Below are 144,179 nucleotides of genomic sequence, written 5' to 3' on the forward strand. Positions count from 1 at the left end.
TTAAAGAAAGAGAATTGGAGAGAGAAAAAGAAAAGAAATAAAGACAGAAAAGGAGGAAGACAGAGAAAAGGGGGGAGAACTCAAGAGAGAAAGCTAAAGGGGGGAGAAAGCATGGAGAGAGAGTCTCTCCCTCCCTATAATGAGCGGGGGACGGGAGGACGGGGAGGGGGCGGAGCCGAGGCGCCGTGACTGTAACGCGATAGCTGCTCGGCTCAAAAACGCGATCACTCACACACACACTCTACACACACCTCCCAGACGCGCACACAGGACGGACACACGCCGGTGTGGGAGCGGAGCTGAGCGGAGCGGAGCGCACACAGGCTGCACGGAGCCGCTACACAGAGACACAGAGGAGGAGAGTAGCGGTGCCGCAGGAGGTGGCAGGACATGAGCGCTGGTTTTGGGAAACACTTTATCTTATTTATTATTCTGTGACTTTAAGCAGCCGCCCCTGACTCTCGGACTGAGGCTTCCGGGCTGTGAGAGCTGTTCCTCTGGACTTTACGCTGCGGGAGAAGCGACCCTCGTGTGCGCAAAAATACGCGGGGACGCAGAGAGGGAGATACGGGGACTGGGAGCCTCTCAGTCGGAACTTGACGCACCCTGGAGCCGCCGTCCAGAGCCTCCGGAGCGCACATATCACCGCCCGAAGCCTCCCAGCTGCTCCAGCGGAGCGCACGCAGTATCGATCACGGAGTTTGTTTGTTCACTCATTTCTGGATGAGATTTGGACACACTTAAAAGACTGAATTTGAATCTCTTCACTGACATGTAGTTGGCACTTAGTTTTCTCCACCGATGGTTCAGTAAACGCCGTGGGATTATCACTGAAGTGGGCTCGTTTTGGCTGCCGCCGCCAGCGGTTTTTGGTGGATTCTTTTTCTTTTTTTTTTTTCTTTTTTTTTTTTTTAGGGAGGAAAAGCTGAATTTATCTTCTCCGAGGTGGAAACATTAGAAACTTCTGCGTTCCTGCGTCATCCAAGATGGATTTTGTGTCATCGCTGATTGGATTTTTAATGGCAATGTGTCATCTGGCGGTGAGAGTCAGAGGAGAGGATGGTGAGTTTTGGTTACTTCTTTGATTTTTGACGCACGCCACGCACATTCTGTCTCAACCAAAACACGCCAAACTGAAGATTTTTAAACCACAGACGCACGAATGTAGCCCAGACATCATATTTAGCTAAATCTGCAGGCATTAAATAATTACTTAACATTTTTTAAAAATCATCTTTAAAAAGCTCCTTGTCATATGTTTCATATTATTGCAAAACACAAGCGCCAACGTGTGCTCACCAGATACATGTGTCATGTGTTTATTTTCATATATTTTCATATATACATATACATATATATATATATATATATATATATATATATATATATATATATATGTACACATTAGTCATCAACCGTCATGATGACTTGTTTAATTGAAGTCAGTGACTAATTCATCGCTGTCCCCCGTTTACAACTAAAGAACTTGAATGCTGTCATCATCAAATATTGATCAGATAGGAAACAGTTATCTGTCCCAGCTAGACTGGGAGCAGATAGAAGCCACCACCAGCTCACTGGACTGTGAATGAGCTGATTATATGCATGAAGCTTTTGAAAATTCACACACATTGTTGTTTGCCCCCGTTGTTTTTCTTTGATTTAATTATTCATCAAGGGAAATAAACAAACCCTCTCCTAATTAAAATGCTATTTCACATCAGGGCGAGAGCAGGTTTGAGGTTTGAGGCGTGGGCTGCAGCTACAACCCGCTATTTTAGAAAAAATCCGCTGGTGTCCAAGTGAAGAAGCCGTGCGTAAAAGCCACACTGGGATTGTAGGCTTTGACTGATATGACTGTAATCATCAGCGTTATAATCATCATCTTCATCAGCCACTACGAGTCTCCCTCCTTCATTATCTCCTCGTGCAGCTCGGGGTTGTGTGCAGGGTGAAGCAGGCAGCAGGCTGCTGGTGGCGGAGCAGCGCCGGCAGCTCCAGGCGGCGGCGCACCGTCACCTCGGCGCACTCTGAGCAATCAAATAACAATAAACTGAGAGATTATAGTGCAGGGTGAGCCCCGCAGCTGGTGCGGACTCACAGCCTTGCTTTAAGGCACTTCAGCAGGGATAAATCTCGCCATAAAGCAGGGAAACGCCTCTGTGCAAATGAGTCTATATTTACTATACTACTGAGAGAACGTGAAACAGCGCCAAATTTATTTAGAAGCCTCATTAAATGTGGATTAAACACCGGGGAGCACAGCGGTCCATCTGCTGACATACCATAAAGATGATAGAGATGATCAAATACTAATAATAATAACGCGTCAGGCTTCAGCTGCTGCTTCATTCTGCCACCAGAAATGCGTAAAATGTAGACGGGTTTGGTTTGGAGGTGTTGGTGTTGAATGAAGGGGCGCACTATCCAGAGAAGTGACGCCACTGGTGGGATAACACATGGCCTCTCGCTCACTCATCCTTGTAAGACACTTACACTCCACCTTTTACGGTGCTTTGACTCCGGGTTTGTATTTCGTGGGGACGTGCGTTTTTGGCCGCATGTCGCCAGGTGCCATTTTTGCGCAGAACGGAAAAATAAGAATAACATTTATATTTAGAATATTTCTGCATGCTGTGTGTCTGTGATCATGCTTATTCACACGTCTTACACTATGACATATTTATCTTTTACTATTAGATCTGCAATAGACCGGGCAGTATCGCGATATAAGACTAGAGGCAGTCTTTTGTATTCCAGCGTCGATTTCTTGTTGAAAACTGGTTGATATTCGATCTGAACGTCTAAGAGACAACATTCATTATTGTAAAGGTATTTCTCCAAACTTATATTTCACCGGTAGGGTTAGTTTAGGGTAAATGTGTCCTATATGTAAACTGTTGTAGCGCATGCGCAAGTACTTTAAAGGATTGGTCACGGGTTTGACTGTTCTGAAGGTATTTGTTCCGGGGCTTCTTATAGAGAGCGACAAATATACAAGAAGATGTGGTGGAATTTTTCTGGCTTTCAGCTGAGAATGTAGTTTCTAAATTGCACGTTGTAAAAGATGAAAAATGTCACTGTTGCATATGCCGGTGAAATATGGTCTAAATGTGAACAATCGGTCGATCGACGTCTTCAAGTAGTCGGTGAAAACACTTTAACTTTTCTTCTTGTTCTGAAAGTCTTTTTCACCGGTGACCACAGTTGTTTTTTCAAGAACAGTGAAAAGTGATATTGATATTGAGGTATGTAGTCAAAACTATTGTGATATTTGATTTTGTCCAACGATTAATCAATGAGTTATCAGCTGTTAAATTAGCTGCCAACTATTTTGATAATCCATTGATCAGTTTGAGTCATTTTGGAGATTAAAAATAATTTCAGCCGCTTAAATGTGAACTTAATATCTGATCATAATCTTTGGGTTTGTATAGACCAAACAACTAATTGATCACTTCTGAAAATAAATACATAACTAATTATAAAAATTAACACATTAATCAGTGATGGAAATAATCGTTACTATCGTCAATAATCGATCAGACTTCAGATTGTGTATATAATGGGAAACCTCCCTTAAATGAGCCAAGTATCGCTCTCTACAACACCAACCAGAGGCGAAATCAGCAATTTTATCTTGCAGAAAATGAGAGTTTCCAGTCTACTGGAAGTCTGTTGTCTGAGTTTGGTGTTTTAAAAAGATAGTTCGGATTCACCGAAGTCACACAATAACACAAACAAGCTAACAGACTGTGAGAGTAACTGCAGTGTCCTGTGAGGTAAAATTGCTGATTTTGCCTATGGAGTTTGGTTAGCTGGCGAGAGTGATAATTAGCTCATAGAACAGCGGTTTCCCGTCAAAAAAGGTGGTTGAGGACGTCGTCTTTTGACATTTTTTTTACCTTTTTCTGACATTTCATAGACCAGATCAGCAATGAAAATGGTCGCTAGCTGCAGCACTGTTATAAAGCATCGAGTTTTCCATGTAAGATGTGTAGTTTTAGTCTTAGTAGTGTGCTTTAGTCTCCATGCGGCTGCAGTGCTGTGGCTCCTTCTCACCAGGAGTAGGCGGGTGACGAGCTGTTCATGATCCCATGATGACTGTTGAGCCTTTACAACACCACCCACTGGTCCCCCCTCTGTTCCCTTCATATGGGCTCTTCCTCTTGTTTAGGCTACTTGTTTTATATAGGACAGTCAACACAGCCATCCCTCTGTGTGTTTCTGTGTGCTTGCGTGTGTGTCTGTTTTACTGGCTGCCTGTGTACCCGCTGATCAGAGACAGATGTGGGCCTCTTGGCAGCCATCAGGCAAGCAAGAAGCTCCATCTCCCCCCACCACCACCTCCCTCTGCACTCTCCCTCTTTCCCCTGCCAAGACACTGCACCGCATGTCCCTGCCTCCATGCTCCCCTCAAGAGCCACATTACACACAGATGCCAGAGGAAAGAGAGAACAGAACAGGGGAGGGAAAGAGAGATGTGAGGGGACAGAAAGACAGCCACTGCGGAGAGGAATGGAAGGCAGATGCGCAGAAAAGTGAGCGTGGCACCCACCAGGCCGTAACGTGGAGGAACAGACAGGAACGAGGAAGACTTGGAGGGGACGCTGAAGGAGACGGGCGGGGGGGAAGGGGGGGCTGTGGGGTGTGTGTGCATCAAACAGAGTGTGAGAAGAAAGGGCAACATCAAAGCGTGCCGGGGTCACAGAGTTAAAATGGCACTGGACTTAGAGGGAACAGATCGCATTAAGGGTTTTATGAAGTGACACTGCTGTCTGGGGTGACACAGCCAGAGTGGGGTAAAAGCTCAGCCAGAACTCTACAGAGAGAACAGAAGTGTGTCTTGCATTAAAAAACAGACACTCTGTTAGAAAATGATGCTCCCATGAAAGTTAAAGGGATAGTTCGGTTTATTTGAAGCAGGGTTGTATGTATTCCTCACAGCAGACGCTAGTCGGCGCGTCCCCAGTTTAAACCAAACATCTCTGCAAATCAGCAGTTTTACCTCGCAGAACTAGGAGGTCGCCGATTTACCCCTGCCTCAATCTGTCGGTATGTTTGTGCTGTTGTGTGACCAAAAGTTTAGTACAGATACTGTAAATGTAGTGTACAAAAAAGAACCGATCAAGGGAGTTTGCCCATGGAGTTTGGTTTGTTTGGTGATACAGCTATATCTGGCTTATATAACTGTGGTTTCCATTTGGAAAAGGCTGTCTGATGGCAAAATAAAGCAGAGAAAATATTCTAAATATGCATAAACTTGATTGATTAAGCAATGAACTCCTGTCCACAGCAGTTCCTTGCATAGCTTCTGTTGGTGCCCCTACCTGCTTCTCCACACTGGGGGCCATCTACTGTAGATAATACACTGACTCATGTACCTCATACAACCCCACATCAAATAATCCAAACTGTCCCTTTAAGCACGCTGGCGTCACATTAAAGGACCGACTCCATCTGCTTTTAGCAACTTTGATGCATTTCCAGTAGCAAAAGGTTTCCCTTAAAATACAATGGAAGAGAATGATGCACGCCTGAGGCGTCTCAGCCAGAAACCTGTAGTAAAGTGTAAAAATCTTGCGAGCTCTGAAGGTAAATGATCCATAAAAGATGCTTGAGCGCTTGGACGTTTCCAGTTGCGGCCTGCTGTTCTCTGCTGGTAGCTTCCTCGCGTGGAGGAAGAAAAGGTTCCACTCTCTTCTTCTGCAATCTTTCTCTCCGGAGCAGAGCGACTTCCACTCCACTTGTACTGTAATCACAATAGTTTGACTCGGTGACATGTACATCAATTACTCCTTACCACAAGCATTAATATTCAGGCCATTAAGCAGCTCATTTGCATGTTTATTGAGTGGGCGGCTGTGCATCCTCTTCCACCTATGGTATCGAATTCTCCCAGAGTTGGATTTCGGCTCATTTAATCATTTCTTTTTCCAAATGTTAGCTCCTGGCTGCACGGACTTTCTCATTTTTATTCTCTTTGTTGATCTTTTTTTTTTCTCTCACGCCTCCTTCGCCCTTTCCCTCTCCTCCTCCCCTCCTCTACAACACCCGCCCTTCAATTCTTTGCATTTCTCTGTGTTTTAATCTGCCCCAGCCCTCAGAGGTATCAGCTGTGAAAAACAAGGTCACCTATTAGCATTCATAGCCAAAGACAAACTGAGCGGCCCCGTTCAATACCAGTCAGGTATGAGAGTCCCAGGCTTGTGCGAAAGCCCCGGTACAGCCCACCGCACTTGGGGTGAAATTAAAAACAAGACCCCCATAAATAAAACAGAGCCGGGGCTTTCACGCTGCCGCATTAGCCGCACAGGGGGGTCTTAACGGGCGCTCGGGGACGGGTTTAGATGGGAGCTGGAGGGGGTTAGCATTGTCAAGAGGGAAAGCTTTTTAAATTTACTGTAATTCACATGCAGGGTTAAAGAGGAGAGGGTGCACTAGGAAAGAAAACTGCTTTTGTGAGAGATGCAATTCCCCCAGAAAAGGTTTTTAAGCAGTCAGTTCCACTGAAAGGTAACATTCTGTAAGGGTGGCAACAAATCACCAAGACTCCTGCAGCAGAGCTCAATCCCTCACAGCTCCCCTCTCCTGCTGATGCAGCCTCTCCTCGGCTCTTTCCGCTCCTCAGATGGGGGGGAAATCTTTTGTGAAAAGTGCTGCGGCGGTGCAGGTCTGATGCCGCCGCGCGCAGACAAAAGAGTGCACCCAGGGAGAAAGAAGGAGACATGATACTGTAGGCCGGCAGGTAGTGTTCAGGATTAGACCCACGCCGTTACACCCCCTGCAGCCGCCACCAGCAACCATCTGTTTACCCGATTGATCCATTGAACCATTGATCACGATGGCCAGCACTGTGCATTTAGCTGATTAGCATGGGGCACTTATCCTGTTAGGGAGGGAGGGGTAGAAAGAGAGGAAGAAAAGGAGTCAGAGAGAGAGGGAAAGAGGATTTTGGGATATTATCTGCCTTTGATGTAGCTTTTGTTGGTTCTTAAAAGAAAAAAAAATCCCCCTTAAACACATTTAACACTGTTAAACAAAGAGCTTTTGTCTGAATACGTTGCATTTCTGTGCCGATTGTGTGTTTTGGCCTCTTTTTACTGGCTGCAGAATATGTTGAATCCTGCCACTAACAATTATTTTCACTATCACAATTAATCAATTAATCGTTTAGTCTGTAAAAAAGTGCCCGTCACAATTTCCCAGAGTCCAAAGTGACATCTTCAATTGTTTCTTTTGTCCAAAGAACAGTCCAAAACCCAAAGACTTCTCATTTAGTATCAGAATTATGTAGAAAAGCAGCAAATCCTCACATTTAAGAAGGTGCAGCCAGAAAATTATCACAAGTTTAAGTCCAGCATTCAAAACCTGAAAGTATGAAAAGTAGTCATTGTGCAGTAAAATGGTCCTTGTCATTGTTTTGTTATCATATCTGATGTTTTTGTATTAATATTGGTGCTGCATTAATGAGTATTTTGCATTTTCAGCTCTATATATTTAAGTTTGAGGTCATTTTATACTTTTGGGTAGTTTCATCCACAGCATTGCATCATTCTCTGTAAGATGATCACGTTTGTTCTGTGAGAGCTACAGATCTCTCAGAAAAACAGCCCTGTTTTCTGCTATGTGACAGAACATTTTCCGGCTAATCCGAGAGGATTTTTAAAGAGTTTATTCAGCTTTACACATAAAAGAACACTTAATACTTCAAGTTTATCACAAACATTCAAAATCAACAAATTTGGAGATTCATGGTTTTTCGCTGGACAAGAAGAGGTTGCAAAAATGCAGACTCCATTAACATATTGCTAAATTTAATCATTATAAACATCTGCTGCTTCTAAAAGATGACTAATGATTTGTTATGACTCATAAACAGACACTTACTCATTCTGCGAACATTCTGCATTAATTTGAACTCTGAAAAGTGTTCTGACGTTCTGTACCTGGACAGGACAGGACAGTAGGGATGTTGTCGTTGAATCCTGTATTGCGACTTAGCATGTTTCCTAAAGCTCTGATGACATATCATGGGCATTTCACGGTGACATTTCAGGTATTTTGAGGGTCTTTTTTGCTCGCGGGTGAATGCAACAAGTACGAAAAGCTTCAATCCTGCATCTTGAAATGTAACCATCCATCAGTGGAGGTGGATTTTTCACATACTCACTGCTACTCATGCTGCTCATAGCACTGCCTCCTTTTTTTCCCCTCAAAGCTCCATCATTCCACCTCAGCGTAAAGGTCTTAAAGCTCAGTGCAATGACAGTGAGTCTCTTTTCTTCACCTCTTCATCCTCCTCCTCCTCATCCTCAGCCTCTCCTTGGGTCCAGTCTAGTGTGGAATGGGTGAGATTAAAAGCAGTCGCAGAGACAACCCCTGCTCTTGACTGAATGGATGAGTGCTGCCCACTCTCCCCTCTCATTCCCTCACTCTGGGCGATAGCACTTTTTAATTAAGGTGGGGGTGGTGGTGGTGGTGGGGGGGGGGGGACTAGGAATGATGGAGGGATTTATCAGCGCCCCTCTCCTCACACTCGCAGCTTATCCCAGAGCGTGACGCCATACTTCCCCCGATAAGGCGGCTAATAGAAATGAGAGCGTGGGGCGTGCACACACACACACATGCACGCACGCACACACGCACACACCCGAACGTGAGCTAAGACATGCAGACATATGCACATTTTCCCAGATAATGAAGATAAAGGCACTCACAGCGGGTACAAAGACGTCTGTGGGTTTTGACTTGATCTGCAGCGACAAGAAAATGTGCACACACACACACACACACACACACACGCAGAGAGCGACTTTACTTAACATTCATTTCATTGACACAATTTATGCTAAAAACAGATGGCGCGGCTGCATGCAGATGCATACATTTACTCAACGAAAACAGAAACACGACACTTTTGTTTTGTCCCTGTTTTTTCAAAAAATCTTCTTATTGTGCATCCTGATCACAATAAAAGGCCTCCCTGAAATGTGTGTTTGATCTCGCAAAAAGACCTTTACTTGGTACTGAACTATCGCTTTTTCACTTAGGGATACCACATTTTTCCCCAGGAGGGCAAAGTCATGACCTGCTCTACTCTGCCTCTGATTGGCCAGTTCTCCTTCCCTTCATTGGTTGAGTTTCATAGGTTAAGGCGTTAGGAGTTAAGGGTAAGAATGTCAGAGTAAACCAATCGCAGTCAGAGTATGGCAGGTCATGACTTTGCCCCCTTGGGGAAAAAAATGACACCTGATTGGCTAGTACTTGTTGCCTTTGTTAGGGTTAGACTTTGCCATCCTGGGTAAAAAAATGATATCTGCAGCCCTATGTGAAAAAGCCATAGTTCAGAGTAGAGAGCAAAATTTGAGAGAGATAAACATTTTATGTGCAGAGAAGTCTTTTTTAGATTTTTTACTTTAACTCATTAAATATTTGAGCAAAAACAAAATTTATATTTTTGTTGAGTGCACATGCATAAATACATTTATAGTATTTCTGCAACATTCAAAACACACTTCAGCGAATACACTCTCACTCTTACATAGTGCACACACACTCATAGTAGTGACATTGTTCTCATGTAATGGGGTTTTGGTCCCCTTCATGTTCGAAACAAATGTGGCACTTGTGTGTGTGTGTGTGTGTGTGTGTGTATACATGTGTGTATGTGTGAGTAGACAGATTGGCTCCTCTAGTAGAAGAGACAGTGTAATTCATGAAGCTCGCTGGCAGCTCCTGAGTGCTTCCCCTGTGTTACTCATGCAACACCACCAAGTTCTGTTCACACCGAAACACTCGGCTTGACAGCGAACATACACACACACACACACACACACACACACACACACACCAACACACACACATTCATATAGTATACATATTTTGCACTAATTGCCATGGACATTCAAGCAATTAGGAAAAAACACACACGCATCTGTCATCAGAATAGCATTGCTACTCCATCCCTTCCTCATTTTTTATTTTTCCTTTCAGCAGCAAACAAACACACTTTCACTCAAACACACACACACACACACACACACACACACACACTGCCTGTGTGAGTGTGTGTGAGCTGACTGGCAGAGGTTTCCCAGTGGGGTCAGTGTCTACAGGGAGCTGCTGGATAGCAGGCATGTCTTAATGAGGCTCGTCAGGCTCTATGCGCAGCACACACACACACACACTTGTACACACACCGCTCCATCTCTGCACTCCTCTCCTCCTCACCCTCTGTATTTCTCCTTCCTCATCACCTTTTGTCGCCTCCCTCCCCTCCTGCCTGTCACTCTTCCCCGCTCTGCTCTTCCCGACTATGTCCTCGCGACCCCACCCACCTCCTTCCCGATCAATCTCCCCCCTCCCGTTCCTCCCTCCCCGATCCATCTTTTATCCATCGCCTCACTGTCCTCGCTTTCATCCTCTCCACCCTTCCTCTCCTTCCTTCGCTGTAATCCCCCCTCATTCCCTTGCCTTCCCTCTCCTCCACCCCTCCTCTTCATCCTCCTCGGAGGCCACTGAATGGGCAGCTCAGGGAAAAAGTGTCGAGGCTGCAGGATTCTCCCCCCAAACGGCTTAATCTGCCGGGGCTCTGCGTGCTGATAGCCTCCTGCACACCGTTCCCTCCATAGGCTTCCCAACAATGACTGTCTGTCTGTACCGCCGCAGCAGATAAAGAGATGTGTGTGTGTGTGTGTGTGTGTGTGTGTGTGTGTGTGTGTGTGTGTGTGTGTGTGTGTGTGGCTTTCTGTCTGTCTCTGTCATTCTCCACCATCCCTGCTATCTTTTTGATTTTTTTCTATTTTCTCCACCTCTGTGATTGACAGGCCCTCTGTGTGTGTTTGGATGTGTGCGTGCGTGGGTGGCCGTTTGAACATGGAGCAGCCGCTGTTTTTGTGCGTGCGTAAAGGCGTGGGAGTGTGTTTACCGCGCCTTCACGCGTGCGCGTGTAGCCCGAACTTGAGCGTGTGTTTTGTGCAACAGCTCCGCATGCGTGTCTGCGCGCACGCGTGTGGGCGGCTGGAGTCGCGCACTCACATGAAATCACCGGCAGCTGTGTGCGCCTGCTGCGCGAGCGTGGGCATCGCTCCTCTCCAGTAACAAAGTAAGGAAGCCATCGCGGCTCTATCAAATGTCAGAGAATCTTAAGTGTGCCTTTTAAGCACAATAGGCGGTGGAAATGTCATCACTTGAAGGGTCTATTACACTTCAAGCCTTTGGTGCTGTTTTTTTTTTTTTTTTTTCTTTCCGCTTTTCTTTATTGATGCTTTCACAGAAATTTGTAAGAAAAAAAACAGGCAGGAATATCAACCTATTTATGTCAAGAATAGATGCAGCTCAGCAGCTGAGTGGTTAAGCCCACCATTTGGTAGTGCATTGTTAAAGGGATAGTTCGGATTATTTGAAGTGGGGGTTGCGTGAGGTACTTATGGATGGTCAGTGTATTACCTACAGTGGATGGCGGTTGGCACGGAAACCAAGCAATGAACTGCTGTAAACAGGGTCAGCGACACAACTTACTTAAGCTACTTAAAGGTTAAGTGTGTAGTGTTGAGGAGGCTCTTGGCAGTCATATGAATGTTTTCAATCGTGTATAATCACCTTTGTCATGTTATCATGTTTGTCATGTTTCTACAGTAGCCCAAGATGGACAAAGCAAACACTGGCTCTAGTTGCGGCCTTCCACTTTTTGCAGCAGCCACCATTTCTTTCCTGCATGTTCGGCAGGCCTGCTGGTTGCAATCTGCTATCTCACCACTAGATGCCACTAAATCATACACATTGGTCCTTTAAAAAAGCACTTACCAAAAACATTCAATATCAGTTTAAGTGCACGAATATTTTCATTGCTTTACTTTGTGTTTGACAGCCTTTTCCGCCAAATACTGCTCTCTCCAACCACAGACTTTTCCTATGGAGTTTGGTTAAATTGGGGAGAGCCATATTAGGCTTACATAATACTGTTTTCCCGGCAGAAAAGGCTGTCTGGCAGCACAGCCAGGCTGTGAAAATATTCTTAATATAGTGTAGTCTTAAACTGATGGTGATTGTTTTTTTACGTAGGCCCTTTTTACGTGGCTAAAATACTTTTTTCTGCTGACCGGTCTGTCGCAGTACAATGCCAGAAACTTTTCCAAATGTTAATCACACCGACAGCAGGTAGGTAGGTACCGACTATCTAGACCGACTATCAATAAGACCCTCATCCAACCCACCTCAAATCGTCTGAGCTATGTGTGCCATACTATGGCAGTATAGCATATAAGCTTCAGTTTGTGACCTCATATAGCAGTTTTCCTTCCTCCATATGATGTTTTCCTTATACAACAAACGGCTGCTGCAATATTAAGAAAACATCTGTCCCTCTTTGAGTTCAATATCACAAAGTTCATTACATTTAGAGATCTCCCTGGTGCATCACCAGCCACATACACACACACACAGACAGACATATATACAGAGATAGGTAGCTAAAGCACCCCCCACTGTTGTCATGGAGAACACGTTTCGCCTCTGCCTCTGTAAAGAATAATAATGCCTGCAAATCTATTGCAATGCAAAAGTAATAAAAGAGCCATTGTGAACAGTGCTGTGTGTGTGTGTGCACATGTAGAATACTCATATACATGTTCCCTTTGTATGTGCATGTGAGTTTATGTGTTTAGCGTGTTTATGGGAGATAACGCGGAGCCTGAGACGGGGTGTAAGCAGAGAATAGGGCCTTTGTTGCCGCGTTAGCTTCTCATTACAGAGTCGGGGTGACCCCCAGAACCCCCGCTAGACAGGCCGTCTGTGTGTCACTTCCTGTCTAAGCCTGCCGAGCTATGCCATTGGCAGGCTATTGTTCCTGGGAGAGCGTGATAGGATCAGGGAATGTGTCCTAATGTTTGCAGATTGGCTTGCCGGAGCAACAATTACACTTGGAGAACGCTCCCAACGGGGGAACCGGAGAGATAAGAGCCTGGGTGTGGAAGAGGGTGAAAAAGGCTCTGTGTGTTCCTCTGTGGATGCATGTGTGTGTGTGTGGGTGGGTGTGTGCGTGCGCCAAATGCAGCAGTGATGATCTTTTATTGTTTTAATAGCTTACCCATGTGGTCCCACTCGCATTGAGAATCCACAATGGAGAAGTTTTTCCAATTTCCTCCTAACTGACGGCCTAAATTGCTTTCTTTGTTTTACTGTTCATTTGTTGCTCATCACATCTTCATACAGAGAAACAAAGTAAATGAAGGAGCGTCCTCTGAGTCACTGCTGAAGGGAGTGTACCATTTACTGCGGATTTATATGGTCTGACGCCAGCCTGCCATGCAAATACTGATTATTTTCACTGTCGATTAATCTGTCAGTCATTATCTCAGTCAATCGATTAGCTGTTCGGTCCAGAAAGTGATGGAAAATGTTGATCGCCGTTTCCTAAAGCCCAAGGTGACGTCCTGACATGTCTTGTTTTATCCATAACTAGGATTAACTAAGATTTTTTGAAATTGCAAATGTTAGTTTTTGTGTCTGTTCAGAACATAGTAGTTTATGTTGGTAATGCTGTGATTCTTGTGCTGGTTGATACACTGTAAACAGGAAAATTAAAAGTGAAAACTCAAAATTTTGAGGCAACTGTACTGTGATAGATTTTTTTTTATTATTTTTGAGTCCAACCCAAACTCTACTGTTTTCAAAAAGAGAGAAATAAGAGAACTTAAATCTTTGAGTTCAGTTGAGTTAAGTACAATTTATTATTGTAATACTTTGATTAAAATCATTAAAGTTCATAGCTCACTGTGACCAGTTTCTGAAATACATTTTTTGAGTCTCTAAAACTCAGAAATTCAAGTTTATCAAAAGCAGAAAAGGAAATTATCTGAACTACAGAGTACAGGTCAAAGTTTGAGTCAAAACTCAAACATCTTGCAGCATGTTACCTTGAAATCTTGAGTTATCTCAGTTTTTTTTTTTTTTACAGTGTAGTTGTAACCCTAAGTGAGTTTAGGGCGGCTGTTACGTTTCTTAACTCCAGCTGTATTTTTCTTATTTTTTGGTGTACCTTATGTTGAATGTCTTCAGGGGACTGACGTGGCTGAGAGACACTTCCTGGCTCTCATTCCTTGCTGCTTGCCACAATATGTTATTTTATTTTATTTTATTTTACACAACCATCTGGTGACCACTGTAAATTGTCTCACGAACCCCTTGGGGGTCTCGACCTCTAGTTTGAGAACCACTGTCACAGAGGACTACAGAAGCCAGAGAATATTCACATTTGGGAAGCTGCAAGAGAATTTATTCTTAAAAAAAACACTCAAAGTAATTAACTGATAGTGGAAAATAGTTTGAGACAGATGTAGAAATGCATCAAATCCTTGAAACTCAATTTTCTGATCTGTTCCTGTATTTTGTCTAATTTGCAACGACTAACCACCGTACCCCGCCCTTCTGTGTCTCTGTCTGTGTCGCAGCACAAGAGTGCGGAGGCGTCTTCGATGCCAGTGAGGCGGGTTACATCACCTCCCCTGGTTATCCTCTGGAGTACCCGCCTCATCAGAACTGTCACTGGATCATCACGGCGCCGGAGCCGTCGCAGCGCATCGTCCTCAACTTCAACCCGCACTTTGAGATCGAGAGGCTGGACTGCAAGTAAGACGGGGAGGGGGGGGGCACGTCATAATGGTGACGTCTATAAATCTTTTCTGTCAGAGTTAAATTGCTTCATGGTGTGTTATTATTCTGGCTCACTGATGATTTGTGTTGACATTTTTATTAGTATGCCGCAACAGCATTTGTATCTCAAATAAGTAATTTCCTGATTTTTTACATACTATTATAATTCACTGCCGGCGGTTTGGCCTGATCCCAACTCGCTGGAGCATTTTCCACATTTTGACCACAACAGGTCAATCGCAAAGGAAATTTTAATTGTAGACACAAGCGTTCTGCTAAAACGCCGACCATTAAGTGGACTGTGGTTTTTCTTTTTGTGAAATAATTATTTTTCTGAGAGAACAGCGAGCACGTAAGGCTCTTTTCAGCACCATTCACACCATTACACACATTATGTCCTGGATTCTGCCCAGTGCGACCACAGACTTAATATTTGACGTTCTGCGGAGCGATTAGATGGGTTCCTTGCTCAGGGGCACATCAGCTGCGCATAACCTCAACAGTTCAGAGAGCAGAGGATGTTGCTCATTTTTGTTTCCACATCCCCAGTTTATCGACCTCATTCTCACAATGGTGCGCTCTGAGAAATAAAAGTGCCAGCTGGAACCATGTAGGGTTCTTCAGCTTGTCCTCATACCTGGTAGAACTTTTGAACCCTTCCAGAGGATCTACAATAAGATGCACATTCCCACCAATTCTGAGTGGAACCACTATAATCAAGGGTGTCATTAACAGAGGGCGTTGCACAATGCACAACATCCTGTAGAACATGACACGGCCACTTTGGTTCCTAAGGAGAACCTGCAATTTTTTGGTGTCGGTTTTTGCGTTCCAAAGCAATTTATTTTTGGTCTAAATGCCCCAAACAGTTCAAAATCAGGTGCTTGAATGAGAACGGTGCGAGCTTCATATTGGTGGAAAGTGAGAGGTTCTACAGAGGACCCCTCTATGCATAATGGTTCCACCCAGAACCCTCTCTATTTAGAACCGTCTTACCCTCTAAGGGTTCTAACAACAAACTACCCAAGTTAATCTACCACCTTTAATTTTCCCAGGTTTTCATGTAGAACCCACAGTGTGGTGTTCCACCTCGGCTCTCGTCTTACAAAGAATGCTTGACGAAACCCTTTCTGCAAAGAAGTTTCCTTCTGAAGCAGGTGGTCCTAGGTAGAACCTCAGGAAGAACCCTTTTGGAACCCTTATTTTTAAGAGCGTGGGTACAGACAACATAAAGAGCGAATGGAAAGTATGATTCAGATAGTTCAATAATTAGTCTGTGTGTTTCTTCAACTGGTTATATGACAAAAACGCCAGAAGATATTTTTGATTTTTTTATTCAGCTTAGAACCAGATGATTGAAGTTTTTTTTTTTTTTTTTACATGCTGAAGGACAACACATTGTTTGGAAAGTTTCAAGAATCATTTCTGCGTCTATCTACGTGACATTATCAGGAATGTCCGGACGTAATCCCCCCCACCTCCATCTGATAATCAAAATGCCAAGCGGCATTTGAAAATCCGTGCGTACGTGTGTGTTTGGACGCGGAGGGCAGATAGTGTGTGGGAAAGAGGGCAGGGAGCAGATAGGATGAACGAACAGAAACGTGATGTAATTTGAAGTTTTCTTGGGGGGGAGAATAAACAGAAGAGGAGAATGAGGCCCAGCTGTTAGTCTGGATATGACTGCGTTGGTCAGTTTCCTTTCTCAGAGACATGAATAATCCAAATCATATGGTCTTCTATTGTCTTTGACCTCAGAGGAAGGAGGGAGAAGTCACGGTTTCCACTGTTTAATCCACTTTTATACAACTGAGTCGGGGGGAGAGACTTTCTCATTGTCCGTTTGGTCTGTTTAAAGTGAACACAGGCAAGATTTATCAGCGTAGTCTCTGCAATTATAACCATTTATTTCTTTTTTCCCCTCCTCCGGCCCTCCCTTCTCTCTGTAAATTGAAGAATTAATAATCCTAGATGGCTGTTTTTGCATTGTTACACTGACAAAGCACTTTGTCTGGCCAGGAGAGAAATGTAACTTTCATGAGGACATCAATGGCCGCCTCGGTGAAAGGGGTTTTTGTAATGATTGTCGGCTCTATTCACACAGTCGCGTCACGTTGTGGCGAACTGGAAATGCTATTTTGATGTCTCGGCTTTGTGTCTCCAGGTTTCTGTCGCTTTTGTCAAAGGCAACAAAAAAAAAAATTGTTGCATAATTATCTCCCTCGCAATATGTTTCTTGGTAATAACACTTTTACACCAGCGTCACAGTGTCAACACTGCAGCACACGCTGGACTTCCCCGCCGTAGTGGAGCAGAGAGGAGCGGCTCAGCTGTTGATAAGCAGTGTGTCAAGCAGTTTCTCACAGCCCAAGGCGTGCAGGGCAGGAGGAGGCCGAGGGAGGAGGAAGAGAAAACTCAAATGCCTCCTCTTTTTCTCCTCTCCGCTGAGGGTTTTATTGAGATGGGTTTTTTTTTTTTTTTTTTTTTTACGCTCGCCTGGAGGGACGGAGGCCTTGGCCTGCCCTCTAACACACACTCCCACTCAATCTGCCTTCATCCTGTATGTATGAGTGTGTGTGTGTGTGTGTGTGTGTCAGGGAGCGTGGGTGGGAAAAATCCTGTACATGTGAGTAACTCTACAAGCATGCAGGAGTGAGAGTTTGGAAGACTACGCTCTGAGAAATAAAGGCGCTAACTAGAACCATGTGAGGTTCTTCTGGGTGCCAACAAGTGAACCAGCCCGAATTCCTACTGAGTGGAACCATTGTGATCAAGGTCGTCACCAACAGAGGGCGCTGCACGGCGCACAACGACCTGTACCATAAGACACACCCACTTTGGTTCCTAAGAACCTTTTATAAAGGTTCCACCTGGAACCCTTTCAGAGCGTTTTACCTAGACCCCAACATAAACTAGAACCATCTGTAAAAAACCTCTCCAACTTTTAAAGGTGCTAACAAGAACCCGCCCAGGGGTTACTGCTGAGAACCTTTTTATAATCCAAGGGTGTCATCTTGAACCCACGCTGGGGGTTCTACTCAGAACTCTTATTGTCTGTTTTGCAGATGAAGCATAAATGACTAAATCCCATATATTGATGCCTTCCAAAACAGTCTTTTGATAAAAAATGGTTCTGAGGGTTCCGTTGATGAAAGCCTTTCATTAAAAAAAGGGTTCCTCAGAAGCAAGTGGTTCTGGTTAGAAACTCAGCCTTTCAGAAAGAACCCTCTGGGAGCCTTTATTCCTAAGAGTGTAACCACGCTTCCCTCTTCCCTCCATCCAGTGATAACCAACATTTTAGAGGCCCATTAGTGAAATCGGGGATCACGCCAACATTTATTTATGCATAACCTCTAACGCTAATGTGTTTGCCCTTCTGTGTTTCATGGAGGATGCATTTCGCTCTGAGGCACTGAAATAGCAGCAGAAATAAGTGGGAAAAAGCCAAAGTACAGCTCGATATCCCTGCTCTCTCCGTCCTGTGCCATGCTTTTTACCCGGATTGATCCAAACCCTGTAGCTCTGTTACGGGTAGCTTCCTATTTTTTTTTTTTTTTTTTGCCTGTGTGATTAGGCACGGCAGCGTGAGCGAGCAAGAGAGTAGATTTTTGCATGTTTTCACGGTGCTCCTCGGCGAGGTTACGGCGAGGGGAGCCGCGGGGCTGCAGAGGTGGAGGGCGCTCACCATCTCGGTCGAGGCTGAAAATCTGCGTGACAGCTGGGATTACAGAGACGGCAGCAGAGCAAACCAGAGCTGTGTGGTACCTGAAAGACGCAGAGCCATGTGGTCTAGACTGCTGATCAAGGGAACGCATAAAGAAGAAAAATATATAGACGACAGCAAGGTGTAAAGATTGGAAATGGACATATGTTTTCAGTGGACATGCTTAAAGGGATAGTTTGGATTTTTTTCAAGTGGGGTTGTATGAGGTACTTCTTGATATTCAGTGTTTTAGCTACAGTAATAATACTGATAATAAAAAGAAACTTTATTCATACAGCACTTTTCAAAAGAAACAACAAAAGTAACAACATGCAACAAGCCTTTTCTGATGGGAAACACTCTCTTCAAACCAACTAAACTCCATAGACGAAACCATTTTACCTCACAGAAACCTTGAGTTACTGGTTTACCACTGACTTGATCTGTTGATTTGCTTGAATGTCTGTGTAACTTCAGTGTCTTGAAAGGTTAGTTTGGATTCATAACAACAAAAACATACTAACTAATCAAGGGAGCAGTAGATCAGCAACTACCATGTTCTGCAGACACTTGTAGTTTGGTTGATTTTCTCAAATGGATTACTTTTTTAGTTAAAGGTATGATATGGTTGCATTAAAATATTTAAAAGCAACAAGAACTATGTTATATATTCTGTTGGATTGTGTACTGATGTTATAACCCAGAGCTTTGTGGCATAAAATGTTTTTTAAAAAAATTTTTTCCTATGGATTTTGGTCGGTTTAAAGTGATTGAGTGATATTAGCTTCCATACATCAAATAATCCTAACTATCCCTTTAAAAACACATGCACGCACACTCTTAGGCATGCAACCTGTCGGTGTGTGAGCACTCATCAGCCATCATATCCCCCCTTGGGCACTTCAGGCCCTTATAAAACGGAGAAAAGTGCTTGGTCAGCCCAGGCGAAGGGTCTGAACTCTGGCTAATATCCCCGGCCAGCTGCTGATTTTTCCCTCAGTGGGTTCAAACAGTCAGTGCTCGACTCACGACGATGTAACGCAGCCAAACCGCCGCTCTACTGCAGCAATCAAATCGGCAGCTTTATGCAGGCGCTCCATGTCTGAGGTGGCACTTTAATTCAGGATTTCATTTCAGGGGGAGTCCGGCCGCGTGCCAAATAGCTCTTACCTCCAGGTTGCCAGCCGATTGATGTGAACTAAATGTAATAAAGGCTAGATGAAATATCAGGCCCATATCTCTAATGCAATCTGCCATCACCGAGCCCCAGGATGCTACCCAGTGATATACCAGGAGCTGCAGGAGGAGGAGGAGGAGAGAGGAGGAGGTGGAGAAGATTCTCCCTCCCCCTCTTTCTCTTTTTTCCTTTCTTTTTCTGTTTCTCTCCGGCTCTCTTTCTCTTTCGCTTCATCTTCCGCCCTCCCTTTCTTGATCCATCTCTTTCCTCCCTTTGTTCTTTCATTCTCCCTCTCCTCTAGCCCGAGGAGGAGCTGTTTTATTTTTACACACTTGAATTAAACATTGAAACAGGCAGAATCACACACACACACACACACACACACACACACACACACACACACACACACTCACACACCATAAAACTGGAGTCATTCAGGAAGATCCATTTCTTCCACCTTTGTGGTTTTTATTTTCTCACTTTTTATTTGGTTATTTGTTATTGAACGCAGCCCGAGGTGGGAGGATTTCATGATATAACTTCACACACACTCACGTCTACCAGCACATAGCAACAACTCTTCTGTTTGCGTGTGTGTGTGTGTGTGTGTGTGTGTGTGTGTGTGTGTGTGTGTGTGCATGATATCACCCTCTCACTAATACCCAGAGGGGGAGCAGAGAGGTGTGGGATCAATGTCTGTATTCCGCCTGTAATGGGAAATCGATAGATGATCAGCAATGGCCGGAGGGATGGAGAGACGGAGGTGAAGAGGAGGAGGAGGTTGATGGTTAGGGATGAAAGCAGAGACAGATGAGTTGCCAGAGGTCATGACTAAAGGGAGTTGTTCGGCTTCTGATCGGTCAATATCTGGCACAGGGCCGGCGTTTAGGACAAGATCACGGTCATCAGCGTGCAGCGGGCAGGACTCTTACTGTTGCTGTAATGATGATATAATAAGTAACAGGTGTGATTAAATATACAATTACAGCGTTATCAACCGTTTCTAACGCTTTCTTTGATCGATTGCTCATGCCTGCGTGGATGAACGGGCCTACTGGGCCGCAGCCTGTTTCTTTGGAAATCATGCGACGGAAAAGAGACACAAAATTAACGCAAAGAACAGACACAAATTGAAGAGACGCAAAACAACAACAAAGTGGCACAAAATCACAACAAAAACACAATAAGACAACAAAGAAACAGAATATTAGCTCAAAGAGGGACAACAATGACAACAAATTGGCAAAAAAAATAACAACAGCAGGACAAAAAAAAAACAACAAAATGCAATAAGACAACAAAGAGGCATGAAGCAACAACAAAGTTGCAAAAAACGACAAAACAAGGAGACACAAAAGTACCACAGAGACACAAAACAACAACTAAGAGACACAGAACGACAATAAAAAAGAGAAAATGACAACAAAGAGACACAAAACTACAAAAAAAGACACAAACGTACCACAAGGAGACACAAAATGACACAACAGAACAACCGAAAGAAACAAAATGATGAGAAAGAGGCATAAAATGACAAAAAAAAGACACAAAATGTCAACAAAAAGACAAAATTACAACCAAGAGGCACAAAATGTTTCTCAAAAGACATAAAATGACTCAAAATAAGCATAAAACTGCTACAAGGAGGGTCTGCTCCTGTTGAGGAGGGTTGAGGGCCCTTTTACATGTCTCTGCCCAGGGGCCCATTGTCTCACAGTCCGTCTGCCATAGAGACACTCAGATATAGAGCAGTGCATCAGAGCTATAACCTCGGTCCAGCTCTCCCTGCGTGAAGCTCTTCAGTCCGCAAACCTGTTCGCAAAGTGGATCTAAATTCTTCTCTGGACGAACGACAACACAGCGAGGGAGATCTCCAGCGCTGATACGCGTTGACGTCGGTCGATTAAAATGCATCCAGCGGGGGCAGCGGGGTCGCGGCTTCAGCTCAGACAGCAGTTGCAGTCTGATGTTTCAGATCGATGCCGCACTAGAAGGTCTGGGGCCGGGGGCCGGGCTGCCTGTGGTCAGCGGTTTGGCCCCAGTCATCTGTAAGTATGAATCTGTGATGGACAGCAGAGGAGGGAGGCGAGGCGGGAGGAGATGAGGAGACGAGGAAGGGGAGTGGTATTTGTTTTTTGGGCTAGATTGAAGATGGCAGGCCCTGTGGATCTGCAGGGATTTTGCTCGCAGAATCTAGTTAATATTTCAGAGGCACTTATGGTTTATTAGAGCCCCCATCGAGGGCGGGAGGAGTGGGTGGTGGCGTGTGTGTATGTAGATGCTGGTGCATCTGGGTGTGTGTCTCCTGCACACCCTCCTCCTCCTCCTCCTCCTCCTCCTCCGCCTTACTTAATTTCTGCTTCTGTACATCATCCAGAGGGAGAAGACAGAAGCGACAGGCAGTTGTTCATTGTTTACCGGATCGGGATCTTGTGGGTTTGCGCGCTCCGAGAGGGGAGGAAAACACGACGGAGCAGAGAGGAAACTCATTTCAGCTGAGGGCCTCAAGTGTCTGAGTACAGCCAAGTTTGGTTTGCTGATATTCTCCAACAGCTGTTGCTCTTTTATCGGCATAAACAAAATAAATCAGACGACCGTGACGCACCCACAGCAAATTATGTGTTAATCTTTTGTGTAATTTCCACGTTCCCAGTGAAGGCTTTATGTATTTATGTAGGCATTTAGATGAAACTAAATGAAACACAATATCCCAAGCTGCTTCTTTCTCAGACAAGTAGTTAAATGCAGACAGACAGGTAGTTAAATGAGAACTGCTTTCGCTGTGGTTGTTTATAGCAGGGTGAATGACCACTACCGGAGCCCTGAAGGCCACAAAGGCCAATGGAGAGACCTATAAATATACATACATACAGGGCACACATACTGCAGCCATGTTGCTCTGTGGTTTGGTGCAGACGCCCGCAGGAAGTGTCCCTGGTCCCCGACAAACAGCAAAGGTGTGAAAGGCAATTAGTCGTTTTGGCGGAGGGGGTGGAGAGATATATGAGAGCAGCGGAAGAGAGGACGTGCCTGGACTGGTGCAGAATTACTGGCCCTGAAGGGTTTTTAGTTTCCTTACACTGTAAAAACATCATACAGGAACTAAGTGGAATCTTTTTCTCATTAACTCAAACATTAAAAAGCTTTCGAGTTTAAAATGAAAATCTTATTTTTACAGTGCAACTGCAGCTTCCTCTCCCTCTGCTCTGGCTATATTCTCTATGGGCCAAATGAGGGAGGGGCGAAACTGGTGCCCCGTAATGGCTCCCTAAACACAGGGCCAGTCATGCGGACCCAGACAGACTGCCAGACAGACAGAAAGCCGGGACGGTGTCAGACATGGGCGGGGTTTTTTCTGGATCAAAACAACCCTTAATGGAACCTGGATCTGGATGGGTGAATGCCTGAATGTGCTTGCAAGCGGTACATGGTGCTAAGGCGCGTGTGCGCATGTGCAAACGATTTCCGAGTGTGCGCGGTGTCGTGGAATGCGTCGGGGTGTGTGCGTTAGAGAGAGAGAGACAGACAGCGGGCTCTCACACCCGTCAGGCCCCTCATGCATGTATTCATCAGAGCCTGGGGAGAGGCTGAGCGAACAGGTCAATAATCACATCTGAGGAACACTCACTCACTGACGCTAATCCACGACAGGAGAGGGAGCGAGACAGAAAGAGAAGGATAGAGACCCACTCCAAAATCAATTAAAACCTAATTAGGCTCTCAGCTCTTTCGCGGGCCTTTTATCCTTGGTGTTGGCGATACGGCGTCAAGTGTTGCGCGCGCGCGCCTGCGTTTGTCTATATCTGCATGTGCTCGCATATGTCTGTCTATCTTGCGTGTGTGTGCGCGTGAGTTTGTTGGCACATGAGTGCCGATTTGAGTGTGTGTTTTCCCTAAGCATGTGTCAGTTACAGCCCTAAGCAGGCGTACTTAGGGATAGCCGCCGCTCTTACAGGCTCACCGTGGGAGCTTGCCGCTAAAGCCTCTCCGATCGCCTCTGTAATGCAGGATTACAACCAAGACATGTATAAGAGAATTGGACAACGGCTTCTTGACTTTAACCCACCAGCACAAGTGCTCTTCAGGCCTACTTTCGTGCTGATTTGCTTCAGCCCCTGCCATCGGATTCCTTAACTGTAGCACATTACAAGGATGCACTGAGACACTCCAACTTGTTAATATGTCGTCTTACTATTAAGTCTGAATATATGGATTGTTTTAGAGTGGAACGACATCTGTGTTTGAATAATTCACATGTGTTCTTCCAGGCTGGTGCGCACATATAATGTGAGTTGCTGAAAGAGCACTCCGGAGATTTAGCTGCACATCTATACAGTTGAGGGGCTCGAGAGAGAGACAGACGGAGACAGAGAACAGTCAAAACTGCTGAAGCAGAGGTGGATATATCCAGACTTTTAACCGAAAATGCTGGATCCTGCAGTTCCCGCAATCCCACTTGATGCCACCTTTCATGAGACCCTCCAGCCCCGACAAACACCCCCAATTTCTCCAGCACAGAAAGAATCGTAGTCCTCCTTCTTTTGGTGTGAAGGGATAGTTTGGATAGTCAGTGTATTACCCATAGGAGATGGCAGTCGACGTTCCCCGAGTTTGTAGAAGCAGCAGGGTTACTAGTGTAGGAAGTTCAGCAATGCACTGCTGTGGACAGGGTCAGCAAAATGTATTTTTAAAAAATTAAGCCATCAGACAGCCTTTTTCCAATTAGAAACTGTCATTATATAAGCCAAATATGCCCCCCTCCAAACCAACCGAACTCCATAGGAAAAATCAGCAATTTTATCTCACAGAATGAGGGAGTTGCTGGACTACAGCTACCTCAGTCTCCTAGCTTGTTTTTGTTATTATGCGACCTCTGTGTTTTAAAAGGACAGTTCAGATTCTGGGGGAACATCATAGAGTGAGGAAGGAAGTCAGTGAGCATGACTAAACATGAGTGAATAAAACTTTAATACAGTACATCGTTTGTGAACATGACTTTTCACAGGCAGTGGTGGTTGTTTAGCAATGAGGCCAACAACTCCCATGACCCCATGCGACTTCACAATATCATCCAACTGTGTCTTTTGTTATTGTTTTGACTGAAAGACCACAAAAGGTAGAATTGGCATCCTTTGCTTTTAATGAAATAGGCCACTTCCTGCACGTTGTCATTAGTCAGATGTTTGTGTGATGCTGACAAACGCTGTGGTGAAATTACAGGCTCATTGCAGCGTTTTCGCACTTGTGATCCTCACCTGTATGTGCGCCGCTCCGACCCAGATTAATGTGGTCGGGATTATCCCTCCATCAGCAGTCTTAGCTTGAATGCTCTGTATAGGAATCAATACGCTGCAGGAATGAGATAGCCAAAAAAAGAGGCTTAGTGACTCCACTTAATCCAGGTTTTATTCCAAGCCGCAGTACAAAAGCAGCCTTAGTGCTTAGATGCCGGAGAGAAACACAGCCCAGTGCCGATTGAGGCCCCCTCAGCTTTACTCAATACTTTAGTTTGAGGAAGTAGTGAGGAAAAAAAACCCCACAAATAGTTTTAGCAAGATGCTGCGTCTCCAAACCCAGAGACGTCTGTGATGCTTTTTCAGCATCAAAGAGCCCATCACAGTAATTAGTGAGACAACAGCGGCCCCGTTGTTTTTTTGACGGCTTCGTCATATGAACTAATTGAGGAGAGTGCGTGTACGTCGGGAGGGTGTCCTCAACGTAGCTGCAGGGTTCCCGCTGCGATGCAGTTAGTTACGCGGGGAATCACAATAAGGGGAGTGAATAGACTTGTTTGCACTGCAGAGAGAAAGAGAACCATAGTCTAGAGACAGAAATTACAAGGAAATTATTCACAACAACATGCATTTTTAGCAGAAAATGAATGCAGATTCAGTCAGACAGAGCACCAACACAACGAATGCTTACAAAAAGAGGTATGATTGCCCGTTTAGGAAGAACATTACTCAAGTAAAATTCACTTAAAACAGCACTTACGCACTGAGATGGCAACAAACAGAAATTATGGAGTTTTCCACACCTTCTAATATTTTCCCAACCCCAAATTACTACCTGAGAAGCTGCTGGTTGACTGTCAGCTGCCAGGCATGGGCTGGCCCGTTCTTAATCATATCAACACAGCTATGCTATCATTTATTGGGCTTAATGCACCGAGCAACTCCGTTTTATAGTAAATAACAGTTTTCATTGTGCAGCACTCACCTGTCTGAGGCCTAGAAATATTGTCAAGTAAATGAAACTTGCAGCATCTGGAGTAGCAGATGTTTGGCCACACATGCAGAGCAATTTAAGTGTAACAAGAAATGTGTTTTCAACCATTTATTACACTTAAAATAAACTTAAAGCTAGTGCAAGGAGTTTTCTAAACTTGTTATGAAACAGTCTCAATTTATTACTGATACCTCTTTATGACTCACATAAGTTAACAACCGTCTACAGTCTCAGTAAAAGCAGATTTATTGAGTCTGTGCTGATGTTTTCAAAGGCAAAATTACAGTGAGTCTGATATTAGCCGGTGAAAAAGGAGATTATTTTATTTTTTATGTTATATTTTGTGGTTATTACGGTGGAAACACTATTACTTGTGTCCACAGGGGCCTCCAAAATCAACAAAACTCTCAAACTCTTAACTTTTTAAATAAGTTTAGTTTCAAGTTTATCTAGAGAAGAAGATATAGTTGATGACCTGTGGAAAATGAATATTAACAATTTGTCCCAAACTAAAGACGTGCACATTTTCTGTGATGGACTGATTTGTCAACCAGAGACAGTGAAGTGTGTGTCGTTGCTGCTGCATGTGTCCGGTAATGTTTGAGGAATGACACACAGGGCTATGAGCTAATTCTGGATCAAGCCAGGTGGGCTCCCTCTTGTCTTTCTGTCTCTCTCTCTCACACACACACACACACACACACACATAAAGCCACACACTCACAAACACACTGACCTGACAGTTAAGAATGTGCTTTTTATCGTTCAGGGTCAGTCGGTTAGTCAAAGGTCATGATGAGCTGAGAGCTCAAGCATGCGGAAGCTAAAAAGCGAGGCGTCTTCGCATTTATTTATCCTGATTTCTCTCTCGTGCTGCTAATGTCCTCACCTTTCCTGTCCCCAGACCCTCGCCTCTTTACTTTTTCATGAGCTTCTCTGTCTATTTTTATGTTCCTTGTTAATGAATCCACCCAGCTGTCTATTTGCCTGCATCTTCACCCTCAGACTGCCACCTCTTGCTCCGGTACGTTCTGTTTTTTTTTTTGCACGGCCTTCCCTCTCTTCTCTCTCCTGTGATCCGGCAGGATTCAGTGTTTTGGGGTTCGTTCGCCCTGAGCTGATGTAAAAGGGATCTGACTCAGTTTGTTGTCCTGAGCAGAACTCGGTCGTAAGAGCTAAATTTATTGAATGCAGCTGAGAGGAAAGGCGGAGAAGCTTCGACTGAGAGCCAACTCTGTGGCAGATATATTTCCTTGTGCCTCCATGTTGTGTTGTCTTCCTGGACACTATGTATTCTGTCCACAGGCTGATCTCTGATGGTAAATAGGTCCACACCTGTCTGGTTTTTATTAGCTTAGCTTGTTGCATAATGCCATAACTATCTATCTATGTTTATCTACCCTCGCTGCTCCCCTTTTATCTCCTCGCCTCTCTTAATCCCTTCCTGCTGCGTTGAGCTCGATGTAAACTGGATGTTAGGATCGTTTTCCAACAGGGGAACATTTTAAACCAACAGGAAATAACCTCCTCCTTTGTTATTTCTCTTTATTTTTTGTAATTCAGGTACGACTTCATCGAGATCCGCGACGGGACTTCGGAAACCGCTGATGTTCTGGGTCGACACTGCAGCAACATCGCCCCGGCACCGATCATCTCGTCCGGACCCTCCCTCCAGATCAGATTCGTCTCAGACTACGCCCACCAGGGGGCGGGCTTCTCCCTGCGCTACGAGATCTTCAAAACAGGTGAGGAACTGGACTGGACACATGATAAAGAAGAGGAAAGTTGTGAGTGATTGGTTTGTCAAAGTTTGGAAAGTTCCTCTTTTTGCTAAAATATTTCAGTAATTAAAAAAAATAAGCTAAAGCTGATCATTAAATTGGATCTATGTTAGATATTCAGCAGAGAACAGAGTGTTAGCTGCTCTGATCTTCTTTCACTTTGATTTATTATAATCCTGTGCTGATGTGCAGTTTTGAATACAAAGCACAGTTGCACAGTGTTGATGTTTGATTCCTGTTGCTTATTTTTTACAATATGGACAAAAATCTCACAAAAAGTGCCACAGCCTCTGAGTCACTGACTGTGTCCGTTACCACTGTTGGTCAGGGTCCACAGCTCATTGCATGCAATTTATCTCAATGTCTAAAAGCATTCAAAGATCTTCATGGGAAACATGAGTTTCAGACGACTTCTCCGCAAAACATTATGTACATTAACACTTAAGTAAATGATTTTGTCTTTGTACCACTTCTTTGCCCCGTGTTAATGGCCCGAAACCTGTGATCATTCACCCCAACGCTCCCCAACACTCTCGCAGCAATTTACATCAGCAGAGGCAGCCGGGCATGTAAACAAAAGTTAGAGAGGAGAGAAAAAAAAAATACTTTCAAGCCGCCTGGAAGCATGCGAGGAATGCTTGCTTAATTGGAGCAGGATCCGCTTCCTCTGGGGAGACGAGGAGGGTTCAGCTGTGGGAGGGAGGAGGCGGCGGCGGCGGCGGGATGATGGAGAGAGCTCCAAGGCAACTTGGAGTTGGACTTTAAGGTTAAAGGTTTATGGGTAGAGGCGGAGGCGAGGAGATTGATGGGGATGAGTGTGTGCCGAAATGGAATTTTCTCGAGGTCGTCGAGGTGCGAGAGGTGAAGCGCGGTTTGCAGGTGAGGTTGTAGTGGAAAGTATATTTGCTTTGGTGGAGGTGGTGGTGAGGGGTGTGTGTGTGTGTTTGTGTGTGTGTGTGTGTGTGTGTGTAGTGGACGGGGAGGTGAAATGGGCAGGTGGCCTTGAAGCAGCTAAAAGATTTATGTTCAAGGGAGTTACCAGCTGATTGTCTTTGCAGCACTTGTAACATTTTAGGAAGCTCTACAGCAGAGCAGCATTTATTTAAAGGGATAGTTTGTAGTTTTTTGAGGTGTTGTATGAAATCAACATGAATTCAAGTGTTCAGTGCATTTAGAATATTCTTATTTTGCTGTCAAACGGCCTTTTCTGATGGGAAATCACAGTTAAATTAGCCAAATAGTGCTCTTTCCAAACCAACCAAACTCCGTATGCAAAATTTGTTATTTTATCTTGCAGAATGCAGCAGTTGCTGGTCTACCACTGCCTTGATCAGTGAGTTTGTTTGTGCAGTTGAGTGACTTCAGTGCTTCAAAAGAATAACACAAAGAAGCTCACCAGTCGAGGCAGCAACTCTCATTTCTGCAATGTTAAATGGATGATTTTGCCTATGGATTTTGTTTGGTTTAGAGAGGGTGCTCTTCGGCCTTTATAACAGCAGTTTCCCATCAGAAAAGGCTGTCTAACGATAAACTAAAGTGCTGAAAATAAATAAATATAGTGTACACTTAAACTGACATTGATTTTTTTAAGTGGACCTCTAAAATATGCTTTGCTGTCAACCGCCATCTACTGTAGGTAATACACTCAAAATCGAAAAATTCCTCATGCAACCCCACTTCAAATAATCCAAAATATCTCTTCAAATTCAAATGTTTAGCTCTCAGAATATATCTAAATTGAAAAACAAGAAATTAAAAAGGCGTTTCAGCTAAGAGCCTCTGAAGAAAAGTAAAAGTTTGGGTTTATAGGGCACAAAAAATAAGCATCGATCAGAAAGAATGCACCGACTTATCACCTCCTACCTTTGAAACATATCTCTGGTTTTGTGTCAAACTAATGTGACCCAGATTTGACGTTTCAGCTCGGTTACCAAGGCCACCAACTTGAACCCTGACAATGTAATAGCGTAGATTGCATCTGTCCCGCACACACGCGTGTGCACGCTGGATGGATCGAAGGCTGGCGGATGGGGGATGCGGTTGCCATGGCTTTAACAAGATCCTGGTATAAATTCAGGGGGTATAAGAGATTGTGTCACAGTGAGAGCACATGTAGGTGTCTGCTCGCTGCGTGCGTGGGTGGTTCCACTCAGCTTGTTGTGTGAGATTCTGTCTGTCTGTATGTATGTGGAGGTGGAATGATACATGCACGTGTGTGTGTGTGTGTGTGTGTGTGTGTGTGTGTGTTTTTGCGAGGTGGAGAGACAGGCGAACGGAGACAGACACAGTGGGAAAATGATTGGGGTGAAGGGAGACGGAGCGACAAAGGAGGAGTGAGTCAGAGAGTGAAAATGTATTCAGAATGCGTGATTGAGGCCATGTGTTAATTACGGCGTTTCCAGCGCCTGCACGCTCTCTCATCATAGCTGTTTGTCTTACCGTGGCAGACCCGGGCCACGGGTTCCCGCTAAAACACAGCTCGCAAACTTCTGACGGGAACTCAGAGATCCCGGCTGAGATGTGTTTATTTACCAGAGTGGAGGTAATTGCACCGCCATTACTTTTACCCTCGTTAATGGATTTTAGTTGCCTTTTTGTGTGCTGGTAATTCCTAATCAGCTTTGGAAGACAGCAATTCTAAAACTGTCTTTTAAAATTCTGTAACGGGGCTGCAAAAGCTGTGTGAGGGCAATCTAGATATTTTTGGTACAGTGCGTCTAGCTGTGTACAGTGTGTGGGTTTGTGTTTATGTGTTTTTAAAGGGTGCGTCCTTGCAGAGATAGAAATCTCAGCACACAGCTGGGAGATGTCAGATGTGTGTGTGTGCGTTCGGCTTCCTTCCCGTCTTAAACAGACAGTACAGTCCGGGCTGAGCCCACCACAGTGTCTAGAAGTCAGACAGTGTGTGTCTGGTTTTGGCTGTGTGTATGTGTGTGTGTGTGTGTGTGTGTGATCTTGGTCTGTTTGTATGAACTAATGATACGGCGGCTTGTTTTTGTTTTGTTCATTCAACCCTATTACATAAGCGATGACTGTAACAACTCTAGGGGATTTTGAGTTGGACAAGCAATCTGTTTGCGTCGACATGTGTGTATTTGTGTCAGCGTGCGTGCGTGTGTGTGTGTGTGACAGGGTACAGTGCAGCGAAAGCTAATTATTTCCAGTAAGAAGGAGCAGGAGCTGACCTTTGACTCTACATCCATCGTGATACCCCTCCACCCTCCTCCTGAGGGGGAGCCAGCGGTGAGCGTTTGCCCCAAAACAACATCCTTCCTTCCACCCACCCCGATCCAACCCCCACCCCTGTACACACACACGTATGCCTTAATCCTGCTGTACAGTGAAAGTGCACGACCCCCCCCCCCCCATTATTGTTGTGGCCTACTTTGCTCCTACTCATGCGTGCTTAACCCTTTATTCATCCCCGACTACCACCTCCACCCCCACGCCCGCACCCATCCCTTATACACTTCCACTTCCATCACGTGCCACTGACGCTGTTACCACGGCTACAGGGGGAAGACTTACAAGCGAAGCCCCCTTTTTCCCCAGTTCCCCCAAAGCCCACCACTGGCACGTCGGGGCCAGATAAAGTCGCAGCCAATCCCGAGTTAAGACGCGGGCCTGGAGCGCCCAGGGGCGTTGGGTCCCCTCCGTGTGACCGCTGCGGTGGCATCTGTAGGGTCGCGACGGGAGCGCAGCCTAAGGCTGGACCCCCCGCCCAAGTGCCAGTCATAACATTGGCCCCCGTGTGTATTTCTGATGCTATCATGTTGATTGGACGCCGACCCTTGGAGTCAGTCACTGCTGTTACTCTATGGCTGATTGCCATGCAGTGTTTATTCCTGGAACACCCGGATCCATCCTGACGCTGGAATTACACACAAGTAATTAACTGCTGATGGTAAATTAAATTCATGAATAAATAAACTGGATGAGCACAGAGAGTGTTTAAACGTGATCAACGAGGAAGAGAATGCGTCCCAAAATGAAATAATAAGACATGATCAGCAACTGCATGAATAAGACAGACTTTGATCACAAATAGCAGGAGGCTCTTTGCTTTTTTCATGATCACGATTAGAAAAAACCCGATGATGGTAACGCCACTCCTCAACACACAACAGAGGTAATGGTGTGAAGGGTTGGGTGTATCTTTAAGGGTGCTGACTGAGCATTGTGAGCCTCACTGGATGGTTTTATAACTTTGTGATGTACCCTCCAACTCAGAAACTAGTGCAGGCTAAAACAGCTAACATTAGCCACGGTGCGGACTTAGTACCTACAGGTGAGCAGAAACGAGAGACATGCAAATATTCAATGCAATTTATGCAGTGGGGGGTCCCTGCTCGGTCCATGGCCTGAAAAGTATGATACCATACGATCCCTGTAGGGAAATTTGTCTTGGACTCAAATGCTGCACACCCTTTAGTAGAAGTATGAAAAAAGACAAACACATACTGTAACAAATCACAATATTGCACATTACACATATGGCACGTATCAACCATCTTGCAGGTCATAAGAACACCACAAGCTATTGCACAACCCTCCGCAGTTCAAATAACACTGTTTAAAATTGTCAAAAGGCAGGAAAGCAGCAGCACGAGTCCGGGTTGCAAGCACGGCAGTACCACAGGGAAGATCCCTGCTCTAAACGAAGAACAAAATGTTCAAACTGAGAAGTTTGGACAACAGAAATATCAGTTTTGCAATTACAGAGAGAGCAAAACATGGAAAATACTGAATTCCAGACACCAGTATCGGTACCGCATCAATTCAAAAGTGAATGGTACCCAGCCCTAGTGCTAAAAAAAACATGATGATGACATTCTAGCATCATGAAATGCACATTCCTCTGTAAATAAAGCTGCTTCAGACTAATGGAGAATGTCTCTGTGGGTCTATAAAAGTGTCGAGCCGTGGCACGCCAAGAATGTTGTTTGTCTTTTCTCGGGTCTTCTTCTTGTTCGCGATGTTGTTGTTGTTGTTATTGTGGGTTTTTCCACCCTAACCCCCCTGAGTAGCACGCCCCTTCCGCCACACGCTCATGCACACACACACATGCCATTCCCCTCAGATGCCCCGGGAGAGATTTTTCTTCAATGAAGCCCTGCGCTGAGCTCAAGCAGGGGTTACATGAGAGATCTGCATGTGTCTGCGTATGAGGAGCGGATGTGTGTCACACGGAGAAAGATAGGTAGATGCTTGTGTAAAGCGCAGAGGTGAGCCCTCAGCGAGAGCTGCGTGCTGAAGACGGGAGGAGCGAGACGACGAAGACGCGAGACGGAGTTAAAAGAGTGAATGAACACAGACTCAGCACGCCGCTGCTGAGAAGACAGGGAAGGAAGGAGAGGATGAGAGGAGAAGAGAGGAGGAGGAGGAGGAGGAGGAGGAGGAGGAGGAGGAGGAAGGGGTTGCCCTGACACAACATGTGGAGCCGCTACTACATCAGGCACTCATGTGCAAGAGTCGAGTGGTTTCTACCCAGCAACTCACCCTCGCGCCCCCCCTCCGTCACACTCACACATACACACTCACACTATGACCTCCCCCTCTTTGCCAGCAAACAGCTCTTGCCAAATGGCAGCTCATGGTGCGATGCAAGCACCAACTGGAGGCCCGCGTACGGCGAGCATGTGCGAGTGCGTGCGTGTGTGTGTGTAAGACACAGGCCAAGTGGTGACGGAGGGAGGCGGCGAGGGGAACTTGTTTTTGGCATGTTCATATACTGTGAAGTAATGAGCGCTAACGAAAAGAGGAGGTACTCATGCATACGCAAGAACCACGAAGGGTGAACACGCGAATATATGAACACATGCACACACACAGCGTTGGCACGTGGCAGCGAGCGAGAGCGTTTGAAGCGACTGTTTCGTGCACACCGAGTGTAAAACAGACAGTGGAGTACGTGTGTGTGTGTGTGTTTGGAGGCGATGGAGTCAAGCTGTGCTCAGATTTAAGTTTTTTTTCGGCAGTAGGACTCCAGACTGCTGCACTGTGACCCACTAAGAAACAAGGCCAGTGTGTTAGTGGGTCTCACACATACTGTGAAGCCATCACACACACCTTCAGATGCAGACACACACACACACAGGGGGCTCATACGGAGAGACAAACATGCCAGCAGCAAAAGAGACACGTGCGGATCTTAAAGGGGTAGTTTGGATTTTGAAGTGGGGTTGTATGAGGTACTTATTGATAGGTTTGTTTGAAAAAATCAATGTCAGTTTAAGTGTAGGCTATATTTAGAACATTTGCACATCTTTACTGCGCCATTAGACAGACTTTGGATGGAAAACCACCATTTATATGTCAGATATTGCTCATCTTTCACACCCACCAAACTCCATACACAAAATCAGTAATTTTACCCTGCAGAACACAGGAGTTGCTGGTCTGTCTCTGCTTGGATCTCTTAGTTTGTGTGTTACTGTGTGACTTCTGTGAATCGAAACTATCCTTTTAAAACACCAAAGTCACACAATAACACACACAAACTAGCAAACTGAGGCAGCAGCAGACCAGCAACTCTGCGTGGTATAATTGCTGATTTTCCCTTTGGAGTTTGGTTGGTTTGGGGAGAGCAGCAGCAGCAGAAGGCTGTCTGGCAGCTAAAATACCTTTTGTTGCTCACCTTGTCCACAGTCGTTCATTGCTTAGCGTCTACTGCAGCTAATACACGACTATGGATAAGTACCTCATACATCCTGCATGAAATAATCCGAACTATCCCTTTAATACACAAAAAATACACACACATGCAAAGTCACGCACTCACACGGCATATGGCTCATGCATACTGCATAGTTCATTTACTGTTTCATTGTGGGCACATTACAATCACATGCACCTTACTGCTTTAATGTATTCATGGTGTTTGTGTTTACTCCAATTTATGCTGTTCACTCATACATAGTAACCATAGACACGCACACACACACAGAAACACGCTTAACACACAGAGGTGAGGTCACTATTTGAGTGGAAAGGGAGATAGCGCCAGTAGCTTGCTGTAAATTGCCGTCATATTTCAACATGCCTACTTCTGTGTGTGTGTGTGTGTGTGTGTGTGTGTGTTTGTGTAGGCGGCCAGGCTCCTAGTGTTTTGATGTTGCGGTGTGTGTGTGTGTGTGTGTGTGTGTGTGTGTGTGTGGGAGTCGACACAAGAGGTTGAGCGCTGCTTTTAAAATGTGAAGGGAAAAATTTGTGTCAACATTTTCAGTGCAACATACATGCAGAACAGATTGACAGACAGGTACACGCGCGACTCAAGCAGAGAGAAAATGTCAGATAATTGGCGTCAAAATAGAGCAAAAACGGGAGGACAGAGCGAGAAGAAAGCAGAGGAAAAACAAAGCGGGCGAGACGCAGACAGTGTGTGTCTCCTGAGTTTTTTCCCCTCCTCTCTCCGCGCTGATTGGGGTCAGTTCTCTGCCATTAACCAAGTGTAGACAGGGGAGGGCCGGAGCAGCCAGCCGACCCCTCTGCTTTTATAGGGCTGCCTGATAATAAGGACTGGTGCCTTAGAGGAATGCTGCAGGAGGAATGTGCTGTTAACATGTCTGCACTCCTAAACACTGCTTTTATGAAAATGTATCTTGGGCCACATCACGGAAACCTCCCGTCTTAAATCTTAAGAGAGAATTCAGTATTACAGGAGTAAATAATTTTTCAAGTAAATCAATCCAGCATCGCTTATCGGCTTTTGTATTTGTTACCAAGCAACCAACGCTGATTTTCTCATCTTGCAAAGCTAAACATCTTTGTAACTATCTTTTTTTTTTTTTAGCATTGAAACAGACTGTAGATGAAAACTTAGGAGTGAAAACAAGAAGTGCACTAAGATAACAGACACAGGCTCTGCCATATCTGATGTACACTGTGCAAAAGCAATAAAAGAGAAACCATATGGATTAAACAAGAGTGAACACAAACATTAGCTACTGTTAGCTAAGGTTGTCATGTTCCATATAAACATTTGATAGCATCTAAAGTACCTAAGAAAATAGCAAAGCAACAAAAAGCTTCATTGTCCTGCCTGGAATCTGAAAATTTAAACTTGCAGCTTTGCAAAATCAGTGTTCAGTAACTTTTACTGCACCAGCACTGTCTGCAGGTTTTTAATTAAAAAAAAAATCTATTTTGTGTGACTTTCTTTCTTCTTGCTGTGGTATTAAGTTAGCTACTACAGTTATCCTGAAGTTAGGAGAGTTTTTTTAAATAAATAATAATATTTTGGGAAGTTAGGCTGTTTGTGTAATAGACATTTCCTATTTTAAGTTAGGATAGGAACTGTTCGCCTTTTCATGAATCAGGTCCTAACCCTGATTTGCATGGTTACTAAACAGTTAAGATAAGATCTTCTGTAAAATGGCCCCTGGTTAACTATCCTGGCAGTTCTCTGACACCGAGCAGTTTCCCAGGTTTGAAATCCACCAGAATCTCCCCCGAGCCTCTTCAACCTGACCTCCCCTATCTGCTTTCCAACACACTCAATGATGGGAAAATAACGCAAGAACAGACTCTTTCCTTATGCTGTTTATATTCTTGCCAGTTGTGAGCTTCTTGGCAACGTAAAAATGTTAAATGTGTTGCAGATCTTGCACAATTTCAGCTGGAGAGAGGCAGTAAAAACAAATGTCCGCTGCAAGTGCACTTGTAAATCGGCGCAAGAAGAGCAGTGATTTAAGTGCCATCAGTGGGTTTAGAAAGGTCACAACCGCAGGCATTTCTGACATGTGCAGTTAAACAAAGATCTTACGAAAATCCTGCAGCATTATCACACAGATATTTGCCCTCTTGGCCGGCATAAAAATAGATTAGAAAGACACACACAGACCTGACTGTTTATAGCTCACATGTAAAGATAGAAATGTTCGAGGCGAACGGACAGCCAGGGTTTGTGAATGAGTCTGTGTGTGACATTTGTGTAAAGTTCCCCGTCTGTTTTGTGTGTGTGTGTGTGCTGGACTGTCAGCTCTTTCTGCTGTCCTCATTGATGTGCCGGTCCGTAAACACTCGGCCGTGACTCAGGCTCCCCAGTGGGCCGCGGAGCAGTGGCTGATGGGTAGATGATCTGAGCCGCGCAGCTGCCGCCGCTCAAGGTGAGCCGCCCAGGGTGCATAAATCTGCATGGCTAATGAGGAGCCGCCGCAAAGGGCCCACTTAGAACCATTACACAACGTTTGTGGTGTGCGTGAGTGTGTATGTGCGAGAAAGAGAGAGACAGACTCACAGAGAGAGGAAGAGAGCGAGAAAAGAAGAGAGTATTTGTTTGGAATGCATAAAATAGAGCCAGGGTCAGTCTGCTCCCCTCTCAGCCCCACATAAATGTGTATCATTAAATCTGTCATGTTATGTAACCTCTAATGTACGAGGACAGGGTCTTTTAAGGGCACAATAACGCCACCAAATATAATATTGCTCCTTTTCTGAAAGTATGGTTGATTTTTGTTCACATTTTTTATTGTTTTTGAACCTGAAAGTGACTGAAAATGTCTGTGCTTTGTGTCAAAAATGCAGTGGTGGTTAAGCTGTGATATGCAAGATTTCTGCATTAAAATGTCAACAAATCCCAGATCTATTTTATATATTTTGTGGAGTTGTTTTCTTACATGATCCCCAAACGTTTCTAATAATGTTCAAATCCAGAGTAATCCATGATTTATTCAAGATAAAGGTGCGTTTTCTGCTGGCCGCTAGTTGCTATAACTTAAATTATTAAGCTACTAAAAATCTTTATTGGATTATCTGGAAAATGCATTGTCACAAATCTTAAAACAGGGCTGTTTTTCTCATGAGAGGGTGTCTGCATGTTTCTGCAGGTCTTTAAAAAAATAATTCTGAAGTAAACGTTACTTTTAGAAAGTTGGATTCAACTTCAGACTTTCAAATGTGTTTCTTGGGGAAAAAATGTATTGATCACGCTGTAACAACCGCAAAACAAACCCACCACTGAACCACAAAATGTTAACACAACTGTGTGTGTGCTTCTTTAGGAGTAGGTCTTAAATTACATTCACTGTGGTCTTTAATTTCACTTGCAGAACCCCTGCATGAAAAGTTGATTTTCTGGTGATTCGTGGTTCTCACAGGACAGTTACTCCATTATTTTGCTAGTAATATGTGCATATTTTTACTTAAATAAGCTTCTGAATGCAAGACTATTAGTACTTAAGTAGAAGATCTGAATACTTTGTCCGGATCTGCAAAAAAGTGGCATAGAGTTGGGTCACTGACTGACAAACAGAGCTATTACCCTGCTCATATGCAGCGTTAGACACGCCTACTTGAGCATTTACTCACTGTGTATTTTCTCCTCCATCGGTAATCATAAACCGTGTGTGTGTGTTTGTGTGTCTCACCACAGCAGCCACTGTATATTCCAGCTTTCTGTCAGTGATGAACGACTCTCTGAAACACCCTCTGCAAGTCAGATGAGATATCCCGCCGTGATCAATTGCTCACGCCTGTATCTGCTCCTAATATGACCGATTGCTCGCTCCCTTCTAAATATCCTCTTATCCTTCTGTGCACGCAGGGTCGGAATTCTGCTTCCGCAATTTCACCAGCCCCTCCGGCATGATCGAGTCCCCGGGCTTCCCGGACAAATACCCCCACAATCTGGAGTGCTCCTACATGATCATCGCCCCGCCCCACATGGACATCACCCTCACGTTCCTCACCTTTGACCTGGAGAACGATCCCCTGCTGGTGGGAGAGGGCGACTGCAAGTACGACTGGCTGGACGTGTGGGACGGCCTGCCGCAAGGTGAGACACACGATGAAACTGTTTTAACTTTAAAAAAAGTTAGTTGACTGTTGACAAATTTGACTTCCTGTTACATTTTCTCATTTTTAAGAGTCAGTCTCAGCAGAGTTTTAACTCTCACACACTTCTCATGAGAAGTATCAGTTCTGAAGTACTAGAAAATCTAAGTTAAATTAATTTGGATAAATTTATGTTAGGTTAATTAGAAAAAACTGGTTGATTCCACTAAATTCCTGTATGACATGTATCAGGGTGCATGGAACCACACATGCTTAGGAAATCAATGTTTCTGGGTTTTGCACGCACACACACGTTGCCTCCATGACCACATTTCAGATCTCACACAGTCTCGTGCAATCCGGCACTTTTTCGCACAGAAATTTACATACCAGTCTTCAATTTCCTGAGCGCCCGTCGCTCTCTTTGATGTAAGCAGCCTTGCCTTACATTCCTCCACATTACATGGAGGAAACATTATTTCACACGGGGAGCTGTAAGTGCCTCGACGCCCCCCGAGGAGCAGCCCTTTCCCATGCCCCTCTTCCCTCGCCATAATAACACCCTTCATCACCCCCCTTCCTATGCTCCCTGTCCTCCCTCCTTATCACCTTGGCGCTTCCTTCCTCCCCCCCGGGCGAGCGAGTGAGAGTGACGGCCACGATGAGTATCTGCTTGCGTCCAATAGGAGGTGCCGAGTGTTGCGAAAAGTGGCCTCTCAGCCGAGATCAGGAAGTGGCGAGGAACAAACATTTGAGGATGTTATCGAGGGCTTTGATAGTGACCGCCATAGGGTAATGTTAGTCGTTGTAGCACCGATGAAAACCACATTAGTAGTGGTGAGTGCTTCACTCTCCACCTTCTCTGTCTCGCTTTCTTTCCCCCTTTTTTAAAATATGAAGCTGAGAACTGAGGATTTGCTCTAATTATTCTATTTTCAGTTGCTAAAAAGGGATCCAAGTGGATTTAAAATTCCAATTATAGCCTTGAATTTGGGAGCTTTGATAGCTGAAAACAATTTATACCATTTAAAGTTGAGAATTAGGAGGAAATTAAAGTGTAACCCAGTTCCAGGGAGCCGAGTCCTCGGGCATGAAAAGAGGGATGGGGGAGACAAGACGAAAGGGTGAAGAATTTGGCGTCTGGTGAGGGAGCTACTCTTGAGACTATTGTAATCCTCGCTGGTGTATGTGTGTGTGTGTGTGTGTGTGTGTACATGTGTGTCTGCAGCTGAGCCAGTGCAGCTTGCATTAAGGCAGGGATTCCAATCCCCCTGCTGGGCCCTGGCTGAGACACACATGGCAGATGGAGGGATGGACAGGAGAGAGAGGAATGATGGGAGGAGGAAGGATGGAGGGGAGGCATGCTGCGACTCATTAGACAACACTTACTGAAGCAGCATGGCCACTGGAAACCTGTCTTTGCAGAGCTGGATTGCTGTTTTTATTTTAAACAGAGGATGCTGCAAGCAGCAAGTAGCATCACATAGCAGAAGCAGTTAAAGGGAACATTCAGCACTTTTCATGTGGATGCCCAGTCAGTGTTGATGGTAAATGCAGGCAATTGAAGCAATAAGAAAGCTGAGTTCTCCTGCTCAAAAAGCGTGTTGGAAGTAGCCACATGTACCAGGATGCTTCAGATGCCCAGCCCACGTTGCTATGCATCACCACACTAGCCTATAACTATTACCTTGTTGCCCAAAACATAGCCTTAGGTGACAAAAACACTAATTTGTTGCTCCCCCTGGCTGCCTGGAGGAAGAGACTAGAAATCCAAGGTGAAATCAGGAATTTATTCCTGGATATCCTCACGAAATTTGCCAATTTTTGCAACCAGTTTTTAGACTTTGTAGGTAATAAACTGACTATGGATGAGTGCCTCTTACAACCACACTTCAAATAATCCAAGCTATTTTGATTTCTGTGTCTGCAGTGGCTCCTCTGATTGGCCGGTACTGCGGGACAAAGATCCCTCCGGAGATCCAGTCGTCCTCGGGGCTGCTGTCCCTCTCCTTCCACACCGACATGGCCGTGGCCAAAGACGGCTTCTCCGCCCGCTACAACATGACGCACAAAGAAGTCAGCGACTGTGAGTCTGAGATAACTTTAAGCGAGTGTGTGTGTGTGTGTTTGTGTTTGTGTGTGTGTGCGGATGCTCTCTGTGTCGGTTTGTTTACCTCTTTTTATTCCCACCTCTATTTTCTCTCTTTCAAACAGTTTCTTCTCCGTCATCCCTGCTGACACTCATCTTTCTTTCTTCATCTTTCACTCCTGTTACCCTCTCGATCTTTTCTGCTTTGCCTACTTTAATGCTATTTCAATCTCTCACCTCTCTCAGCCTATTTTGCTCTCTCCTAAGAGAGCGTGGTTTCTCAGAAGCAGACTCATACTATTTTCTTTTAGAATATAAATTAACTTCACCTCAATTTACCTCCGCTCACCTGTTGGGCCGGCCTCTGTCTCCCTTTGCCCTTTCTCTGTGTAGATTTACCTTTTTCTCTCTGTCTTCGAGCTCTATATTATGAGCTTAGATCCTCCCTTTCATACATTTCTTTGCATCTGTCATCCGTTCAAGTCAACTTCCCTGCTTTCTTTCCTGCAGCGCTTTTATCATCTACGCTGTAAAGCCTCGTCAACAAATATACAGTCATATAAAGCTCCTCTTCCTCCTCGCTTTCCCTCGCCAGCGTTCCACTGCAGCATGGCGCTCGGTATGGAGTCGGGGAAGATCAGCGATGATCAGATCAGCGCTTCCACAACTTTCTACGACAACCGCTGGCTGCCGCGCCAGGCTCGTCTCAACAACGACGACAACGCCTGGACTCCGTCAGAGGACAGCAACAAGGAGTTCATACAGGTCAGGATCTAACAGTCTGTCTCGCACAACATGTGTGTTTTTGTGCTGCGCTGAAGAAGAAACTGTGACCTTTAAATACAGTTGGTTTAATTACTGTGTGGCTTAGCAATCAATAATAGAAAATAGATAATGAATAGAGAATAGATAATGGATACAATCAAAGCTTCTATTTAGGTTTTCAAATGAAGCCTTGAATGTTTGCTGAGATTTTATGACACTTTACCCTGAAAAAAAAAGCAATTCTGACAATAACTTGTCAGTTTGGTCAACATAAATGTAATTTATGGTGCTGCTGCCTCTCTTTAGCCCCTGTTACACTGGACAAGAAACCCACAAACAGCCACATCTGGCTTTGGTCTTCAAAGAGAAAGGCTACCGTCAGTGTTAATTCTCAGGTCAAATGACTCTGCAGTAGTCACAGGCTTTTATCGGCTCCAGCTCTGATTGGAAGTGATGGAAACATGACACCCGGGTGGACCTGCTCATTTTCTGCCTCTTTCCAGCGGAGGCAATTAAAGCTTGTTGCCCCCTCGGTAACTACTCAGGCTCATCCAACGTAAACATCCAATAAATTCTTCATAATAAAAGCTTTAATTATGAAGCAGGAAATGCAGTAGTGCAGCAGTAACACAGCTTCTATCCGGCTGAAGGCAAACACGAAACAGGAAAATAAAGCAGATACCTGAAAGTACAAAGAGCAACGCAGGAGAGAAACTAAACTTCAAACCACAGAGATTCACTTAGAAGCTACAAACATATTAAGAGCTGAACAAACGCCAGCTTTTGAAGGCCTTTCTGCACAGACAAGGCTTTCTTACACACATGAGAAAAAACAGAATTGCAAACGGTTCTGCTGGCAAGTAAATTTCGGTCACACATTCACATTCAGAAACAATCCTATACAACCATCACTGGAATCTAATTTTGCAAACAGTATAATATTAATAATATTAGTGTAAACTAATCTTTAATACCAGGAAATACCGGATTTAAACAGAATTAATAGATGTGCAAAAGAAAAGCTATGCAGCATTCAATTACTGTCATTATGAATGAAGCTTCAAGCTATTAGGTACAGCTCATCACTTTAAGGATGATTGATTTAAACAGAAAACTACACACTAGTCAGATATATCCAGCTGTGGAGTGAAAATAAAGACCAGTGAAAGAGTGAAATCTGAATCAGCGTTACTTTAAACCGCTGAGGACAATAAATGTAGAGAATCCGTCTCAGTCATTCTGTCGTAGCGTGGAGGAGAAGATTCAGGGTCCAGCAGCATCTCGTATACAGCGAGGACAGACAGCAGGACACACACACACACACGCTGAAAGGAAACGGAGGAACTGTGAACTGATGATAAGGAAGTGCTTCTGCACTCTCAATCTTTCCTGTCTCAAACACACACGGGTCCACGCGTACGCATGCCTGCATAGACACTCGCGCACAGACACGAGCGCTTGAGGAGAGCGGCGAGCGGCCCGTGATTGATGAAGGTGCTCTTCAGGAATGCATCCGAACACTGCGCCATTGATCTTTGCCTCCAGCCTTTCCTCCCCTTACACACACACACACACATGACAATGCAGCACACACACACACAGCACCTAAGCTCCGGCAGCAGTCGGCCACAGTCGGTGTCCATCCCCTGCTGTCTGTGTGACAGATAGACACGGCAGCTGGTCTGTCTCTGTTATCTACATCAGCCCTGACCACCATAAATCCCTACAGCAGTCTACACGTATTATTACTCTGTTCTATTCTCTTCTAATCTGCTCTGTTCACTTATGAATTATTGCTTTTTCGCTCCTTCTTCCAGGTCGACCTCCACTTCCTGAAGGTGCTGACGGGCATCGCCACACAGGGCGCCGTCTCCAAGGAGACGCAGAAGTCCTACTACGTCACCACCTTCAAGCTGGAGGTCAGCACCAACGGGGAGGACTGGATGGTCTACCGGCACGGCAAGAACCACAAGGTAGGCGCTGACAGAGGTGGAAAAAATACACACATTCTTAACTCAAGTAGAAGTACAGATACTTAAAAACTGCACTGATTCAACTCCTGTACTCAAGTGAAAGTGAAAAGTTCAGGCTCTGAAATGTTCTCAGAGTATAAAAGTATAAAGTCGCCCTGTGAAGGACATTTGCACCAGCTATTTCTGTGCAAAGCCGACTGAACTTCACCTTTTCTCTGTGATCGACTCTCCCTCTCTGTCTGCTTCGCCTTGTTCGGCCTTTTACTTTGTTTCTGTCGTCACACACTGATGGATAAACCAAGGAATCCTTTATTTCAGTGTGTTACTGTCCCATCCATTTGGGTTAAAATTGGTCTTGTTGTTGGGAAGGCGGCACGCAGGGATGCAAAATAAACATAATCAATAATTCCCCACAAATGCATAAAACTAAAGTTACAAGCCTGTTTTGAAAAAGCAAGACGACGAGTCACATTTACTGATAAAAGGCTTAATCTGTTATCTGTTGCAATCCTTTAGGTTTTTGCAAATAAAAGTTCTGCCGCTAAGCGTCTCTCAGATTAAAACAGTAACAAGAGACGTAGTTTGATGATGTTGTGAAGTAGCGTGGGATCATGGGAGCTGTTGTCTTTACTTTAAAACACGCCATAGCTGATAAAAATCTCTCTGATGTAACTCGGTTATAGCAACAGGAAATAGCAGGAAATGCACCATTACCTTGAATAAATTCAGGATTTCTCTGTCACTGAGTGTTGTTGGAAACATTTTGGATAATGTAAGAACACGACTCAACAAAATATGTAACACTTTGATGTGGGAAATTACATATTATAGCTTTAACTAGTGAGCAGGAGGTCAAGACATTTCCATAAAGTAAGATCGGCCTATAAAATTATTATTCACGAGTTTCCATAACCAGGGTTTGAACCTGTAGTTACAAGGCCTTCTTTCTCTAACCTTAACACCACCACCATCATACGTCCTCCGACAACAGAGGCCGTTGTGTGCGTTCGTATCAATGCATGCAGCATTCCTGGAGGAGCCGTTCCCCTCCTGGGACTGTTTCTGAACCCGAGTCATGACCCCAGTCATGAGGTAGGGAAGGAGGGAACGGGAGGGAGGAAGAGATAGAGATAGAGAGAGGAGGAGAAGCTGACAAACAAGAACAATGGAGTCCTCTATGTGCCCTTATCTTGGCTCGCTATTCATCATCTCCCTCAGCGCACACACACGTAAACACACACCTGGGGTTATGGAGTCATAGCAGCATTATTTTCTGATATTGGAGGTGTTTAATGCTTCAATTGAGCCTCATTGCATCCAACCTTGGTTGTTTGTGTGTTAGGTGGGGGGGTTGGATGCACACACAGGCTTGTGTATGAATGCATACACAGTGCAGGTTGTTGTTGTTGTCATGGTTCGAGCCACTGTAAGCTCGTCTCCGGGGGAATTGAACTCTGTCCCTTCATATCTGGGTTAAGGTCACAGTGGATTTCAAGCAGCAAAATGGAGAGCGGAAAGGGTGAAAGGGTGTGGGGGTGCACTGTATGCGGAGGGTTAATCCACACTCACTTACCCACATGCACTGGGGGCCCCCTTCTGTGTGCGTCAGTGATTGGTTTGGGTGGGGCCAGTGGGGGGTATTTGATGTGGAGATTATTGAGCGAAAACGTGGATTTGACTTAAAAAGTCAACATCTGTGCAATTTATTAGAACCCCCCAGATGCCCCCCACTCCTTCCACATAGACACGCGTGCAAAACACACCGCCCCCCCCCCTTTTAAATAACCTCTGGCTGATCTCTCTGTCTGGCGATCCGTGCGTGTGTGCGCATATGTATATGATGTGTGCCTGTCTGTCTGTAGCCTGTAATCTGAGTCCACTAATCTGTCTGTGAGCTTTCAGACATGGACTCAGACAGATGCGTCAACATGCATTTGGGAGACGCGGCTTGTTCGATGAGTGGTTGCTTTGAAAATGTTTAAATTGGTTATAGTTTCAGCTTTTAGAATGCACAAAGTCCAGCAGGAGGATCAATAAAAGATAGCAGATTTGTGTTATAGTCTGATTTCTAAAGAGAAAAGGCTGGAGTGATGCAGTGGAAAATTGACAGTCCAGTGCTTTTTGACAGCTAACCCTGAATCGACTCAGTATTAAAGGAATATTTTGAATTATTTGAAGTGGGGCTGTGTGATGCATTCATCAATAGTCTAGTGTATTAGCTACAGAAGATGGCAGTCGGCTTGTCCCGGTTTGTGGACAGGCTCAGCAGCAGTGTACCTTATATTTAGAAGATTTTCACCACTTTACTTTGCCATCAGTCAGCTTTTTTGGTTGTAAAACTCTCATTACATAAGTCAAATATCGCTCTCTCCAAATCAACCAAACTCCATAGGGAAAATCAGTAGTTTTACCTTGCAGAACGCAAAAGCTGCCACCCTACTGCTGCCTCAATTTCTTAGTTAGCTCGTGTTATTGTGTGACTTGTGTTTAAAAGGGTTAGTTTAGATTTGCCAAAGTCACACAAACAAGCTGATGGAGGCAGCGGTAGATGAGAAAGCTGTGAGTTCTGTGAGGTTTTTACTTCTTACTTATTTTTACTGTGGAGTTTGGTGGGATTGAAGAGGGCAAAAATAATGTCTTAAAGGAAAGTGGTGATTCTAAATATAACACATAATAAAACACTACTGGAGGTGTGCTGATCTGCTGTGGGTAAAACACTGACTATCCTTCAGTACTTCTTACCACTCTATATTAAAGCTCTCATAACTGTTCCTCAAAACCAAGTTGAAACCAGGAAATCAGGCCTGCTACTTCTGCTAATGGAACATTACATTATCTACAGAAAATGTAGATATGATCAAGTACACCATCTGTTTTTGATAATCATAAAAAAAAGATGACAGTTAAAGCATTTACTCCATGTGTTTACTCTTAAATTCGGCTCAAAATCCTCAAGGATTTATCCTGCATTCGCGTTCTGTGATGTATAATACAGAGGCAAGGCAGCTCAGATTACGCCGGATGAAACTTTCTCTTTGTATTTTTCACCGATCGCAGACCATGATGGATGAACGGGATTCAGGACGGAACGGTTTTGACAAATCGCGCGCTGAGAGCACAATTTGCAGTCATGATTCCAGCCTTTCCTGACTTTATAATGCCAAAACTCTCTCCCCGTCAGTCAGGTTCTCCTCTGGTCCCGGTGGGCTGCAGTCGAATCTTCCGTGACTGCTAATCCACCAGTCATGTCTTACAAACTCCCAGTTAGCCCGTCCTAAGCCCCCCAAAGAGCCCTTAAGTGGTTGAAGCTCAATTCTCGTCAGGGGGTTCTGTAATGACTGGGATTTGGTTCTTTTAATTGTCATTTAACAGTGAGCTTGAAGCTAATGTGGCTTTGGAAGAGGAGAGTGTGCGCTCGCGTGTGTGTGTTTGTGCAAGGTTGAGCCATGAGTGTGTCTGTGCATCAGATATGAATCACCCATGAATAAAAGGATTGGCTTGGCAGTTCCTACCTCACTCTGTTTGTTATTGGGTGAGAGCGCGTTGCCGTTTATTGTCAAGATTTGTGTCCTTATTTGCTGTGTTAACAAAGAGCGAAGGATTTAATGCCAATAAAGATTATTTGACGGAAAGAGAGGCAGAGGCAGGGAGAGAGCTGAAAGGGGAAAGGCATTGTGGGAAATGGGGCTTTTTTTTGTAGTGAGTTGGAAGAGAAAAACACCAGCGTTGCAGATTGCAATCACCTCAGTCACACCAGCAAACAGGCGCTGTGTGTGTGTGTGTGTGTTTTTGCACCCTTTTTCTGCATGCCAACACATTTTCAGTTTGACACCCATGTGACTTGTTAATTCTAAATCACACTACTCACATATGCGCCTCATTACTTGATGAGACGCGAGCACACTTAGGAATTTCGTATCTCGTGCACACACGCACACACACATAGATTCAAACGCAGTGATTTCTTCTTTTTTTCTTTTTTTGAAGTGGTAACATCGACACGCACGCCGTGCACCCAAACAAATTAACATTAAAGACACAAGTCATCGTCTGTGAGGAAAATCCCATCAGCCCCAGTGCTAACCCAGCGCCGTGTTGCTGAAAAGCATTGTGAGGCTGTGCTAAATCTGTCCAATGCACACACACACACACACACACACACACACACACACACACACACACACACACACAAAGTAACCTAGGAGAGAATAAAAGCGGCCCACACAGCATTTCAGCCTGCTCCTCCATCACACACACACTTTGTTTTTCATTCTTCAAGCTAACGCATCATGCAAACATAATCCTGCGTGTTTCAGAGTTCATATGGGTGCTGGAATTCCTTGAAGACACTTCAGTTTTAATGCTTTCAAGGTTTGAAAACAGCTTGAGATTGTAATTGCATTGTTTTGACAATAAATCTCTATCTGACAGAATAGTTTGCTTTACAGATAAAGAAAAAAAAAAGTCAGACAGCCTAATTGCTTTTGCCTTTCCCACAAAACGAAGACGACTCCACTCGAGCCTCGCCGGCCACCCTGCACATGTGGCTACACTTAGCGTGATCTGTCAGTCTTTGTTGTTGATGCCCTCTGATGGAGCGGCGAGTGGGAGGCTAACAGACAACAACATGCCAGGAGGCTGCTGTTTCTGTGTGCGCTGGCTTGAAACGAAAATTCAAAGAAAAAGCAAAACTCAGCCAAGAAAGGAGCCACATCTCCTCACGGAGCAGTGACACGTTTTGCTAAAATTTACTGAATTTGAAAAGATAAGCTGAGGTAATTTTGTAATGATTCAAGATGTTTTGCAGCATATATGTATATAAATAAGTGATTTGCCGAAAAAAGGTGTGGGAACCCTGATATGCTTACAGACAGATTGAGTCAAACATAACTGGTCGTTTTGGTACAAAGACGAGGACATAAGACGGTGTAAGACAGTTTCTGAGGATCACTGCTTCAACACAACCACACACACACCGCTAGACCCTCTTAGAGCCAGTAGAGGAGAGCGGCCAGCTGGAACCAGTTCCTACTGTCAACATCTTCATACCGAGAACGAGGGAGGGAGAGAACGTCTGAAGGAGACAGGGTGGGTGGGGGGGGGGGGTGGTTGTGTATAATGGCTGGAGGGAATAACTAGAGCAAGAAGACGGGGGATGACGAGTGTAATGGACAGAGAAAGAGACCAGGATCGAGGGGATGAAAAAAAAAAAAAACGGCCGAGGAGCGAATAATGTCTTGCGCAGAGCTCGCCACATCTCCCCGTGGTGCCATCAGCTTGAAGGAAAACATTGGCAACGGAAGGAGACGTGTGCCAAAAAGCGAAAACAGAACAGAGAGAGCGAGAGAGAGAGAGAGAGAGAGGGAGATGGTAAATGAATCAGGCTGTGATGTTTACATCCATCCACGCCTCATTTTCCACAGAACAAATGTTCTTCGATCTAACAAGACCTCAGTGAAATTTAGTCTGTTTGCTGGTCGCTTCGCAGCTTTAGAGGTGTTTGCTGTGACGCACACACGCCCGCCTTTCACGGTGACCTCGTTCTCCGGAGAGGTCATCAATAGTTAAATACCCACGGTGCCTGTGTCCCACCAATGTCCACACAAACAAGTCTGGTCGCCACGTCCTCTGTGTGTGTGTGTGTGTCGGACTACGAGCGGCGCTTCGTTATATTTTCATGACTCTCCACACCAGGAGACACAACACGACAGCGTTAATTATTCAGCCCGCCACTAGTCGTCACGTGTGGGGCGGGGCTGATGCAGGCACATACACACATGTGGAGAAAAACACGCCGGTCGCCAGGCAGATTACAGAGGAGACCCAGACAACAGACTGTTGGCGTGCCCGTCCATACCAACAGACGTTTTAATTCTTGTCTGGTGGACATTCCCGGGGAGTCAAACCTGGTCAATGACCAACCATCTGCTTCCTCAGGCCGTTGACCTTTAACCCGGGAAGTAACGTGTCAGGGGTCAAATGAGCGACCCTTCAGGTGTCCTGACAATAGATGGCAGGAAGTGGAGCCAACTGACAACTCACTGTCTTCTCTCTCCCGTCTTAAGTTTCTTCTCTCACATCCAAAGGATAAATGGAAAAAGCCTCCAGAGAGCTGATTCTTATTGAACAAATAGTTCTTTTTGTGTCGGTAATGTTGGCCATACTCTCCGCTTTTATCCGAAGATGAAAACCTCCTGTAATGCGCCGGCTAATGGCCTTTTAGTCATGGCGGGCATCTCGTGCAATTGGAACAAGACGTTTCTGGGAAGTTGGAGTGGACAAATATTTCACAGACGTTTCTCAGTTTTCCGCTTTTGAAACGGAGCCGTTTGTAGATCAAATCACTTCATCTTCGTTGCAGTTTATCACCCAGAGAATATCATGCAGTCGGTCACGTGTGTGCGTGTCCCTTCTGTCCCCAGCTAAACTCACATCCTATTGGACCCATCAGCCTACTGTTCTTTGACTGCATGACCTCTTGTGGTTGTGATGATTCACTATTTTGGAAAAACCTCTCGACTGCTGACTCATCACTCCTCTTAACCGGCGGAAGGGGATCGACAACCACTAAGCTAAAAATAAGACTTACCTACTAATCTGTTGCAGGGCACATTTAGGCTTTTGTTGCAGCTCAAAAACCACAGTTTCATCTTATCTTTAAAGCAGAGCATCTGCAGATTAATTCTTGTTAATACTTGATATGTTGTGATGCACTGAAGTAGACATGAGATGAATAAATCAACACACTGGCCGCTGCTGTATGTTGCAGCCATGCATCTCCAAGATCAAGATCTAGGAGCGTTCAAAATCTGCTAGTGACATGAAGACAAAACTGACTGCAACTCACTTAATCCTGAACAAAACTTCATGAAATCTGGTTTGTTAAAAGACTGAAAAAATAAGTTGAATTTAAGTTACATGTAGGAAGTTTTTATGGCCTTCTTAAAAGACACAATTTCCACCAGGAAGTCCTCTAAATAAATAACATGTTCTAAATATATAACAATGTTTGGACTTATTGTTTCCTTTACGGTTACAATACTAAAACACTATTCGGTGCATCCTAAAGAAACCGACACTTGATTAAAAACTTTGCATGCATCTGTATAAGAATCTTAATCTGGCAGTTGTGGTGGCATTGCAGTAGGTGCTTCACCATCTTTTTCCTGGTGTAGATTAGCATTCCTCTGAATGACGGCTTCTGGTTTCTTTATTGAAAAGAAAATCAGGTCAAAATGAAAACAGTAACAATATTTACGTTGGATGTAATATTCTGATGCTCTTGTGCCTCATTATGACATATTTCCTGTTTCAGTGATGAATCTGTCCGTTGTTCTTCCCTTCCTACTCGTCACCGCTCCCTGCCTCCTGTTCCACATTCCTCTCTTCATATCCTTCATTCAGTTACATCTCCTGCCCTCCATTCAACCTTTTCTGCTTTTTCTTCCTCCCTCCTCCCTCGCCACCCTCCTCTTCATCTGTTTTTAACTATCCTTCCGAGGACTCTTCCTCCCCGCAGTCATTTTCTGTTTTTCCCTGTCCTCGCCGTCTCTTTGTTCCGCAGACGGAATATCTGGGAGCGGTGGAGACGGGTCGCTCGTATGTTGAGGCGAGCCCTCTTTGTGTGAGCATGCGTGGGTGTTTACATAACCCCCATAAGAGCCCACATCCACTGTTTGGCCTCTTAGGTAAACATAACGGCTGTCTATCCTCGATCCAGCAGCAGATACAGCACAGATAGACCCGCTTATCTGTTCAAACACTCCCGCTGCTTTGTATTACCAGTGTCAGCTCCACTTGATTAAATCAGGCCATGCCCAAAATCAAATAAAACCCCTTGAGTAGGATTTTGAAGTCATATCACCCATATTCCCACTGGTTATGGAATTTCTGGAATATCATATCATTTTTGGAGGCGTGTGCCAGACAGGGAATTTTACAAAATGGGTCACTTTACACCGACATGGCAGAGTAATATTTTTAACGCCTGACTGAAAGCAGACTGTTTATCACTTCTAATGAAAAACAACATTATCAAAAACAAGAGGGAATCAAATTTTTAGGCGAGGCGAGCGCGCTGAGGTTTGATCATCCCGTGCTTGGATTAGAGTAAAAGAGAAATCATGTAAGGACCTTTTTTTTTTTTAAAGAAATGACGTCTTTAATCTTTAATTCGGCTGCTTGTAGCGGTTGTCTTTCCATCTTTCCATTGTGTGTGCGGCGCCTCTGATGTTAGTTGCTGTGGTTCTGCTAATAATATCTGTCAGTCAACAGCCGGCCCGGCCGACCACAGACAGATAGAGTGAATGACACTTAACAGCCACTCAGTCAGTTAAAAGACACTTCCTTTGCTTATCTCAGAGTGTAGGATGTGTGTGTGTGTGTGTGTGTGTGTGTGTGTGTGTGTGTGTTGTCGTGCGTGTGGGTTCCTGTGGTTTCCTGTGTGTGGTTTTCAGTCTGTAGCCACCGACAAGAGGAAGAAAGGCAGTGTGGGTGACAGAGGAAGTGTGCAGAGATATCAGCTGTACGGTTTTGAGGAAGAGGTGTTAGAAGAAAATTAAAGCTGAAAGCAGCGACGATCGGGCCCTCACACCCCCGCCTGCGTGGGGGCCACAAAACTGGACTCCAACCGGTTTACATGGCTCTGGTTTTTCACATGTTTTGGACACTGCAAGGAGACTTTCAGTGTCTACTGTGTGGCATGAGAGAAAACCCACTAATTATATGTTCCAATATGTCAGGTGTAGACCACACCATAAAGGTCTTTAGATTGCACTGACTCGATCTGAAATTGATCTGAGTATTTCATTAGGAGGAGTTTGTTAAAATAAAAGGTCTTCAAAAATTGCGCAAAGTTGCACAGTAAATTCAAAATTGCAGACTTCCTGTTGGGTTTAGGATGTAGCTCCAAGAGGCTTTTTTGTACGTCTGAGCATGATGCACACGCCTGCCAAGTTTCATACATGTAGGTCAAACGCGCTGCAAGAACGTCTTCATTGAAATCTTTTAGGTGGCACCGTTGAGACATTTCACCACACCCATACGCAAGAACCTGGTGCGTGTGCCAAGTTTCAGAACTTTTTGAGCATGAAAAAATAAGAGTTCCTTGCACCGCAATAGGTTCCTCGCACCAGTCGGTGTTCAGACCCTAAAAAAAGACACGGGCTGAGAGAGTGGAGGGAAGAGGTGGCGGAGCAGGACGAGTAATTACAAGCAGGCAGTTATGGTTTGGGGGAGACCACACAATGGAAAGAAAGGAAGACTCATGTCTGTCATTGAATGTCGCCATCCAACGCCCTCGAGCATCATGGGATGCCCAAAACAGGACGTAACTCGACCACCCTGGTTACAGTCGCCCTCCGACCCCTGCGGCCCCACCCTGCCGCTTAAGAGCAAGTGGAAGGAAGGGAGTGTCCATAAAGAAGAAGCGAATGTTGATGCTTTTGTTGGGACGCCTCAGGAAGCTAATTTCACTCACATCCTGCCCACCTGGGCAGACTTCCTGCCTCTGACGGCCAATCATGTTTGGTTGTGTCAGGTCATGTCTCCAGCAGGGTCCCAAGGCCACCAGCATAGAGATGTTTCAAAGCTGGTGGATGCAGCAGTGTGTGTGTGTGTGTGTGTGTGTGTGTGTGTGTGAGCATGGAGGAGAAACCCTCATCCATCGCCAGGCTTTCCCAGCCTCCCTGCTCCGAACCTTTGACCCCAAAACACATCGACAGCTGGGATGGTGACATTGGATCCGTGTTTGGGTTGTCTCTGCTTTGTCCGGCCTGCCACTGTGTGTGTGTACGTGTGGGTGTGTGTGTGTGTAGCCAAGCGAAACCGTGCACTGTGGGCGGGTGTAGAGCAAGAGGTAGTGTGTATGTGTGAGAAACACAGGGAGATAAGACATGAACACTACACCTCCCTCTGACAGCTACCAACTGTTGTTTGTCTTCTCTTTGTCTCGCAGATTTTCCACGCCAACACGGATCCGGCCGAGGTGGTTCTGAACCGGGTCCCGCAGCCGGTTTTGGCCCGGTTTGTTCGGATCCGGCCGCAGACCTGGAGGAACGGAATCGCCCTGCGCTTCGAGCTCTACGGATGCCAGATCACAGGTGAGTGTGTGGCCGTGTGTGTCATGAGGTTAGATTTTTCTAACCTTTTTAAAAAAGTTTTCCAAAAGAAAAATTGACCTGCTTCTCATTCATACTGTTTAACTGAACGTAACCTCGGTGCTCAGGATAGACAGAGATGGTTCTGTTGTAAAAAGCACAATATAAATTAAGATATTTCATTAATTTGTTCACTCATTGAGCCTGTAAACATGTCCCCCGTCAGCGCAATCAATGCAGCTCTTAATGTGTTTCATCATTATTTTGCTAATATTTCTCAAAGACTGAAGACAACTCTCCACTCTCTACTCGGCAGGACACAGCCTCTCAGCTGAGTGCATTCTCACCCACATGGTCGTAAAATACGCTGTTATAGCGAATCACGACATAAACTTATTTTATGAGAATCAAAAATTAATATAGTAGCCTAATAAAATAGCCGGCTGGACTTAAATGTGTAGTCGGCTGTTTGGCCAGCAGCTTATGGAAAGTTCTGCAGTGGGTGGCTGCATGTTGCTGCAAACGCACCCTCGTTATTGGGAAAAATTCAAAAAGAAACAGACGCTGGCACTCAGATGATTTAAGGATTTTAACCAGCAACATTGTAGTCAGAGGCCTGACTTTTATCTTTTCCTGCCATGAGAGAAAAACAGTTCTGAAGACTAAATATAGTTTAAAAAAAGATCAGCGTTAAAGACACTGAGCATCAGCAAAAAATAACTTCCTAAAAACCAGGAACACACACACACGTATGTGTATTTAGGCTTTCTCCCACACTCCCCCTGCTATCTTTTAAACATAGGAAGCCTCTGGCTAATTAAAGGAAACTTTTACTCCATTCTTCCTTCCAGAGGCACCGCCAGTGTCATTTCCCTCTCTCGACGCTCTCCCGCTCCTTCTTCTTCTTCTGCGCGCTCGCTTTTCTGTCTCCAGCTCCCCCGGCGCCGCCTCTTTTTCCTCTCATGGTTTTAGATACTTTTTTGATGTGTCCTCTTTGCTCTGTGAGCTCGTCTATATCGAGAAATGAGTCGCGATCAATCATTCATGGCTCCCTGTTCGCTCTTACATCAGAAACTGTGATTCACTGCAGCCTCAACAGCTGCTATTGAAATAACTATTAGCTCTTACAGTACAGGTACATCCACACACACACACACACAGGCGGCTTCTAAATATAGCATTTGACCTCAAAAGAAACGTACACACACACACACATCCTGTGCCTTTTATTCATTATTTACATCTCCTGCTTTTGCAGTGACATAACAGCATGAAACTTTGATCTGTGTTCTCTTAAACCGTCAGCACAGCTAACATCTTCTCCCCATCTCCCTTCCTCCTGCCCTTTCTCTTCCTCCTACCACCCTCCACTCCGCTCATCCTCCCTCCATCCTTCCCTCTCCCACTGTTCATCTCAGTAGGAGTCTCATCCCCGCGTCTTGCTCTCCTCCCAGCTTCCCCGGGCCGTCGTCTTCAGCTACGAGTCTCTCCGTCTCTTCCTTTTTTTTTTTTTCCCTCCGCTCTTTCCGCTCTCTACTTCCCTGCCTCCAGACTCCTCTCGTATTATACCTTTCTTATCCCCTTAATCCTCATTCCTCCCTCTCACATACTCCCTCAGCAAGTTACTTTCAATGCTACCCGCTCATCCATATCTGAATGAGTTTCATTTCCAAGTGCTTTTACATGTACGTGGAACTTTTCTCTCAGCCAGTGAGTGTACATAAAATGTGTGCAGCGCAGTGAGCAGACGGGCTATTGTGCAGAATATAAAGATACGATACAGTGAGATAGTGTACTGAAAGCAAAGCAGGGAAGTGTACCCATTCAAAGGCCAACTTAACGTATGCTTTTGTCTCACTAATTGCACTCTAATTGCGTATTGAACATGAATAGTGCTGTTCTACACAGCTTTTTTCCTCCCTACACCCTGCGGTGAAGTTTAACCAGGGGTGGATTTAGTCATTTTTGGGCCGAACACAAACACAGACATGGAGTCATGCACATTTTCCCCGTTTTCAATCCTTGAATAAATAATAAGTCATGAGAATAAATGAGTGCATAGGATGAAGAGTCACAGCTGCTCTGTAGTCTGGTGGTACGGCAGTGGATACTTCAGTATCTCTTGCCAGACGGCAGCAGGATGAAGTAATAAGTCATAAAAATAAACTTTCACTGATGTTGGAGTACAGAGGATGAAACTAGGAGTCTCACAGCCAGAGGAAACAAGCTGCACTGTAATCTTGTGGTATGGCAGCAGATACTTCGGTATCTCTTGCCAGACAGTAATAAGCAAAATAATAAGCGAAAAGTAAAAAAAAAAATAAAATTAAATTAAAAATTCTTCTTTTCTTAACCACAAGTTTATGAGGCATTATATGGGGCCTTTGGTAACTTAGGGCCTAAGGCAATTGCCAACCTTTGCCTAATGGTAAGCCCCCCCCCCCCGCTTTACATTAACCTTTATGTTTGTATTTCATTAGCAATAATCACATTTGCTCAGTGTTATGTTAAGTTTCTCACCACCTCATGATGAACTTGCACTGCTCACTGAAACGCTTCAGGGCTTTTAATTTGAAGCAGATACAGGAAGTGTTGAGTTTGTATAAACAGTGTTTCAGTAACTTTAATAGGGCAAAGGGTAGCAGATCAAAACAAGGTGTTGTGCTAAAATATTGTAGCGATGGGCCCACATTTCCTATCATGCATCTACACATCTCTTTCCCTCCCTTCCCTCCTCAGTCTCAACTCTTAATGCCTATAGTGGCCAGTAGTGCAGTCCTGCGGTGAGGCTTAACAGCTCCCAGGTGGGAATGTGTGTAACAGCGTGAGCGTATGTCAGGTCGCCGCCGAGGTTAAAGTTATCTCTGCCTTCTCTGCTTTCCGCTCCAGATGCCCCGTGCTCGGACCTGCAGGGCCTGCTGTCGGGCCTGCTCCCCGATGCCCAGATCTCAGCCTCCTCCAGCAGGGACATGGTGTGGAGTCCCGGGACCGCCCGTCTGGTGGCCAGCCGCTCTGGCTGGTTCCCCGCACCATCACAGCCTCTGGCTGGAGAGGAGTGGCTTCAGGTACGAGTGGATTTCACTTACATTTATTGTACTTTTTGACAATATATTTTCATACAAGCACCAACAATGACATTAGTGCTTGTCTGCTCCTTGCAGATTGTATTTTTTCTCACATGTTGAAGATGTAATGGGTGCAAATAGCATTGCTGACTAGTGGCTGCTGGATGATAATAGCATCTGCCTAAAAATGTTATGTGTTATGTGTCTAGGGCTAAAAATGCAATGCAAAAGCTAGCAACATGGTGTCATAGGGGTTAATAACAAGGATGACAATGTCAGCTTTATACATACAACAAGTATTACCTTTAATTTCTAGCTTCCACGTGTTGCCACACCAGCTTCTAGAGGCAAATGAGCTAAAACAAGACGTATATCTGCAATTAAACAAAAGCATGTGTTGTTTTTGTGTAAAGTACATTAATACAATGCATTTATCTATATGTAAACTCTACAGGTGGACCTGGGTGTGCCTAAGACAGTCCGTGGAGTGATCACGCAGGGAGCTCGAGGAGGAGATGCAGGAAGCGGGGCGACCGCAGATAACCGGGCATTTGTCAGGAAATACAAAGTGGCGCACAGCCTGAATGCAAAGGATTGGAATTTCATCATGGACAGCAAGACTAGTCTGCCCAAGGTGGGTGAGGGAGGAAGACAGATGGGGAAATGATGTGTTTGTGTGTTTGCAAAGCATCCAGATGACACAGCGGTTTTGTATTCGTGTGTTTTGGACAGATCTTTGAGGGGAACACGCACTACGACACCCCGGAGCTGCGTCACTTCGAGGAGACGGTGGCGCAGTACATCAGGCTTTATCCGGAGAGGTGGTCTCCAGCAGGCATCGGGATGAGAGTGGAGATACTGGGCTGTGACCTTCCAGGTAGGACGTTGTGCTGTTGCCTTTATGACAGGGAATCATTGTATATATGATAATTTGCTGCCTGCACTATTCCAGGCTGAATTATTTGCCCCGCGCTGTAATGAACTCAAGTGATCTAACCAGAAGCGAATGGACCTTGAGGAAGGTGGCTCACCAGAAAAGTGTGGCTCACATTAGATATGCATGAGAGTCATTAGAGTGCGCCAGAGGTGAAAAGAGACACCCAGAGCCGACCGAGGAGGGGAGAGTGATCGCACGGTGAGAGCTTGACCCTCAAAGGTTCTCGTTTTGATGTGTTTCTGAGACAGTTTCACCTGGAAAATATGAGTTTGCTTCTCTGTGAGCTTCTACGACAAGTGTTTGCATCAGCAGGGAGTGGACGGGGCTCGGTTTGGAGGAATGCGTCCCCAGGGAGGGAGAGAGAGAGAGCATTGGTTTGTTCACTTTCCAGGCTCGTCTGTTATCCAGATGTGAGGCAGTGCTGCAGAAACACACACACACAAATGTTCACCAGCACACATATGGACTCTCACTATTTACCACTCCCTCTGTGCCTGAACAGGATGGCTCGCCTGCACAACACAACGTGCTCCTGCACCGTGCACTTACACACACGCACGCACACACACACATACACACAGACAGTAAAGAAGACGTATACTCTCCAGACTGCTAGCGTTCACACACCCACACACACACCACTGTAATCACACACCACTGTAAATAGAAGTTAGGCTACACCTACATTGCAGTGATTTATGTGCGTGTGTATGTGTGTGTGTGTGTGTGTGTGTGTGTGTGTGTGTGTGCTCGTGTAAGTGCTGATGAAGTGCACTGCTCTGTAGATGAAGAGAGATGAAATATTAAGAAGGGCAGCACATCATCATTATGGCTTTTCCCACTCGTCCAGGCAGAGTGATACACATTCAGAGACATACGGGGGACCCCTGCCTTCGGAGCATCACTTCTCTGCTTATTTAGCACGTTTTGGCTTCATAGTTATAATTTGGTTATTAAAAAAAAGTAAGTAATGAAGCCATAAACTGCAGTGAGAGGTGGGAGTCAGTCACACAAATCCCAAGTTACTGTGGTGAGAATCAGACAAGTCAAGTCACTTCTATAAGCAACAACATAATCCCAAATTCTAATTTTATTATTTTTGGAGGAGCTGCCTTGTGCATTCGCCTCTCAGTCATAAATATCAAGTCAAACTAATTATTTTATCAGCGTTGGTCGAGTCTCAAGTCCTCAAATTTCCCCCCACCTCTGCTGTCAAAGAATAATGGAATACTGTAATTAATGTCCGGTCTATGAAAGCATTTACTTTGGCTGCTTTAAACACCTGGTATCTGGTCAGTTTCCCCCCCTCTAGAAATATTCAGCACAGGAAACAATGTGTTCTGCATTTGCTGCTTGATTGACAAGTGACCTGTGGGAAGCGCAGTGAACAAACACGACTGCGATGAAGAGTAACCCTGAAGTTGGAGCCAAAATGAAAAAAAAAAAAAAACAAGAATCTCAGAGTCGAGGTTTAGCTGTTTTTTTGTAGGTTTGTGATTTTTATCAGATGGAGCGGAGGGTTTTTAGGGGGGAAATGTAGCACAGAAAAACTGCTGTTGAGGGTCACACATTGTTCACAGGCCTCCAAACTCAGCAGGAATAGTGGACTACTGCTGACATCCTGTAAATCATTCACTTCCCCTTTACGCTCAAACTATTCACTTCGTTCCCTTCTGTCTTCACTTAAGCCCTCTTTTGAATTTCTCCTCATTTATATGATTCACGCCAAAGAAGCGGCTGTATTTTTTACCCCCAAATCTCGCCTTGCAGTTCGAACACAGCAGCAGCCACCACGGCGAGGCAGAATAAGCTCTCTAACCTCGTTCCTCCACATGGCGGCAGTTCTTTCTTTTCCCACCCTGAGGCCCAGTGCGTGGGTCCATAAATGTTTTTGTTCTTTTTTTCGTTACCATACCTCCTCCTCTCCTTTCCTCTCCTCCTCTGTTACTCATCGCTCGCACCTCTTTTCCATGCTCGCTGCTGTTGGTCCTGACTCCTTCTGTTTCCCGCTGCTGACGCACAGCTGTCTCACACACACACACACACACGCACACACAGCCTCTACGTTTTTTTTTTATAGTATACCTGCTCCAAAAAATGAAAAATTTATGAGCTCAGGAGGATTTTAGAGACTGATCTGTAAAAAAAAAAATGCAAAATATCATCTCTCGCTTTTTCTAGGATCATTTTAGCTTTCTCTTGCACACACACACACACACACACACATATGCACATACACACCTGTACAGTAAACCTCAGGTGTCACGCTGGCTTTCTGGCTCCTTCAAAATGATCCTGTGCTTATTTTGGCTGTTCTTATAAGCTCTTTATGTCACTGTCTTCATAGCATCCCACCCTCAAGGAAAGCTTATGTGTATGTGCATATGTGTGCGTTTCTTTAGCTATATTTGTGGGGTCCAAGACCTGGCAGTGTCCTTGTAACGCATTTTGCAGCATAGCATTTGCCATTTTGTGCTAATCACAGTCCAGTCCAGCAACTTTAGAGCCTGACTTATACTGAATTTTTGGAGCTGATACCAATACCACCACTAGGGAGCAAAGAAATTCCAATACTGATACACCAACTTTCACTGGAATTTTTAATAAACAACTATAAATAAAAAACACATGGTGCCTATAAAACTGAAAAACAACAACAAAAAAACCTTTTTAAAAAAAAGTGGACAACACTTTGACTCACAATTTAACAAGATAAATGCATTAGAGGAGACATGCATGCACTCAGCTCACATGTCCTCTGATATATGAGGGGTGTTTGCAGGACAAGGTTTAAATTTGAAAGCAGCAGGAGTAAAATTTGTGCAGCAATCGATAAGCTGAATTGAAATGAACATTTCTTGATGATGCATTATGCAGATGACGGGTCCCCACAAATATAGTAACACAAGGGTCTGTGTGTGTGTGTGTGTGTGTGTGTGTGTGCGCGTGTGTGTATGAACCTTGATGTGAGCACTTAACCCCACCCAACAGAGTATAAAACAATGGCTACTTGTCTTTCCCATCGTGTTCTTTTGGGGTGTGGGCTACGTGTATGAGCGTGCGTGCAGATCCATTCATTGGCGAGCGTGCTTGCGTGTGTGTGTGAGTGTGTGTGCGTGTGTGTGTGCGTGTGTGCGTAGGACTGCCAAGCAGAGATTTACAGAAAGGCTTTCTACATAATTGAAGATTTTTTTTTTCTCTTCTCTGACATATTGCTGAGTCAGACTCTTTGGGAGTGAGCGATGTCTTTTATGCGGAGAGGGTCAGCCCTCACCACCATATGTGTGTGTGAGAGAGTGTGTGTGTGCGTTTGGTCTGTCTATGTGTTCAAAAACAAGCACCCGAAAACATTTATCTGTGTGTGTTTATGTGTCTTTTTGGGAGCATGTGTGTATTTATACGTGTGAGCGTGCATCTCCATTATCTATGCCAGCAGCTCCCCTGGGTCCAGTTCTAAGTGTTGGTGTCTCATCCTGTGCATGATGATGACTTGCATCATCACCTGCAGCACTAGACACATTATGTAAGACAACACTCCTCTGCAGAGAGACTTTTCCTGCATTACAAGGCCCTCCGCTGCGCATGTACAGCACAGTCGGCCTGCCTGTGCGCACGTGGGCCTCCTCGCGCTGCTCCGTGACATAGCCCTCCTCAGCACACATCAAGGACAGGGCTCGGGGCGAGGTAGGCAGGTCGCATACGTTCACACGCGTCCTATCTCAGCCTCACATAAACATACACACACGCACGCACAAGTCGGTCCCATTCCCACTGCCCCCGACACTCCTGTCACACCCTGGAAAGGTCAGCGCATTTACACTGTGACAAGGCCTGACCTTTGAAAGCATGGAGTGCTCAGGAGCTGGGGAGAATCTTAATGGACTTGTGTTTATGTGTGTTTAGTCGTATCCACACATGGAAGTGTGTGTGTGCTGGCGTCCAGGTAATGCAAAGGAATTGGGTTTATTTTAACGCCTGGTCAAAAGACTTGGATTGTTTGACACATTTGAGACGCTTTAAAAAGGCCAACATAAAAACAATCAATATAATTTTGAGTGTCCGCTGCATTTAGAATATTTTCACCACTTTACTTTGCTGTTAGACACCCTTTTCTGATGGGAAACCACCATCATATAGGCCACATCCAAACAACCAAAACTCCATTGACAAAATCATCAATTTTACTTAGCAGAAGGCAGGAGCTGCTCCTCTACCGCTGCCTCAATCTGTTAGTTTGTTTGTGTCATTGTGGGACTTTGGTTAATCCGAACTAACCTTTCAAACCTCTTAAGTCACAAAATAACACAAACAAACTGACTGATTGAGGCAGTGGTAGACCAGCTACTCCTGTGTCCTGCAAGGTAAAAATACTGATTTCGCCAGTGGAGTCTGGTTGGTTTGGAGAGAGTGATATTTGGCGTATATGACGGCGATTTCCTGTCAGAAAATTTCAAAACTGTAGCTAATACACTGACTATCAGTGAGTACCTCATGCAACCCCACTTCATATAATCCAAACTAGCCCTTTAACTGGAGGACTCAAAAGTTGGACAGGTGTAAAAAGGCTCAAAAAGCACCGGCCAGCTGGAGACAGAACAGGGAGGAGAAAACAAGAGATGGCCTCACATTTTAAACTCCCGAGGAAGAGCGGTTTGAGGAAGAGGGCTGCTTTTCCTCGCCTCACCTTCCCGGTGGGCCGGCAGCGATAAGAGTCTCATTAGGTAGTTAATGACAGGCATAAAGGACATGACATTAACGCTGGGTTAATGTCAGAAGCCGTCGCCAGCTGTGGCCGGCCCTTTCATGTGTGCCATTTCTCCAGCTGGGGCGCCGTCGCGCTCATTTCCACAGGAACTTCCTTTAAGCAGATCAATTGTGTATCACGCCGCGTTTGTTGCTCTTAGTGCCTTTCATAGTCTCTAAATGATAACGGTAGTCATGCAGGAAGACCAGTAGGGGGCTCCAGCTTTGCCACTAACAGGCATTTAGAGAGAAAAGCGTGGAGATGAATCCGTGTGACCTTTTTTGTTTGCATGTTTGTTGTGTTTCTTCTGCAGCCGATGAGCTCAGAGCTGTTTGGATAGGCTTAAATGAGACATGTCATGGAAAGCTAACAAAAGCAACATGAAATATAACCTTAAGATTTCACTTATCCAATTATCGGTCTTTAATGTCAGATTAATGAGAAAAAGAAGCCGGGGTCGTATATCTGCATGAATCCAGTGTTGTGAAACAAGTCACTGTGTAAACATGTGTTGTTAATGTCTTTTTGTATTGGTTCTGCTGACAGGAACTGAGGGCAGAACAGTTTATTCGCTTGACAAATGTGGATCTTTGCTTGAGACGTGACCCATAACCTCCGTGTAAACTCCCATAACACACCGGGGTTGACCCATCTGCTCCTAATAACACGGTGCTTTTTCCCCACTTCACATTCCAGCTGCAGCCTGCACAACATGTGTCTGCTCTGCACACATGCGATGTGTTTTAATGAGCAAATTGTTGGCTTATTTATGCCGTAGTGTGTTGTTTGTCTTGCTTTGTGATATATGCGCGCTTAAATCGATGTTAAGGGCGGATAGAGAATCTTGCATTCGACTTAGCGTTTGTTCTCCCTTCTTCTGAGTGCGTATGAGTTATAGTGTGAGGCTGACACACACGACAGCTTGGCGGTGTGTGTTCGCTCTGTATCCTCCCTGACAGCCAGTGAGTGGTCCCAGAGTGTGATCATCCTGTCCAAGGTCGAGGGGAGTTTGCTAGACACCATCTATCCATCAGCCACAGTGTGCGTCTCTGCATCTGTGTGTGTATTAGCATTCGGACGTGTGTGTGTGTGTGTCTGCATATTTTGAGTCAGTCACACGCTGACGCCTGAGCACCCAGACACAACATGACCGAGACCCCCTTTGGGTGCCTTATGGCTATCTGTGCCTGCCTCCGCCTGTCTCTCACGCTCTGGGTGGGATGGAGACAGGAGACAAGAGGCTCAGTTTTGGACGATGACTTCACACTCTCAGCTATGACACTCAGATATGGTGTTTATGTGTTGATTTATGGTTAAAATATTACTTCAGACAGTGGTGTGACTCTTCAGTTTCCTGTTTAAAGTGAACCTGAAATGTTTTTTTTTTTTTTGCAAAAGAGGGGAACACATGCGAAACATTGAACTGCTCTTTGCTACGGGTCGCGGTGATAAAAGCAAAATTTCACCATTTTACGAGGGGTTAAGTGCCAAACAGTTTCTTGACTGGGACCAGTTGCCAAGCAACTAGCAAACAATCCAGGAAGTTATCGGTCACAGCCAAGAAATAATGCGGGGCAAAATTTCAGTTCTATACTTTGTAAATTTGTGAGTTTTAGACATAAAGTGCTGTTTCCTCCTGTTTCTCAGGCTTTATGCTAAGCTAAGCTACCCTCCTGCTTCATATTTAGTGCACAGACATGTCAAAATTTTTAAATCATATTGAAAATAATTATAACATGATTACTTTACTGCTCCTCATCAGCCGACTTTCTGTTTCTTATCTCTTCCTCTCACATATGTGTTTCCTGGCCCTCCCTCACACATGCTACCATAGGAAAAAATCCACATAAATAATCTCTTAAACAAACACCAGGGGTGATTAATGCGTCCTCTATACGGTAATCTGATGTCCGAGGATTGTGTCATACAGCCGCCTTTGACCTGAGCTCTGTTATGTTTGTGTCTGTAGAAACCACTACGCCGGCTGACACCGTCACGCCAACTCTGCCTCCGGACATCGAAACCACCACGGTGCCCGTTACCACTACAGGTGAGAGCATGCAAAGTGTTTTACATGAAAGCAAAAGGATTAATAGTGTTATTAGGAAGCGGTAATAACAAAGATGAAAGCCTCTGAATGGGCTGCATGACATTATGCTTCTTTATCTGAAATGACTGTGATTTCTCATGCCTGTGTGCCCTTTGGCTCTTTCTCTTTCTCTTTTCTTTTTGCTTCCTCGCCGCTCTCCGCCGCCACAGTGGCCACCTCTCCTCCACCAGACAGCGTGTGTGACTTTGACCACGGCCTGTGTGGGTGGACGCATGACCCCAACGCCCCGCTCCTCTGGTCCCTGCACAGCCACGGTGAGTCTGCTCATCAGTCATGTGAAGATTCTGCATGAGTCACCGCCGCTGTCTGGTTAGCAGAAGGACTCAGAGCTGCTGCGGGGCGTGCAGTTTTCTTTTTTTTTTTTTTATGTGGAGCGAGCGTTTGATGGACAGTGAGCTGCAGGGGTTGTTTCAGGTCTGGATGATTTCACAAAAAACAGAGCAGTTAGCAGCTCAGGTTGACATCTGAAGTTTTATTTTGGTGCTACACTTGTTTCTGTATCAGCTTCTGACAAAACAAAACGCCGGTTTGCTCACTCAACATGAAAAATTATTGGACACGGCTTGCACACAAAACTTTTAATCTGCACTGTGAATAATTTTGAACTGGTTCAACTCAAAATGAAAGTTAAGTGATTCAAAACAAACTTTTCTAGACAAGAAATTAAGAAAGCAAAACATTTTTTGTGCTCAACGTAACACTGCAACTCTTGTTGAAATAACGTTTTTGTCATGTTAAGTTGAACATGTTATGGACATAAAAACACTGAGCAGATATTTTTACAGCCATTTTTAGTTCACTCATCTATCAAAATATCTGCTAAGTGCACAATGTGTGTGTTGTTTATTAAACTAATTAGGCTGTATCAGTTTTAAAATATTAGTAACATTAACTCAAAAATCAAAACTTACTGACTTAACATGTAAAAAAATATGTCAATCTGAGAAGACTGAGTGTTTGTGTCCAGTGATCGTTAAGTTTTCATGTTATTTTGACAGTCCCAACCGTTTTGTGTCACAATGAATCGGAGTTTACAGGGAATTGTTTGCTGCAGAGCTTTTATGTATGCAGCTGCAATGAGAATTTCATTTGGGCGCAGAAAATTGCACCAGCACAAATGCATTAAGTTTATTTTATCAACTTCAGTGGGTCTAGACAAGCCACTGTTTTCTATAATTAAATGGAGTCATTCTCCTTGTGCATCTTCATTGAGTCCCTTTTCAATTTGATTAAAATAATTCCTTAAATTGAAACCGGTCTAATTTAGCAGCGACGCCGTCTGCCAGCCACGCCGCTCTTTTTCCGAGCGAATGAGAATGGAAATGAACTGAGGGAGTCGGAGGGAAAGAGACGCCGCTGCTGTGTCACGGCCTCACATGTGACGCGTGTGACACACACCGGCTTGACGGCCCGCTCGCCTCTGTGTGTCAGAAACGCGTGAAGTCGGGGCAGGAAGGGGTTAAGACCCAGTAGCTCCAATTAAGTTCAGAGCAGGAGATTCCAGAGACGAGCGGTTATTCCCAGCCGTCCGTTACTGCCCCTCCATTACCTCCGGCACATCCCTGATGATGCTGTGTAGACTTCCATCTACTTAGACACTCCTTGAAGAAATAATTATTCATTTTCCCTTTATACATACCCGTGGATCAAAAGTGCAGCTTTTGGCGTGTTATTAAAAACTACAGAAGACATCTCCTGCTGGGTTTAGGGAGGGTTTTTTTTATAGTGCTATTTATAATTTTTCATAGGCAGCAGGGTAAGGGATTGTTATCCCAAACCTTGTTTTAAAATTCATTGGTTTTGAGCAAGTCTCCATGAAAGATTCAGCACTTCTCCAGCTGGAGAGAATTAAACAAGAGGTTCAGCATGCCCCCTTTTTTCCTCAAATTTGTGATGTCACCTGGGTCATGTTCGGCAGGGCCAGCGGATCTCACAGCAAAGGCAAAGAAATGTTCCTGAAGCGTGACCCATTTAGGTCAAAACCATCTTTGACGGGCGGAGGGGTGGCGGGGGGGCTTCAAAGCAGTTTCTTTCATCGCGGCCGTGTTGGAAAGGGTTGCTTAGATTAGCCAGGTTGTGGCTTTCATGTACGGGGTATCGTTTCCAGCCGTTTTGACACGCCACGCCGGCCTTTGATTTCCCCGCACATGTCAAAGGTCAGAAATCCGAGCCAACGCAGGATCATTATTTCACTGCTATCAAATCGCCGTTTAATCCTCCACAGAGTTCATTTTTCTCATGTGACCCAGAAACAGTGATCTCCTCACCTCTTAACCTCAGCTGTGGAACCAGCAATTAGGCACAGAGGTGGAATTAACCACCTTCTACTGTATTATTTGGTTTAATATCCCCCTGCTAGTAAAACATGGCAAACAGGTTCATAGATTGAATCCATATTTGCTTCTTGCTGCAGGAGGCCGCTTTGAAAAGGGTTAATAATTCTCTGTTTCGCCGCACGTGGCAAGCAGGCTTGATCTGGTGAACAAGAGGCACAAGAAAAAGTTAACAAAACGTTTCTTTGTTCCCTAAAAAGTTCACAAAATGTTGCATTGTATAATGGAGAAATGTGGCCTGACAGCAACTGTCTGACTGTTTATTAATTTTTTTGCTCAGTCCGTCTAAAAAGGCAGTGATTTTAAAAGTTAAACCTCCTCAAGTGTAAGTTTAAAGTTAGGATTGGATGACTAAAGACTGAAATCACAGTTTGATCCTCTATAAAGTTTATTTTTCTCATTTGACCCAGAAACCATGATCTCCTCGCCTCTTGACCTCAGCCACAGAACCAGTAATTAGGCACAGAAGTGGAATTAGCCACCTTCTATTTTATTATTTGGCTTAATATCCCCCCGCTAGTAAAAGCATGCTAACTAGGCTTCATAGATTGAATCCTTGTTTGCTTCTCGCTGCAGGAGACCGCTGTGAAATGGATTAATAATGCTCTGTTGTGCTGCGTATGGCGAGGCAGGCTCGATTATGAGCTGTCTGGCGAACAAGAGGCACAACAATGGGGGGTTCGCTGCACGACGCCGCGCTTCAACACAGGGCAGAGACGATGGGAGAGGCTTTGGTGCGCACACATTAAAATGAGTGATAAAATGCCTGGCGGAGTCACAAATATGTTTCACTCCCATATCCTCTCTAGGCGTATATACACACACACACACACAAAACAGCAAGGGAGAGCATACAGAGGCCCACACACACACACACACACTCTCAATCCAGGGCTGCAAAGGGCCAAGGGACATACTGTCACACACGCTGTCTGAAGTGTCACACACAGGCGAGTCTGGGCGTATGGCGGGCAGAGGGGAGCTGTCAAGTCAGAGGAAGATTTGTCCCTCCAGATACTGCTTGTCGGATCTGCTGGAAAGAGCGCACACACACCCACACACACGCAGCGAAAGGTTATCGACCCAGTCACTCAATAACTTGAGCACGGCGGCGCTAAAAACATACACCCGCGCCGGATGCCACTGTAAGGCGCTTTGGATAAAAAGCAGACGTCGTGTTTAAAGACAAACCTTGTGGTGTTTCCACCAAACACAAACAGGCATTGACACATATTCTGGAAAACACCTGAATATGCTGGCTGATTTGTCTCGGACTACTTTTTCCTCGCTTCACGCACACACAAACACACACACACAACACACACACAAACACACACACAAACACACACACAAACACACACACACAACACACACACAAACACACACACACCAGAAACTAAGCAGAGCTCTGTTGCACAATTTGAAACAATTATTTATGTAATGTAATCAATATGGAGATGTGTACTTATGCAAATTAAAAGAAAGAAAGAAAGAAAGTTATGTGCTGTCAGGACCTAGTGAATTTAAAAGAGAGGGGAAAAAACATCAACTCAGTTTTTCTGTATTAATTAACAAAAAATTACATTGTTTGTCAGCGAGAAAAAAAGTTAATAAAACGTTACATTGTTAGTCAGCTAGTTAAAAAGTTAACAATACTCACACATATTAAAATACCTGAATTTGCTGGCTTATTTGTCTCAGACAACTTTTTCCTTGCTTGTAAAACAGTTGTATACACACACACACACACACACACACACACACACACACACACAGAGTTGTCCATGATAAAGCAGGTGATTTAATCTGCAGATTGTTGATACTGGACATTTTCCCACAGGGCCCACTTAAGAAATTCTTCACCAGACGCCTCATTGAGTCACTCTCTCACACATACATGGGCGCACACACACACACACACACACACACACACACACGCTCTCGGACTGTAGGCCCACCAATCTTTACTCTCTCACAATGGAATTCATGTTGGCATCCAATTTGCAAACTAAACATCCTCTGGTGTAAACAAATGGAGCGGCGTGCGTTTTGTTGGACTTTTCCGTTGTTTAAGTCATTTACCTGGAAGGGAATGAAGAGAAATAGGCCCCGAGGGTCTTGGCTGGAGTTCTGGTAGCTCCACATGTACGAGTGACGCTCTCACTGGACCTATTCTTCTGCGTGTTTATATTTGTCATATCCCTATTGTTTGGTGTGACTATTGTGTGGCACTGATTCCGTCCTCATGATTAGTTCCTTTCTGTCTGAGCGTCGTGTTGGAGATAACTGTAATTGTATGAGAACACACACTCTTCATGTGTTCATATATGTGTCCGTCTGTGTGTGAAAACACTGATGATTAATGGTTTTAATTGTGTGAGCGTACGCACGCACAGAACGCGTGTGCGCCCTCACAAATTCATTCCAGCAGCATCCATTTACAGTGGATATCAAAAGTCTGCACAGCCTTTCAAATTTCTGAGTTTTTATTGCCTCGAGGGCTGAAATTAAAATCCATTAAATCTGTTTTTTTTTTCCCCCACTTTCGTTTGACTGTAACAACCAGCAAACTCAAGGTTAAAACAAAGCTCTGCTCATTTGTGGAAATGTGTTAAAAATACTAAAGCAGCTCGGCTGCATATTGTTGCTGTGAAATTCTCCAATGTCACCGTTTTTTTTTATGTTCCACTTGATCCCATGTATTCCTGAGTTTATCTAATTGGGCTTTGAAAGATTTTCAGACCAAAGTTCATGGGATTTTCAAAACTAAATACAGCTAAAATATGGAGATAACAAAGTCGCATCTAGATGTAGGAACGGTTTTCTGTTTTCAAGGCAGAGGAGGTGAAAGAGTGTGTGGTGACGTGTGATAGCGACTGTACGTTTGCATTACATTTCAGTCATTTTACACACCTTTATAAGAGTAAAGCTGGGCTCCTTCATCAAAGATTCATTGAATCTAATCAGAGTGTAGCAATGCTAAGTCTAAAATGAGTAAATCCAGACTTAAAATTAAGCAGAGCTCTGTTGCACGATTAAAAACTAATCATAAGAGTCTGTCCCTTAACTGTCTTTAAGGAACTTAAATATTTTGCACAATCTATCTGAAAAAGGCGCCCATTTTAAATTTATACAAGTGTAATTTTAATTTATTCTCCAGAGCTCAACAGTTATCTGTACATGGACGCCAGCCTGAAGACGGAGCAGCAGCGAGCTCGCCTCGTGAGCCCCGTCGTGGCGGCCGACACGGGGCCCCTGTGCCTCCTCTTCTCCTACCAGCTGTCGGGGGAGGCCCAGGGCCACCTGAAGGTGCTGCTGCGGGACGCCCACAACGAGGAGACCGTCGTGTGGACGCTGAAGGACGACCAGGGCCCCGTCTGGAAGGAGGGTCGCACCATCCTGCCTCGCTCCCCAAAAGACTTCCAGGTAGTAATAAACCCGTGTTTTTTGTAGGTAAAATACAGACTGGAATGAACTTAATCTTATGAAAAAGTGGAAAAGCTGATGGGAGAAGTCGTAAGAGCAATGCTACGAAGGAATGAGACTTCTGGCAAATATCAGTGAGCTATATTAAAGTATGTCTGCTTGATAAATAGGTATCTGGGTCAGACCTTTTATTACATGTCTCCCCAGAAAGAGAAATGTGTCTTTAATGTCTTTATCGGGGCTGGTTGGAGAGAGAAACATTCATCTCGGCGCATGTGAAAGCATCACTTTTAACCTCTCTGTCACCTTAGGCCAGGTTTGACTTCAAAAGGAGCTAAAGTAAGCCGCACTGTCTCTATTGGCTGTGTGATTGTTTGGGGATCGCTGTGCATTTGTCAAAGACATCACAAGCAGTTAATGTTCTCATGAAAAAGTAAGTCGGAGACACTTGCAGAGACGAGGCGGATGATTGCGAGTGTTGAGTGCAACTTTGAAATCAGAGGCACCGTATTAAGTTTTTATCCTCTTTCTCCTCCTCCTCCTCCTCCCGCTTGTCCCCGTTCTTGATTTGCCTCCGCCCCCCTGCTCCCCCTTGCCTTGCCTTCATCCTGTCTCCGTCTCCCTCTTCCTCCTCTTCTTTCTCGACTCATACCTCCTCCTCCTCCTCCTCATCTTCCTCTTCCTCTTCCCCTTCCTCTTCCTCCCCCGTTTCGGCTTTGATAGGTGGTGATGGAGGGTTTCTTTGTGCACGGCACCAGAGGACACATCTGGATTGACAACATCCACATGAGCTCCAGCATCCCTCTGAAAGAGTGCACGCGTAAGTCACACACAAACATACACACACACACACACACACACACAGCGGGACCTCGCGTTTCTACGCTGTAAAAGAAAACGCATAATTTCAAGGCAACATTTCTGCATTAAAAAGTCTAAAAAACACCAGACATGTTATATATTTTGTTGAGAGAATTACATAATTTAGGTTGACGGTGTGTTTCCTGCTAGCCGTTAATTATAATTAAGTTAGATAATTAAGCTAATTATCTCAGTAAAAGATTATATGTCAGCAAAACTTTTTTAGATTGCTTCAAAACATAAGAGTTTGAGTTTGACTTAAAACTCAAAAAATAGGGACAAACTGTTTTTTCTTTTTGCTTCAGTTTGACTAAATCTTTCCCATCCAGAGGAATCTTGAAACCTTTGCTTTGAAATTATGACTTTTCTCAACTTTTCTTTGTTTTTATTTTTTCATTAGTTTGTTTTTCAGTGGAGCAACTTTTTAACAGACAGAGACAAACTGTTTTGGGTGGGTTTTTTGGCTTCAGTTTGCCAAAAATTTTTCCCATCCAGAAGAATATTGGAAAAAAATAAGCAAATACACAAACTTGCCTTGAAATTATACATTTTCTCAACTTTTTTTTACAGAGGGGCAACTCTTTGACTGACAGACAGACAGCTGTATTATTTATTTATTTATTTTTGCCTCAGTTTGCCAAAATCGTTTCCATCCACAGGAATATTGAAAAAGTAAAAAAATATACAAAATCCATCTGACTCACCAGTTCCCTCTCATCCACTGTCAACCCCTCCATCGCCTCATCATCATCTCTTCCTCCATCAAGCTGCCATTTCGTCTCTTTCCCTCCCACCTCCTCCAGTTTTCGCCTTAAGGTCCTTGAACAGCGACACACATGAAGTGATAAACACCCCCACCCCCCCCACCCCTCTCAAATCCTTCCTCCACTCCCATCCCAGTTTTTTTTCGGAGACAGCGTCTCCTCCAAAGAGCCCACCAAATACAGAGATGAAAGGAGGAAGGAGAGGGAGGGACAGCGTTTATTCCTCCACCAAAAAAAGAAAAAGAAAAGAAGAATAGGAAAAGTAGGCCATAAACGCCCCGTGGGCCCCTGCGATGCTAATCTATGTTTCATTAGATTTCTCTTCTTCTCTTTCTCTCCCCTCCCTCTATTTCTCGTTGCGCTCACTCCTCACTGTCGTATTTGTAAACAGAGCTTTTCCCGAGCCGTCAAAGGGAATTACTAGACAGGCTGTTTCCCAAGCAAGTTTTTCTGGGTGCCTGGCGCGAGCTCGAGCGCCGCCGCAGCCTCCTTAATCTGGCCCGAGCGGGGGCTTTGGAGAGGGTCTTAAACAGATCAGAGAGCGAGCCCGGGGTTCAGAGACCAAAAACCTGCCGTCGTCACTTCTGACTGACATCCAGTGCGCTCTGGATCTGGACCACAGCGGGGAGCAGGACTGTAATTGAGTTTTTGTCCTCTTTGTGTTTGTGTTCTTTTATCTGGTGACCTCATGTTTGAAGACATACAGCAAAAGTGCCCTCTAGGGCGCCTTTCGAGTGGACACTACAGTGTCCTAATGTCCAAGACAATGTGATAAAGTGCCCACTAGAGTGCCCCACTGTCCTAGTGCCCTCCTGACTGCCTTTCCAGTGGATGAAATGTGATAAACTGGCTTTCAAAGTGCCTTTCAAGTGGACAAAACATGATCATGCACACTCTAGAGTGCACTTTGAATGGACAAAACATATTAGTTCCCTTTAGAGTGGTCCAAGGTCCAAGACAAGATGCTAAAGTGCCCTCAAGAGTGCCTTTCAAGTGGACAAAACATGATAAATTGCAGCACGTCTTTTGGTGTGTTGGTGCCCCACCACATACAGCTTGTGCCCTTTTTATTTTTTTCGCCCCTGCTCCTCAGAAAACCTCAGTCTGCCACTGGTCCTGAAAGTCTCACATGATTCTTGCGCCTGGAAGGCGAAGCCGACAGCCCCGGCCCCCTCCTGCTGCCTCTGCTGCTGTGTTTCCTCCTTCCTCCCTTCCCCTCCCCTCCTCCACCACTCCCAGAGCATTCTGGGATGCTGCTTATCACCCAACGCAGTTGAGTTTTTCACAGTACGTTGGCGTTCCCGCCAAAAGGCGCCAGTTCCCAAGCCGGTTTCCGTCTTTCTTTCTTTCTATTTCACCCGCCCCCGAACACACACACACACACACGTACACATACTATCTAATACACAATAAGCCACACACACACATATTGACACACACACACACCAGTTCTTTGTGTTTGCATTCCAGGCAATCAAAGTGAAGGTTCTGCTCTGTGCATTTGCAGCAAGCCAAAAACCCCCTGCCCGCTGCAGTTTAACTGGGCTCCGCAGATAAACAACTTGAAATGCGTGAACTTTCTGAACACACACACACGCGTAGCCCCATACACTCTCATCTCAAATTCCCAGCTCACACAATGTACTCTGTTTGAAATTGCATTTGAGCAAAGGAGCCGAGTAAATGCCATAATTCATGTGAGTTTATCTGAGGAATTAACTTAAATTTCCTCAGGAGGAGTTTGATAGTCTTGTGACATTTGTGTGACATTTGGCTGACTTTTCCCTCGTATTTAAAGTTATCTAACAGCCCTCCTTCTCCCTCTTTCTGTTCCCTCCTCTGTGTCTGCCTGCCTTCTCTCTCTGTCCTCGCAGAACCCATCGCGGCGTTCTCTCCTGAAAATCCAGGTGAGTTTGACTTTGCGACGTCACTTCCTCTCTTTGGTCTTGCTTCCTGCTCGTTGGTATGCACTAGCCTGGGGGTTTTCTGCTTGGTGGCACTAAATTGTCTAAAACCGCTAAACAATCAGCCAAAACCAGTCCTTCACCAGCAACACAGAGGCTGTTCGCACCTGGTATTAACACGCAGATCCTCGCTTCACACCTGACATTAGGTTGCATCTCCACATGCACCTCGCGTGAAAATCTGATGCTTTCACAGATGACAAAGAAAGGCATTAATGAGAGAATCAGACAAAATAACACAGCAACACACTGTTGTCTTAAAAGGAAACTTAATGCACTGCCAGGAGGCGATTTGGTGCTACCCTCCTTGTTAGCAAACAACCCGCCTCTCCTTCCCCGAGTAGCAGAGAGAGTTCAGGGACAGACGGGCTGTTTAGTTGAATATGTTAGTCCAGCCTCCCTGACTCATCGATCTTTTATCTGACTGAGGTACGAGGGAGAAGCTATGACCCCCGACCGCAGCTTTGAAGCATCGGTAGCCCAACTGCGCTGCATATTGAGAAATTAATGGTGCTGTCCGTGGTGCTGAAGTTTCTCTGAGTAACTGCCATTCTGTCAGTTTCATCTCGGACCTGTCGTATATGAGAGTCAGTTAGCGGTCAGTGAAAGAACCAGGTTCATCCCCCTGTGGAAAAATTAACCAACTGTCCACTGGATTACTTCCTGGATGCAGGAGGTCCTTCAGTGTGGCTCAAGAGCAGAACCGCTGCACAGCCGTTTGTGCTTATTACGCAACCTTTTACTACAAGACAGGTAGAAAACTTTGATTTTAGATAGTTTTGGACAGTGTTACCCCACTTCCTGTGTTACTTTATGCTGTTTATAAGGTTCATTGTTAGCAGGAAGGTCAAATATGCTCTTTCAAATGCACAGGCTGTAAAATGAGACATTATTTGAAAAGCGTTAAGACTCTTTTATGATTCGCTTCAATCTAAAGGCACAGTCGGCACATCATTTACTCATAACATCATCAGCTAACCTGTGGTTAAGTGTTTGCCACAGATGCACATGTATTGGCCCAGCACTGAATTATTTCAAAACTTTACATAAAAATTACATCATTTTTAAGGGTGGACAACTTCATGTTTTTCAAAGTTAGGGTGGACTCATCCCCTCCATCCCTGCCAGGATCTGAGCCCAGCATTTCAGCGATCTGATCTCAGACGTGTCCTCAATTTGTCTTTCATGCATTCATAACTGTATACTTAGAGACGTCCGCTTGTGATCGGATCACCCGGGACGCATGTTAATAACGGGTGTGAACGGCCTCACAGAGGCTGAGTCTGCTGGCGCTGTGTGATCCCAAATTAATAGACCTGCATTCATTTTTAAAACTAGTGACTCATCGCATCAGCAGCAGCATGCAGACATCACCAAACAAATACTAAACCCCTTGCTAAAATCTAAATTATTAAATTTGCAAACACAGAATGATTTTTTTTCAAACTCTAACCTAGTTGGAAAATAGATGATTTCAGTTGCTGTGCATTAGTTTTAGCTTGTCAGTCTCAGTGGAAACAAAGGATTAGTCTCAAAAGAGCAAACTCTGCGTGCAAGGCAAGCTAAATCAAGCGCACCTCATGGAGTCAGATATTTGAAAAGAGCTCCATATTCTCAGTTCTAGGCTGCCTGACACAGCCTGAAGGGTTTTAAATAACTGTCTGCCTCATGAAAAATATTTAGAGCATCCTGGGGGACTCTATGAGATTGATGTTAGTGTTTTGGCATCTCATAATGTCTCCCAATAAGATAAGAGCTTGGCGGTTTCCAGTGCGAATGTGATGTGTGTGCACTTCTCCGGCTTTTCCACTCCTCCGTCTTCACGCACACGGAGTCTCTAACCCTCGACAAACATGCACAAGCACACACATTAATATCGCCACGAGCGCACGCACACACCAGTGTCCCCAGTGAAAAGCAATCAGATAGAGTGACTGAGCAGCGGCAAGCACGGGTGTCTCACTCTCCTCTCCCTAACTCAGCTCTGTCTAATGAGTGTGTGCAGTGTGAAGTAGCAGGAGCACGCACCATTTCCCTCTGTAATTATGTGACACGGTCCAAAAATCAGGATGTATTCAGCTCTGCTTCACTTTCCCCAGTTCAGTCTGACATTCTCTCACTCTCACAACTCTACACATCGAGTCTGGATGCTACATGTGGGCTTTATTTTTTAGTTTGTCAGTGTCCTCAGGGGGTTCGTTTTTGCATAGCGGGCTTGGACAGTCGAGTGGAGGCTTCTTGGAAGGTGGTTAGTCGTTTCTTACCAAGAATTTGAAAAGGGGGGGTGGGGGGGGGTTCAAGCCAGGGGCAGCAGTGTAGAGGATCTGCGGAGATAGTCTCCAAGGAGACAGCGCTTGGCTTGAGGAGGAGAGGACTGGCCGGGAGTCTGATGCATGAGGAAAAAGGAGAAATGAAAAAGCAAAAGAACAGAGAACAGGATAAATTATGTACTCAAAACAAATCTGCCAACTCGAGCCAGCTAAATAACAAATCCCAATCCAGCATCGGCTCAGAGAGACGGGGCTCTGGAACATTGGATTCCCATGTGGCGTCCGACCGATTCTTGCATGGTTCTGAGACGTTCATCGGGGGGCTGTTTGTGACTCCAGGAAGAGGAAGCTCCTTAATTCAATGTGTGTGGGTGCTTTTATAACTAATTATTCTGGCTTTCGTTTCACACCAAGTCATCTCGCCGGAGCTTTGAGGAAATTTAATTGCATTGAATACGATTGGATCAACCATTGGATGGATTTCAAACCAAATCTCTGGATGATCTTGGTGTGAAAACTTGTAGTCCAACTGCAACCCAAGCTACATGAGAGAAATGGATGCATTTGAATTTTCTTTTGGCCTTGGAGATTTATTTTAATTTTTGCAACTGGCATGCTTGTGCATGCTCACATGAGGTGCACGCCTGCTGTTCGTATGATGAAGACCAATAGGGATAGAAAATAGATAATTAAATGTAGAATAGGCTTGGGCGGTATCTATTTTTTCAGATTTTCGTACCATCCTGACATTCTACTGGATTATAAAATATTATGATTGCATTTATGTAAAAATTGTGTAACTCCACTGCAGGTAGTACTCCTTCATCGTAGGTGGAGCTGATCGTGGTAGGATTGGGAAACAACACACGTTCAGGAGCTTTTCTTTGGTCTTGAGAAGCTGCAGCTGTTATCCCACTCTAAACTGTACATTTACTGCCAGCCATACAGCTTCACTGCTCACCTCTTCCTCTGCTCAGGGCGCATTCACCGTCGCACTCTGAAATCAGTCTTCCAACTTGCTCTCTCACGCTCGCTCAACACGCTACGCTACTCTGACCAATCAGTGAACTGAATTTGCTGAATTTTAGTTAAGAAAGATTCTCATAAGTCAACAACTTAAAAAATTGTGCAGTTTTTTACGGAAGTCTGCAGAATTAGTAGGCTGTATCTGTTACAGTTTACTGTATTTGCAAAATATCATCAATAAAATGTTGCATTCTTTCTTAAATTTACAGAATACCCTGAGTTATTAAGAATTTTCTGTAGCTGTTTTGCAAAGTTTATTAAGTTTGTCCTTACTTAACAGCTGGCTTACCTTTATAATCAGGACTAAATCCAAAATACTCCCAGGGCAGAGACATTTTTTTCACTCATTAGTCCTGTAAATTTATCCTTCAGATGCGCTGCCGTGTCCACCAGTAGAGAGACTGACCCCTGGTGGCACGTGCTGTGCACTACAAAAAAAAAAGTTTAATAGTGTCCTTGATGCTATTAAAAATCATGCCGTCTGGATTTTTTAATATCCTTCTTGTATACCGTAATATCTTTATACCGCCCAAGCCTAATGTAGAAAATAAACAAGTGCCGCTCCTCTCTTTTTCCCGCTGGCCAATTATTCTGTATCTCTCCACCAGGGGGAGGCGTTCCTGTGCCTCCCTTGCCCATCCACTGGTATTACATTATGGCCGCCGGGGGCGCCCTCCTTCTCCTGGCGGTGGCCATCTTGGTCAGAGCCCTCTGTTGCTGCCGACAACACCTGGCCACCAAGAAGAGCCAGCTGTCAGTGGCCTATCACAGCTCCTCGCAGTGCTTCCAGTATTCTAACTGGTCCTCCAGTATGGCCGCCCCAGGGGTGGAGCCAGTCCTGACAGTGAGGCTGGACAGCCGGGACCGACACCGTACCCTCTGCTGAAAGGAAGCGCTTAGCTGTGTTGTGTTTGGCAGAGCAGGACGCCGACTCGTGATGTCAGTGGCAGTGTGATTGACAGGACATCCACTGGACGAACCCCCTTATCTCATTTAGTTTACAGTCGCAAGGGTGATGACGACGCAGACACTGTCCTAAACTGAAACACTGTGCTCTCTCTCTGTCTCTAATGGATGTAGCTTCGGTTGCTGTTTTCTTCTTTGTTCCATTAAGGAGTTTGTTGTTGACATTTCACACTATGCTGCTCCTGACGCGAGGACTCAAGTCTGAGTAAGTTATTTATCTGAACAGCTTGTTTCGGACCATTGAGTGCCGTCTGGCTCCTCATAACCCCAGCGGTCCTCCCGAAATGACCCCAGCGTGGACGTACACACAGACATGTGTGGGCTGGGAAGAGGAGGGGGCGGGCGGGTGGGGTTGGTGTGTGTGTGTGTTGTTGGGGGGGTGGTCGAGCCGGAGAGCCAGCCAGAGCTGCCAAACCACAGGCTAAAACAAGACCCCAGAGACATGAGGAGCTGTGCAGAGCTGAGAGAGACAGAGAGGAGAAAACTGTTAGGCTGAGAGGCATTCAACGTTCGAGCTGTGGAAATGATCTGGCAAGCCCCAGAAAACAAAGCTCTTGGTATCTCTGTAATAACAACGCCAGATAGTTGTTGTACCAGTAGTGAGGGTGTTGTAACGGAGGAGAAAAAAAAACCCTTCCATTGTCCTCTTCAACAGAGCATGTACACATTTAAAACAAAGGAATGCAAATCCATCATACTTTAAGTCCTGCATCACAAATGGAGATAACCAGCTCGTTTGATTGAACGTCTTGTCTCCCCCTGATAAAGGCATCAGTCAGTGATGGATGCAGCCGTCTTCAGTGTTTAGTGTTTCATCTTGATTCTCTGGCGTAATAAAGCACGTTGTACCACTCCCCATTTCTGCTGCGCGCCGCCCACTCCCGTTGTTCCACACGTCTTTGAGCCGCCCAGATGAAAGCCACGCCGAGCCGAGCCTTGTTGTGTTTTTCGGTGGGAATAATGTGCTTGTTGTTTTTAGGGTTGTAAATAGACACAGCTGTCTGCCATCACTGCTTCTTTCTTGATTTATACTCCTACAAATCCCACAATGCCGCCGGACCAGCTGGAAGCCATAAGTGCGGTGTTTTGGTGTATATGCGCACCCTTGAGAGGGATCCAAGACATTATGAAAACCAGAGCAGAGATCCAGCTCTTGACAATTCTTCCTTTAGTGCCATACAATGCCATGAATGGCTTTAAATGGATAATTCAGATTATTTAAGTGGTGTTGTATGAGGATAGTTAGTGTATTACACCAGCATCAAAGCTAAGCAGTGTACAACTGCGGAAAGGAAAGCAACAAATACTATTTTAGCCACTTGAAAAAGTTAAATCTAAAAAAAAAACTGTCAGTTTAACTGTACACAATATTTAGAATAATTTCAGCACTTTACCTTGCTGCAAGACAGCCATTTCTGACAAGAAATCGACATTTTACAAGCCAAATGTTGCTCTCTCCAAGCCAACCAAACTCCATAGGTGAAATCAGTAATTTTATTTCACTGAACGCAGGAGTTGCTGGTCTCCTGCTGCCATGATCTGTTAGTTTGTTTGTGTTATTGTGTGGCGGTAAATCCGAAATATCCAGCACAACAGATCAAGGCAGGAGTAGACCAGCAGCTCATGTGCTCTGTGAGATAAAATTGACTATTTTGCCTATGGAGTTTGGTTGGTTTTGGAGAGAGTGATGTTTGGCTTATATAACAGCAGTTTCCCAGGAGTAATGGCTGGTCAGACGGCAAAGTAAAGCAGTGAAAATATTCAGAATATATTGCACACTTAAACTGATATTGATTTTTTTTTTTAGCTGGACATTTTTTATGTGGCTAAAACACATTTTGTTGCAGACCCCGTCCACAGCAGTTCACTGCATAGCTTCCATGCTGATGCCCCTCACACAACCTCACATCAAATAATCTGAACTGTCCCTTTAACATAAAATAAGACACAGCTAATGCACTTCTTACTAACATTTAACATATCTGGGATCTAAAAGCCTATTTTATTGTGAAATTCCTCAAACCCGAAAGGCTGAGATAGACAAATTTGCACCAATTTCTCTCTCATCGGTCGGCACAGAGGTGGCGAGATGTGACACGCGCTCAGTTTAACACCCTGCGTCGAATGAAATTGAGGTCTTCACTCTGCGGCTTAACGGGCCGTGCTTTCGTGATCTGTCACACCAGCAAATATCCATCACCCACTAGCCCACAGCTCAGCAGAATGCACCCCCATTTGTCGCCACAATTTAGAACTTTTCTCTTTGGAGTGAGGAAGAAAGAAAAAAGTGTTTTCTGGCACGCCGTCACTATGTGCTTTTAAATCAACTCGGGGAGGAGGGATTGGACACCCTTACTGGTCCATCCCGACACCGTTACGCTCCAAGCTTCTAATAGTTGTAATTAGTTAATGGACAGATAACATTTATTAAGGCTGCGGTAAGCACTTTTCCCTCCCATCTACCGCACCTCCGTCGCCCAATCCGCTGCCAAAATTCAGTCGCCCTGGAAACAGCATTAATAACGCCATTGGCCATCAAAGACCTCCAGATCTAGACGTGTGCCTTGCCAAGCAGTTACTCCCACTCCTGTGTGCTTGCCAAGAGCAGCAAGCGCAAAAACACACACACACACACACGTAGACACAAACACACACAGACAAAAAAAGTGAAAAGAAAACTCATCTAAAGTATAAGTACACTTGAGCTATCGGGCTCCACTAAAGTGCTGCAGCCATTTCTAGTTTTACCACACTTGCAATCTTCCAATTCAGACGCTCACATACATATCAATTTTCAGTTCACGCCGCCTGGCAGTGCTGCGAGTGGAAAGCATCACAAGAACTACTTAAATGTTGACTTTTGTTGCCTCTTTTTTTTTTTCTTTGATCATCTCACGCACCACTCTTAAACTTGACGGTGTCGATGATTTTAATGGTGATAACGGTGGCGAATGTTAATTATTTGACGATGTTTGCATCTTTATTCACATGGAATGAACAGTCTTATACCATCAGTATGTTATGTGATGACTGTGTGTTTGACAGGAATGTATCATAATGACCTTTCTCTATTAATAAAGTCATATTTTTCTATTATACCGAGACTCACGTGCCTGTATGGATGTCAGATCTCTAAATTGTCAGACTTTTCACCAGAAAAAATGAATTAACAATATCCAACGGGTTAATTAGATGGAGTATTTGCTTGATGCTTAAAGGCCGTGTTTCCTCTGCTTCTCTCTGACAGTGAAGAGACCAAATGAATTTGGAGACGGGCGACTCTCCAGCGGCAGAGACCCTCTCGGTGGAGGTAAGGCACAAAGACCTCATCATGACGCCTTTTGAGCCGTAGAGCGACTTAAAAAAGTTTCACCAAACGCCCACAAAGTTATTATGCCTTCTTTAATATCAGTCTGTCTTTCTTATACTACATGCTTTCTATAAAGACCACATCTAATGTATGTTAGGAGGCTCTCATTGTGAATTATGAAGCACTCATAATGCTTCATGACTCCACTCAAAAACACACATAATGCACTATATCAGCAGTCATAAAACAGTTGACTGATGGGGCTTATAATGTGTCATGGCTACCTACCCTTCAACAATCAGGTGTGGAAAGGACTTTATGACGCCCATGTGCATAATGCATCGTAAACATAATTCTAATGTGTATAATTGTAATCACAGAGAATTATTCATTCATAGATGCATCAACATGCACTTCACTGTACTTAGCACATACAATGATAACCTATGATACTGCATGAACTGTTATAGCATACAGGGAGTCTTTACTGCAGTTAACTGTTGAGGTGTGCATATGTAGTCATAATGTATTATAAGCCCCATATTTTAACCTCTAGTTTATAACTGGTCAAGACCATCCATGAGACACTTAAACTTCTAACTCATTATAAGCTACACCTGTAATGTTTTATGACATGCACCAGAAAGCATTATGTGTGTATTTTAGTGTAGTCATAAAGCATTATGAATGCATTATATTATGAATGCCCCATCACACATTACAGACATGGTCTTTATAGAGACTGTTACCCTTTTGTTGCAAGAGTCATAGTATAATTGTGCATCATAATCACTGTTATAATGCATTAAGATACTCTAAGTGGTCATTGGGTGTTTAAGCATCTGGTGTTTCTCACTATGAATATTTATGAGTACTTATAACAATTATACAATGCTATTAGTATTATAAGTATGTTTATAATGAATAATGGGTGTCATAGAAAGTTTTAGATGTTCAGTCCCTGCCTGTTTTCTGTCTGTTCAGTCTCGACTTGTCTGTCATGAAGTTAACTTTTCTCCTCTGTTCTCCGCCTCCTGTCGCAGGTCTACAGTTCCCTGAGTGGAACACCGCCTCCCCGTCATCAGAGCCTCCGGTGACCCGCGTCTCAGAGAAGGACAACTCGTGGCTGTACACGCTGGACCCCATCCTGGTCACCATCATCGTCATGAGCTCCCTGGGCGTGCTGCTCGGGGCGGTGTGCGCCGGCCTCCTCCTGTACTGCACCTGCTCCTACAGCGGCCTGTCGTCGCGCTCGTCCACCACCCTGGAGAACTACAACTTCGAACTGTACGACGGCCTCAAGCACAAGGTCAAACTGAACCAACAGCGCTGCTGCACCGAGGCGTGAGGAGGCACGGGGGAGGAGAAAAAAAAAAACGCAAAAAGGAGACGGAGCGAGAGAGAACAGCCGTTTTGTGAAAACCTCTCACTATTTTCTTCATTTCCTCCACTTTAGTGTCAGTTTACTTCCTCAGTGGCACAGATCCCCGGACACATGGACGACAAGGACGCCATGCACTTTTTAGCTCACGTGAGACGTGGCACAGTCCAGTGTGTTTTTTGTGGTGAAAGAACCAATGAGAGAAAGACTGGGGGGGGGGTTTACCAAGATGGATTGCTCCACTGCGGGGATGTTAGGCCTCAAAAAATAAATATCTACACATATCAATTACGGATTCCTGCTCCACCAAAAGAGAAGTGTTTATAAATGCATCATAGATTTGTAAGAGGTCTAGTTTTGAAACTGGATACTGTAAGCTACACATACCGAGTCAGAACACATTGTGTTGGAACGGTGGTAGGTTAGGAACGTGCTTAGAAAGCGTCTTTTTTGATCACATGTGAACACAGTGGCCTAGAACTTAGCTCCTTTGTGTGGCCCCGTTGTTTTTCTTTGTCCCGTCATAGACTCTGCTACCTATCAGCCTCAGTTATCCTCTTAGTTCCTGAGAAGTCTGTGGTATTTTTAGTCACCAACGTCCATCGAGTTTGTCTTTCGGTCACTCTCTTTCTGTTTAATGTTTTCGTTCTGGCCTGTCGCCCGTCTGCGATGGCAGATAACCAGAAAAAAAGAGGCGAAGAAAGTGTATGTGTGTGTAGAGGTGGGAAAGGGGGGGGGGCATTTTAACACGTTCTTTTAACAGCAGAGAGAGTTATTGTTAGATTTAGTTCTTGCTGGTTCCTGTCAAACAGAAGGTCATGTTTACATTGTGGTTAATGGTTAAAGGTCAAGGAGCGTCGGTCGGTGCAACCTATGGATTGCTGGGTGAGAGCAGAGACTGGAAACCACTGAAGAAAAGAGGAACAAAGAGAGACTATGTGACTGACAGAGCACTAAAAATCCCCTGCCTCCGTCTCTCGCAGGGGCGATGTTCTCGCTGTGCTTTCACAAGGACAAAAAAACAAAAAACACAAATGGGATCAAACGCGCAGCCAGAACAGAACACAAGCTCTTCTCAATCGACTGACTGTGTGCCCGGACGCACAACAAGCCTTAAAAGCGAAAACTGTTCACGGAAGTGTTGAAAAAAGGAACGTCGAGGCGACAGCGAGATGAGAGGGAGGTGTCTATCTCTCTCTGGTTTTACATGTGGACCTCAAAAAGCCATGATTTAAAGGACCTACTCCACCCCCACACACACACACACCCCCGACTCACATGTACACACAGATCGCACCACCTCCGCCTCAACATACCGGCTAATCGCGGCCTGTTTTCTGATTTTTGTTTTCAGCAAGGCGGGCATACATTGGGACGGTTTTGAACCAATCAGAAAGGGTCTTGCACGCTCTGAGTGGACTCATAAGCCATGAGAAAGAGGGGGTGAGAGTCTCAGGACTCCCACCCCTGCACATACACACATCATTCCACTTGTATATACAGATGTGTATACAGAACATGAACACGCTCCGAGAGGCACTCAGACCTAAAAATGAAGGGAACAATGTCTGCTGCTGAGAAGCCTGAGCTATATATTTGAGACCATACACATGCACTCATCATTCCATCCCATTTACTGTCCCCATGTACACACACACACACACACACACACCTACATATATACAACAAGCCGTCCCTCTCCTCTGAGGCCCGCTTCTCTGGACCCCACTGACTCTCTTCAAAGTGCCTTGGAGCCTCGGGGATCCAGCTTGCCTTTGGAGCCAGTATCAGATACGTTGAAGTCATTTTTGATGCTGACAGTGACAGTCACAGCGCCCCCTTCTGCCTGGGAGGACCAAACAAACAAACAAACAAACAAATGTTAAAAAGGACAGGATCGCCCCCTTTCGCACTGCTCGGACTGCTGTTGTTGTTGTTTTAAAGGGGTCTTTGTACAGAAATGCTCTTTTTATGATTGTTATTATAATTATTGTTATGATTATTTAATAAAGGATTTATACCATACTGAGGAAAAAGCTGCCCAAAGTTTTCTTACTGCACATCTGATGATAAGGGAAGGAATTTCTGTCTGTGTGTCCGTCTGTAAGTGTGTCCGCCACATATCTCAAGAACCGTTTATCCGATCTTCTTCACACTTGACAGGTGAATTGCAGAGGACCAGAGGGAGCGTGGTGTCGAATTTTGTGCAGTTTGGCCGGATGGTGACGCTGTAACGCATGTAACTTTTGATTGGTCTTAGAAACACAAGTCAGTAAAATTTTATTGGTGGTGGTGTGCATAAGACTGTCATTACACTGTCATCACACCATCATGAACACAAAGGCATTTTTATGAATGTTTAAGACTGTTACCATCAAGTGTGAATTGTCTTTTTTAATGCAAAGTTGACATTGATTGAGATGTCTGTTATGACAAGTTGACATTAATCAAGACAGCAATGCATTTGTTATGACAGCTAACAGTGTTTCTGTTATGACAACTTGACGTTATCCAACTTGAAGAAACTGTTTAGCTTTAATGTTCTAACACTACATTAAACTTTCATGTGGTTTGAATGTTGAGTGTCATGAATATTTTCCTTCACCTCAGGTAAAGTGGTACATTTTGGACTTGGACATGGTTATGACAGTGTAATGAGTCTTATGTGCACCCCCAAATAAAGTGTCACCTTCAACTCCAGACAAATATATCCATAAAAACCACTTTCACTTGCATCTAGATAATTTTTTGTCCATTTGGATTTTGTTCCAAATATAGATTTTTTGCTACTCCACCTACAAGTCTACCAATTGCCATTTGGCCAATAGGTGACACAGAGGCATCATCATACTTAAACTATAAACTGTAAATGAAGGAATCTCTTTCGGTCTGTACGTGTGTATGACTGTCCTTCACATATCTCGAGAACAGTTCATCCGATCAGCTTCACACTTGGCAGGTGTATTGCTGAGGAACCAAGTGAGCGCAGTGTTGAGTTCTTGAAAACGCTGCAAGTTGCACTTCAGGGGGGCAACCAATCGAACCGCTGCTAAAGGTAACGTGTTCTGAACGTCCACACCTTCCAAACAGGCACAACCCCCAACAGCACTGCAAGCACAATCCCAGGAGCCAAGCAATCATCCTGTTCCAGACGGACATGACTTCTGAACGGACTCCGCGCTAGTTTAGAGACTGTGCAGAAGAAAATAAAAGTTTGATCGATGCACTGTTTTCTTAGCGTTATTGACATTCCTGTGATACTTGTGGACACAACGAAACATTTCCTGTCCAATTACCAACAAACTCCGTCTTAGACTCACAGCCAAACTTTCACTTTTAATTGCAAAAAGAATACACATGGGGGATCACACACACACACACACACAAACTCGTGTTCCCGCTCTCTTTCTCTGTCACATACACATACATACATAATGCTGTGTTGTCAGCCTGCTGCACTTGGCCTCTAATCTCCCCATGATGTCCCATTAGTCTGGACCTCTGGTGGCCCTCATTTAGGAGCTTCAACATCAAAGCTTTGAAGTGCCCGCCGTCTCAGCCACACACACACACACACACACACACACACAGAGACTCGTACAGTACACATGCAATTACTCTGCTTCTCTTGCTGAGTCTCCCACACACGGTTCCATTTATCCACATAAGCTTTCCTCACCTAAATGCAAACCCTGTTAGCAAATACAGCAGAGTTTCAGATCCAGAATCTGATATGTTTGGCTCTTTGGGGTCTCCCAGACACCAGCAGAGGGGGCTTATGATGGCTGTTGGAAGATTAATGAGTGTGCTGAAGTTAATGTTGCATTTCTTAGCTTGTGTGCACTCCTGAAATGTGTTTTTTCTTACTGAAATAGACTTCCATCATAGCTTATTAATTACCGCAACATTCAACACAACTTTGGGTTGATATGAAATGGAGCCTGTAGCACAGGTACCACATTATGAGCCATACAAAGCAGAACGACACGTGTTGTCGCTGCACAGCGGCGATGGCAGTGGCTGTTAGCATGCTCCGGTCCGTGACATAGCGGGCCAATTACCGCCTCTGAAAAAACACAGACAATCCCCAGTCTGCCGGAGGAGTGCGATGCCATCTGCTCGCAGGTTTGATTGATCCCGGCAGAACAGTCACGACCACATCACACGAATGAACGCCGACAGGAAATTACCAAAGGAGCCAGATTGTCATTGTTCCATACCGCCTCTTGTTTTCACAACCAAATTATTCTTAATTTTTTTTTTCTTCCCTGGGAGTGTGTGTGTTACCCAAATGTTGTTTTTCTAGGTTTTTATCAGTCTGTAACGGCACACTGCAGGGGCCCTTTCCTTTAGCCGTCAGATCAGAGAGTTCTTTTGCCTCTGAAGCCGAGGCGGCCTTCAAAGAAAAAGCTCTGGCACCCTGTAAGTCGATAGGCCAGATTGCGGAGGGAGCCGATTTGAGGGTCGCGCAACAGGAAGTGACTAAAACACACAGCTAATTAATCTGGGGATTATGTAATCAAGATGGAAGAGAGGGCAAACAGGCACCACGTTAGTCATCAGAGTTAGAGAGCAAACTTTGTTTGGTTTTCTAACTTAATCACTTAGTACTTCCTTTATATCACTGCATAGAGTCTCGTCTCAGTGGCTCAGCATGGTGAAGCCTGGGTGTGTCAACGTACATTGGCTGCAACCCTTAGAAACAGCTTGTGTTATAGTTGTGCAGAATATTATTAAAACAGCACTACAGAAGGCAGTTTCTGCAGAAAAAAGCTGAAAAACTCATGCTTTACTGTAAAAGATATCACTGCATAGAGTATTTATTATTATTGATAATGCATGAAGGATGTGGAACATTATAAGGTTTAAAAGGAGTTTATGATACTATAAATGAATAGATATAAGTTTTCTTTAAAAGAGTAAACTATGAATAGTGTTTTTGAAAGTTTTGCAAAGTTAAATATTTTGAAAAAGTTTGAATATGAGTTAAAATTTCAATAAAACTCAATGCATATAAATGTTAGATATTTTAAGGTTTGAATGGAGTTTCTAGCTGAAAGTACGAATGAGTAGATGAGTTGAAAAAGTCTAAGGAAAGGTGAAGCCTGTGTGGATCAAAGTATATTGGTTTTAAATCAGTGGCGGCTGGTCACTAGAGGGCGCTCGAGCCCCGCCGCACATCTCCGACATCAAGACTTAATTACTCTGTAAATATATACTGTATATTTATTTAAAATAGAAAGGATTATATTGTGTAGTTCGCGAGTAAAATGAATAATCTTCAATAAAATGTGGTGTTAAAAATGTTTTGCGATGTCTAAAGTTACGGAGAGGTCACGTGTTTCCGGTCCGCAGCATGCTATACACACTGTCAACCTGCGGGTGGCAGCAGCGAGCGACTGGCTCGATCTACAGCTGACAATCAATACAGCAGAGTGAGATGTTGTTGACATATGGAGGAGTTTCTGGACACGGAAAGTTTTTGGAAAAGATTGGAAAGATTGACTACGAACACGGTGTTTTTGAGACGAGAACATTAGAGGAGAACCTCAGAGTTAAAGAACCTGGAGCTGAAGGCGATCAACTCTCTGTGGAGAACAGTGGAACCCAGCCAGGTGATCTTCAGACAGGTGAGACAAGCTGTTTAAAGTATTCAGATCCTTTACTCCAGTAAAAGCACTAATACCACACTGTGAAAATACTCCACTACAAGTAAAAGTACTGCATTAAAAACCTTACTTTGGCAAAAGTATGTGATTATTATCAGCTGTTGTCAGTTTGAAAAGTTAAAGTAATCCTTGTAAGTAACTAGTAACTGATAGTAACTGTACCTGTCAGGTAAATGTAGTGGAGCAAAAAAGTAAAGTAGAACAATAAATAAGCACAAAATGGATGTAATTAGAGCCTAAGTGCAGTACTTGAGTAAATGTACTTAGTTACATCCCCCCACTGGAGATGACAGAAGCTGAATATGTGGTTTTGGTCTTTTACAAACTTTTACCAAAGAGTCACTGAGAAATTCACATCTCAGGGAGAAACCATGTGCAGAAAGTAATAATTTAAAGCAAATAAACTGTAGAATAAAATATTACCTTCACCAAGCAGGTTCCAATAGGCTTTAAAAAATGTTAATGTGAGATCAGCAAATACAAATAAAGGACTTTTCTGCTGCCACTGGTTTTAACCCTTAGAAATAGCTTGTGAGAATATTATAAAAATGGAACAGGAGAAGGCTGTTTCTGCAGAAAGTGTGGTGTGAATGCTGGATGCTGAGAAGCTCACGCTAAACTGAACTGCTGGTTTGAATAATACCAATAATGTATGAAAGATGTGGAAAGTTAAAAGGTTTAATGAACAAGTAGATGGACGTTGGGAGCTAAACTGCATAGCTGGCTTAACTTTGAACGAGGAAGCTGCTGAAGGAGTGGGAATACTTGGAAAGTTGGGAATTGGTCTAATTAACATGAACGGGATTTAAAAGTCGAATAAAACTCATAATGTATGAATGATACGGGACATTTCAAGGTTTGAATGGAATCTCTTGCTGAGAGTAAGAATGCTAAGCTGAAAAGTGCATTAAAAAGTAGAGAAAGGATTTGGAAAGTGGGAGCTGATTCTTGATTTACCATCATAATGACTACATTTAAAACAAGTTGAATATTTTAAGTGTGTATACGATGTATGAATATGATTTAAAATTTGAATAAAACTCAGTGTAGATAATATGTGGGACATTTTAAGGTTATTAAGTAGATATGAGTTGAAAAAGTCAAGGGACTACTTTCTTTATATCATGTCCTTGCACGGCGAAGCCTGTGTATCAAGGTACATTGGCTTTAACCCTTAGAAAGAGCTTGCGATGTAGTCGTGCAGAATATTATTAAAATGGAATTATACCTTCCCAGGAGACATTTAGAAATTCTAAAATCCTCCGTATCCGCCTCCTCGCACCTTCAGTGACAGTCTGAAGGAGAAGAACCACCTGGAGACTAAACCTCACATCTCTTTCAGCGGCATCCAAAGTGCTGTCACAAACTGCGGCGGCGTTGCACGCACGCACGCACACGCAGAGACTGACAGCTTCCATGTTTCATGCGCGCACACACACCCCCGCAACGCACCCACATCCCAATGGTCTTCCCGGGAAGGGGGCCCAGATAATCTTGTCGGGCCTGCCAGCGGTTCAAAGCACCTATATGGGTCAGAGCAGGGAGGGTGAGTGTGTGTGTGGAGGATGGAGAGGGGCTCTGTGGCAACTTGCCTGCCAATGACGGCAGACCCAATGACAACAAATGCCAAAGTCTTGTATAAACACCAGGCAGACCATCACTTTCCTTCCTCCGTGACATTATCATCCCCCTGCCACCAGAGGATAATGCCTCAGAAAACAAATACACGGAGGAAATGATTGGAATGAGAAAAGCTCCATTCAGAGCTCCTAACTAGGCCAGATTTCTCGCCATTGTGAGGCAGCACAGAGGAAATTAACTTGATAAAAAGATACTGAGGGTGATTTGATGCTTCTGGATGCTGTTGGACTGAAGCTTCACGCCTCACGCTGGGATGTTTTGGCCGCAGAGCCCTGGACCCGATTTCACAAAGACTCGAGCGTTTCTTCATGACTTAACTTTTGTTGCGGACGCTCAGCGTGACCAGTGGTCCTATGTTGTGGGCCACCTGTTCGCTCCACTTGGGGCTGGTGTGTTTACAGTCACGGTTGCCCTATATAGCGCAAGAAACTTGTTATCGGGCACGGTGGGAGGCCTCTCGCTGTGGGCCAGAACCATCTGTCTGGAGTGTTTGCGGTTGGGTTTGAGTGAAGGTGTTGCTGTTCGAGTGTTTGACGTCAGAGACCAGAATTTATTCTAAGAATTCTCCTGTTTGAAATCTTTTATGCCACTGATAACTAAGAGCTTCACCAAATTAGTAATACACTTCAATAACTGTCAGACTTATTTATAAAGTGGCAAATCATAGGGCATCTAGACCGTCATTCCCAAACACTGGGTTGGGACCCACCCATGGCTCACAGGAGATTTTATTTGGGTCCCCAAATAAAAAAGACTGTGTACAAAATAATGCAAATTTAAGATTTATATCTGCAGTAAAGGAACTAAAAACAATGAGATGGTCTCTTTACTCAGCCTCTGAGTAGACGGCCATCAGCCTCAGCTGGTTGAGTTGAGACAGAAAGAGAGAAGCGTTACCCACAGTGCAACTCTAACAGTTCAGTTCGAGAAGCCTCAACCGTTCAGCCTCAGTGAGCTACAGGTCTGTAAGCTTTGTGCAACTTTTTTGACGTAAAACAGGAAGTTGCATGACATTGCATGCTGAGATTTAAAAGTTGTGCGTTTCCTCGCGTGCTTGCAGAACATAGGCGCGTCGTGTGTACTTCTTGCGTAACTGCAAAGTCGAACCAAAATTAACTGGATCAAATGTCTTCAATGCATCAAAAACACGAACTTTGGTTCTGACTTTAAGATGTGAAAACGCTCATGAGCAAAGAGTGATGATTGTGTTTGTCCTTTAAGGAATAAGCGATGATTTTTAAAAGTTTTAACACAACCCAGTTCCAAAAACAGATCAAGCAACTTCTGTGCAACCTTAATCAATATGAACTGTTGAACCCGAGAGAAAGTAGAGCTAAAAATACACCTGTCAATCACAAGTTGAGTGAAGGAAAGCTGTTAGTGCAGCAGTCACTTTTGACAGGTTGTCATGATTTGAACATTTTTGGACAAAACATCTTTTAAAGCTCCTGTAATAATCTGTTCGATGCCGGCGCCGTGGACAGTTCTTTACTCCGAATCTGTCAAACGGTTTCAACAGCTTCGAGCCGCCAAGCCTGTTATTATTTGAACAAGCGTGTCGATAATAGGACGAAAAACAAAGTTGTATTTCATGAAAAGTGGTGATCCATTAACAATGACAAACGCGCGGCGCTTTCGAGAATGCAGCTGGGGCAGATTTCAGAAACAAGCAAATAAACAGCCGCGCTCATCATGATTCACTCTGGCTGTCATTAAAGGGGGAGAAAGAAAGAAAATAAGAAATAGAAAATCATCTGAATGCCGGAGTGTGTTTGTGTGAGGCTGGTGCCCAAGTTTAGCATGTGGAGTAATTGAAATGGCCTTCTCATAACTTTCTCTTCAAATTAGGCCTCTTTCATTATGTATTCCATTGAGGCGATAATCAAATTCAATTGCACTTTGAGACCCATCTGTTCCAAAATAATTGACGATTCTACCCTTCAAAAAAAAACAAACAAACAAAAAAAAAAACAACCTCCCGAGTCTCCTCGGCTCGGCACATAAATCTCCTCATCTGAATCAAATTAGCTTCACGAGTAACGTGTGTGTTTACGGAGCTTTTGTATGAACAGACGCCACATTTCCCCTCTTTGATGGAGTTGGACACTGCAGTGTGTTGGCAGAAACAGAACATAAATAAAAAAAAAGAAAAGGTAAAATGTAAAAGCATGGAATGAGTTTTTGCTGCTACAATAAACGGAGTTAAAGGGATAGTTCGGATTATTTGAAGTGTGATTGTATGAGGTGCTTTTCCATTAACATTTAGTCACCTGTAAAAGAAATCAGTGTCAGTTTAAAGGAGCAATATGTAAGAAAAAGGAGAAGCTCAGTCCAAATAGTGAGGTGGAACCATAGACAGTATATCAAATAGTTTAAATCCCATTAAATATATGATCTATGTGTTGTTTACTCCACCTCTTGTTCCCCAGACTCAAAGATTTCTGACTCTAAAAGATTATTAATGATCTCTCACCACACATAAACAGACATTTGTTGCTCCAATAAACCTAAAACAGAGAAGGAAAAAAAAAGTACAATAAACGATCCAGACCAGAATGTAAATTTCAAAGGAGAACACGCTGCTAGCATGCTGGTAGCACTTGGATTAAAATGACGAGAATCTCTGCATTATTTGTATGAAAAAGTTTGCAAACTCATGAACCCAAAAGAAGAAGTTTGAATCACCTGGTGTGTTACCACCATCCCGGGTTTCCCCTACATTGCTCAGCTTCCTACACCGACTCTGACCAAGTATCTCATACAACCCCACTTCAAAACATCTAAAATATCCCTTTAAGTGGAGATATAAATATAGGAGAAGCTCTGCAATCATACATTTAGACGTAGACATATTTTTTAGCAGAACAAAAAACATTGACCTTAAAAAAACTCTTTCTTTCATTTATATGCGCCGATTTCCATTATGGCATGAAATTGCAGCTGTCAGTCAGTGACAGCGTCTCGTTGTTTTTCATGAATTGATCATAAGGAGAGGAGAAGTGATGGGGGGGGGATTATGTGGCAGCGAGGCCGTGCAGGGTGGATGTGAAGCCTCCAGAGAGGAGAGCTCTCTGTGTTTGGTTAATGTGGGATGGAGCTCTGAGCTCTGTGTATATCCTCAATCCTCTGAGTGGGTTGCTGTTGATGGTGCGGGTTATATTTTATGCCTTGTAGGAGGTAGAAATAGCTTGTGTGTGTGTGTGTGTGTGTGTGTGTGTGTGTGTGTGTGTGTGTGTGTGTGTGTGTGTGTGTGTGTGTGTGTGTGTGTGTGCGACAGTAATGTGGCGACATCCCTCTCTCTGTGATAGTTGTGTAGCATGGCGCGCTCTGAGTAACTGCACCCAGGAGAAAGCGGATTTACAGCCTCATTCAACGGTGCTGAGCTCCAGTTAAACATCATTCAAACCGCCAACTTAGCAGTCCCTCTCTCTTTTTCTCTATCTCCTCACACACACACTTTTTCATAACAACACACACACACACAGGCTCTTGCTGAGTGATGTCATGGTGGTAGATTCATGGGACATTTGCAGCGAGTGTTTTGGAGATTTATCTCGGCGCGTTCTTCTCATTCTTCTGCGCCGTATTGTTTCTCACCTGAATTATTGTATCGCAGGGGTGAATCTTGGGCCCGAAAACCACCGCGCTCCCACAATCCTTTGCACTCGCGCTCAGAAATATTCATAAAAGTGATTTAGAGAGGAAACAGAAAGAGAAAGAAGGCAGTAAAATGGAGAAAATACACTGTGTACAAATGGAACAATCGTTCTGCGTGTAACCAAACAGTGCAGGGAGGAAAAGGGGGCCCTGCTCAATTTGCTTATCAGTCCCTCTCAAGCTACAGTTCGGTCCCTTGGAGACATAACAGCATCAGGCCGCTGGGGCGCGAGCAGGGAGTCAAGTAAACACATGGTTGTAGTATAAGCAAGCTGCACAAAAGGCCTTCCTCCCATGACCGAGGCCACACACAAAGACGCCGCAGCGCCGCGGTTTCCATATATACACTGGGAAGAACAACAAACAAGCAGGCCAACGCACTGACAAATACTCCCGCAAATATCAAATCAATATCCCGTCTTTATTTTCTGCAACTGTTTGGACTTGGCGTCATCATGGGATTATTTGTAACAGTAATAACTCTCGGAGGATGGAGCCGGGGGAGCGAGCACCGCCACCTGCCCTCCCCTCTCAACACACGGGGGGGCGGGAAAACAACAAGAGCGTGCGGACGAGGCGGATGCTGCAGCCTCCAGGTGTAAAATTACAACCGCACCTGTGTGGATGTTTGTATTTTTGTTCGCATGGATGGACCTGCTTGTGTGCTTCACTGTAAAACAAAAAACATACATCTTTTTTTATTAATTTAACGTAAATATAGAAGTTTGATTTATTCAAGTTAACCTTTAAATTTCCTGTATTAATTTTCCAAACACTTCAGAACTAAATGATAAGTTGAGTGACTATCACACAGAGTTAAATCAACTCAATAAAATAAGTTTCTAATCTTTTCTCATTAATGTACTGTTATTTATTGAAGTGAATTCAACTTAAAACTTCTACTATTAATTTTTAGAACACTTCAGAACTTATAAACATGAGTTCTGTTAACTTTTAAGTGTTTTGTCTTGAAATGATGAGCTGAACATCAGAGCATATTAGCAGACTTCCCAGCATGCATTGTTTGAGAGTTAAAACTCTACCTCTTAACTCTCAACTTAAAATCTTAAGGCAGCATGCAAACTTAAGTTTTTACAGTTGAATAGTTTCTTTTTACAGTGTTTTTTTTTTTTGTGTTTTTTCTCGTGCATCCTCCCACCCAGGCAGCTCTGAGTTTTCGGTTGCAGGTCCGTCTCCTTCACGTTTAGTTGTTATGGAAACAAGAGCGGCTGCAGGAGCGGCATTAGCATGGATGTTGTATGTTAGCTCTACGGAGCATGGCATGCTAAACAGAGCAGGTTCAGCAGGTCAGACTATCGTATCTGTCTCTGTCTGCAGTCACCAGCTTGGAGAAAAAAAATCAGAAGTATTGTACTGTATTGAAGGGATTGCCTCACAGATTTATATAGATCTGAAAACACAAAAGGTTTGGCAAATTATGCGCATATAAATTCACTTCTTCGCTGCTTTTCACCTGGTTTTTCCAGCCATTTGTGTCCAAAAGAAGATTTTTTTTTTCCTGCAGAGAATACGAGCCTTCCTGCTGCACAGCCTCGTCCTCCGCTGAGCTCCGACTGGTGACGCCGTCAGAAATACATCCGCTAAATAAACGGCCTCCATAACTCATGAATATGGATTAAAGGGATATTGCAGATTTTACTTATTGATAGTCAGTGTATTACCTATAGTAAAGCAATGTACTGGACAGGGTCAGCAACAAAACATATTTTAGCCACTTAAAAAAGGCCCACCTAAAAAAAATCAATATCAGTTTAACTGTATTTAGAATATTTTCACCACTTTACCTTTCCGTCATACAGCCTTTTCTGACAGGAAACCACTGTTAAAAGACAAATATCTATCTCTCCAAACCAACCAGGCTCCATTAGCAAAATCAGTTTTACCTTGGAGAGCATATTTCACAGCATAGTCATAGTGAGTAGCCATTTTTATTTTTTAAAGTTGCTCAGAGTTCTCTTAATGCTAATAAAAATACACATTTTTAAACCATAATCCTGATTTAGAAGGGCTTCAGAGTTGACATATTATAGTTGAGACACATCGGATACGTTATTAATGAATTTGTCGAAAAATAGAAATTTTGCCAGAACTATCCCAACTTTTTTTTAAAACCAGGAAGTGAGACAGGGGTCCTTAGGTTATAGCTAACCCTTTTTTATACCTGATTAAATCATGTTTTTGTTAAAATCTGACAGATTTGATGGAAATCTGGGACACAGCAGGGCCAACATTTTCATTTAAAAACTACATTTAAAACAAAAATCATCAGAATAGCACATTTTCACACCTGTGTTATCAGTAGGTATTGTTAGTTTTATATTTTGAAGGCTTTTAACACATTTTTAAATTGTTTAAAGTTGTAAATTCTTGTCTGGGACAAGATGTTTTCTTGCACAGAGTAGAGTAAAGTAGAGCACATTGCTCTGTCTTCTTTTGTGTGTTTATACATACGTGTGCATGTTTCTTATTATTTTGCCGTGTCTCCTTCCTTCCCTCCAAACAGTCTTGCTGTCTGGTGTTGAAGAGGTAGCCTTTGACACAAAACACACACCACCGCTGGCATTGCAATGTGTCTGAGAGCATCGGCTCTTCATCAGCATGAAGATGCTTCCAGTATTCCCACGACCCCCAACCAAATAAATAACCCGCCCCCGCTTGACACCAGTGAGAGTCCTTGTCTCCAGAACCTCTGCCGGCGCTGCATCTCCCCGCAGGGCCTCCTCCTCCTCCTCCTCCTCCTCCTCCTCCTCCTCCTCCTGTAACCACACTAAAGCCTTGAGGAGAGCAACACTACCTGCATACAATCAGCGCATGCACGCACACACACACAGACCACCGCGTGCACGTGATGGATGGCCGTCCCCTCTCGGTAATGCGCAAAAGCATTATCCATCACCTTCCAGCTGAGAGGAAAGAGACGCTCTTTTCAAATTGACACCGGCGACATGTGGAGCTACTCATGCAGGAAGGTGCCTCCTCCTAATCTTTCTTGAGCAGAGGATCAGAGAGGCGCTTCCAGTTCATTTAATACTTCTCACTTCATACTCCGTTATTCAGAGTTGTTAAGGATAAATCACACTAAGTATGTGTAGCGGTTGTGTATTCTCTCCCTCTGCGCTGTGTGATGAATCAGTCCCTTTTTGGCTCCAACCAGCCGTTTATTCTGATGATAACAGAATCATTTTAGGTCTCACACAGTCAACTTTGTGTTATCGAGCTCCAGAAAATGCACAAAGATGGGATATAGCAGACTGGTAACACGGTTTCACATGTAGACAAAGTGCAATTTCGACTTATGCACCTGATAATTTACCTCACCAAGGCGGCTGGATTCACAAGATCACGCGAGAATCCATCCTGCCAGGCTTTGAGTGATCCGTTTGTGTCCGCAGCCAATCAGCGTCTTAGGAGGGACTACTGGCAGCTACAGGCGAGGTTTTAGGTGTGATGACAGCGAGAAGCGATGGGAGGTTAGCACAGAAACACGATAGCATCAGTTGTATCAGAACTGGAGAGTATTTCTTCATTGAAAGAAGAGCATCACAGCATCATTTTATTTTACATTTTATCTTTTCTGACTACATGTTTGATGGGATATGAGGCTTTAATCGTCCAGAATTGTTCACTTTGGGTAACACCCTTAGGCTTGTGCTTTGTTTGGTAAGTAGCTCTGTTGTTGCACGGTGGTGTAAGTTTCTTAGTTATTTCATCTCCTCTGTTTTGCCTTTTTTGTTTTGAAGGAAGGAGAATGATTGTCTCTGTTGGGTTTATGCTGTACAGTGGTTTTTCTGGGTCAAGGCCGCTGTTACAGCCGAGACTATTGGCCAAAACTAAGAGCAAACCCGGCTGTGCCGCGTTAAATGTTGCTGTTACCTCCTCAGAGAAGGAGGTTTTAGTCTCTGCAGAACTAAAACAAGACATCAGAATAACGACTTGAGTAGGATTATGAAAATTTCCTTTGAAAAAGCCTGACAGCTGCACTTGAAATTTGCAAGACAAAAGGGAAAAGCAGAGCTTGTTAGAGTGATAGTGTTGATCACAAAGGGTGAAGAGTTGATTCCCTGAAAAGCTGCATACCTGAAGCTTTTGCTACCTGTTCAAATGAGCAAACGATTTAAAAATCAGAGGAAGCTGAAGTGTTATCTGACAAATTTGTGCTCACCAACAAGTCGCTCGCTCTATCCAACGACAACAACAGCAACATATGATTTATTTCTTTAATCACATATGATAAATAATTGATTTATCTCTTGCTGATTCAAATATCGAGCTGCATGTCCATGTCCACGTTCAAGAGGGGTCAGACGTCCAGATATTGAACCTGATCTGCACAGACAGACAGATGAAGACAATATAGACTGATCTGCACATCTGGCAGATGTCTGTCGTTTGCTGGATTGGAAGGTGAGGTGTCTGCATTCTGCAAGCCACTAAATCCTGCACACTGCTCCTTTAAAATGACTTATTCCATGTAAATCTAATATGATATAAACCAGCTCCTGCTGAAAAGTGCATTTCCTCGTTTTGCTTCCTCTTTAGATCTGTGGAAGCCCATTTGTGCCACTGAAAGAAAAAATTATGAGTTATATCTCATAATTATGAGCGTTGGGTTTCCATATTAGACCTGACGAACCCGGCGAGCATCTTATTTCCCTCTTCACACTCGGTGAGAGATGGGAGATGCAGTTTGGTGGTTCTGATGAACAGACCTGTGATGGTCGTGTTTAAAGCCGCTGCAGCGGCTCTGGGGTCGAGGATTTGGCAGAAGTTGCATTAAAGCATCTGAAGGTCAAACGCATCGACCTCACGACATTTGTAGCGAGCCAGTGGAGGACGTGAGGAGCTGGATTCACTCATCAAAGCCTCCGTCACTGGTGGTGGCGTCGACCCCCGCATCCACAAATCTGTGACTGAAGTGGGGGGCAACACAAGACTGTTTAGTGCTTAGTATTTTTAAGTGGCTTTGATAATGGCTAAATTGTGTTTACTTTTTGGCATTTGATGAGATAATCCTGTATTATTATGAACTGCCTTGAATATTCATGGATTTCCTTCTTTTAAAAAAGAGGCTTTAATAAATCTGAATTATTCAGAGGATTAAAGATTTCTATTTTGGATGAAATCCATGAGTTTTCAAAAACCATTCCTCTCACCTCCACAACCAGTTGCTTGTTTTCCCAAGAGTTTATTCAGTTTATATCATGGCAGGCCATTTCCACCAATGTGATAAAAAAAAAAAAAAGATCTTATAAGTCATTATAATGAGAAAATACTGATGTATTATCTCAATATGGCTTGATATTAGTATTTCAAAATATTGAGGTAGTATATCAAAATAATGACTCCATATTTCTAAATGATGTCTAAGTATCTCAGAATAATGAGTTATTATCAAAATAATAAAGTATATAAAATATCGAAGTATTCCTTTTGGAAATGTTTCTCATTATTATGAGAAAGTTTCACATTCAAATGAGTTATTTGGTCGCATTTTATGTTATTGTGTACAAATAAGATGTAACAAAATATGCTTTGTATTAAACCAGACAAACTAGAAATAAGTTGTTTTTTATTGATCAGTAAATAAATGCAGTTATACCTTACGCCTAAAGGTACACTAGTAAGATATAACAGGACATACTTTGTTTCATATGGGACGAAAAATAGAAATAATGATCTTTATTTATCAGTATTTTACCCTTAATTAGACCCTTTTACTTAAGTGAAATTACATATCTGATACTTACCCATTTAAAAACATATGTGAACCGGTACATATGTTAAGTCCAGTCAGGGTCTAACAGTGGGAAATAATTCACTTTATATACACAGTATGTAATAAAATAGAGCCACAGGTGAGCTCGTGATGAGGGGCTGCCCCTGGTGGTCAAAGCGAGTATTGCAAGACGATTTTAGAGAGGTGTTACTGTGGATGTAACAGGTTTCACAGAGAAATGAAAGTAAATAGAATATTTAGCTCATAAGACCAAATCCATATATTTATATTTCAGCTGTGCGAGGTGTGTGTGTGTGTGTGTGTGTGTGTGTGTTGCATACAGGAGAAAGGTGCTGCTGCTGCCAGTGTTTCAGTCCATTGTGCCTGAAGTGTGCAGATAGTTTAGTTTGGGGGATCTGTCTCCTCTAACAATACCTCTCTTCCTCAGCCTATCTGCCTCTGTATCTGTGACAGACTCGCCCACACACTGACGGCACCGGGGCGTCAATCTGCTCGGTTTCTCTCGCCTGTGTTATCTCACACACACATACACACACTCACTAGCTCTCTCTTCTTTGTCTTTTTCTACCACCTCTCACTCACCTCCTAGCATCAGAGCCCCCCCCTCCCTCCTTCTCCTCTCATCCGCCTCTCTATCTAGAGGACTGCGGTGAGGGTGCAGTTCGGCAGCAGTGGAGGAAGCCCCCCTTTTGTGTTTGTCGAGAGCAGATTCGCGGGAGATTTGATCCCCTCTGCTGTTCTCTTTACCGCAGGACAAAGGTGGCTGGACTGCTCTCAGCGGGCCGCCGGAATCGGACACTTCAAGCTCAGGCTCAGAGATACGATGTCAAGCTCGGGGAAGTCCTTTCCGAGTGAAAAGCGCTTTCAAACACAAGCTGGAGGTCGTCGACCCCGTGTGCTGAGAGGTTGCTCTCCCCTTTAAAGGCTCTGGGTTACATTCATACGTTCTCGCAGCAGACAGATAGAGCAAAACAGACAGAAAGTGTTCATAGAAACAAGCACAAGACAAGTGTCGATGTGATATAAACTTTCTTTGATCGTGAATCCTGACATTTCTCTATGATCCCGTGGTTTACACTGCAGACTGGAGTCTAGTAAATGGATCTGAGTTATACGTGAGGCCTTAGAAGAAGCTACAGTGATAAAATAAGTTTGTTGTGTTACTGGTCTTAGTCTGTCCGTCCATTTTCTTCAGCTTGTCAGCAGTTGGGTAGCGGTGACAGCAGGCTGAGCGTGACATCACTCTCCTCAGCAACTTCTCCATCTCAGCTGGCTCCTTTTGACATGAAGGGAGAACTTCTATGAAATGTCAAGTTGACCTATAAAAGAAAAGTAAATTATCTCAACAAAAGATTATAGTTTGATAAAACTTTGTTTAGTTTATTTCAGAACTTAAGAGTTTGAGTTTGATTCATAACTCAAAACCAAGTGAAGGCAGTTTTGTTGAAATTATGACTTTTCTCTCTCTCTCTTTCTTCTTTTTTTTTCAGTGGCCCGGCCGTGATCCCTGCGCAGGAAGTCTGTCAGTCGAGTGCGCCTTAACTCAGCAGAAAATCTGTAGGTGGTCCATTCACTCACGTACCTCAGTGCTGAAACAGGTTGAAAACTTCATGAATGGAGGATTCCTCCTTCCCCTGCAGGCAGCCATCAGCGTGTGGGCCAGAGGAAGAGTCTAAACCGAGAACTTGGCGCTCGTCTTTTCCAGGAAATTCCGTATGTGATTTTGACTGTGGGTTGGTTCTGGCAGATGAAGCTCGTCTCCTCAAAATATACATACTTGCCAGCTCGTATCGGCTATAGGAACAGCCTGTCTGTACACTCGGTCGCCTGCTGGTGGACTCAAGGCGGAGTGAGGGGGGCAATCACCCCCCATGGTGCCCCCGTGTTCGCAAAAACGACGCACATGTGCCCTCATGGATGCCCCTATGGTAGATAAAATCTTCTAGGACACCTTTCTAGTGGGGAAATCGTGACAAAATACCCTTTGTGTGCCCTTCTAGTGGACATATTGTGGTAAAGTGCCCTCTCAAGTGCCCTTCAAGTTGAGTAAATGCGGTTCAGTGCCCTCCAAAGCACCCTTCCAGTGGACAGAATGTGGCAAAGTGCAAAACTACGTACCTCTGGTGCCTTTTATGTCTTTTTTTTTTGCCCCTGCCCCTCAGACATCCTGAGAGCGCCGCTGTGGACTCCGGTCTACCACACAATAGATCATGGCTGATTTGTGAGTATTAAAAGGCGGCAAAGGTCATCTGCCAGTGAGCCTGTGGTAAGAAGTGAATTCACAAAACCCAATCCTTCAGTGAATACTACATTCAGCAGAACCCAAAGCTTTATTGATCGCCTTGAGTACTAATGAGATTGGACATAGCATTCCTAACACCACTGATATTCTTTGCTCACTAAATCAAGGGATTAGATTGGCGCACACATCCGTCTTATCCCTGCCTGTTCCCGTCCACATGTGTCAGGCGGCTTCACGCGAACAAAGGAGCATAAATGAGAATGAAAGAAAAGGTGGGATTGAATAAAAGAAAAGACTCCACCTGACCTAAAGGTCTTACGGGGCTCCAGCTGAGTCTGTACGCCGAGGTAGGGACGCCCACAAAAAGGGGGAAAAGAGATGAGGGTTGTGATGGGCAGGCCATCACATCCAGCGGGAGACAAAAGAGCCGGGCGACAAGCAGCCGATGGACAGAAGGTCCATTTCCAGTCGCACAAAAGAGCCGGGGAGATGAAGCAGATTAGCAGCTCTTTATGCCCATTGTGAAGCCTCTAAATGATAAGATTTACCCCTTTTTTCCATCCCAGCCTGTGTCCCACATGTGTGTGGGTGTGCGCTCACACAAGACATCACAAGCTCTTTCACTTCTGTTTCCTATGCACACACTCCACCGGGATCCATTTTCCTTCTTTCACACGCAGGTACACACACGTTTTTTTTTTGTTTTTTTTTTTTATTCTGAAGAGTCTTTTATTCATCCTCAGAGGAAGGACAGACGCGACAGCTGGCTTTTGAGTCACTTCCCGTCTTTGTGCTAAACCCTGAATTTACAGTTTGATGGGAAAGCTCTTCACTTAAACCCCCTCATCACTGAGAGATGATGTGCTTTTTATGTTTCTTTGACTTGAAAATTACTCTTTTCAGCAGAGGAGGCACGCTCGGGTTATGTTGCTGTAGTCATTAATCACTCATTCACTAAAGCAGTAAAATTACAAACCGTTGGTGATTAATAATATGCCATTATATTGCATTGTTGTGCTCCATATCCAGGAGTATTTTTTCTCACCACCTGTGTGTGTTCTCCTGGGGGATTTTATTAACTATTGTTCACACATGAGCCTGATGTGTACAGTTGTTTCCTCTGATTATATCTTGGTATTTACTGCCATCTACTGATCATCTTGCAGCATTGCAAGCTCTCATTTTCCCTTTTGTGTGCAATCCTGTATACAAGTACTTAAGTTTGAGGTACTTGTACCTGATTATTTCCATTTTATGTTACTTTACAGTCATTTTAAAGTGAGTAAAACTGTTCATTTTGTTCCACTGACACATATATTTACTTCTCAGATTAAAATTGTAATCCAAAACCTATAATCAGAGCATTTTACCAATTAAACTCTTCCGAATCAACGAAAATCAAACCTTTATGGCCGCATTCATCAGTGTTTCCATGGATACAGACAATTAACTTTTTTAAAACTAATTTTCTGTTCTATCGGGGTGAACAGAATATAATGTCATTGATTTAATATATTAAGGTTAGTTTACCTCCTCTTTGGTGAGTGTGAGAAGAGATTTCTGCCATTTTCTGCCATTTTGAAGTTTTTTCCAAATCTATTTTTTGCTACACCAAAAGAAAAAAAGATCAACTTTAAAAAAAATGTTCACAGAAAAACAGTCTCCCTGGCTCTCCTTAAGAAATGAATTCAGTATGAATGGGCCTAAAATTGATTGTAGACGTGACCTTTCACTTTATTTGTGTACATATATTTCTCTTTATGAAATGTGGACTTTAAACTCACCTTCATGTCCAACTTTTTGGAAGGAACTGATGATTATATGTGAAATGAAAACCAACAAGACAAAAAGATGATTAAATGACCTTTATTTATTCTGAAGAAACTGAATTAACCTTTCAGGACCTACAGATAAAATACAAATATGCATATCCATGTATACCTTGACATAATATTATATGCACATAGATACAGGCGTACACCTGCACCCACAATTAAATCCAGCAGAAACATGGGCATAAACAGGCTTCTCAGGTACACCAGAGCTCACCTCTGATTCATTGGCTTAGGAAGTTAGGTCCCCGCTTTTTAAGTTCTGAGGAACCAGGAATTAATTCATCTAAAATTCAATTTAAATTAAACTTGAAAGCCCTAATTACTACATTTATGTTTTAAAAAAGACATAGATATATGCATGATGAAACGATTCTCGAAGATCATACAATTTCCTCCACTTCCTTTAGAAAACTTTTCATATTTTGATGCGACTGTCAACCTGCTGGCAGAGACGGAAGTGGGGGACTCTTATTTTGAAGGCGGCACAGTCAAAACTATTTTTATGAAGTTGTATTTTGATTTATTGCTTGTATATCACTTCTGCAGCGAAAACCAAATATGATTTAATCATTTCTGTCATTCTCAAGTTCAGTCAAAAAATTAAACGGCGAAAGAGTTCCCTGGCACCCAGACACCCCCTCCCTCCCTCCCTCCCCGGGGGGGGGGGTCGTGTTGCTCGGGGGGCGCAGCGTCGCTCGGTGTCGGCGAAGTGATCAGAGGAAACATCCGAAAATGTTGAAAATTCACCGGATAAAACCTGTTTAATGAAGACGTGTGGAGTACGAGAGGGGAAATGAGACCAAAAGGACGGAAACAACAACAAAAACGGATGTTTTGAGGTAAGTCGGAAGCTGAAACACAAACATAAACACAAACAGTGTCGCTGCGTCCGCTGCTAGGTGGCTAACAGCTAAGCTAACAACACCTGTGTGCACATTCAGTTTGAGGCGGATAAACAAACCGCACGGCGGTCATTCCACCCGAATAAATGAAGGAAAGTTAACATTTAAAATGAAGGGGAACTTGTGAGATTATTGTGTGAAATCACATGTCGTTTTATAACGTTTCGCGGAAGCAAACATCGAACGATCGCGCCTAGAAGAGAACCCCTGAACCGCGACAAATCTCGCGAGAGTGACCGACAAACCATACATTTCCCTAAGGTTAACTAAGTATATTAAACCATAGACCCGGACGTTTTTTTTTTCTTTTTTAACACAGCGTTGTCGCCTTATAAAACCATAATACGAAACATAATTCGTTTATAGAACGTGCTCAATAAAGAAGCGACATATGCAAATCTCGCGAGAATTACGCAAATGAAGGATTTCCGAAAAAGGCGGATGATAAACACCAGTAAAAACAATATCCCTATAGTATCTCTATATAGTAAGTCATAATTATGGGTTTAAATCATAATAACGTATCGTTGCTTATGACGTTTCTTGATTATTTGGGCCTTTATCTCAGAATTTATGTAAGATTTATTTTATAATAATATATATGAATAAATATAAATATACTACAACTATTTTGTATTTTTTACTTTACTTCTTATTTTTTAAGCACACATTTTTCAAATACTTAGATTACTTCAGATTAAAAATATTACTTTTAGGTTTTTCCTATGAAAAAATATATGCAGAAATATTTAAAAAACAGACGTGGTTAACAAGGTCTCTTCTGAAACATTAGAAAAACTGGAACGCATTGGAATGAAAGATAATTGATGAGTACAAATATCCAGTTTTTATTGTATATATATACTGAGGTTGGTTTCAATGTGTACAACTCTGAATTCTGCTGACTTCATTTATTTTCTCTTTCATTGTAAATGCTTCCAGGTGGACCGCTCTGCTCTTCACACTGTCTGAGGGAAACTATGGACCAGTCTTCAGGTTAGTCCACTTTCTACTCTTCATTCTCATTATACATACAAGTGGAAATACAGCGGTACAACGGCCCCCACTTCTGACAAGCACACTTGCTCAGCAGCCTGAAAGCTCAGCAATGTACTGCTGTGAACAGAGTCAGCAATCAAACGGATTTTCAAATCTTCTTCTCCACATCAAAAAAACTTTGTTTGGTACAGACCCCAACAAATACCACATCATCATGATTATAAAAGGTTTATTTACAGGTTTTAAAGCAGTGCTAACTGAGGGGTCAAAGGTCACACACATTGAATGTCACCTCTTACATGCAGACATTTCTCTCAGTTCTCTAAATCTCTTTTTTCACTCAGTTTGCAAGATGTCATATGATTAGTGGAAATGATGAGTTTCGCATCACAATTTTCATGTTCACTGAAAAAAAAAAGTGATGATATGATATTTATTGAGGTCTGAACCAAACAAACATGTTTTCTTTGACCTGGAGAAGATTTTTACATCAGATCTGACATCAATTCATTCAATTATTTTAAAAGGAAATTTTGCACTTGGACACAAAAGTCTGTCTGCTGTGTCACTGACCCTGATAGAAATACAGGGCTGCAAGTAACTCATTACAAATACTCTAATTACTCTAATTAACTCCTTTTTGGCCTACTTGTACTTTTATCAGTACATTTTCAAGTCTGTACTTTTACTCACACTTAAGTATGCATTACAACATGTAATCTACTTAGTTACTTTTAAAATCTTTCTGAGTACTGAGTTTGATTTCACTTCATGTCCAAACCTTTCATCTGAATTTTAGGAGCCAATCAGGTGATCAACCTTTACAAATAACTAACACTCTGAGAAGTTTTTATGACAAATACTGTACTTTTACTGTATTTAAACATATATGTAACACCAGTACTTTTACTTGTAATTGAGTCATATTTTAGCAGTGTAACAGTACTTGTACTTGAGTACAGACTCTCACTACACTAGGAAACACACTGACTCTGGATCAGTCGCTCACACAACCACACTTCAAATTACCTGACTTTTATTTATCTCACACTTGCAGATACGCAGCCTCCATGGAGCGCATTTTGGAGGACGACCCAGTGAGACCACGTCTTCACTCTGGTGAGATATTTATTCTCAGTATGACCCACTGCTGCACACAAAATGCTTTCAATTCAGACGCCTCTTTCTTAAAGGAGCAATCTGTAAAATATAGCCACAATTTAAAATTAAACCATGCATCAAATCCACAAACATTATCGGCTTTATCACCTTTGTTTTTACAATATTCAATAACCACATTTACTTCAAGTCAGCAGTCGGCAGTGACTCTGAGGACAACACGTGGACATATTTTACATTCTCATCCTTTAAACTTGTCATATGTGAAAAGTTTACACAATTTACACTCAAGCCAAACCTTCTGTTAACTAAAAGTCTTGCTTAAAGGGACAGTTCACCCCCTAAATCAAAAATACATTTCTTACACTGGCATGTAGTGCTTTTTATCCATCTACAGTCTTTTGCTGTAACTTGCAGAGTTTTGGGGATACCGCTCCTAGCAATTTCTGCCTTCTCTTCAGTTTAATGGGACTAAATGATACTTAGCTTTCAGCGCTCAAAGCACCAAAAAATACATTTCAGCATTTCAAAAACAAAATAATAATTCACACACCTTGTTGTGAGCACTTTCATCTAACAACTACTCTTTTATAGTAGTAACTGCCTCCTGATTTTTGGAGAGAAACACTGCTTTTTCTTTTTTAGAATCTACTTTTTGGTGCTTTAAGGACCACAGTCCCAGTGACATTTAGTCCCATTATGTTGGACAGAAGGCAGACGTCTCTACGGCTCGTATCTCTCGCCAAAAATATTTACATGGATAAACAGCACTACGGACCAGAGGGAAGAAATGTGTTTTTGACTGTGGGTGAACTGGCCCTTTAACACTTGCTTTTCACTCCTCTTTTCTATTTTTCAGGCAGACGCCCCCTAGTGGTCCAGTGTCAGAGAACATGTCCATGCAGCAGCTTCTTACATCTTGTCACATCTTATTAAATCGTCTTACATCTTATTAAATCTTCTTACATCTTAGTTAATCTTCTCAGTGACTCTGTCCTCTGTTGTCGTCTCTCGTCTGGCAGGAATGCACCACTGGGGTGACTTGGAGAATCAAAAATTTTCAAAATTTCAAGCTTGCAATAAAGAACAAATAAGTAAAACCCCCCATTTGTATCTCTGTGGAAACGCAGGAGGAGACACTGTCCCCTCCTGCCGACCCGCACCGCCCTCCGCGCCAGGATCCAAATGGACACCACGGGGGTTCGAACCAGGCAGAGAACTGCCTGCTGGCTCCGTAGCCACAATGAACCTCCACAACGCCACCTGAATCCCTTTGCACTTACACCTTTTCTCCGGGCGCTTTTATCTTTTCACTTTGGCTGTTGGACTTCAAAATTCAGTGAGGGAGATAAGGATCGAACACACGACCTCCAACTCCAAAACCGCCTTCTTACGACCTGAGCTATCGTCTCAGGTGATGAAGTCCTCCTCCTCAGTGGTTTTCACTTTTTTTTTTGGAACTTTGGTCTTTAAAAGTCACTGAGCCTTGTGAGGATCGAACCCACAACCTCCAACTCCCAAACCGCCTTCTTACGACCTGAGCCATCGTCTCAGGTGATGAACTTCTCCTCCTCAGAAGTTTTCACTTTCTTCTATGGACTTTGCTCTTCAAAAGTCAATGAGTCTTGTGAGGATCGAACCCGCAACCTTCAGCTCCCAAACCGTCCTCTTAAAACGTGAGATATCCAAACGGACAGAGCGGCGCCGCTTCTCACGGGTCTTCACTCTTTTCTGTGGACCGCATCCTTCCAAAGTCACCGTGGGCAACAAGAATTGAACCCACGATCTTCCGTTCTCAAGCCGTCCTCTTACCACCCAAGCTATCGGAGAACACACTCACACCTCGCTTGGTGTCTAATAGGAGTCTGGACGACCACGTTGCTTTGACTTGAAAATCTAACAGTTGTGTTTTCCTTTCAAACAGAGACACGCCGCCTTTCAGACTGAGCTCACACCTCGACTTTCAATTGTACTTATATTTCTGGGTCAAAATACTCAAAAGAAAACTTCAGAAAAAAGAAAAAGAAAGTCTCAGAGCAGGTCAGCTTGGATTTGATCCCCCAACCTCGCGTATCCGTTATCAGCCGCTTATCTTGTTGAGCTATTCCTGCTGACAAATTTTTTTTTTTTCTTCAATATTGCCAACAGTGGTGTTCGTACCTGTGGTCACGAGTTTGAGCTGTTTGGAAACCAAGTGTTGGTGTCTCTACAGACAGGTCCTCCCATCCTCAGCAGGAAGTGTTTTAGCATGAGGCAGAATGTGGAATTGAACCATCAACCTTTGGACAACAGACAATGGAGACTAACCCCCAGACTAATGCAGTACTAATGAATAATAATAATTTGTTCTGTGTGATATTTGTGGACTAAAAGTAGAAAAAAGTGAAGAAATTCTTTTGTTTTTTGTTTGTAAAAGATCTCCCTGAAGTGTCGAACCCCCCCCCCCCCCCCCCCCCTGTTCTTTTAACCACTTCCTGTAGTCCAAGTCCCGCCCCCTCCTCTATAAATCCAATTGGAACCTTTCACTTCCTGTTTGACACTCCGCTCTTCCACCTGGAGTCGACAACAAGTGGAGCACATGGAGCCAGGTCAGTGTGTCTTTTGATCATTTGATTTACCTCCAGAAACGGTTATTTAAAAACACAAAACCAGTATTTGTTTGATTTTCATGTTAAAATACAAGAATTAAAGGCGCATTAAGATTCTGAAGGAAGACGGTTGATTGTTGAGTCAAACAATCAACGAGCTTTGACCGGAAGTGATCACTGAAATACAAGGTGTTTTTGTTTGTCGTGGTCGAACAGGAATGAGCACAATTTTAAAGAATGGTTTGATTTTCATTTTCTATCATAGTATCACCAAAAAAAAGAGACACATTTGATGCTCTTGTCTTCTTGTGTTGTTAAATTATGGAAAACTGTAACTGTCAAAAAATTTTAATTTAATTTAGTTAATTCATTTAGTTTAGGTTAAATTATTGAATAAATAAATTAACAGCTGAACTGGGTGTTTATGGAAGACTAACTGCCAAAATCAAAAATAAATTAAGTGACTTTAAATAAAAAAAAAGGCTTAATTAAGTTCAAAATATGATAAATATAATGAGAAAAATAATCAATTCAGTTAATTAAATTACGTTAATGAATTTAATTTAAATTAAGTTCCATTAGTTGATAAATAGACTAAATCTTCTTTCATGATTTGCAGTTTTATAAGGTTTTATCAGTAATATTTACAGAAGAAAAGCAAAAATAAATTAATAAATTAAAAACAGGCAGGTAACTGAAGAGACATTGATACAGGAAAGATCATTAATGACAATAAAATTGTATAATAGTGTATTAAACCTTCAGATTTTTGTCACAGGGTTAGGGTTACCTGTATTTATTTTAATGTTTAATGAACATTAAAATGTAGACATCCAAAATGAAATGTAAAAAAGATAAGACAGAAATAAATGACTTTGGGGAAAAAATAAATGGGGGGAAATACAAAAAGGAATTACATTTTAAAAAGTCAATAAATAAAATGAAACTTTAAAGGGGAAGATAAATAAATAGGAGAATGAATACAAATGTAATACAGAAGCTGATTAAAATAATCAATTTATGCCACATTTCATCAGTTCATGCGTAAATTTATTTTTAATATTTTTGGTGCATTTAATGGCATATTAATTTCTTTATGGTGGACTCCTCCATAGTTATGGATCATAACTGACAAAAATGGGTAATAATTTAACCTGATTTAACCTAATTATTAAGTCATTGAACTTCATTTTAATTCAATTCATGAACATAATTTAATTAACTTTTTTTTTAACTTTTTAATTTAACTTAGTCTATTTAAGTGATTTAACTTCATTAAATACTTTAATTATAACTTAAAACTTAAATAACTTAATTACTTTATTATTTAAGTCATAAATACAGAAGCAAACTAAAACATAAATATCAATTTATGTCACATTTTAAAAAATAGTTCATGTCTAAATTTATTTGTAGTATTTTTGTTGCACTGAATGGCATATTAATATATTTATTTAGATTTATTTATTTTCCTCCATATGTCCCCAGTTTGGCAGTTAAAGTTAAATTACTTAATAAATAAAAATTACAGTCAGACCCACTTTTGACAGTTAAAGTCCTCCATAATTTACAGGACAGGAGGACTGAATGTTCCAGTGTTGTTTTAGCTAAAATCTTCTCTGTGACTTCAGACATATTTATTATAATAAACAGAAAATGATCAAACCATTTTTTTTTACATTTGACAAAGAAAAACAGTTTGTATTTCAGTTTTAAAGTTGGAAGCTGTGGAGAAAATAACTGATCGCTGAATCACTTAATGCGCTTTTAATTTTTGTATTTTAAAATGAAAATGAAATAACTGCTTGTTTTTTTGTTTTTAAATATCTGTTTCTGAAAGGTAAATCAAATGATCAAAAGATGCACTGACTTGGCTCCATGTGTTCCACTTGTTGTCGGCTCCAGGTGGAAGAGCGGAGGACACTGAACGAACATAAAGGGGATGCACTAGAGGGACACGTGTAATTAAAAAACGCAGCGTAAAATTTCCCATAACCCCCTGCTGGTATCTCTCCAGAGGTTCGGGAGGAGACACGGTCTCCCCCCAGCCCCTCTGCAGTGGGGCTTGTGCTCCAGGAACTGGCACCGTGTCAGAATCGAACCAGGCACTACCGGCTCTAGCACGCCCAACCGACGCTAACGACCCCTCTCCGCCACCAGCATCCCTTCACACTGAGAGTAGTTCTCCGGGCGCTTTTATTTCTTTACTCTGGGGCGTTAGAGTTCAAAATTCACCGAGGACGATAAGGATCGAACACACGACCTCTAAGTCCCAATCCGTCTTCTTCCAGCTTGAGCTATTGGATCAGACACTACTGTTTGCTTTCTCGGAGGTTTTCACTTTCATCTTTGGACCACAAACTTCAAAAGTCACCGCGTCTCATGAGGATTGAACCCACAACCTCGGAATGACAAGTCAATCCTCTATCATCCTGAGCTACTCAGTCAGACGGTTGAGGTGTCTTTCTCGGAGGGTTTGAGTCTTCCTCTGGGTGTTGCACTTCAAAACTCAAAGCACTGGTTGAGGATTGAACTCACAACCTCAAAAGTCCTGGACTGTTCCTTTACTCCTTGAGCTATTGTGCTGAACACACCTGAGCTTCATTTTTCAAGCATTTCACTCTTTTCTTAAGCTGTCAGACTTCAAAATTCATCGAGCCTTATAGGGATTGAACCCCTAACTTCAGCTCCATGAAGCAGCGCTTTAACCTCCTACGCCAGCAGTCAGACAGCTTCAGGTTCTTCCTCAGAGGTTGTGAGTCTTCCTCTGGCTGCTGGGCTTCAAAACTAATCGTTATGTTTGATGATTTAACCCATGGCCTCAAAACATCTAAACAGGTGTCTTACTCCTTGAACCATCCCACCAAAATATCATTTTTCAAGCCTTTTCTTTAGATGTTGTGATCAACTTCAAAATTAAGTTCCTGTAAGAATTGAACTCACAACCTCAGACACACCAAGCGGGTGTCTATCTTTCTGAGCTACATCATCTGATGGGTGTGGCCTCTTTCTGAGAGACTTTGACTATTCTTCTGGCTGCTGGGCTTCAAAACTAATTGTTTTGCTTGACGATTGAACCCACGGTCTCAAAACATCTAAATTGGTGTCTTACTCCTTGAACCAACCCACCAAAATAACATTTTTCAAGCCTTTTCTTTAAATGTTGTGATCAACTTCAAAATTAAATTCCTGTAAGAATTGAACTCACAACCTCAAAAGTTCTGGACTGTTCCTTTACTCCTTGAGCTATTGTGCTGAACACACCTGAGCTTCATTTTTCAAGCATTTCACTCTTTTCTTAAGCTGTCAGACTTCAAAATTCATTGAGTCTTATAAGGATTGAACCAGCAACCCCAGATCTGTAAAGCAGCGCTTTAACCTCCTAAGCCAGCAGTCAGACAGCTTCAGGTTCTTCCTCAGAGGGTTTGAGTCTTCCTCTGGCTGCTGGGCTTCAAAACTAATCATTCTGTTTGACGATTGAACCCATGGTCTCAAAGCATCTAAACAGGTGTCTTACTCCTTGAACCATCCCACCAAAATATCATTTTTCAAGCCTTTTCTTTAGATGTTGTGATCAACGTCAAAATTAAGTTCCTATAAGAATTGAACTCACAACCTCAGACACACCAACCAGGTGTCTATCCTCCTGAGCTACATCATCTGATGGGTGTGGCCTGTTTCTGAGGGACTTTGAGTCTTCTTCTGGCTGCTGGGCTTCAAAACTAATTGTTTTGCTTGACGATTGAACCCACGGTCTCAAAACATCTAAACAGGTGTCTTACTCCTTGAGTCATAACACCAAAATAACATTTTTCAAGCCTTTTCTTTAGATGTTGTGATCAACTTCAAAATTAAGTTCCTATAAGAATTGAACCCCTAACTTCAGCTCCATGAAGCAGCCCTTTAACCTCCTACGCCAGCAGTCAGACAGCTTCAGGTTCTTCCTCAGAGGGTTTGAGTCTTCCTCTGGCTGCTGGGCTTCAAAACTAATTGTTTTGCTTGACGATTGAACCCACGGTCTCAAAACATCTAAACAGGTGTCTTACTCCTTGAGTCATAACACCAAAATAACATTTTTCAAGCCTTTTCTTTAGATGTTGTGATCAACTTCAAAATCAAGTTCCTGTAAGAATTGAACTCACAGCCTCAGACACACCAAGCAGGTGTCTATCTTTCTGAGCTACATCATCAGATGGGTGTGGCCTCTTTCTGAGGGACTTTGAGTCTTCCTCAGGTTGTTGCACTTCTGAACTCATGACACATGTTGAGGATCAAACCCAAAACCTTCTTAACTGTGTACTTGTTCCTTGAGCCGTTCAGTCTGACATGTTCAAGAGCTTTTGGGCTGTTTTGCTTTCTAATGTTTGTAATGAGGCTTGAATCCACAACCTCATAAGTGTCCAGCAATCATCTGTCATGTTGAGCTACAGAGTTTCTGTGTCTGCTTCTGAGGTTTCAGGTCCACCTCTGGGTGTTGCACTTCAAAAATGATCACATTGCTCGAGGCTCAAACACACAACCTCCAATCTTCTCAAGACTTTTTTTTTTTACTCCTTGAACTGTTTAGTGCAATCAGGACCTGAGAGCATCAACAACATCAGGACAGTCACAAGTTTGGCTGATACAACCTTTCATGGTCCAGTATCTTGTTGTAACTTTTCCTTTACTTGCACTAATGGTACAATTCGTTTTAGCCTGATCAAAACTTAATATTCACTCACAAAAACCCAAACATAACCTGACAAATGATTAAATGATTAATGCTTTTTTGCTAAATCTAAATGTAAAAGCCTGCTAGAGATGTCATTTGTGATTCAGTCCTTGTTGAGGCACAACAGGGTTCAATCTGCAGGCAAGAAGGTGCTTTTTGAAGACCCACACCCAGAAGAAACAGTCAAGAGCCCCGAGAGAGGAAGTCTAAAGGTTTGATTAAATAGCTCTGCCTGTTAAATACCTGCTTGTCAGTTTTTTGGTTTTGGAAACTTATATTATTATTATTATTTGGGCTTTTTGCCTAACAGCCCCAAAACTTAGCAAGTCTGACGTATAAAGAAAATAATCAAAAGCTTGAAAGATTATTGCGTATTGGACTAAACAGTTCAAGGAGTAAAAAAAAAAGAGTCTTCAGAAGATTGGAGGTTGTGTGTTTGAGCCTCGAGCAATGTGATCATTTTTGAAGTGCAACACCCAGAGGTGGACCTGAAACCTCAGAAGCAGACACAGAAACTCTGTAGCTCAACATGACAGATGATTGCTGGACACTTATGAGGTTGTGCATTCAAGCCTCATTACAAACATTAGAAAGCAAAACAGCCCAAAAGCTCTTGAACATGTCAGACTGAACGGCTCAAGGAACAAGTACACAGTTAAGAAGGTTTTGGGTTTGATCCTCAACATGTGTCATGAGTTCAGAAGTGCAACAACCTGAGGAAGACTCAAAGTCCCTCAGAAACAGGCCACACCCATCTGATGATGTAGCTCAGAAAGATAGACACCCGCTTGGTGTGTCTGAGGCTGTGAGTTCAATTCTTACAGGAACTTAATTTTGAAGTTGATCACAACATCTAAAGAAAAGGCTTGAAAAATGTTATTTTGGTGGGATGGTTCAAGGAGTAAGACACCTGTTTAGATGTTTTGAGACCGTGGGTTCAATCGTCAAGCAAAACAATTAGTTTTGAAGCCCAGCAGCCAGAGGAAGACTCAAACCCTCTGAGGAAGAACCTGAAGCTGTCTGACTGCTGGCGTAGGAGGTTAAAGGGCTGCTTCATGGAGCTGAAGTTAGGGGTTCAATTCTTATAGGAACTTAATTTTGAAGTTGATCACAACATCTAAAGAAAAGGCTTGAAAAATGTTATTTTGGTGTTATGACTCAAGGAGTAAGACACCTGTTTAGATGTTTTGAGACCGTGGGTTCAATCGTCAAGCAAAACAATTAGTTTTGAAGCCCAGCAGCCAGAAGAAGACTCAAAGTCCCTCAGAAACAGGCCACACCCATCAGATGATGTAGCTCAGGAGGATAGACACCTGGTTGGTGTGTCTGAGGTTGTGAGTTCAATTCTTATAGGAACTTAATTTTGACGTTGATCACAACATTTAAAGAAAAGGCTTGAAAAATGATATTTTGGTGGGATGGTTCAAGGAGTAAGACACCTGTTTAGATGCTTTGAGACCATGGGTTCAATCGTCAAACAGAATGATTAGTTTTGAAGCCCAGCAGCCAGAGGAAGACTCAAACCCTCTGAGGAAGAACCTGAAGCTGTCTGACTGCTGGCTTAGGAGGTTAAAGCGCTGCTTTACAGATCTGGGGTTGCTGGTTCAATCCTTATAAGACTCAATGAATTTTGAAGTCTGACAGCTTAAGAAAAGAGTGAAATGCTTGAAAAATGAAGCTCAGGTGTGTTCAGCACAATAGCTCAAGGAGTAAAGGAACAGTCCAGAACTTTTGAGGTTGTGAGTTCAATTCTTACAGGAATTTAATTTTGAAGTTGATCACAACATTTAAAGAAAAGGCTTGAAAAATGTTATTTTGGTGGGTTGGTTCAAGGAGTAAGACACCAATTTAGATGTTTTGAGACCGTGGGTTCAATCGTCAAGCAAAACAATTAGTTTTGAAGCCCAGCAGCCAGAAGAACAGTCAAAGTCTCTCAGAAAGAGGCCACACCCATCAGATGATGTAGCTCAGAAAGATAGACACCCGCTTGGTGTGTCTGAGGTTGTGAGTTCAATTCTTACAGGAACTTAATTTTGAAGTTGATCACAACATCTAAAGAAAAGGCTTGAAAAATGATATTTTGGTGGGACGGTTCAAGGAGTAAGACACCTGTTTAGATGTTTTGAGGCCATGGGTTAAATCATCAAACATAACGATTAGTTTTGAAGCCCAGCAGCCAGAGGAAGACTCACAACCTCTGAGGAAGAACCTGAAGCTGTCTGACTGCTGGCGTAGGAGGTTAAAGCGCTGCTTCATGGAGCTGAAGTTAGGGGTTCAATCCCTATAAGGCTCGATGAATTTTGAAGTCTGACAGCTTAAGAAAAGAGTGAAATGCTTGAAAAATTAAGCTCAGGTGTGTTCAGCACAATAGCTCAAGGAGTAAAGGAACAGTCCAGGACTTTTGAGGTTGTGAGTTCAATCCTCAACCAGTGCTTTGAGTTTTGAAGTGCAACACCCAGAGGAAGACTCAAACCCTCCGAGAAAGACACCTCAACCGTCTGACTGAGTAGCTCAGGATGATAGAGGATTGACTTGTCATTCTGAGGTTGTGGGTTCAATCCTCATGAGACGCGGTGACTTTTGAAGTTTGTGGTCCAAAGATGAAAGTGAAAACCTCCGAGAAAGCTAACAGTAGTGTCTGATCCAATAGCTCAAGCTGGAAGAAGACGGATTGGGACTTGGAGGTCGTGTGTTCGATCCTTATCGTCCTCGGTGAATTTTGAACTCTAACGCCCCAGAGTAAAGAAATAAAAGCGCCCGGAGAACTACTCTCAGTGTGAAGGGATGCTGGTGGCGGAGAGGGGTCGTTAGCGTCGGTTGGGCGTGCTAGAGCCGGTAGTGCCTGGTTCGATTCTGACACGGTGCCAGTTCCTGGAGCACAAGCCCCACTGCAGAGGGGCTGGGGGGAGACCGTGTCTCCTCCCGAACCTCTGGAGAGATACCAGCAGGGGGTTATGGGAAATTTTACGCTGCGTTTTTTAATTACACGTGTCCCTCTAGTGCATCCCCTTTATGTTCGTTCAGTGTCCTCCGCTCTTCCACCTGGAGCCGACAACAAGTGGAACACATGGAGCCAAGTCAGTGCATCTTTTGATCATTTGATTTACCTTTCAGAAACAGATATTTAAAAACAAAAAACCAAGCAGTTATTTCATTTTCATTTTAAAATACAAAAATTAAAAGCGCATTAAGTGATTCAGCGATCAGTTATTTTCTCTACAGCTTCCAACTTTAAAACTGAAATACAAACTGTTTTTCTTTGTCAAACGTAAAAAAAAAATGGTTTGATCATTTTCTGTTTATTATAATAAATATGTCTGAAGTCACAGAGAAGATTTTAGCTAAAACAACACTGGAACATTCAGTCCTCCTGTCCTGTAAATTATGGAGGACTTTAACTGTCAAAAGTGGGTCTGACTGTAATTTTATTTATTAACTAATTTAACTTTAACTGCCAAACTGGGGACATATGGAGGAAAATAAATAAATCTAAATAAATATATTAATATGCCATTCAATGCACCAAAAATACTACAAATAAATTTAGACATGAACTATTTTTTAAAATGTGACATAAATTGATATTTATGTTTTAGTTTGATTCTGTATTTATGACTTAAATAATAAAGTAATTAACTTATTTAAGTTTTAAGTTATAATTAAAGTACTTAATTAAGATAAATCACTTTATAAATAGACTAAGTTAAATTAAAAAGTTAAAAAATAAGTTAATTAAATTATGTTCATGAATTGAATTAAAATGAAGTTCAATGACTTAATAATTAGGTTAAATCAAGTTAAATTATTACCCATTTTTGTCAGTTATGATCCATAACTATGGAGGATTCCACCATAAAGAAATTAATATGCCATTAAATGCACCAAAAATATTAAAAATAAATTTACGCATGAACTGATAAAATGTGGCATAAATTGATTATTTTAATCAGCTTCTGTATTACATTTGTATTCATTCTCCTATTTATTTATCTTCCCCTTTAAAGTTTCATTTTATTTATTGACTTTTTAAAATGTAATTCCTTTTTGTATTTCCCCCCATTTATTTTTTCCCCAAAGTCATTTATTTCTGTCTTATCTTTTTTACATTTCATTTTGGATGTCTACATTTTAATGTTCATTAAACATTAAAATAAATACAGGTAACCCTAACCCTGTGACAAAAATCTGAAGGTTTAATACACTATTATACAATTTTATTGTCATTAATGATCTTTCCTGTATCAATGTCTCTTCAGTTACCTGCCTGTTTTTAATTTATTCATTTATTTTTGCTTTTCTTCTGTAAATATTACTGATAAAACCTTATAAAACTGCAAATCATGAAAGATTTAGTCTATTTATCAACTAATGTAACTTAATTTAAATTAAATTCATTAACTTAATTTAATTAACTGAATTGATTATTTTTCTCATTATATTTATCATATTTTGAACTTAATTAAGCCTTTTTTTCATTTAAAGTCACTCAATTTATTTTTGATTTTGGCAGTTAGTCTTCCATAAACACCCAGTTCAGCTGTTAATTTATTTATTCAACAATTTAACCTAAACTAAATTAACTAAATTAAATTAAAATTTTTTGACAGTTACAGTTTTCCATGATTTAACAACACAAGAGACAAGAGCATCAACTGTGTCTCTTTTTTTTGGTGATACTATGATAGAAAATGAAAATCAAACCATTCTTTAAAATTGTGCTCATTCCTGTTCGACCACGACAAACAAAAACACCTTGTATTTCAGTGATCACTTCCGGTCAAAGCTCGTTGATTGTTTGACTCAACAATCAACCGTCTTCCTTCAGAATCTTAATGCGCCTTTAATTCTTGTATTTTAACATGAAAATCAAACAAATACTGGTTTTGTGTTTTAAAATAACCGTTTCTGGAGGTAAATCAAATGATCAAAAGACACACTGACCTGGCTCCATGTGCTCCACTTGTTGTCGACTCCAGGTGGAAGAGCGGAGTGTCAAACAGGAAGTGGAAGGTTCCAATTGGATTTATAGAGGAGGGGGCGGGACTTGGACTACAGGAAGTGGTTAAAAGAACAGGGGGGGGTTCGACACTTCAGGGAGATCTTTTACAAACAAAAAACAATAGAATTTCTTCACTTTTTTCTACTTTTAGTCCACAAATATCACACAGAACAAATTATTATTATTCATTAGTACTGCATTAGTCTGGGGGTTAGTCTCCATTGTCTGTTGTCCAAAGGTTGATGGTTCAATTCCACATTCTGCCTCGTGCTAAAACACTTCCTGCTGAGGATGGGAGGACCTGTCTGTAGAGACACCAACACTTGGTTTCCAAACAGCTCAAACTGGTGACCACAGGTACGAACACCACTGTTGGCAATATTGAAGAAAAAAAAAAAATTTGTCAGCAGGAATAGCTCAACAAGATAAGCGGCTGATAACGGATAGGCGAGGTTGGGGGATCAAATCCAAGCTGACCTGCTCTGAGACTTTCTTTTTCTTTTTTCTGAAGTTTTCTTTTGAGTATTTTGACCCAGAAATACAAGTACAATTGAAAGTTGAGGTGTGAGCTCAGTCTGAAAGGCGGCGTGTCTCTGTTTGAAAAGAAAACACAACTGTTAGATTTTCAAGTCAAAGCAACGTGGTCGTCCAGACTCCTATTAGACACCAAGCGAGGTGTGAGTGTGTTCTCCGATAGCTCGGGTGGTAAGAGGACGGCTTGAGAACCGAAGGTCGTGGGTTCAATTCTTGTTGCCCACGGTGACTTTGGAAGGATGCGGTCCACAGAAAAGAGTGAAGACCCGTGAGAAGCAGCGCCGCTCTGTCCGTTCGGATAGCTCACGTTTTAAGAGGACGGTTTGGGAGCTGAAGGTTGCGGGTTCGATCCTCACAAGACTCATTGACTTTTGAAGAGCAAAGTTAAAAAAAAAAAGTGAAAACCACTGAGGAGGAGGACTTCATCACCTGAGACGATAGCTCAGGTCGTAAGAAGGCGGTTTGGGAGTTGGAGGTTGTGGGTTCGATCCTCACAAGGCTCAGTGACTTTTGAAGACCAAAGTTCAAAAAAAAAAAGTGAAAACCACTGAGGAGGAGGACTTCATCACCTGAGACGATAGCTCAGGTCGTAAGAAGGCGGTTTTGGAGTTGGAGGTCGTGTGTTCGATCCTTATCTCCCTCACTGAATTTTGAAGTCCAACAGCCAAAGTGAAAAGATAAAAGCGCCCGGAGAAAAGGTGTAAGTGCAAAGGGATTCAGGTGGCGTTGTGGAGGTTCATTGTGGCTACGGAGCCAGCAGGCAGTTCTCTGCCTGGTTCGAACCCCTGTGGCGTCCATTTGGATCCTGGCGCGGAGGGCGGTGCGGGTCAGCAGGAGGGGACAGTGTCTCCTCCTGCGTTTCCGCAGAGATACAAATGGGGGGTTTTACTTATTTGTTCTTTATTGCAAGCTTGAAATTTTGAAAATTTTTGATTCTCCAAGTCACCCCAGTGGTGCATTCCTGCCAGACGAGAGACGACAACAGAGGACAGAGTCACTGAGAAGATTAACTAAGATGTAAGAAGATTTAATAAGATGTAAGAAGCTGCTGCATGGACATGTTCTCTGACACTGGACCACTAGGGGGCGTCTGCCTGAAAAATAGAAAAGAGGAGTGAAAAGCAAATCTTAAAGGGCCAGTTCACCCACAGTCAAAAAAACATTTCTTCCCTCTGGTCCATAGTGCTGTTTATCCACGTAAATATTTTTGGCGAGAGATACGAGCCGTAGAGACGTCTGCCTTCTGTCCAACATAATGGGACTAAATGTCACTGGGACTGTGGTCCTTAAAGCACCAAAAAGTAGATTCTAAAAAAGAAAAATCAGTGTGTCTCTCCAAAAATCAGGAGGCAGTTACTACTATAAAAGAGTAGTTGTTAGATGAAAGTGCTCACAACAAGGTGTGTGTATTATTATTTTGTTTTTGAAATGTTGAAATGTATTTTTTGGTGCTTTGAGTGCTGAAAGCTAAGTATCATTTAGTCCCATTATAATGAAGAGAAGGCAGAAATTGCTAGGAGCGGTATCCCCAAAACTCTGCAAGTTACAGCAAAAGACTGTAGATGGATAAAAAGCACTACATGCCAGTGTAAGAAATGTATTTTTGATTTAGGGGGTGAACTGTCCCTTTAAGCAAGACTTTTAGTTAACAGAAGGTTTGGCTTGAGTGTAAATTGTGTAAACTTTTCACATATGACAAGTTTAAAGGATGAGAATGTAAAATATGTCCACGTGTCGTCCTCAGAGTCACTGCCGACTGCTGACTTGAAGTAAATGTGGTTATTGAATATTGTAAAAACAAAGGTGATAAAGCCGATAATGTTTGTGGATTTGTTGCACGGTTTAATTTTAAATTGTGGCCATATTTTACAGATTGCTCCTTTAAGAAAGAGGCGTCTGAATTGAAAGCATTTTGTGTGCAGCAGTGGGTCATACTGAGAATAAATATCTCATCAGAGTGAAGACGTGGCCTCACTGGGTCGTCCTCCAAGATGCGGTCCATGGAGGCTGCGTATCTGCAAGTGTGAGATAAATAAAAGTCAGGTTATTTGAAGTGTGGTTGTGTGAGCGACTGATCCAGAGTCAGTGTGTTTCCTACAGTAGATGGTGTTGAGTACAGCACACTTCCTAGAAGCAGTGAGGGACAGCAGCACAGAGACTAAACAGAGGACTGTTGTGGACAGTTTTGTGTTTTTACTTGTTCTTTTTAATGTATTATCATTTTTCATTGTTTTTATCTGTCTTTGTAGTCGCTTTATTTACTGTAACTTTGTCTATTTAGAAAAAGTTCTAAATAAAATAATTTTAAAAAAAAACTTCTCAGAGTGTTAGTTATTTCTAAAGGTTGATCACCTGATTGGCTCCTAAAATTCAGATGAAAGGTTTGGATATAAAGTGAAATCAAACTCAGTACTCACTTGTATGTATAATGAGAATGAAGAGTAGAAAGTGGACTAACCTGAAGACTGGTCCATAGTTTCCCTCAGACAGTGTGAAGAGCAGAGCGGTCCACCTGGAAGCATCTACAATCAAAGAGAAAATAAATGAAGTCAGCAGAATTCAGAGTTAAATTGAAGTTTGCTTTTTAAAACAGTTTTGCATATATTTTTTCATAGGAAAAACCTAAAAGTAATATTATATATCTTAAAAAATAAGAAGTAAAGTAAAAAATACAAAATAGATATATTTACATACTATAAAGTCACATGCTAGACTATAAAAATATACTTATAATAATAATGATAATAATAATGATAATAATAATAATAATAATAATAGTTTTCTGATGGATTATGAATGAGCAGAATTCAATAAGTTTTTCTGATTCTTTAAAGCTTGACTTCCTTTTTTAAATTATTTGTTTCTAGAGAACCATGACAAATTTTGCAGCCCATGATGGTAAATTTGTAATATTGTTTATTATTCTGACAGTGAAATTACAGCTGATAAACAGATTAAGTGATACTGAATTGACTGATTGTGTTAGGGCTTATGAACTGTTTGGCAAAATCTTCTATAAAAGCCAAAATATGTTTGTGAAGTTTTTTGATAAACTTTACAAGACAAAATATAAATGAATCTGAATTGCTGTTTGTTTTTGTTAGATTTGGTTTTGTCAGAGCTGTGAAATATTAAATCATCCATCATTATCCTCAGGTATATATAAACTACAGCTTATATGAACATCTTCAGACACAGACACACACACACACACACACACATATATATATAGATATAAGGTACGGAGGTGGAGACAAAAAGCTGCAGTCAAGTCGGACAGTTTCCAGCAGAAAATACAGGAAGAGACGCTAACATCCTGTTAGTTCACCTGTAGGTTATCTGAAGTTTGCAGACCACTTTCATATTGAAGCAATAAAGTGTGTTCTTGATCGTTGAAGTTGAAACAGAGATCCCCTTCTGTTACGTGGAACATTTGTTCTTTTATCTGCCTTGTAAAGCACTTTGAAACTGTGCTTCTGATAAGTCACATATAAAAAAAAAATTTCATTATTATGAAACACAAGATATCTGCTTGTTGACAGACTAAAACGTCATTGAGCTAGTGTTAAATATTACAGTTACATAGAAAATTAGTATTATATACAACATGTGGTGTTTGTTGTCAAAATTAAGAGCCAATCAGAGCCTGGCTCTACAAACTGCGCCCCCCTCGATCTCGTGAGCTTACCGTTGCCCACGTGTGCGTGATGTCAGAGCAAGTCGGGATCAAGTCGGACACAAATCTAACCGGCATTCATTGTGCGGCGATCACTGCTGATCGATTCTGTGCAGGCCTGGCTCATCTCGAACGTACCTATAGATAGATAGATAAAAAAGTCACATTATTAATTACAACGCCAAATTCTGAGATAAAGGCCCAAATAATCAGAAAATGTCATAATCAACGATACAACGTAATTATGATCAGTGGTGGACAGTAGTGAAGTACATTTACTTGAGTACTGTACTTAAGTACATTTTTTGAGTATCTGTACTTTACTTGAGTATTTGTTTTTTTGGAAACTTATTACTTTCACTCCACTACATTTCAAAGACAAATATTGTACTTTTGACTCCACTACATTTCTAGGAAGGTTGTTGTTACTTTTTGACTGAGCTTTGAAGTCAGCTGTTGCTTTTTTTTCTTTTCTAAAATACAATTGGTCACATGCTGTGTTCCTCACAGAACGAAAACCAATCACAGTAGCTCCTCTCAAATGGGACTGATGTTAAAGTGGAAATACATCGTCCAGGCGCTCTCTGTAACAAGAACAAGCAAGCTCTCCCTCTTTCATTCAAACAAAAAGCGGTAATGGTGATGGCAGGAGAAAAACAAAATTAAATCTCAAGATGTTATTATAATTATTCATTATTCCAGGTAGCTATAAAGTTGGGTTGTTTTTATTGGGGTGAAAAATACAGCATAATTCATTAGTATACTGCCTCTGAAGACAGAAAGAAATCTCAGTTATTTAACTTGGAGAACTCCTTACAGTTATCTTCAATCTAATGTTATGATGTGATTTTAATACAGTTACATCAGAAAATGACAATAGCTGTACCTTTTGGTTTTGATTGTATTTCTATGCTGAAGTTTTTATAGGTGTTTCTATAGGCTTTGTGTAGCAGAGTGGTTCTACAAGCAGGTCAGAGCATCATTAGATGGTTTCAGAGAGTTACAAGCTTCTGTAAATGCATTGTGAAAACAATACAGCGTGTATTGATATTAGAGAATGTACTTTGTAATTTGTACTTTTGAATACTTATGTATTTTTAAAAACATGTACTTTTGAATACTTAAGTATTTTTAAAACCAAGTACTCTAGTACTTTAACTCAAGTAAAATTTTGACTGAGCAACTTTCACTTGTAGTTGAGTAATATTTGACTCAAGTACTGGGGTTGAGTACTTTGTCCACCACTGATTATGATTTAACCTCATAATTACGACTTACTATAGGGATATTGTTTTACTGGTGTTTATCATCCGCCGTTATGCAAACTCCTTCATTTGCGTAATTCTCGCGAGATTTGAATATATCGTTTCCCTTATTGAGTACGTTGTATAAACGAATTATGTTTCATATTATGGTTTTATAAGGCGACAACGCTGTGGTAAAAAAAAAAAAAGAAACAAAAAAACGTCTAGGTCTATGGTTTAATATACTTGGTTAGCGTTAAGGAAATTTGTCCATCACTCTCGCGAGATCTGTCGCGGGTCTGGGGTTGCCTTCTACACGCGATCGTTAGATATACGCTTTCGCTCAGTACTCATACACAGGTGGCGTTGATTTACTGTGACAATAACACAAGAAAAACTCGACAAAAGCGATATAAAACGACATGTGACTTCACACAATAATCTCACAAGTCCCCCTTCATTTTTAATGTTAACTTTCCTTCATTTATTCGGGTGGAATGGCCGCTGTGTGGTTTGTTTATCCGCCTCAGACTTAATGTACCCACAGGTGTTGTTAGCTTAGCTGTTAGCCACCTAGCAGCGGACGCAGCGACACTGTTTGTGTTTATGTTTGTGTTTCAGCTTCCGACTTACCTCAAAACATCCGTTTTTGTTGTTGTTTCTGTCCTTTTGATCTCATTTAACCTCTTTTCCCTCTCGTACTCCACACGTCTTCATTAAACAGGTTTTATCCGGTGAATTTTCAACATTTTGTTTCCTCTGATCACTTCGCCGACACCGAGCGACGCTGCGCCCCCCTGAGCAACACGACCCCCCTCCGCCCCCCTCCCAGGGGGTGTCTGGGTGCTAGGGAACTTTTTCGCCGTTTAATTTTTTGACTAAACTTGAGAATGACAGAAATGAAGAAATAATATTAGATATACGTATAAAAAAAATAAACGCATATAATATTTGCATAACTGTTATGGCCACACTGTTGCACGGACTATTTCCCCTTATCAATATGCAGAAGTACCATTGATATGTGTTATGTCATGGAAAGTATTAAAAAATTATTTTAAGATAGTTGTTTTTTTTTGCGTCTCTTTCTTGTTGGCCATATGTAAAATAAAATAAAAAAAATTAAAGATTTTTTCTTCATATTTATTTTTAGGGATTTTGAAGGCAGCACAGTGATAATAACTGCCATATTGTCCTTGTGTCTTATTCACACAACTTCTCATACACACACACACACACACAAGCTCTTCTTTGTGTGTGTAAGAGGACTTTTATTGACATACACTCTCATCCATGTGCACACAGACACGCAACCTCAAAGATTAATACACTGCTATTAATACTTCTTTTTCTGTCTCCACTCGTCATGTCTGTTGTCATCCTCTGGGCGGCGCTGATGTCCAGGCCATGTAGTCAAACACCGTTGCGTAAACCGTCGATTGCCGAGTCATGGATGGTCTGTTGTTTAACGTGAACGCAGCAAGGACAACAGCCACAACAGCATGACCACACACATGTCACGGTGGCACTGACAGACAGTTAACTGTTAGCTATGTGTCATATACTCTCTCAGCAGTGTATCACGTTATAAACGGTCGTTTCTGCTCAAGCTGCGTGCAGTTAGCCGGCTAAGCTAACTGGAGTGGACTTGCTAGCTTCTCCTGAGTAACCTCTGTTACTGACAAGTGGAGAGTCTGCACCTGTGAATCTGACAGCAAACGCCTGGCAAATAAGGTAATGTTACAACTAACAACACTGTATTTCCTTGTATTACATCTGCATTATATTTGCATAGTTTTAAATTAATTTTCCCCTGGTGAATCGTGTTTTAATTGGCATACTAACAGTTTATGCTGCACTGGTCAGTTCTAGTAGTGTTATTTACTTGGCAAACAGTCTGTTAACGTGTGGAAAATGGGTGGAGTGTTGGTAATTTATAACCAGCAGCTGGTGCAATGGTGAATCAAGAGCCAGCAGCGACTAAAGATGTCTCTGAAGTTCACAGCTTAATATAGCAGAGCCAAGCAGCCAGCCAAGTGTGTGAAGAGAGTCTGGAAGAGCTTCACTTTCTTTGTTTGGGGGTACTATGTCATTTGCCACTGATGGCTTTATAATCCACTGTTCATCCCTCAAAAGCAGGCTGTAAGAGTTGTAAACAGAGCCACCTACACAGAACCCACCAACCCAATCTGGATCATATTAAAAGCAGTAAAGTGTAAAGACTTTTTCAACCTCAAAACTGGTCAAATCTGTTTAAAGCAAAAAAGTAATAATCCAGAAGCTGCTTCAAATGAGCAGAGAGGCAACAAAATATTCATTAATTAATCAGTGAGGATTATGACTTAAAATGAATGTTTAAAAGCAATATACTGAGTGTATATAGAATAGGTTCTTGGAGAGAGGACTGATTTTGATTTGTGCTGTTTTATTTGCTTTATTCTGCTTATTTGCTCTTGTTGTGTTTGTTTATGTTGTTTGCTATCTGGATGTATAAATAGTACTAGAAGTAAGGGGAAACTACTGTTCCTTTTAAGCTGTCAGATTTAAACTTTCACTTTATCTGTTGTTTTACTGTATCTCTAATGAAATGCTTTCTGTCCCTCCCCAGTTGCAGCCATGGTGTTTATGCACAGCTACTGTGAAGCCAACTCCTCCATCTCCCACACGTGGGTGGACGAAGGCATCGCCCCCTGCTTCTACTTCACGCTGGTCCCCTCCATCCTCCTCACCATCGCCTTCTTCCTCGGCACCCTCCACTGCATATTCTACCAGAAATATGGCACGACGATGGAACCAAAATTCATCCCACGCTCCCGCCTCTACGGCTTCCAGCAGGCCGTCTCCGTCCTCCTCCTGCTGCAGAGTCTGGGTGGGATGGTGTGGCGGGCTTCCAGCGGAGGCGAGCTCCCGGGATATGTGGTGCTGTACGGCTGGTTCTCGGCGCTGGGCTGGGTGTGGGCTATAGCCCTGCTCAGGGTGGAGAGGCGGAGGGTCCTGGTGATGGACAGGACGAGGGGCCACAGCGCGGCCCTGCTGCTCTTCTGGGCCGTGGCTTTCTCAGCTGAGAACTTGGCCTTCGTCTCCTGGTACAGTCCTCACTGGTGGTGGGGCCTGGAGAACAATCAGCAACAGGTGAGGAGAGATTAGATTCACCATCATTTTGAAAATAAAACGTCCCAAAAGGCTCAGGAATGCATGATCTCTATCCACAAGGCCATGTGCCAGCTGTATGCCAGCAGGCAGCTCATGTTATCTCCATTCCTATTTAATCAACTAACTTTTCTCTGGTGTTGATTCAAGAATGTGCTGATAGTGTGCACCCTCATCCTGCATAAGGAGAAAAATCTTTTCACTACCATTTGTTTTATGGTGTTGATGATGCATGTTTTTAACCGTCTAATGTTTCAAAGGTTAGTTGTTACTTAAAGATAGGTGTGTCCTCTGAGTCACTCCTCTCACAGCCGTGCACCCTTTCTTGTTTCAACAATAACAAACTACTCGCCCCGCTGCCAACGGGAGACATCTGACATGCACCAAATGCACAACACTAATGTCAGTGAGCACAAGATGATGAGAGCTTTTTTTTTGTGCTGAGTCACTGCCCAGTCTGACTTTCAGATCCCCAAAGCTACACCGCTAACCAATCAAATCACGAGGCAAAATCTTGCCCCTCCCACGCTGAGTCAGTTGCAGCAGTTTAACTTTGTGCTTATATAACTATAAGCATGACTTGCGTGTTTTTAAAAGGTTTTTCAACTCATTCCCTTCCTGTTATAAACCTATATTTGTCGTTTTCAGGATGAGACAGCAAGAATATGATGGCCATTCCCATGCTCTGTTATGTCTCATAGGTTGTTGCAGCAGTTTTTGGGTTGATGCCATTTGTTTTACAGATTTTGTGCACAATTTAACTATTGTTGACCACTTGAGAATTAATAAAAATGTCCAAAACACTTCCAAAATACCACATTAGGAAGAAGATAAGTTAGTCAGAGGCTTGTTGTTTCTGTAATAAGTGGCACATCTAATGCAGTCATCACAGCTGCGCTATGAGCATCAACACGTCTCTGCTTTCACGTGCTGATTAACTGCGACGCTGCATCCATATTGATCTGCTTGTAATTGCCTGTGAACCCCTCAGGTGCAGTTTGCTCTGTGGCTGATGCGCTACATCGGCACTGGGCTGCTCTTCGTCATTGGTCTCAAAGCGCCAGGGTTGCCACGGAGACCGTACATGCTGCTGATAAACGAGGACGAGCGGGACGTGGAGAACAGCGGACAGGTAGTGCAAAAAGCACTTGCAAGTTTTGAACCTCAGTTTGTTCTGTGTTATCAACCTTTTATTACTAGTTAACACACTGCATTAAAGGGATAATTTGGATTATATGAAGTGGGCTTCTATTCCACTGTTATACACTCTACAATGCTGTGTTAGATATTTAATGTATTTCTCCGTCTCAGAGCCTTTTAGGCAGAACAGACAACAACCAGTCCACCTGGCAGGGATTCAGGAAGAAAGTCCGCCTGCTTGTTCCCTACATGTGGCCCCGGGGCAACATCATCCTCCAGCTGCTGGTCCTCTTCTGTCTGGGGCTGCTCGGAATCGAGAGGGCGATTAACGTCTTTGTACCCATTTACTACAAGAATATTGGTGAGCGACATGTTTTCACCAAATCCTGTAAACGCAAATGTGCATTTACATCGCCTGTTCATGCAACTACGAGCCTGAGCCACAAGCTAATAGCGGTTTTTATTTATTCAGTTTGAGCCACAGCCAAAACATAATGTTGCATACACATCTAGTGGCTTGTAGACAGACTGTTTCTTAGGATGTGTAACAGAGAGGCACCCAGAGGGCCAAATATAAAATACCCAGGTGTCTGAGAACACCTTCCAAATTTCATGTCTCATTTATCGTCGTGTTTATCTCCAATCCAAACAGGCCTTCAAGCCTTTTTTTCTCATTTCTCTTTCTGTCTGTGTCCCTCTCTCTCAGTGAATGAGCTGACTGATGGCAGCAGCTGGAAAACTCTGGCTACTACAGTGTGTATTTACGTCCTGCTCAAGTTCATGCAGGGCGGCGGGGCAGGTAGGACCGACTCATTCAGAAACTGAGCTTTGTAACATCACGGAAAGACAGACAAATCCTCTACAAGCGCGTGACGGCTGCAATAAAGGCTGGTCTGTCACTTTCTCCGTTATCTCCTCCTCTTCCCAGGCGCCTCGGGGTTTGTCAGCAACATGCGCTCTTTCCTGTGGATCCGGGTGCAGCAGTACACCAACCGCGTGGTCCAAGTGCGGCTCTTCTCCCACCTGCACTCGCTGTCACTGCGCTGGCACCTGGGCCGCAAAACCGGCGACGTGCTGAGAAGCATCGACCGCGGCACCTCCTCCATCAACAGCCTGCTCAGGTAGGATAGCAAATTTTTTTTAACCTATATTTTTTACTGAAATTGTTTTGTCCTGTTCTGATTTTGAAGAGGAAATAGACCCAGCTGTTCCTTTATCTTCCCACAGCTACATCGTGTTCAGCATCTTCCCAACCATCGCTGATATCGTCATCTCTATCATCTACTTCATCACTTATTTTAACGCCTGGTTCGGCCTGATCGTCTTCGTCTGCATGGCGCTCTACCTCAGTAAGTCTAGCATCACGCTGAATTGAATTAATAATAATAAATGTTGAGATGTGATAGTTTAAAGTCTTTAAACATTTCCTCCAGCTCTGACCATCATCATCACTGAATGGAGGACCAAGTACAGACGAGACATGAATCAGCAGGACAACAACGCCAAGTCCAAGGCTGTGGACTCCCTGTTGAACTTTGAGACGGTGCGTCAAGCATTTTGTTGTCCATCTGCCATTATGGTTCACAAAGACATTTCAAGTATTCCTAGAAATTCGCATTTGTTCCACTTTTTTTTCATTGTCTGTTCAACAGGTAAAATACTACAATGCAGAGAGCTATGAGGTCAGCCGTTTCGAGGACGCCATCATAAAATATCAAGTAAGTCAGACGTATTGAGACAAGTGTCTATTTTGATCCTACTGTTGGTTTGCACAGAGCTGAGTCAAGTCAGAACTCTAACATGATGCTCACTGTCCTTGGAAATGCACAGTTGATTTTAAGGTATAATTTAATCTGCTGGTGTTTAGAAGCTGCCTGTACAAACAGAAGGCTCACACCGTGTGTGCTGCAGTGTTAGATGCAGTAGGACGAACAAACTCAGTTAAAAAGCAAAGCTCTCACTCACTTGGCGTGATATTTTAAATGGATTCTTTGGATCATGGCCACCTTTCTTCAGTGCTGCTGTCAGAGAGGCACAATTTGCAACAGTCTGCTCTCGAATGTGAATTGATCGCATGCTGCCGTCTGCCAGTATTTCACCAAGGGAAGTGTTTTGGATAAAGTATGAGTCCACTGTCCTCACACGGTTTGGACTTTCACTTGGAATTTTGTCTGAGACTCCAAATGTTGCCTCAAACTGCTTATTGAACCTCTGGCACATTTGATCCCTCATTCACAGAGCACACATTTTGCATCTTTGTTGTTAAGTCTTTACTACTTTACTCTATTTACAACTTGGATCATTAAGCATTTGTATACCATGCCAGCGAGCTGGTATTAAAAACTGCTGAACAGCAGCGGTGACAACAGTGACTCCAGCTTTCTCTGCTGTTTTAGTTTAGCAGAAACACTGAACAGTCTTTGCAGAATATGTTGGTGCGCTCATGTTGACAGAAGTCAAAACAAACCTGGAGGAAAGCTCGCGCCCGTCTGTGTCTGCTTATTGCTCTTTGCACCGAGCTGTGCAAGCTGCTGCGAGGACGCAAACCAGCAAGTTTTCCCAGCAGCAGATGGTCAGACCCTGCAGGAAATCTGATTATTCATGGCAGGTTTAGTTTCAAAACAAAGGCGATAAGAAAAAGATGAATATCACACAGGTGCTGCCAGACACACTCATGAATTCTTCTATAGTCATTAGAGAAGATTGCATATATTTGTTTAAATCTAGAAGATTATTTTGATAGCTTCAATTCTGCATTTACACAAGGAGTAGTGAAGGAGATCATCTTCTGTTGTGGCTCCCAGGATTTCTCTCTGTCAGTTATAAGCCTGTAAAATGTGTCCATTATTAAAATATTTATCCAGGCCTGTCAGGCGTGTGTCTAATGGCTCTTTTCTCCTCCTGTGTTCAGGTGTCGGAGTGGAAGACGCAGGCGTCCCTGGCCTTCCTCAACCAAACGCAGAACCTCATCATCGGGTCAGGCCTGCTGGCCGGCTCCCTGCTCTGTGCCTACTTTGTGACTGAAGGGAAGTTTCAGGTACTGGTCACATCAACACGCCTTTTTATGATGCTGAAAATGACGTTTCATGACACCATTTTTAGTCTAAAATATCTTTTTGAAACTTCTTATGTTGCTTATATTCTTCCTGTATTCTCCAGTCTATAAAAGACCTGTTTCTTGTTAATATTAAGTTAAAATAAAGGTGTATTTACTGAGTGAAAGAGCCCAAATAAATGTTCATCTAAGAATTGGAACATAACTCAGATAAGCAGTCTAGGAGCTCAAGTTTCTTACCTTTGTTTTCCTCCTAACTCTTCCTCCCTATCCCTCTGCTGTTGAAATAAGCTAAAATTTGTTGTTTGTTTTACTGAACAAACTGAAGAATAATGTTACCCTCCTCTTGTCGTAGGTTGGAGATTTTGTTCTCTTTGGTACCTACATCATCCAGCTGTACACCCCCCTCAACTGGTTTGGAACTTACTACAGGTAAGACGACGTGGAAACAGATTAAAACGCACTGAGGATGTCTTACCTGTGTTTTAATTAAAAACTGAATTGAATAGCTGCTCAAAATTAGTCCTGTGCTTTTGGTTAATTATTGTAAACTATGTTTTTTACCTGCAGAATGATTCAGAACTCTTTCATCGACATGGAGAGCATGTTCAAACTTTTTGAAGAGGACCAAGAGGTACTTTTGAAATGGACCGATTTTTGCTCTGTGTTCTCACTTTGAATCCTCTGCTGTGATCTGATTCGTATTTGTTCTCTTGTGCAGGTAACGGATGAAGTAAATGCGGGGAATCTTCTCTACAAACTGGGAAGAATCGAGTTTGAGAATGTTTACTTCAGCTACGTAAATGGGTTGGTCCACGTTTGATTTTATAGACTGATTAGAACCAAAATTGGATCAAAGTTGCCAACATGTGAGAACAAATGCATGTTTTTTACTGTTTTATAGGAAGGAGATTCTGCAGGATGTTTCCTTCACTGTACTTCCAGGACAGACTGTTGCCCTGGTGAGTCTAAGGAACAGCTCATACAGTTAAACTGTGTTATTTTAGGATTGTAGCGCACAATATATCATTCTCTGTTAAACTTTCCAGGTGGGGCCATCAGGTTCTGGGAAGAGCACCATCATTCGACTCATCTTCCGTTTCTATGACGTCCAGGGAGGCTGCATTAGGATCGACGGCCAGGATATATCCAAGGTAAACGTTTGCCACCAGAACTCAAACATGAGATCACAAGGTTGAAGGGATAGTTTGGATTATTTGAAGCGAGACTGCAACGGCCACAAAGATTAGATTACACTTCAAACAAAGCCTCTGTGACCCTTTAATTCAATTCAATTAAAACATTACAAGCTTTACATTATAGCAGATATCAGTGACATAGAGTGATAGCTTAATATAGTGCCATTGGAGCTAATTAGCTCATTATTATACATATTAGAAGTCACCACATCATTTCGTGTGCAAATGAAGTCATTGAACTGCTGTAAGAATAAATTAGCACCTTGTTATGCTGCTCTTGAGATTACCAAGCAGCAGTGAAAGCACAAGTGACAGTGTCTTTAATATAGCTGTACTGCACGCAGCCGTGTGTGTTCACAGGCTCGCTCCAGACTCCTAATTACCGTGTCTCTGTTGCCCGTCCTCAGGTGAAGCAGACGTCCCTGCGAGCTCATATCGGCGTGGTGCCCCAGGACACGGTGCTTTTCAACGACACCATCCAGAACAACATCCGCTACGGCCGCATCTCCGCCAACGACCAGGAGGTGGAGGAGGCCGCTATAGCTGCGGACATCCACGACAAGATCATGACCTTCCCTGAAGGTAACGTATATCAATCAACACTTCTTAAGTGTGTCTAGTTTCTTTGGTCCACAACCCAAATATATTCAGTTTACTCTGCAAACTGATCAACAATCAATCATTCTTAATTGCAGCCTTAATCTCCTATGTGATGCAAACTTTGTTTTTCTGGCAGGTTACGATACGCAGGTGGGAGAAAGAGGTCTGAAGCTGAGTGGAGGAGAGAAGCAGAGGGTGGCGATCGCCAGAACGATCCTCAAGGCGCCGCAGATCATCCTGCTGGACGAGGTGAGATTACGATAAGCAGCCATGATGTACAGACAGAAAAACACTGCTGCTGTTATTTCCAGTTTTAACGGATGATTTCTCTCTGCAGGCCACATCTGCACTGGACACGCAGACAGAACGCAACATCCAGGCCTCGCTGACTAAAGTCTGTGCCAATCGTACCACGGTTGTTGTCGCTCACAGGTAAGACATGCATGCATGTAGGGTTTTTATTTTTTTCTGTTTCATTTATTTCAGAAAATCAATTGTTTTCTTTTAATATAAAAGGTTGTCCACCATAATCGGAGCAGACCAGATTCTGGTTATCAGTGACGGCCGGATTGCAGAGCGAGGACGGTAAGTGTGCCTTTTTGACCTTTAGTTCTGAGTCATCCGTCCTCTATTTTTAATGAACTCAAGAGTGACTCACCGTCTCTCCATCCAAGACACGAGGAGTTGCTACACAAGGGCGGCCTGTACGCAGACATGTGGATGAAGCAGCAGCAGGCCCAGGACTCGGACTCCTCGTCAGAGTCCGAATCCAAAGACCGCAAGTCCGAGAAACTGCAGCCGCCGCCGTCGACGTCCACGGGACACCGCGGCCACTGAACGTATTTTATTTTGCCAACTCTACATTTTGATTTCCCTCCTGATTGTAAAAAAGTTAAAAGATGGTTTTAAGGCGAGAGAAACCTCAGCCAGATGAAAATGTTATTTATTTTTAGAAGTTTCAAAACTGAATGTGTGATGGAGAAAAGGGAAAGTGAGGAGGTACGAACACTCTGGCAGTGTTCAAATGTGTCAAAAGACATTCGTTTTTATACCCAAAGGTATTGCTTGCGAATATTTCATGTAGGGACGGAAGCAAATAGGTAAAATTATTACCACATCATAAGAAACACATAATTTCAGACCACAATAACTTCTTTTAAATTCATTTTAGCGTACAAACTGTTCTTTTGAGGATACTTTTAGGACTTCTACCAAGTTTTTTCGATGTTGTTTGTCTTCATTTTTGATATTAAACACTAACTTTTGTTAGTTTATGCTGTCTGATCAAAACAGGTGTTTTATCTCTTTAAATAATCTATGACCTGTCATAAATTATTTAAGGATACAAAAGGAAGAGTTGCAAGAAATAAGGGAATGAAAACACTCTAATCACAGACTCAACACTGCATCTTGATTCTGCTGCCCACTGAATTAATGTCATGAATGACAATAGGTTGGTGTAGAAGCTGTCAGGGATTTTATTCAGCTTTGCTTTATTGTTTTAAGTTTGTTGTAGTTGATTTCTGTGCTCTGCTGTTATTTAAAGTTATATTTTTTATAAATGTGTAAGCCTCTGTATACTTTTGATCACATAAGTAAATCGGGGTGTGCTGCTCGTCTGATCATTGTGTTTTTTAAACTGTTGTGAAGGATGAATGAATGCATTTTTCTGGCAGATTTACATAAAAAGTTGTACAATCCATGTTTCTCATGGCAAACATTTTGACTTATGTGGATGTAACTGAGCCAAGTTAATAAATATATCTGTGCTTTTTCTGCATTAAAAGTAAAAATATCTGCCATGAGACGAATATACCAGACTAAATAGTCAATGCAGTAATATTACCCATCATTGTTCTCACTTAATGTTAGATATAAGTACAGTATGTGCAGTCATATAGACAATTCTGAATAGGAATATCTACCTCCCTTAAAGGTATTGTACACAATTTTGTAAATAAGTTGTTTTGTCTTGAATTTCTGAAAAATTAAAAGTTCTTTTTGCATGTGTTCCAGTCTGTAAAATCAAGAGGTTACCAGTTTTCATAAAATTCACATTAAGACAGCTGTACACTTGCAGTACACTGTTTTTGTCCATAATAACTGGTGCCAGTGGTAAGTTGGTCACCAAAGAGACCCAAGTCAATATGAATTTATCAATATCATTATCAATCAAACTTGTAAAGCTGCATGGATGAATCATTACTAAGTTAAATGTATGCATTGACCAATGGGAGTTTACAGCTGTTGTGTAACAGCTCCTCAGCGCGCCCCCTCCCTGCAGTCCAGCAGCATCTGTATTCATGTGGAACAGCTGGAGGCTTCAGTCTGCGCTCACTGTCCCCGTTCCGTCTGTCTGTCAGGGCGTGTTGTCAGCTGAGCTGTGAGCTACGATCCGGGCGGGTTGGCCAGGCCGACCAGTCGTCTTTTCTACAGTCGGTGGACTGATGTTTAATCTATGGTAGAGATGGATTTCGACGCTTTATTTAACGAAAAGACGTTTCAGTTTTCGGACTTCCAGGAGTTCACGGTACGTTCTGTTCTTTGAGTTGAGACCACGCGAGGTCAGCAAACTAGGGAAGCTAACAGTGGCGCGTTAGCATTAGCTAAGTTAGCTAACGTGTATGTCACGTAGATGTGTGTTATATGTTGACCGATGACATTATTTATGCGACCTAGCTTAAAATATTTCGGTAAATGTTTCTAACTCAAGATAAATATTGTGTCGTTTAAAAATTATAAACAAAAACTTAGCTCATTAACGCTAGCTACGCTAGCTAATGCTACTACTTTGTTAGCTAATCTGCTGTCATTTTACAGTGTTTACAAGCTAAAGGCAGAGCGTTAGCTTGGCTAAAGTTATGCATTATGTTGTGTTAGTCAAAGTGGGTTTAAATGATAAAGTCGTGGTGTTGTTGGAAGCATTTGTAAATTTGCATGTTAGGAAAATTAGTGCTGAGCACTTCTGCTGTAACATTTTAGATTAATTAGCTAACTGGTAGGTTGCTTTTCAATCGAGCTAATTTAGCTTCTTAATGCAAACAAAATAACAGTTAACGCTAATACAGTAACCCTCCCTGGCCACAGTGCAACATCTCTGCTATATCTTTGATCTTTATGAAGCTATTAATAACCAGTTGTTATGTAATCTTTTAACGAGAGGGGTTGATTCACATATATGTTCATTATTGAGGTCACAGTTAGTGATCAAAATATTATAAACTTCTGTGTGTTTTTGTCTTTGTATGTAATTGTATTTAACTGAAATTGCGAAATTCAGTACCTTCTTATAATGCTGTTACATGCTATTCACTTTGATGTCTTTGCATATTATATGGTAGGCATGTATTAAAGTGTATTTTTGGTGTGTCTTATGAAATGGCCACTGAGTGAAGGTAGCTAACTAATGTTATTGTTTTTACAGTTTCTTCCTGGACACCAGAAGTTGACTGAGCGAGTGAGAAAGCGACTGTATTATGGCCTGGACAAAGACGTTTCTTTAGATGCCCTCTCTTGCCCTGTTACAGGTGAGTTAAATGTTAGCTTTTAAACTAGGTTAGTTAAATAGTACCAAGACTAAGGTCTGATGCACGTTCGTAAGAAATTCTGTGACAGTATGTGACTACTATGTTGTGTTTTTGCTTTCTGTGATTGCAGATATCGCCGTCGAAATCTTCCAGAAGTCTGCCCCAAGCCCAATACGAAAGCTACAGAAGAAATATGCTGCTCATGTTTCTAGGTTTGTACTGCATGTATACATAGGTTGTACTTGCTTAAATTTCAACTAAACACACCACTTCCAGTCCTACATCTTTAAACAAATGTATTTTCTGCTTCAGGGAGGCTTGCATCTCTCCGTGTGCCATGATGCTGGCTCTAGTTTACATAGAAAGGCTCCGACATAGAAACCCTGAATACCTAAAAAAGATCTCCTCCTCTGACCTCTTCCTGATCTCCATGGTATGTGTTGGGTTCAGAGATCATGCTAAATGTGTCACAGTGTTACTACTAACGTGTTTGCTCCTCGTTTCAAAATAGTGTTTGACACTTATACTGCTATACATATACTGCTGTTTTCTGCAATTAATAAGCGAGTCTGTTGACAAACGGGACAATCTCTCACTTTGAATTTGATGGTTGCCAGCAAGTACCTGTACGATGAAGGCGAGGAGGAAGAGGTTTTCAACGATGAGTGGGGAGCAGCTGGGAAGCTGGACATCAAAACTGTCAATAACCTGGAGATGAACTTCTTGAATGCCATTGTAAGTGTGTGAGCATTTGCATTTTGTATGTGCTTTTGTTCATGTTTAGTTCAAGTTCTTTGTCCCAACCAGCGTGTCTTATCTTCTAGGAATGGAGCCTCTACACAGAGCCAAATGACTTGTTTGATGTACTAAGTCAACTGGAAACCAGGTTGGTGGTCAGCCTTGGAAAACCTATATGACACATTACACTAAAACCCCTAAAATACACATTTATTTGACATTAAAGAGTCTATTTAAGGTACAAACAGGCCTACAGAAGCAGAACATGAAAAGCAGGGTGACTGCCTGATCAGGAATGTAGCAGCCTGACCGGTTTATGTGAAAACAAAGTATTCATGACTCTGGCTTCTGTATCTGCAGCATTGCAGAGCGGCAGGGGATGAAACGCGGCTGGTTCACCTACACTGACCTCTGTGTGCTACTGGAGCAGTCAGCATGGAGTCAAGCCCTCACAGCCATCTACCAGCACTTTACTAAGGTGAGAAGGAGGTGTGAGTGAAATGGAGCTGAGAGGATGTTTATATGCTTGGGATGTTTCAAGGATACTTTTTTAAAAGAGGGTCTATTGTGTAATCCCATATTTTCTGTCAGATATATAGGTTACAGTGTTGGATGTTCGTGTTAAACATGGCCAGAGTTTCAAATAATGACGGGAGCATAAATAAAAGTGAAATCTCAGGTTTCAGATTGCTCTGAGTTTCCAATATTGTGTTTTGTCAGCTCATTTCTTTATATGGTCATCTGCTCCAGGCAGAGCACGTCCACCCGCTCAGTCTGTCTGAGTTATTTAACCACTCTGCTCAGGTCTACTGTTCAAGATTGTTCAGTATGTCTCGCAAGACAGTGCTTTTTCAGTGCCTCTGCCTCGGTGTTCATACCTTTAGTACAGGAGCTTTGGACTACAGGAGCACCGGCTCTGCTGATGGCTAATAACTAACGACAGGTGCAGGTACTATAGTTAATTAGTGGCTGAAGTAACAGGTAACAACAAGTACAGCAAAAAAGAGACAAGAGCTAAAACAGCTTTTTTCAGAGGACAAGCTGGATTTATCTGAACTGTGATTAATGTAAAGCTCCTCCAGTGTACTACACAAACATTGTAACAGCAATAAAATCAAAACTATAAAAGAGGAATTAAGTATTAGAGTGGTTAAAATATAAAGTTTGATCCTCATTGTATTTCCAGGTCTCCTGTATGCTCGGCCTGGTCTATCTGACCAGCGTGGCTGGCCTCATTGCCACCAGCGCCGTGCTGCAGCAGCTCAGTCTCTCCCGAAGCGGCCAGCTCCTGCTTCCACCTCAACCTGGGATCAGCTCGACCCTCTTTCAGACCTCCAACCTCAACTCTGACGCTCCATCTGCAGCCCAGCGCCTCCCCTGTTGCGTTCTGGCCAACAAGAGCCTGAATCGCCACACTGGATCACTTGGAACTGACCAGCAGCACTCGCACAGTCCCCAACCGGCGTCCTCGCCGTCATCAATATTGTGTCTGTGGGGCTCCCTGCTCGCCTCAATGGGTCACATACATCCTGAAACTAATTCTGACACGGACGCCTCCCAGACTTGGTCTCCTGCCTCCTTCTTCTGTCCCGGCTGTCTCGCGTCCCTCCCTCCTCTTCAGTGTGGGCTCAGAAACACCTCAGCACTTTTCACTAAAGGTCCCCTCGATAACCATCAGCGTCACACGCCGTGGCTGCCCTCCAGCCTCCTCGGAGGCCCGGAACCGAGTCTGAACTCTCGCCTGGGGGTGTTTCCCCCCGTGCAGCTGGGACCCTGCCATCCGGAGTCTGTGCTACCTGTCGACAAAGCTCAAGCTCTGCTCATGCCCGGCTAGAGTCTGGCAGAGAACAGCCCTGCTGTAGTGACGGACTCTGGAAATGATACCAGCATCGTTTTCATGATTCACCGACTGCTTCAAGTCATGCTTTTGTTTACTTTTCCAGTTGTAGATACCAGGTAATTAGGCACATTTCAGACAGGGTGAGAGTTTGATAAACAGCAGCACAGAGTGGAAACTCACTTTTAAGTTCACCACTGCAGATTGAATTTGCCATAAGTAAAATGCCATAGCGTTCAGTTGATGCTCCACATTTTGTTTTTACTGCAGAGGGAAGATCTCAAGGGACTTGAGGATGATTTTGTATGTTTTTCTTGGCTGCAACCAAACTGTTTTTCATCGTTTGAAAGTTCAGACGCAGGACCCTTGTTTCGAGTTATTATATCACAGCTGTTATATTAAAGCTGCTTGCTAGCTGGAAGGGTGAAGAAAGTGTGTGGAGGTTTCACAGCATATCTGAACGCTGAGAGTTCACAGTAAGTTTTCTTTTTTATGATGGAGCTCTGTGAGAGGAAGGGACGAAGGCAGTTGACTTTGTCTGCTACATTTTGGCTTTTCCATATTTGCTTATTGTTACCGTATACTTTTCATTTACATCAGACGCTGGTCATACACATGTAGCAAGCACTGATTTTGTACACCAGGGGCCGTATTACAGAAACTTCCTATCTTAACAGTTTGTTGGTAACCATGGTAATCAGGGTTAGGAAAAAAAAAGCCATTACAGAAGAACAGTTCCTAAATGTTCCCCTAACTTAAGTGTATTGCACGAACATCCTAATTTTCCAAAATATTAAAGCTACTTCAAGGAGTTTTAAAACCGTCTCAATTTAATACTGATGCCTCTATGTGACTGGCATAAAGCAAACAAGACAAAGAGCGCAAAAAATTTTATTATTTAGCTCGGCAAGATGAGAAAAGTGATGTCAGTTGCTAGGTAACAATAAAGTTTGGTTTTTCAGAAGCAAACTGTAGGAATCCTATCTTAGACTCTTCTTAGATTTAAAATAAGAAGTAATACTGTCTGTAATACGGCTTTTTTTTCCACAGTTTGTGAATCAAATTGTTTCCTGTTCTTGTAAACTTCAAAGAAAGGAAACGGTTTGAATGCAGACACCATCTCCATACCTCAGTGTAACCGTCACTGGCCACACAGAAGTCTAAAACACCTCGTTTTCTGGTAATTTGTAGCGTTTTCTTGTTATAGTTGCTGGATTTTACGTGGCGTGTCACGTAACCTTAAACTTCTCTGTAACAGGGTTGGGGTTAGCCAGATGTAAGAGATTAACCTCTGAGTGGATGAAGGTTTGTATAAAAAGGATGGGCTCCTGGGGTTTCATTCGGTTTGTATTTGGTTGGTGTTTTTGAAGTGAAGATTTTTGAACAAAACAAGCTAAAGGCTAACAGCAGTGTTTGGTTGTTGATGCAGATCTGGAATTTGCACATCCATCTCCGTTCTCATCGCTACAGGACATGTCACTCCATCACCACTGCATCGTCAGCATCTTTTTTAACACCGGAGGAAAATGTAAAGATGACTTTTTCACGTACACAGTTACACATGGTCCCCAGGACGTTTACTTTGTAATCTGAACCTTTGACAAATTTTGCTCTGAGCATTTGAATTTGATACACTTTGAAGCACGAAGTCTTTTAATTTTGTACATGGTGTAAAATGCAAATATTGTACAAATCTGTAGAAAAAGAGCTAATAAAGAATGCATTTCTTTGTGATATTTGTTTATTGTCATCAGTGTCAGCAACATAGCATCAAGCGTGAGCGAATCATCAGTTGAAACACACTACTGTCAGATTAGCAGCCAGCAATACAAGGTGTCTGTTTGGAATCTCGCTAAGACCTTTACTGTATGTAGCCTTGACATTTACTCTTTATAGACCAACAGCTGGTGAAAGACTTGGTTCACCACAGTGAAAAACTGGGCAAATATTCCAACAGTTTCTCAACATACAAGTAATTTAAGAGCGTCTCCGTCTGCAGTTTATAATATTAAAAGATTCAGTGGATCCAGAGAAATCTCTGCATGTCGGGGCAAAGCTGAAAACCAGCAATCAATCCCTGCGACCGTACAGCTGTGCTGTTGAATAAACAGTTTGTTGCTGCATCTACAAATGCGAGTTAAGACTTGACTGTGTAAAGCGAAAGCCGTGAATCGGGAACATCCAGAGACGCTGCAGACTCCTCTGGTTCTGCGCTCATCTGAGATGGACTGAAGTGGGAAAAGTGTGCTGTGGTCCGTGAAGGCCACACTAATGCTGACAGGAACGTGCAGGTTTTGGAGAGACATACGTTGCCATCCAGACGTCTTTTTTTATTTCCTGCTCATTTCTGCGAGACAATGAAGACGTGTTGTGCATGTGTATTGAAACTGAGTGGTGCGTTATGAAGCACAAAACCGAGGAAGAATTTCACTTTCAGAACTTCAATCAGTGTCCTCAGTTCCCTAACGCTGACTGAGTGTTGCATGAAAAGGTGATCTATCACAGTGGTAAACATGCACAAAAACTATAAAAATATCTCGTCTTTGTACTGTATTCCATTGATTATAGGTCAAAGGGGGTTTGCAAATCATTGCATTCCCTTTTTATTTACATTTTAGACAGCATCCCAGTTTTTTGGGGGGTTTGGGGTTTGCATAAACCAGATTTTTAGTGTGCTTCAACCCTCTGCAGCCAGTTAATAGTGGTGAATGATTGCACTCATAGATGGCAGTGAGTGATATTCAGAATGCATCTTGACAGCCATGGCATTCCTCTAAACAATCCTGTCTGATTTTGGCAGAATCTGGACTGTCCCTCCTCCCCTCCCTGAGCCCGTGCCAGCGTCTTTCACCCCTCCCCTGCAATCCTCTCCCCGACACATACCATTTGAGAGTTCCTAATATAGACCCGACTGCTTTGTAGGAAAGGGTAACAAACCGAGCGGAGACGCCAGCAGTTTGAGTCTGCTGCTTGTGAAAAGGGACTTTTTCATGGACACACAACAGAATTATGGAGCCGATCTCACAGGTGAATTGTCACTTTGGAAAGGGAATGGGAAGTGGTGGTTGAATTTAAAATATTCTCACAAAGGATATGAGCGGCTTTGTGGATTTCAAACTATTTTGACAATGTCATGTGGAGAATGTTTGCTGTGTTGTAGGTGTCATTCCCAAAAAAGAAGCAGGAGACACAGAAACAAGGTAGGATTACAATAATTGGCGCACGTGCATGTTTTGATCTGTCTTTGTAAATAACAGGGTTGTGTGTACACAGGGGAGTATATATAGATCAGTGTCCACGTCTATAAGGCCTCTGCTCAGGTACTGTGATCAGTCATGACTGTGTGTGATTCCTCGCAGAGGCTGATGCCACAGTCTACATGAATTTCATGAAAAACCACTGCTGCTACGACGCCATTCCAACCAGCTGTAAACTGGTCATATTTGACACAGCGCTACCAGTAAGACCAGTTCATATATCCAGTTTCTCATATGGAAACGTGCACAAACTCACTCTGTGTTGATTTATTGCCCCTGAAGGTGAAAAAGGCCTTTTTTGCACTGGTGGCAAACGGCTTGAGGGCTGCGCCTTTATGGGACAGCAAGTTACAGAGATTTGTGGGTAAGAAACAAGGGATTGATAATAACATGGTAGCATTTAATTATGATTATAATAATAATAACAGGAACATAAATCATTTTCCCTCACAGGTATGCTGACTATTACAGATTTCATCAACATCCTCCATTGCTATTACAAGTCTCCGCTGGTGAGCATGAACACACTTCATTTAATAGATATATTGATATTTTTGATTTGTGTGGAAGACAGTTTCCACCAGTGTGATTAAAAAGAGAGATCCTGTAAGCTTTTGGGAAATAATGACTTACATACAAATCATTAGTTTGATGATGATGCTGTCATCAATTTGAGATGTTAAGTTATTATTTTGACATACTAAGTCATTATTTTAGATGCTAAATCATTATTTTGACATATTGAGTCATTATTTTGAGATGTTTAGTCATTATTTTCAGACTCTAACCAGTTTGTTAGATACAAAGTAATAATTTTGAGAAAACATTGATTATTTTGAGATTTCGAGAAAAGTTTCTCATCACAAGGCCTCACAAGATCTTTTTTTTTTCCATCACATTGGTGGGAATGAGCTTCCACACCTTCGACCCGTCTCTGATGTGTAATTTGTGACTCATAACTTGACACTGGCGTTTCCCTCTGAAGGTTCAGATGTACGAGCTGGAAAGCCACAAGATTGAGACATGGAGAGGTGACTCATTTCAAAGTAAATAACAAACACAGATCGATGGTATTATCTCTGCGCACAGACCTCTGTCAATCTCCTTCAGAGCCCTCTCTTTTTCTCTCTCTCTTTGGTTTTGTCCAGATGTTTACTTACAATGTTCCAGTCACTTCCTCATAAGTATTTCTCCACAGGCAAGGTGAGTGCGTGCAAAAATCTCAGATGTTATCTTTAATCCTGTTTTAACTCTGCTTACATTCTTGTCAGCCACCTTATCGTCCCAGGCAGTGCATTCCTCTGGTGTCTCTTCCCTCTCTTCAGTCTCTTTGATGCCATCTATTCCTTACTGAAATACAAGATCCACCGGCTGCCGGTCATCGATCCTGAGTCTGGAAACGTCTTACACATTCTGACCCACAAAAGAATCCTCAAGTTCCTCCACATATTTGTGAGCAAACTTTAACCCAGATGTTTGGCATGTTATTATGGATGGTTTACTGACTGGTCCTGTTAGGCCACAGTGTCTGTGCCCAGAGAAACCTGATGTCATAAGCGTACCAAGACAAAAGAGACTGTGGCATCGCTGTTCTTACTCTATGGTGTCTGCATGTTTGCAGGGGAAGAAAGTTCCCAAGCCTGCGTTCGTCGGGAAGCAGATCCAGGAGCTCGGCATCGGGACGTTCAGGAACATCGCCACCGT

At 43.0% G+C, this 144,179-nt stretch overlaps 4 protein-coding genes and 1 long non-coding RNA gene across 10 annotated transcripts in view; 4 read left to right on the forward strand and 1 right to left on the reverse strand.

Annotated features, from left to right (window-relative positions):
• The first annotated feature begins 239 nt into the window (after positions 1–239).
• Positions 240–84,434, forward strand: nrp2a (neuropilin 2a). The gene is made up of 18 exons (XM_084713849.1): positions 240–1,062; positions 14,454–14,631; positions 27,327–27,508; positions 38,088–38,318; positions 40,248–40,403; positions 41,002–41,171; positions 42,989–43,144; positions 53,100–53,244; positions 56,131–56,306; positions 56,761–56,940; positions 57,039–57,183; positions 63,957–64,037; positions 64,247–64,351; positions 69,591–69,856; positions 70,580–70,676; positions 73,356–73,388; positions 80,955–81,017; positions 82,061–84,434. Exons 1-18 carry the CDS (start codon positions 987–989, stop codon positions 82,363–82,365), a joined length of 2,745 nt encoding a protein of 914 aa, XP_084569975.1. The 5' UTR covers positions 240–986; the 3' UTR covers positions 82,366–84,434.
• A 36,084-nt stretch (positions 84,435–120,518) lies between these two features.
• On the reverse strand, positions 120,519–124,660 carry LOC146304850 (uncharacterized). Of its 2 annotated transcripts, XR_014769247.1 has the most exons (5): positions 124,606–124,660; positions 122,741–122,866; positions 122,381–122,528; positions 121,511–121,574; positions 120,519–121,067 (listed from the first exon to the last, which is right to left on the reverse strand). It is a non-coding gene; the product is annotated as an uncharacterized LOC146304850 (long non-coding RNA). The 2 variants fall into 2 exon arrangements; XR_014769248.1 differs by lacking the exon at positions 122,381–122,528 and having other exon boundaries at positions 120,520–121,067.
• Positions 124,661–125,343: 683 nt separating this feature from the next.
• abcb6a (ATP binding cassette subfamily B member 6 (LAN blood group) a) lies at positions 125,344–134,735 on the forward strand. Its single transcript, XM_084713747.1, has 20 exons — positions 125,344–125,706; positions 126,581–127,104; positions 128,114–128,254; positions 128,434–128,623; positions 128,969–129,061; positions 129,191–129,383; positions 129,490–129,611; positions 129,696–129,805; positions 129,915–129,980; positions 131,174–131,299; positions 131,673–131,749; positions 131,888–131,951; positions 132,039–132,124; positions 132,222–132,279; positions 132,367–132,471; positions 132,924–133,098; positions 133,253–133,365; positions 133,454–133,548; positions 133,633–133,701; positions 133,791–134,735. Exons 2-20 carry the CDS (start codon positions 126,589–126,591, stop codon positions 133,951–133,953), a joined length of 2,562 nt encoding a protein of 853 aa, XP_084569873.1. The 5' UTR covers positions 125,344–125,706; positions 126,581–126,588; the 3' UTR covers positions 133,954–134,735.
• Positions 134,736–135,433: 698 nt separating this feature from the next.
• On the forward strand, positions 135,434–140,217 carry cnppd1 (cyclin Pas1/PHO80 domain containing 1). The gene is made up of 8 exons (XM_084713264.1): positions 135,434–135,646; positions 136,541–136,643; positions 136,774–136,855; positions 136,956–137,087; positions 137,261–137,378; positions 137,468–137,529; positions 137,742–137,859; positions 138,568–140,217. The coding sequence occupies exons 1-8, from the start codon at positions 135,575–135,577 to the stop codon at positions 139,213–139,215; spliced, it is 1,335 nt and encodes a 444-aa protein (XP_084569390.1). The 5' UTR covers positions 135,434–135,574; the 3' UTR covers positions 139,216–140,217.
• Positions 140,218–141,558: 1,341 nt separating this feature from the next.
• The window catches only part of prkag3a (protein kinase, AMP-activated, gamma 3a non-catalytic subunit), a 4,853-nt gene continuing 2,232 nt past the window's right edge, over positions 141,559–144,179 (forward strand). For 2 of the 5 annotated variants that reach the window (XM_084713265.1, XM_084713267.1), the window contains exons 1-9: positions 141,559–142,245; positions 142,379–142,418; positions 142,578–142,678; positions 142,758–142,839; positions 142,929–142,987; positions 143,461–143,521; positions 143,624–143,678; positions 143,801–143,927; positions 144,097–144,179. The exon at positions 144,097–144,179 is cut by the window's right edge and continues 83 nt beyond it. In XM_084713265.1, the coding sequence (XP_084569391.1) occupies positions 142,228–142,245; positions 142,379–142,418; positions 142,578–142,678; positions 142,758–142,839; positions 142,929–142,987; positions 143,461–143,521; positions 143,624–143,678; positions 143,801–143,927; positions 144,097–144,179 (626 nt within the window). In that variant the 5' untranslated portion in view covers positions 141,559–142,227. The remainder of the gene's footprint in view (positions 142,246–142,378; positions 142,419–142,577; positions 142,679–142,757; positions 142,840–142,928; positions 142,988–143,460; positions 143,522–143,623; positions 143,679–143,800; positions 143,928–144,096) is intronic. The other 3 variants (XM_084713268.1, XM_084713266.1, XM_084713269.1) reach the window with 3 other exon arrangements.

This window comes from Lutjanus erythropterus, chromosome 24 (assembly GCF_056507025.1).
Source record: "Lutjanus erythropterus isolate fLutEry1 chromosome 24, fLutEry1.hap2, whole genome shotgun sequence".
In the NCBI taxonomy this organism is placed as follows: Eukaryota; Metazoa; Chordata; class Actinopteri; order Lutjaniformes; family Lutjanidae; genus Lutjanus; species Lutjanus erythropterus.

Bases quoted from the DNA above. Each gene is read 5' to 3' on its own strand.
- nrp2a (XM_084713849.1), top strand. From the start codon at position 987: ATGGATTTTGTGTCATCGCTGATTGGATTTTTAATGGCAATGTGTCAT. The intron at 56,941-57,038 runs GTGGGTGAGGGA...TGTTTTGGACAG, and splicing joins GCAAGACTAGTCTGCCCAAG to ATCTTTGAGGGGAACACGCA. The intron at 57,184-63,956 runs GTAGGACGTTGT...TTGTGTCTGTAG, and splicing joins ACTGGGCTGTGACCTTCCAG to AAACCACTACGCCGGCTGAC.
- abcb6a (XM_084713747.1), top strand. From the start codon at position 126,589: ATGGTGTTTATGCACAGCTACTGTGAAGCCAACTCCTCCATCTCCCAC. The intron at 128,624-128,968 runs GTGAGCGACATG...CCTCTCTCTCAG, and splicing joins CATTTACTACAAGAATATTG to TGAATGAGCTGACTGATGGC. The intron at 131,300-131,672 runs GTACTGGTCACA...CTCTTGTCGTAG, and splicing joins TGACTGAAGGGAAGTTTCAG to GTTGGAGATTTTGTTCTCTT.
- cnppd1 (XM_084713264.1), top strand. From the start codon at position 135,575: ATGGTAGAGATGGATTTCGACGCTTTATTTAACGAAAAGACGTTTCAG. The intron at 137,530-137,741 runs GTTGGTGGTCAG...CTGTATCTGCAG, and splicing joins CTAAGTCAACTGGAAACCAG to CATTGCAGAGCGGCAGGGGA. The intron at 137,860-138,567 runs GTGAGAAGGAGG...TTGTATTTCCAG, and splicing joins TCTACCAGCACTTTACTAAG to GTCTCCTGTATGCTCGGCCT.